Source organism: Notamacropus eugenii, chromosome 6, assembly GCF_028372415.1.
Source record: "Notamacropus eugenii isolate mMacEug1 chromosome 6, mMacEug1.pri_v2, whole genome shotgun sequence".
Taxonomy (NCBI): domain Eukaryota; kingdom Metazoa; phylum Chordata; class Mammalia; order Diprotodontia; family Macropodidae; genus Notamacropus; species Notamacropus eugenii.
In genome coordinates, this window is record NC_092877.1 from 280,939,497 (window position 1) to 281,083,675 (window position 144,179).

General features: G+C 37.6%; 1 long non-coding RNA gene, 1 other non-coding gene and 1 pseudogene across 2 annotated transcripts; all 3 read left to right on the forward strand.

The window, feature by feature from the left end:
• Positions 1-35,854: 35,854 nt before the first annotated feature.
• Positions 35,855-102,834, forward strand: LOC140509500 (uncharacterized). The gene is made up of 2 exons (XR_011968787.1): positions 35,855-36,207; positions 102,377-102,834. It is a non-coding gene; the product is annotated as an uncharacterized lncRNA (long non-coding RNA).
• A 2,272-nt stretch (positions 102,835-105,106) lies between these two features.
• LOC140512910 (U6 spliceosomal RNA) lies at positions 105,107-105,210 on the forward strand. Its single transcript, XR_011969969.1, has one exon. It is a non-coding gene; the product is annotated as a U6 spliceosomal RNA (small nuclear RNA).
• A 35,297-nt stretch (positions 105,211-140,507) lies between these two features.
• Positions 140,508-142,122, forward strand: LOC140509501 (SNW domain-containing protein 1 pseudogene; annotated as a pseudogene).
• Positions 142,123-144,179: the final 2,057 nt, after the last annotated feature.

Below are 144,179 nucleotides of genomic sequence, written 5' to 3' on the forward strand. Positions count from 1 at the left end.
GGCAATGATCTTGAGAAATAATTTGGGGTTTAGGGGATATTCGCTGTATAGCAAAAATTTAGTTTAAAAGAGTCACCTAGTGTAGTGGGTAGAAGAAACACTAGACTTGGCAGTTCCAAGAGCTGGGTTTTATTCCTCTCTCCAAACATATCTTGGTCATATGATAATGAAATAAAATAATCCTAATAAAAAAATAGATTCTAAACTCACAGTTGAAAAGGATTTCAGAAAACAGTTGGACCAATCAACACTTAAACAAGAATCTCCTCTACAGTATCCCTCATTAGGAGTTGCTTTTTGGCAGTTAGGTCTACAGTGGAGTCTACAGTCAAAAAGACCTTAGTTCAAATCCAGCCCTAAGCACTTACTAAGTGACCCTAGACAAGCCAATTAAGTGGTTTGCTCCAGTGGCCCCAACTGAAAAAAATGGGGATAATAATAGTATTTGCCTTGCAAGATTGTTGAATGAATCCAATGAGTCAATATTTGAAGGGGAAAAAAAGAGAAGAAAAAGTACTTAGCACAATCTTTAGACTATAGTAGGTGGTATATAAATGCTTATTCCCTTTTATTGCACTTTGCCTGTAGCTCTCTCACGTGTTGCCAAGTAGAATAAGTCTAATCCCTCTTCTGGAGGAATGCCCTTCAAGCACTTGAAGGTCATTTGTCACCCTCCTCTCAGTACTCCTTTTCTCCAGCATAAACAGCCTTGATTCCTCAGGTTTGTGTCATGAACTTGAAGTCATTTATTATCTTTGCTGACCATGTCTGCTTGTTCTATAGTTCTTCATAAATGTCCTTCTTACACTTTGTCACTCCAAATAAGCATAATACTCCCTAAAACTCCCTGTACAGGCTGAGTACAATGGGACATTCTCCTTATTCCTGGAAGATGTACCTCTCAACATATCACAAAATTGCATTAGAATTTCTGAGTGCTATTTCTTTGACTCATATTGAAATTAGCTCTTTTTCATTTTGAGTTTTATTGTAATTGCTATTAAATGCTACCCTCCTAGAATCAGTGCTATTTTCTGGTTCCAATATCTTTTCAAATCCTGCCTCATTAATTGAATTAGCTATATCTCCATTTTTGTGTTGCTTACTTATTTCTAAAAGCATACTATCTACACGTCTAGCCAAATCTATAATAAAAAACAATTGCTAGTATCACATTCCTTCCATGACAATACTGAACCATTAATGAGTATTTTCAGTTTACAGCCATTTACCCAGTTCAAACACACATAATTGTACAACTACATAGCCTAGAGCTCTCTCTCTCTCTTGTCCATCGGAATAGCAAAAGAGATTTTGACAAAATCTAGGTGAACCACATTTCTAGTAAGTCCTTTAATCTACTAGTATAGTAATCCTATAAAAAAAGGTAATTGGTCTGCAGGATCAGTTCTTGATGCTGACTCTTTGTGATCATGACTTTCCTTTCTAGATATTATTTACTCTATCTTTGTTAATACATTTAAAAATTTTGACAGGAATTAAATTAAACTCACTGGCCTATGGTTTGAAAACTTCATTCTCTTCCATATTTTTTGAAAATCAATTACATTTGCCCTTTTCTAATACTGTAGTGACTCTCATTCTTTGCAATCTTTCAAATATCACTGAGAGTGGCTCGGCAATAGTCACTGCCAGTTCTTTCAGTTCCTGGGATATAATTCCTCTGGGCCAGGTATGAATTCATCAAAAGTCAATGAAGTGTTCTCCCATTATCTGTACATATTTCATTATGGTGTAATAATTATGTAATAATTGATACAGTAATTATAATTATTAATGTTATAACTAGCATTTATATAGCACTTGAAGATTTGCAAAGTGCTTTTCAAATGTGATTTCATTCTATCCTCACAACAGCCTTGGGAGGTAAATGATATTAATAGCACCCTTTTACCAATGAGAACACTGAGATAGATAGAGCTTATGTGATTTGCCCAGGGTCATCCAACTGATAAGTGTATGAGACAGGATTTGAACTTAGGTCATTGTGAGCACATGGCTAGCACTCTATCTACTATGCTACTTCCATCTTAAGTGGAAACTTGTTAGTCATTTTTGCTGTGTCCTTTCCTTTCCAGAGTTAGTTTTCTTTGACAGGAAAACTATTAACAAACTAAGAGTTTAACAGCTTGGCCTTCTCCCAATGGGCCACTGACATTTTCCATCAACGACAAACAGTGTTTCTATCCTTTCTTTGATCCTCCTCTTATTCTCAATAGGGTTTGGGGGAAAAAAAAAAACCTTTTCAGATTTCCATAATTTTCTTTTTTTGCTTTACCTCGTTCTAAGATTGAGCACATGACACTATTTTGTCACTTCACCTCAATGAATTTCAGTCTCCCCATCTGAAAAATGACAGTAATAATTCTTTCACTCCCCACATCACTAGGTCACTGTGAGAAATTTCTATACAAGTAAGAAAAGAGAAATCCTTTAAAAAAACCTTTTTGTTACTGTAACTTACAGAGGCACATTTTCTTAGAAAAGTTCTCTAGAGTGGGGGGATGGAGGGAGCTGTCCAGCTACTGCTCATTTAGAGAAAGGTAGAAGAAAGGAGGACATACCTTCAAAGGAATTAAATGTGCAACCTCTGGGTCAGATCCTTCCTGCTATGTTGGCTATACTGATTAGGTTGACCATATCTTTTCACTCATGTTTGATGTCTGATCAACATTATTTTCTGCTTTGACTCTGTTTCCCCAGGAACTACACAACTTGCATAAGCAGTGTCTACAAGAGCGATTCAAGTGTGATAATGTTACCAATCGTTCTTCCTTTTCCTCTCAGTTTCTCTTTAAGAGAAGTAAGCACCATAAGATTACCAGTATATTCTTCTAGGAACACCTATCCAGGGATGTGCTGGAACCAGCTCTAACCACAGAGTAAATTATTAAATTTTAAATGTGACCTTTTGCACCTCAGAAATCAGTAAATGTTACAAATCAGGGTTTAATTTGTTGTTTTGTGAATTGTCCAAATTAAGAAAGTGATGGGGGAAAATGTTAATAATTTATATGAAAATTAAAATTGAGTTGTCAATACATTTTTCAGAAAGCTGGTTGTTAAATATTTATCAGCATATCACTGATATTTCTGACCATATCCTTAGGAAGAACATTCTAAAAGTGGTTACTGTTGCTGTTCTAGCTGTGGCTCCTCATATGGTAAATCACAGAAAATCAGTGCATCTGATTTTCAGCCCAAGACAAGAGTGGACAGGACAAAAACAGGGCCTACAGAGAGGAAAATGAGTCACAAGATCTGCTCTGTGAGTTTCCCTCCTCCTAAAACATTTTCATTTTCTTAGAGATGAACCTCCTCAAACATCGAACATCTTCATTTTCTTACACCTGTCCATTATGAATGAGTACTCTTCTCCTTGTCCCTAATCATTTCATCTTTTGATTTGATTGTGTACTTAATTTTAAGGCAGAAATCTTGCATGAGCATAATTGCTGAAATTTTTACATTCAGAACAGTGTAGAACTCCCACAAATATATTAAGGAACCATCTATATGTTTCAGTCTCACCATCATTAAGCCTACAGTTCTTTGATAACTTAACTCCACTCTAGCAAAGTCTACTGGGGCTAATAAACATTTCCCCGTCTTCGAGATTTATTTGTTTGCACTATTTTAAATTACTAGAGATCATAAAGGATAACCCTTCATCCTCCATGCTGTCATGACCTTTCTGCATGAAGACTGCTATAAAAAAAAATCCACGTTCACATACTGCAGCCTCTCAAATCTTTATGAGGGTGTCTGGCTCACAGTTCTTGCACCAGCTTGCTGCTACCTAATGATCATCCTCTTTCTGTTTTATTTCTTCAAACCCATTTATTTTCAGGTCTGTGCTATCTGCCAAGGGCATATATCCTATCTCTCTTGGTATGGCATACTCCTTTGTGGAGATTAAATAAAATCTAAAAGAAAACTTGCAAGAAATAACTTTCAGAGAAGAGAAAATGTTGGCACATGCTCACACAACCCCACTGCCCCCCTTACTTCTCAGAAGATCATCAGGTATTGCCCACATTACTTCCCAGGCCAATGGTCAGACTGAACTCATTTAGCAGGGACAGCAAATGATAGGTCCTTCGTGGAACAGCCATTAGTTGGCAGGCTGTACTTATAGCTATCCAGCCACCTGTGTTATTCAAGAAATCATCCCCTCCCTAATGTGGTACTATTAGGGTTTCATCTGTTAGAATGCGTTGATAACACAAAGAAGAAAACCTCTAAAGGAAAATTTTAAACCAGTAGTATACTCAGCAAACTGGGCTCAGGTACTTAAAAGACCCTACCAACTACAGACAAACAGTTTTTTCAATCTTCCTCTGTGTCCTACTCAAACATTTTCCTTTTCATAACTTCCTATCATACTTTAATGAAATGTTTTGGTCTCTGACAGGTATTACAATCCTGCCATCAGTTACCACTAAAGGAAATGACAATTAGAAGCAAATTCAAGGAGTATTTCAGAGTGTTAAATTATTCCCCAGTATATGAACATATGATCAATATTGCATCATTCCAGAATTTTTCCTTCAATGGTCAATTTGTTGTTCTATGGTCTCATAGCTATGGAAGCCCATTTCCCCACCTTATCATTCTGTACAATTGTTGTCTTTGTCTTCCCATAAATTCTCCAGTTGAGTTTCTCTCCTCCTAAAACATTTTCATTTTCTTAGAGATGAACCTCCTCAAACATCGAACATCTTCATTTTCTTACACCTATCCATTATGAATGAGTACTCTTCTCCTTGTCCCTAATCATTTCATCTTTTGATTTGATTGTGTACTTAATTTTAAGACAGAAATCTTGCATGAGCATAATTGCTGAAATTTTTACATTCAGAACAGTGTAGAACTCCCACAAATATATTAAGGACCCATCTATATGTTTCAGTCTCACCGTCATTAAGCCTACAGTTCTTTGATAACTTAACTCCACTCTGGAGTTAACTCACACTGGAGGCCTTCCCCTAGGCATCTGTACATTCAGTGGGTAGCATTGCTTCAAACTGTCCATCTGTTATGCCTTGATTACTACAGAATACGGAAAATAAAACATTTACCACTCTGGAGATTCTCACTACATACACAGATCATGTTATATAGTTAACATTGTCTTTTATTTGTTATGTATTTTTCCCCAATTACATGTTAAACAAAATTTTATACTTTATTTTTCAAATTTTGAGCTCCAAATTCCATCCCTCCTTCTCTTCTCCCCTCCTTGAGACGATAAGCAATTGGATATAGGTTATACATGGGCAATCAAGTAAGATGTTTCCATATTAGTCATTTTGTACAAGACTCAAATAAAAGCAAAACAATGCAAGTAAGCATGCTGTTTTTCATAGTTAACATTTTAATGAAAGACTCAAACGTACTATCCACCAAGTTCATAGTTGCCTTGAAATTCAGTTTTTTAAAGAGAAGGATCAAGTCAGTTATGAGGTTGTCATTTTTAATATTACTGCAACTATTACTGATTTTCTATTAAAAGTGCAAATGCAATCTCCATTTTGAAGGACTAATTTTCTAAGTTCAAGAAACTTTTACGTTGAGTGTGGTGTTGTAATCATTTTATTTGCACGTTAAGAATTTGTAGATTGCTTTGAAGTATAGCCACCTATAGCTTCAATTTTAATAATAAAAGTCCTTTTTTCCCTCATAACTTAATAATTAATAACTTCTCTCATTTGATCCTTACAACTCTGGGAAAGAGGTACATTATCTCCATTTTACTGGTGAGGAAATAAAGCTGAAAAAGGTTAACTGATTTGCCCTGATCACAGAAATGGTAAGGGTTTGAAGCAGGAATAAAAGTCAGACCTTCCTGACTTCAACTCCAGTGATCTACCTCACTCTTCTGTAAAAGATATAACTACACACACACACACACACACACACACATTCTAAGATGCTAGTACCTTCCATTGCTCAATCAGTCAATAACCACTTATTACATGTCTACTATGTGCCAGGAACTGTGCTAAACAATGGGAGTTATTCCCAGTATATTCGTTGATATCTGAGATGAATCCTGAAATATGGCTCCTTCCACTATCAGGAGCTTAATAACATTTTACATTCCTTATGAGTGGCACCTCATCATTGGTTCTTCCCAAAAAACAACCAACATCTACATCTGAAACTGCCAAAAGTCTTGAAGATATATTAAAGCTGAAATGCCTCAATTCTGAATATGAGGCAATCTCCTGTACTCTGATCAATTAGCACTCAGAAAAAACAAAAATCCCTCACAAGCTCATACTTTTTCTGATTTGCCAATATGTCCTCTCAAAATTTCAAGATTACTACTACAGGCAGACAACAAAAATGAACTTTTTCTCTACATAAGTACAAGGAATCTAGTTTCAAATTACATTGCTGCCAAAGGGTTATTCTGTGACCTTCACAAAAATGCTGACTTGTTTTAGCACGGAGAGGGCAGAAGGAAGACCAGAAACTCTATAGACCTGAAGTATGTGCCTGCCCTTCTTATGGAAATATTCAAGCAACTTTGGCAATTTTTGCATGCCCTGCACTAACTATCTATCTTAGATCTGAATAGTTGTAATAACTCACATCCTTCAATAAATCTCAGTAGGATATACATAACTTGAAGGCTGGATTTTGCTTTCACCTTTTAGGTGAGATGCTGTTTGCCACTTCATTATTCATTCAGAAAGCATGAACCACTAAATGTTGAGGTATGGATATGAGAGCCTGATCACTTTTCCTACTCTTGGAATTAAGCCCCACAGACCTATGTTACTGAAGTTCGTTCCTGGGGCCACATGTGTGAGAGGAAGTTGCCTCACACTACACTAGAGATGTTAAAGTAACTGACTGTAACAGCATATACACAGGAGGGACTGCTGTACAGGTTCTTAGATCTGCTTTTCTAAAAGGAAAGCAACTTTTGAGGGGTTAACAATCTACTTTAATCAAGCACATATATCATTAATTTAGGGGAAGAACTTCAGAGAAAGCAGAGAAATGAAGATCAACCAACAGACAGGGCTTCTCTTACTGTCTGAGCATTAGCAATATATGTATTGCGTCACAGATCAGCAGACAAGTCCAACTGTCTGACGATTACATACATACATAGTTACCAGACAGAGAAGCACCAACATCTGGATTTTCAAAGGGGAAGGGGGGAGGGTGCTCCTTAGCAGGTGCCCAAAGTTTCCTCAGGCCAAACAAACACTTTCAATGAGTAAGCCCCCAAACAAAACCTTACCTCAGAGTCTTTATACACTTTTCAGAGCTGGAGGGAAGAACCCTCTAACCCAATGCCTCAGTAGAAATTAACCAAAGGTACCTGAGGCCTATTAATGGGCAGGGAAGATCTAATTAACATTACACTGACAAAACAGGTGTCTTCAAAGCTGTAGTCTTTATGGTAACTGCTTATGTTTCTTGAACAAGTCAGGGAATCCACCTTCACTCGTTAGAAAATTGGGTTCAAGGATCATGATGCCCGGTAATTTTCCCATTCAGAAACCCTGACCAGTTGCCCTCATGATTCCTCTGTCCAGAGATACCCTCTTTCTCAAATGCCTCCCTAAGCCTGGAGCCTCAAGAATTCAAGGTACATCCCTCAAGTCACATAGACGATAGAAAGAAGAATTATTGCATAAATCTCTGCCCCAAGGCAAGCATTCACAACTTTTTCAACCCAGAACTCTGGAATTTGGCTAGAATATTCCTAGGAGTTTTTCTTTTGGGATTTCTTTCAGGAGATGATTAGTGGATTCTTTCAATATTTATTTTGCCCTCTGGTTCTAGAATGTCAGGGCAGTTTTCCTTGATAATTTCATGAAAGATGATGTCTAGGTTCTTTTTCATCATGGCTTTCAGGTAGCCCCATAAATTTTAAATTTTCTCTCTTAGATATATTTTCCAGGTCAGTTGTTTTTCCAATGAGATATATCACATTGTCTTCAATTTTTTCATTATTTTGGTTTTGTTTTGTAATTTCTTGGTTTCTCATAAAGTCATTACCTTCCATCTGCTCTGTTTTAATTTTGAAAAAACAACTTCTTCAGTGAGCTTTTGAACCTCCTTTTCATTTGGCTAATTCTGCTTTTTAAGGCATTCTTCTCCTCACTGACTTTTTGGACCTCTTCTGCCATTTGGGTTAGTCTATTTTTAAAGGTGTTATTTTCTTCAGCATTTTTTGGGGTTTCCTTTTGCAAGTTGTTGAGTCACTTTTCATGATTTTCTTGCATAATTTTCATTTCTCTTCCCAATATTTCCTCTACCTCTCTTATTTGATTTTCAAAATTTTTTTGAGCTGTTCCATGGCCTGAGACCATTGCATATTCATTTTGGAGGTTTTTGATGCAGAAGCCTTCATTTTGGTGTCTTCCTCTGATGGTATCCTTTGTTCTTCCTCATCTGAAAGGATGGAGGAAAACATCTGTTCACCAAGAAAGTAACGTTCTATAGTCTTATTTTTTTTCCCCTTTTTTGGGCATTTTCCCAGCCTGTTACTTAACTTTTGAGTCCTTTGTCAAGTGGAAGGAATACTCTGGAGATCTGTAAGTTCTCAGTTCCTCCAAGGTGGCACAATCAAACGAGAAGAGTTTACTCCTCTCCTGGCCTGCACTCTGGTCTGGGAACAACCACAAGTTTGTCTGCCCAGGATCTGCAAGTAGGGTTCCCTCTCTCCAAACTCCTCCAACTCCACCAGGTTAGTGGTCCTTTTTTACCCCAGGACCACCACTCAGGGCTGACATCCAGTGCAGCTGCTTGATTACTCCAGGGTCCTTAGGCTGAGGGCTCCTAAAATGTATGCTGCTGCCTCAGCAACTGGCCCCTGGGGGCAGGGCCAGACTGTGTTCCCTTCTCACCCAGGTGAAAGAGCTTTCTCACTGACCTTTGAAGCTGTCTTTGGCATTTGTGGGTTGAGGAATCTGGGAACCACATCTGCTACCCAAGATTCTGGGCCTTGAAGATTGCTCCAGTTCTGTCCCTGCTGCACCACACAGCCAAGGCTGGGTTGTGTTCCACTCCTAGCCCAGTGTGATAGACCCTTCCTGTTCAGGCTATCTTTGACTGGAAATCTCTTTCACTCTGCTGTTTTGTGGCTTGTGCTGCTCTAGAATTTGTTTTGAGTCATTTTTTTACAGGTATTTTGTGGACTTTGGGTGGGGGGGGGGAGCTAGAGTAGGTCAGTCTTTCTACTCCACTCCATCTTGGCTCCACCACCCTCCATAGCAACTTCTCTTAATTCTGTTATCATCTTCCATGCTCTAATTTGACTAACTGAAGACATACTATTGATAGATTTAATTAAAGACATATTGTCTAACAATGATACCAAAGTCCCTTTCCAATAAGAAATATAGCCGCCACCCGCAGGATCATAAAAAAATCAAGTTCCTCATACGTCAGATGTCAGTCCTTCTCTTAAAATTCTTGTCAGCTTCAAATTTCCGTAGAACCCTGTGTCCAGAAAATAGCCACTCTATGTACTGTCATTGAAATGAATAGCAGATGTGAGCCAGTAGCCCTGGGAAATTCAGAACTGTGAATTTAATATCATGGGTGATGCTGCCTGGTCCTGAAAAGTCAATTCAGGTTATAAAAATTTCAGTAGATAGCCACAAATCCCTAAATGTCCTTTTGGCTTCTGGTGAAGCAAAGGTAATGGGCCACAAGAGAAAAACAGAAAGAAGGAGTAATGCATTCCATCTCACTAATTGAAATGATGGTCCTTAAAATAGATGCTGTTACCTAAAGGCCACATTTTCACCCATGGCCTCTAATTTGATGATAGTGAAATTGCATGAGCAGTCAGCCACCTCCGTGTTATATGAGGCAACTCAAGGCTAAGGCAGACTGACTGAAACCACAAATACAGTTTTTCAGTGATTGTATCCTTGCATTTGTAGAAATGAACGTCAGATTATAAAGAACTAAAACTTTGCCACTCAAGTTGTAATTCAGTCTTCCAGAACTGATATCATTGTAAATGGTATCTAAACTAATATCATTTAGTAAACTAAAAATTTACTACAAACAGAATAAACACTCATTCAACCCATCTGAGAGGCTAAATGACAGCTCCCATTAAATAATAGAACAATGTGATTTCCTGAGAAATTTTTTTCTTTGATCATCTCATTGGCATGTGATTTGTTGTGCTTCTCAGATAAATATTTTGCTGCATGAATATGACTCCTCAATGGACTTAAAAGCTGCAATTCCATTTATATTCACAAACAATCATGGCATTATATTGCCAAGGAGCTAGCAAAGCCTGGTTAGATCATAGGTTCAAATGAACAACTTTCAATCAAGTGATCAACACAGAATCTTCGAGAAAAGTTTGGTTTTCCCCCTACTCTTCCCTAAGAGGATTTATTTAGTGGTATTTCCCATCACCTTCCTATCATCTGTTATTTTCTCTGTACAATGGAGGTTTCTTGTCTAATGTTGTCATATTCATGCCTGTTGAGAAGGAATTTTCCAAGTCCCATTGCCAATTTTATGCCTCCTTCTCTCAGGTCACCATTTTGTTTTATTACAAAATCACATTGGTAAATGGACTTCATTCCATTGAGATACCAATCAGTAAGTGACTGTGCCAACTAAGGGTTGTTTGTACCCTTTAAATTTCTATCCTAATAGAAATGTGGCAACATACATCTGTCAATATAATGCTTCTAGAGGTTCTAGATTTACACAAATAACTAAACAATCAGGATCATAACCTGTTAGAATTAGAGAGGACACCTATTTGCAGAATCCCTGAGTCAGAAAAGGCCTCAGAGATGATAATGTCATGAGACAATGATACTTGACTTCTTCTGGTCAATGCTGTTGGCACTGCTAAAAGGCGCACATACCCTGTCCTTCATCTGTAAGGGATTTAAAAAAGAAAAATGTTCATTATGAGCCATGCTGATCAATGTAGGATTATGAAGTTTAGTTTAAATAAAAAAGGTCAGGATCATAAACATATAATTAGAAATGAACTTAGAGGTAATCTAGTCTAATCCTCTCATTATAAAAAGGAAAAAACTGAAGCTCAATTTCCAAAACAATGTAAGTTGTAAGTGGCAAAACTAGATAGACCCAGTTCTTCCAGGTCCAAATGTACTTAATGCGTTCTACTGAACACTACTACTTTCCCCTTTGTGTCTCAGTTGTTTGTTTGTTTTTTAATTGTGATACAGGAAACTTTAAAATTTTTTCTTCTGTTTAATGAAACTTTGAAAAACTCAGAGTTGATGATATCAGTTACTAAATCTCTAGGGGAACTGAACTCATGTTCTTAGAAAGTAACATATTATAACAATTAAAAATGGAAGAACTAGCTAAGTGACATACTGGGTAGAGTGTTGGCCTTAGGATCAAGAAGGGCACGGTTCAAAATTCTACATTAGATTCTATCTAGTTCTATAAATCAAGTAAGTCATTTGATCTATCTCAGTTTCATTTTCCTCATCTATAAAATGAGGATAATGTTAGCATTTACCTCAGAGCATTATTGTAAAGAGCAAATGAGACTATATATGTGTATACGTACGTGCATACATATATACATGTGTAATGTACATATGTATACATATATCTATACATATATATTAAGTGCATTATAAATTAAAGTGACATATAAATGTTAGCAATTATTACAGAGGCTAATGAATGTGTTTATTTAAACAATTTTCTTGGATATTGTAACAATATACTTTGCCATGAAAGCTCATGAAGTGATCGGTTTTGTCTCCAAGTATTATGTAAGACAATCTTTTTATCTACCATAGTTCCTTAATTATCGATCTAAAGCACTATTAATCAAAGTCCAATTTAATATGGCGGTAAAAGCACTGGTTTTAAACCCAGTGTATTTTCACTCTAAGTCCTGGTTCTGACACTTTTTAGTTGTTTGATGGTTTCAGAACAAAGGGTTCAATGTCATAGATAAAACAAAATTTCTGCATCTGTTGATTGATTGTTCCCATTCCTGAAAAGCTCTTCCTCTTTGCCTTTGCTTCCAGGATTCCCTGGTTTCCTTCAAGACTTGGCTCAATTGCCACCTTCTGCAAGAAGCCTTTTCTTGTCTGTCCCCATGGCTAGTGCCATTACCCTGAGCTTACCTCCAATCTACCTTATATTTATCTGGAATGTATGTAGTGGTTTTCATCTTGCCTCCCCAATTACACTGTGTCTTCCTTGTAGGCAGGGATTGTGATTTTGCCTTTCTATCCTAAGCTTAGCACAGTGCCTGGCACATGTTCAATGCTTAATAAAGGTCTGCTGTTGTTGAATAAGCAATTAGAAATTTTTTCAGTACTAGAATAGTATGTGGTCTATCTTTGCCTTAATCAGAAAACTAATATGGAATGTGAATTTTTGCCTAAAACAATTATTTACATGTTGAATTAATTTTCAAAGAATCAATGCCAAACCTAGTTGGCATCAAACCAAAAAATAAAACCTGCTTAAGTCAGAATGGTCTTCACGACTGTATTTTCCCGAATACATGGATCATATACTTTCATCCATTGCTCTTCTACTTAACCTTAAATTCCTTTAGGGCAGAAACTGTCTAAGCATCCTATATACTATTTTTATCATCATTAAAATTTTGCACTTCTCTAGAATTTTAATATTTATAAAACACTTTTATCACCACAATAATATGAGATAAGAAATGCAAATATTATCCTCATTTAATAGATTAGGAAACTGAGGCTAAAAGAGTTTAAATGTTGCTAATTGTGTGAATAAGAGTGCGATTACTGCAACAATGAAGTCTCCTTAACACTTTTGACTTTTGCAAAAGGTCACATCAGAGATGTCATTCGAACCCAGATCTCCTGACTCTGAATTCAACATTCTTTCCATACTTTTGTTGTTGTCAATGGGGTTTTCTTGGTAAAAATACTAGAAGGGTTTTCCATTTCCTTCTCCAGTGGATTAAGGCAAACAGAGGTTAAGCATCTTGTCCGGGGTCACACAGCTACTAAGTGTCTGAGGTTGGATTTCAACTCAGGTCTTCCAGACTTCAGGCCCAGCATTCTACCAACTAAGCCACCTGCCTGCCTCCTAGGCAAACAGAAGTAAATGACTTGCCCAAAGCCACACAAGTAGTGAGTATATGAAGTCAGATTTGAACTTAGGCTTTCCTGACTCCCAGTCCAGTATTCTGTCCACTAAGTCATCCAGCTGCCCCACTCTTTCCATAGTACTAAGTCATCTTTGCCACATCACCTGGAGAAGTGCTCTGCTTATTAAATGTTCTTCATTGAAATATTGTTGCTGAATGTTAACTTACAAAGTGGTGATACCTCTTTTCTTTTGTGCTGTTGGAACAGCTCCAGTTTTCATCCTCTATCACATCTACGGATGCTAACACCTTCCTCTTCAGGATAATATAAACGTTGCTTTAAAAATTTCTGAAATGTATGCAGTTGTCCAAAGGTAGTCTAAAGATGTTTTTTTTTTCTCCTGTAAATTTATGAAAAGACAATTTTCAAGGGCTCTTCACTTCTTTCCTATCATTTTCACTTCTCTTTTAGTGTACTACAAGAGGTAATTAACCTCATACTGATATAAGCACTTTACTCTCAAGTGTATTTTACTCCATCTTTTAGGACTTCAGTACACTGGACAGAGATCACGTCCACTTTCATCTTCTCCACAACACTCATTAATTCCCTGTGAGTATTATTAGATAATAACTGTTAATGAGAATTTCTTTAGGTTTTAATTGATGTTGCTAAAATTGATTTTCCTAATAACGTCAACTCAAATGTTATTACTGGCCAGTTCTAAGGTTTCATTATTATTTGTCCATTCTCAAAGAGGACTTTGGCTTCATAGTGAATGAAAGAAATAAAAATTTTACTTTTATTTCGTAGCTGGAAATCCTAAGAGAGACTCTGCTAGGTTTTAGGTCCTACAGAGATAAAAATTTCATCATCCCACAGTAAAACATAGATGTAAAATGACTCACAGAATCCCAGAATGTCTGAGTTGGAAGGGACTTCTGTGGCCATATAGTCCTGCCCTTGCCAAAAAAAAAGGGTGGAGGGCAGAATCTGTGTGCTTTTCTAGAGTTCACAGATATTTATGGAGTTTTACCCTTTTTATCGAGTACACATTTCTATGCACAATTGATTCCCAGGAAAAATTGATCTCTTTCTAATCAAATTTCTTTTGGCACTTTATTTGTACTTTATACTTATTACATTCTAGCTTATATCACAGTTATTAGTTTGTTAACCTTCTCCCTATTTGATTGTAAGCTTTTCAAGAACAAAGTGTGGCATTTTAATAGAATTTCAGAGTCTCAGAGTTGGAAGGGAGCTAGGAGGCATTCTTGTGCAAATAAACCAGAACACAGATTTCTTTTGACCAGTGGTCATCCAGCCTCTACTTGATTATCTGCAGTGAGAGGAAGCTGCTCTCTCCCAAGGCATCCAGTTCCACTTTTCATAGAATCACAGAACTTTAGAGTTGGAAAGGACCTCAGTAGTCATATAGTCTAAACCATACTGGAAGAAACAACTTCACTTCAACCTGATCTTTAACAAAGACCTCAAATGAGGAATATCTCATTATTTTCTAGAGCAGTTCATTCCATTCATAGATTACTCTAATGTTAGGAAGTTTTTCTTTGCATGGAGCCTAAATATATTCCGTATGACTTCTACCCTTAGGTTCTAGTTCCACTGTGATCAGACAGAACAAATGTAATTTCTCTTCCATGTAGCCACCCTTCAAATAGATGAAGATAGCTATCATATCTCTTCAAAAAAAAATCTTCCCTTCTCCTAGCTAACTATCCCCACATCTTTAAACCAATCCTCATAAGACATGAATATGAGGGCCTTCAACACTCTAGGAACTCAGCTTTTGACCCACTCCAGTTAATTGATCCCCTTTCTAGAATGTTGCACTCAGAAGTGAATACAGTGCCCCAGCTCTGGTCTGACCAGAACAGACTTCAACAAGACAATCATATCCTTATTCTTAGAAGTTCTGCATCTCAAAGCAGCCTAAATTCACCCAAATGCAATGCTTTACATTTCTTTTTATTCCTGATCAATTTTATTTTATTAGATGAAGCCCATAATTCTTGCTTGGAATGATATTTTTGAATGCTAACTGTCATCTGGTGTCTTAACTAGCCTTTACTGATTGATGTCATCTGTAAATTTGATAAGCATGCCATCAGTGCTTTTATTCAAGTCATTAATAAAAACACAAAACAGGACAGGGTCAAGTACAGAACTCTGGCATGGTCCCTGGAGACCTCCTTTCAAGAGGACATTTAACATTAATAACTACTGTTTGGGTCCAACCATTTATCTAGTTCCAAAATCACTTAATACTACTACTATCTATCTCACATCTCTTCATTTCTGCACAAGTATAGCACAGAATATTTTGTAAATGCATACTAAAGTCTAAATAAATTATACCATATCTACAGCATTCCATTAATATGACAGTTTAGTGACCCTATGAGTAGAAAAGATATAAGTTAGTTACTATCAGAGTACCAGATTATATACAAAGGTTAGCCTCCAAATGATGAAAATTTTTTGGCCAACAAGTTCATGAAACAGACAAAAATACAGGAAGAGTTTCAATATTGTGTTGCTACCTTCTACTTCCACATTGACAATGCTGGAAGGGCTAGAAATGGTGCTGAGAAGCTAAAAATTATGCAAATCCTCAATTAAAATGAACAAACATTAATTTAACTATTGTCATTCTTAGTATTCAGTCTTTGTGCAATGACTAAAATGGCATGCTACTGATGAAATTGGACCACATCCATATTGTTGGTGTTGTTGTTCAGTTGTTTCAGCCATGAAATGTTTGAGTTGTTCGACTCTTTGTAATCCCATCTGAGGTTTTCTTGGCAAAGGTACTGGAATGGTTTGCCATGTCCTTTACCTCTTCCTGTTATATATATATGAGGAAACTGAAGCAAACAAAGCTAAGTGACTTGGGGCTACACAGCTAGTAAGTGTCTCAGGTTGGATTTGAACTCAGGAAGATGAGTCTTCCTGATTCTTGGTCCAGAATTCTATCCACCATGCCACCCACCTGCTCATACAATGTTAACATCCTATAGAAATAGTGAGTATTTCTGATGAAAATCTGATAATCAAAATATACAGAAAATTGATTGAAATATATAAAAATAATAGACCGCTATACAAAAACCCAAAGTCAACATCAACTTGAAAGAAAATCTCTAGTAGAGTCTCCCAGGAGTTTGTCCATAGCCCTGTGTTATTCTATATTTTTATTGTTTACTTGGGTTAAGGCAAATTGGCATACCTATTTCCACAGAAATGCATAAATAAGCAGTCTCCCACCAGAGAGTCATACTGTACTTGCAACATAAAAGAAAAGACCCATCTACCCTAGATCAGTGTTCAAGTCACTGAACCAGAAGGAAACATAGGTGCCTTCAACATAAGGGGACTCAGTCACAGTATCCTGTAGAGATAAAAATTCTTTACAGAGTAAATCCAACATGAGCTCACTAGTGCTCATGCAGATGTGCTATCCTGCAAATAGCTTCCTTAAAGAAGCTGGAGAATGGCCAGATCCAGATAACTAGCACAGGAAAGCTTTCTCAGCTGTATTTAAGAGCTAATGCAGTATAACCACTTTTGAATAAAAGAAGCAGCTCCCTCCTTCGCAAATTCCTTTATCAGAATAAGGCATGAGAGTTCATGTTCATAAGCTGTACCAAGGGGCATATAAGTTTCTTTTCCAGCTAAGTGCAAATCAGCAGTAGATATGACAACTCCAAGTCACTGTGACTGCATTTTCCTTGACATGAGGCACTCTGGTGTTTCAGAAGGTATTTTTTCCCCCTCAAGGAGCACAGCAACATAAATAGGATGTTCCATTTTACAACTCTAGCTAGGGGAACAATTCTTAATGAAAAAAGAGAGAGTTGATAGTCCAAAATAAAACTATTTTGATTCCATAAAATTTAAAGGCTTTTCTACAAACAAAGTCAGTGTGAGTAGGATAAGGAAGAAAAATCTCCTGTAGAGAAGAGTCTTTTCAATAGGTATCTCTGATAAAAAGTCTGATGTGGGGGGGCGGAGCCAAGATGGCGGAGTGAAAGCAACGACTCACCTAAGCTCCTGGAAAAACTCCTCTGGATATATCTGGAGGGAGAGTCTGACCAGACTTTGGAGGTGTAGAATCCAGTGGGAGACGGACTTTGACAGATTCGGAGCCCAGGCTGGACTGGAAGGTCCACGGGAGGGATCTGTTCCGCGGGGGTAAGACCCCGGCGCACAGCGCAGCGCGGTCGGCGCGGCAGGGCGGAGGGGACCCGAGGGGCCCGAGAGTGGCGGGCGAGACCAGCGGAGCAGGAGATAAGCCAGGCCGAGCCAACGATATCAGCGCAACAGCCTTTGAAATCTTCACCCTAAAGACGGGACTTCAGTGGGTCACTACTTGAACATCCAGGAGCTGGGATGCCGGAGTGATCAGTAAGTGCTCTCCCCTCCCCCCCGATGACCGTGAGGGAACCATAAAATTCTTCCCCAGATTGATCCTGGATCAGTGGGAGCAGCAGAAGGGGGCGGGTGGTCTCATAACACCAGAGGCTGGAGAGGTGGCAAAGGGGGATTCTTCCTACCGTGGTGGAGGCTATCTGGAGGGACAGACGACCCAGGGCAGAGAAAAATTCGCACTGAGACCCAAGCAAGCCGCAGCCCGGGAGACGAGCCCCAGGAGGGGCGGGAACACGCATTAGCCTCTAGGCGTGCCCCAGCCCTCCAGGGGAAAAGGGAAGACAATAGGGAAGCTGGGATCACCATCCCCCCGGACCTTGCCTTTGCCTCAGGCCAGCTGAGGAGATATCCTGAGACCAGACCACACCTCCCACACACCTATCAAGCTAAACCCAGGGTTGATCTGGGAAACAACAACAACAACAAAAAAAAAAGCCTGCTTTTAGCCTAGACAAACATCAACTCAACTTAAAAGATCTGTATCTTCTGACTGAAAGAACCAAAAGCTACAACACTCAGCCAACATCATGAATCGGAAAAAGCAGACGAAAAGTGAAAAAACCATAGAATCTTTCTATGGGGATAAGGACCAAAACACAAACACCAAAGAGGTCAGAGCTGAGACTGTACTTCCATCTGAAACCTCAGATGGGACTATGAATTTCTCGCAAGCACAACTAGATTACCTGGAACATCTGAAGAAGGATATAAAAGAAAAACTGGCCAATGATTTTAAAACCATAAAAAAAAGAATTCACTGATGAGAACATCAATCTGAAAAAGAAAATTGAAGAAATGGAAAAGGAAGTTCAAAAATTAACTGGAGAGAATAATTCCCTAAAAGGAAGAGTTAATCAAACGGAAAAGGAAACTCAAAACCTAATAGGGAAAATTGATCAGATGGAAAAGGAAACCCAAAACCTAACTGGGAAAATTGGTCGAATGGAAAAAGAAGTACAAAAATTAAATGGAGAAAATAGCTCCTTAAAGGGAAAAATTGGCCAGATGGAAAAGGAGATGCGAAAGCTAACTGAAGAAAACAATACGATCAAGATTAGAATTGGGCAAGTAGAAACTAATGACTCAATGAGGCAACAAGAATCAGTCAAACAAAATCTAAAGAATGAAAAGATAGAAGAAAATGTAAAATATTTAATTGGAAAAACAACTGACCTGGAAAATAGATCCAGGAGAGAAAATTTAAGAATTATTGGCCTGCCAGAAACCCATGATGAAGAAAAGAGTCTGGACAATATCTTCCAGGAAATCATCAAGGAAAACTGCCCAGAAGTACTAGACTCAGAGGGCAAAATAGTCATCGAAAGAATCCACCGTTCCCCACCGGAAAGGGATCCCAAACTCAAAACCTCAAGAAATATAGTTGCCAAATTCCAGAGCTATCAAGTGAAGGAGAAAATACTACAAGCAGCCAGAAAGAAACAATTTAAATATCAAGGTCACACAGTCAGGATCACACAGGACCTTGCAGCTTCTACATTAAAAGATAGAAAGAATTGGAACCCAATATTCCGTAAGGCAAAGGAGTTGGGACTCCAACCGAGGATCAACTACCCAGCAAAGTTCAGCATAACATTTCAGGCAAGGAGAAAGTCATTCAACGAAATAAGGGATTTCCAGAGCTTCCTGACCAAAACACCAGAACTCAATAGACAATTTGATCTTCAAATGCAGGTCTCCAGAGAATCATAAAAAGGTAAACAGAGGGGAAAAAACAAAAACAAAAACTTGCAATTAGGGCAATCTGTTTACCTCCCTGTAAGGGAAGATGATACCTGTTAATCTTGAGAACTGTGCAGCTATTATGATAAAAGGGATATATGTAGAGGGAACGGGCATAAAGTAAATGATGTCATGGCAAAAATATGATTTAAGTATGAGAAGGGAATGTAATAGGAGGTGTGGAAAGGGGGAAGCAGAAAATGGCAAATTATATCACAGGAAGAAGTACAAAACTATAGTAGAGGGAAGGAGGGGAGGGAGATGAGCATTGTTTGAGAGGTACTCTCATCTGATTTGTTCAAAGGAGGGAACAATAACCTTAAGCAGATAATCCTAACTAGCTCTATAGGTAGTAGGAGGGGAAGGGGGAAGAAAGGGGAGGGTGGCTAAAAGGGAGGAAAGAAGCAATAAGAGTAAAGGGGACTAAAAGGGAGGGGGGCTAAAAGAAGGAGGGGAAGGCTGCAGGAGGAGGGGGAGAAAAGTGAATACTATTGAGGAGGGGAAGGGAGACGGGAGAGTTAAAAGCACAAATGGTGGGAAAGAGGGTGGAGGGAAATACACAGATTGTAATCATAACTGTGAATGTGAATGGGATGAACTCTCCCATAAAACGGAGACGGATAGCAGAATGGATTAAAAGCCATAATCCAACAATATGCTGCTTACAAGAAACACATTTGAAACGGGGGGATACACATAGGATAAAGGTCAAAGGATGGAGCAGAATATATTGTGCTTCAGCTCATGTAAGAAAGGCAGGAGTAGCAATCCTAATCTCAGACAAAGCAAAAGCAGAAATAGATCTAATCAAAAGGGATAAGGATGGAAACTATATCCTACTAAAAGGCACCATAGACAATGAAGCAATATCATTACTAAACATGTATGCTCCAAGTGGTACAGCATCCAGATTCTTAGAGGAGAGGTTGGGGGAGTTGAAGGAAGAAATTGATAGCAAAACTATACTAGTGGGGGACCTCAACCTCCCCCTCTCTGAACTCGATAAATCCAAATTCAAAATAAACAAGAAAGAGGTTAAGGAGGTAAATAAAACTCTGGATAAGGTAGATATGATAGATCTTTGGAGAAAATTAAATGGGAATAGAAAGGAATATACCTTTTTCTCAGCGGTACATGGAACATTTACAAAAATTGACCATGTACTAGGACATAAAAATCTCACAATCCAGTGCAGAAAGGTAGAGATAATCAATGCATCCTTTTCAGATCACAATGCATTAAAAATTACATGTAATAAAAGGCCATGGAAAGAGAAACCAAAAAACAATTGGAAACTAAATAATCTAATTCTAAAGAAGGATTGGGTTAAAGAAGAAATCATAGAAACAATCAACAACTTCATTCAAGAGAATGACAATAGTGAGACAACATACCAAAACTTATGGGACACTGCAAAAGCAGTTATTAGGGGAAGTTTTATATCTCTGAATGCTTACATAAATAAAATAGAGAAAGAGGAGATCAATGACTTAGGCTTGCAGTTGAAAAAGCTAGAAAAAGAACAAATTGAAAATCCCCAAGTAAATACCAAATTAGAAATACTGAAAACCAAAGGAGAGATTAATAAAATTGAAATAAAGAAAACTATTGAATTAATAAATAAAACCAATAGTTGGTTTTATGAAAAAACTAATAAAATTGATAAACCTTTGGTTAATCTGATCAAAAAAAAGAAAGAAGAAAACCAAATTACTAACATTAAAAATGAAAGGGGTGAACTCACCTCCAATGAGGAGGAAATTAAAACAATAATTAGAAACTACTTTGCCCAACTTTATGCCCACAAATTCGACAATCTAAACGAGATGGATGAATATTTTAAAAAATATAAATTGCCCAGATTAACAGAAGAGGAAGTTGAATACTTAAACAACCCCATCTCAGAAAAAGAAATTGAACAAGCCATCAATGAACTCCCTAGGAAAAAATCTCCAGGGCCAGATGGATTCACAAGTGAATTCTATCAAACATTTAAAGAACAGTTAATTCCAATACTACATACACTATTCTTGAAAATTGGGGAAGAAGGAGTCCTCCCAAATTCTTTCTATGATACAAATATGGTTTTGATACCCAAACCAGGAAGAGACAAAACAGAGAAAGAAAATTATAGACCAATTTCCCTAATGAATATAGATGCAAAAATTTTAAATAAGATTTTAGCAAAACGAATACAGCATCTTATCACGAGATTAATACATTATGATCAGGTAGGATTCATACCAGGACTACAGGGCTGGTTCAATATTAGGAAAACTATTAGCATTATCAATCACATCAACAACAAAGCTAACAAAAACCACATGATTATCTCAATAGATGCAGAAAAAGCTTTTGACAAAATACAACATCCATTCCTACTAAAAACATTGGAGAACGTAGGAATAAAGGGAACTTTCCATAAAATAATAAGCAGTATCTATCTAAAACCTTCAGCAAGCATTATATGCAATGGGGATAAGCTAGATGCATTCCCAATAAGATCAGGGGTGAAACAAGGTTGTCCATTATCACCACTATTATTCAATATGGTACTAGAAATGTTAGCTGTAGCAATTAGACAAGATAAAGATATTCAAGGAATTAGAATAGCCAAAGAAGAAACTAAGTTATCACTCTTTGCAGATGATATGATGATTTACCTAGAGAATCCCAGAGATTCAAGTAAAAAATTACTTGAATTAATAAACAACTTTGGCAAAGTTGCAGGGTACAAAATAAACCCACACAAATCCTCTGCATTCCTATATATTAGCAACAAAGTTCAACAGCAAGAGATAGAAAGAGAAATCCCATTTAAAGTTAGGGTAGACAGTATAAAATACTTAGGAGTCTACCTGCCAAAACAAACCCAGGGACTATATGAACACAATTACAAGACACTTTTTGCACAAATAAAGTCAGATTTAAGTAAGTGGAAAAACATTAGTTGCTCATGGGTAGGCCGTGCTAATATAATAAAAATGACAATTCTACCCAAATTAATATACTTATTTAGTGCCATACCAATTAAACTATCAGACAATTACTTTCTAGAGCTGGATAAAATAATATCAAAATTCATTTGGAAAAACAAAAGGTCCAGAATATCAAAGGGACTAATGAAAAGAAATGCCTGGGAAGGTGGCCTAGCGCTACCAGACCTTAAACTGTACTATAAAGCAGCAATTATCAAAACCATTTGGTATTGGCTAAGAAACAGAGAGGTAGACAAGTGGAATAGACTTGGCACTCAAGATGCAGTAGGCAAGGAATATAGCAACCTTCTGTTTGATAAACCCAAGGACCCCAGCTTCTGGGATAAGAACTCATTGTTTGACAAAAATTGCTGGGATAACTGGATAACAGTGTGGCGGAAATTAGGCATAGACCCATACCTGACACCGTACACAAGAATAAAGTCCAAATGGGTACATGATTTAGGTATAAAGATTGATACCATGAATAAACTGGAGAAGCAAGGAATAGTGTATTTATCAGATCTATGGAGAAGGGAAGAATTCTTTACTAAAGGAGAGATAGAATGCATTATGAAATGCAAAATGGATAACTTTGAGTACATTAAACTGAGAAGTTTTTGCACAACCAAACCCAATGCAACCAAAATCCGGAGGGATGTAGTAAATTGGGAAAAAATTTTTACAGCTAAGCTCGGGGATAAAGGCCTCATTTCTAGAATATATAGAGAACTGACCCAAATGTATAATCATACAAGTCATTCCCCAATTGATAAATGGTCAAAGGATATGAACAGGCAATTTTCAGAGGAAGAAATTAAAGCTATCTATAATCATATGAAAAAATGCTCTAAATCACTATTGGTTAGAGAGATGCAAATCAAAACAACTCTGAGGTACCACATCACACCTATAAGATTGGCAAACATGACAGAACAAGAAAATGATAAATGCTGGAGAGGATGTGGGAGAGTTGGAACACTAATTCATTGTTGGTGGAGCTGTGAGCGCATCCAACCATTCTGGAGAGCAATTTGGAACTATACCCAAAGGGCTACAAAAATGTGCATACCCTTTGACCCAGCAATATCGCTACTAGGACTATATCCCCAAGAGATCATAAAAATGGGAAAGGGTCCCACATGTACAAAAATATTTATAGCAGCACTCTATGTAGTTGCCAAAAACTGGAAGTCAAGGGGATGTCCATCAATTGGGGAATGGCTGAATAAATTATGGTATATGAATGTAATGGAGTACTATTGTGCCATAAGAAATGATGAACAAGAAGACTTCAGAGAGGCCTGGAAGGACTTATATGACCTGATGCTGAGTGAAAGGAGCAGAACCAGGAGAACTTTATGCATAGCAACAACCACAGTGTGTGAGAGTTTTTTCTGGTAGACTTAGATTTTTGTAATAACAGAAGAACTTCTGAAAAAAAAAAAATCCCAATGGTGGACCTCAAGGCAAAATGCCTTCCACACTCAGAGAGAGAAATATGGAAGTCACTCACATAATGTAGCAGATCATGTTTGTGTATGTGTATCTGTTTGTGTATCATGTTCTGATTTGTTATACGGATTCTTTCATTTATCTTAGTCTGACTACATAGCATGACTATAGTGAAAATATACTCAATAGGAAAGTATATGTAGAATCTATACAGAATTGTATGCAGTCGTGGGGAGGGAGGGAGGTAGTGGGGGGTGGGTGGGGAGGGATAAAATCGCAATTGTATGGCAGTGATTGTTAAACATTAAAAAAATAAAAAAATTAAAAAAAAAAAAAAAGTCTGATGTGTCTGATAGGTAGTGAACTGACATAAATATCTAGAACCAAGGACTTTTCTCCAATAAAAAAAATAGAGAAAATAAATGAACAAGTAGTTTTCAAAAGAAGAAAAGTAAACTATGAATACCATATAGAAAAATGCTCAAAATAGCCAAAAATAAGAGAATCAACTTTGAGATTTTATTTCATATTCATCAAATTGGTAAGCACTGTAAAAGACAGAAAAAAGTCAATGTCAGAGGGGCTATGGGAAGATAGGCACATTAATATATTGCTTGTGGATAAGTGAATTAGTTGAACCATTCTGGGGAACAATTTGGAACTACATAAGAAAAGTAAATAAACTGCCCATATCCTTTGACCCAATGATATTGCTACTGATGATACAATTCAAAGATTCCCAAGACAGAAAACCCTCAATCATACCAAAATGTGCATGGTAGCACTGAGGTGGTAGGGGGTAAAAACCACAAAGTAGGTGTCCATCTTTCTGGAGAGTGACTGAACAAAGTGGTAAATGAATGTTACAGAATATTTTTGTCCTGTAAGAAACAACAAATATGAGGAATTCAGACTAATGCAGGAAAACTTAAATGAACTGTCATAGAGAAAGGTAAGCAGAATCAGAAAAACAATAATGTAATTTTTAAATGACACTAAAAATTGGCCAAAAAGACTAATTTCAGTGACCAAACATGGTCCTGACAGACATATGAAATATTGGCCTGTACTCCTAGCATACAAGTGGAGAGGAAATGAAGGGCGTGGAATGGTACATGTTTTGCCAAACAAGATTGTTCTGTCAGTTAGTTTTGTATCGAGTGAGATTTCAGTGTAGAAGATAGGGACTGGATTCATGATTTCATTAGTACAGAGAATTCCCACAACCACACAGGTTATCATATTCTATGAAACTTCTATTCTTAGAAAGTTGCTTAGAACACTAAGTGATTTAACAGCTCCCCCAGGATCACATAGCCACTACCTATGAGAGTCATGGCCTGATCCCAGAACTTCTTGGCGCTGAGACTGACTCTCCATCCATTCTGCCATGTTGCCTCCAGACTGGAAAATTACAATAACACAGAGAAAAAAATCAATAAAACATTTAAGAGTCCAAATACATAAAGTTTTCACTAATTACTCCAGCTCTCATTGTTTTCACTCTCTTCTAAACACTTTGTATCACTTAGAGTCTGTTCCAAAAAAGTTTAACATCATTATATCCTATTTTGAACTATGCATGGCTTCATGTATGTTAGCCTCCTCTCCCCAATGTCATGTAAGGTCCATGAAGGTGACATGTTGTTGTCCATCATCTGGGCACAATACTTTGAGAAAACATTGACAATCCAGAGTTGGTTTGAAGAAAAAGCTATCATGATCATCTAAGACTTCAAGAACATGGAATATGAGAATCAGGTGAAGGAACAAAGTATGTTTAGCTTAGAGAAGACTGAAGAGGGACAAAGCAGTATATTCAGCTACTCAGACATATTGAAATCAGTTGTATCTAAATGCCACAGGATATTCATTTATTTGAAAGGTTGCCATTTAAAAAGAGTATTACATATGTTCTAATAGTTTCCAGAGGGAAGAAGCAAAAAGTGTGGATAAAATTTGCCAAGAGATAGATTAGATAAAGAGATAGACTAGATCAAGTGTGGGGAACCTGTGGCTTTGAGGTCGCCAGGGACCCTCTAGGTCCTCAAGTGTGGCCCTTTGACTGTAGTTTGGGTTCTGTCAAAGGGGCCACACTTGAGGACCTAGAGAGCCTCATGTGGCCTCAAGGATGCAGGTTCCCTATCCCTGGACTAGACATTAGGGGAATCTTCCTAACAATGAGAGCTACCCAAAAGAAAACTGGAAATGAACTTGCAGTGTTCAAACAAAGCCAAACTGGTCACTTGTCAGGGTTATTGTAAAAGGAATTGTTGTTCATTTACAGTTTGGACTCAATGGTCTCTGCAGTCTCTTTCCAACTCAAAGAATCTAAGATTTTGTGTCCCATTACTGCCTGCCATAGTGTTTAATACATGTTAGGTGTTCAATAATATTTGTCCACCATTCTAGCTATAAATATTTGAGCAGAGATGCCAGTTAACACTACCTGCCATATAAAACAATGATGCTCTCGGTGTCATGGCAGGGGCACTGGAGAGAGTCAACTTTGAACATTTACATCTCAGAAATGAGCAAAGCTACAAATCAGGACTTGATTTATTGTCTTGCTGGTTGTCTAGACTTGCAACAGTGATGGAAAAAATGTTAATAATGTAGATTACACTTGAAAGTGTGTCATGTCTCATTTTTTCATAGAGCTGATTGTGAAACATTTATCAGCATATCCCTGTACAAAGGGCTTTCCATATAAATTAAGAAGATAGATGATCAAAGTCTTAAAATTTCTTCTATAACAAGACATACTATTTGGGGGAAGGGTGAAAAAAAATAAATGTCAAAAAGGCAAAGGTCTGTTGAATACCCATCTCCCCTCATTCACAGGAAATATAAGGCAGGGTGAAGAATTTGTATTCTTCTGCAATTTCAATATAAAATGTGAATACAATATCTTGGTGCAAAGTCAGAAATATATTCTCTTTATGTAACCGGCAGAGGAATGTGAAATGGCATTGCTATTGGTGAACCCATGAGACTAACCATACAAAGTGATAGTGTTGACTTGTGAATAAAAAATTCTGAGTGGCAGCTCTGCTGCCATCATATAAAGAAGAGTTACAATCGAGTTGAATATACATATATGTATAAAACATAAAAATATTCTCATACTCTGTATATATATTCTCATACTCTCTATTGCATATATATATATATACATATATATGTATATTCTGAGAGTCAGTAAAATGCACTGATGGTGAAAAGAACCCAAAAACCATGTGTGTGTATAGCATAAATGTACTTAGGTCATAAAGAAAGGGAGCAGTAAAGAATTCACAAGTCACACCAATCTGGCACCAAAGAGAACAATCACTCATAAAGTTTTTAACAGCAAAGAAGAAAAGATATAATCTGTGTTCCAAACTGATGAAATATTAGTTACTTTTCTTCCATAACAAACATTAAGTTTCCAATGTGATTTAAGAAGGAAAATAAATGAGTGTTTCAGCTCTTGCCAGTACAAATAATCTCTAATGAACTTATTGTACCACTGTATGGAATTCCAACTCATTTGCAGTAGCTGTTTATCAGAAATTCATCCAACATATATCACTGATGTTGTTTGAGGTGCAAACCACATAACTAATCTCTGTGACATGGAGCATGAGGGATTATTTGTTTGAACTTGCCAATGATTTAGATTTTTCTCTTCTGTGAAATAAACATTGAGGGCCTTATATGAATGCAACTAAAACATCCTTACAAAGTTGAGGATGCAAAACAAATACTGTATGTTCCATATGTTTTATTGACCCTGTCCCAAAGGAATGGTTTTCTGCTAATGAATCTTTGAAAGAAGAAAGAAGACCTGGTGGTTTTCATTTATCTGTATTCTAAGTACCTATTACCCTATATGCTAGGCACCATGTTAGATTCTGAGAATACAACAGGAGGGAAAAAACAATCTCTGCATTCTACTAGGGAAAACAACATGTACACACATAAATACAAAGTACATATAAAGTTACATGAACAGGGTTGGGACCCTATAATCAAAAGGATTCATTCAGTGAAAGACCTCTATAGGAATAGTACTGAAGGCAGCAAGGTATTCAAAGTGTTGAGGAGTGAGTACAATGGGACCTTTGGAGAAGGCATGGAGTTGGGTGATGGAAGGCACTAAATGGGGAATAGTAAGGGTACCAGTTTAGAATACAGCATGCCTCAAAAGAGGAATATGCAATAAGCCTGGCAGGGTAGTCTCTAAGGGCTTGAAAAGTCTTTAAATGTCAAACAAAAGAGTTTGTATCTAATCCTTTAAGTAGTAGGGATACTCTGGAGCTTCTTAATAAGGGAACTATCCTAGTCATTGCCATACTTCATGCTGCCATAGTGGCAGCATGAAGAAGTTACAACGAGGCAGGGAAACCAATCAGGAGGCAATTTTAAGAGCTCAGGAAAAGAACCTCTATTAGTTCAGAACTTTTCCTAGCTCTGCCACTTCCAAGTTATGTGATGCTGGACAATTCATCCCTGCAGGCTTCATTTTCATTCTCAGCCAAATCAGGAATTTGGATCTGACTATCTCTAATCTTCCTTTCAACTCCACTAATCTGTCACAAAAAGACAGTCTAAAAGGTGCTTGTGGAAATAGACCAGAAGAGATCAACTTCTTAATCTTGATGAAAAGCCTAGAATGGGTTATTCCTACATATAAGCCTCAGTTTGCTTTTTTACCTTTAGTTATTTTTATGACTATCTAATAATGCTCTCAGCAAATAAATAATCAGATAAAATGTTGAGGAAATCTCCAAATAAAATCTTAAAATTCAAACTATATCTCATTTTTAAAAATTACAATTTGATATACATTCCAACAAAATTTGAAGATATCTTATTTGTTCTTATATGTATAAAGTGTAGCATGTATATGTATAAAGTGTAGTCACCTTTTTCTGTAATATACCTATAGTAGATAGGTATACTGGTCTTATTCTGTTGGCCTCACTTTGCATCACTTTCCATACATCTTTCCTTATCTCTTTGTATTCTAAATATTTTATGGCATAATATCCATGATGTTAGTTTAAAGGACACAGGAATAAAACCTGTGATTTCATTAGCATAGACAACCCCTGAATGAGGAAATTCCCTCTACCAAAGCAAGAATGACAATTTTTTGCTACTTTCTTATTTGTCTCAAGCAATAAGAGGTTCATTGATTTGACCAAGGTCATGCAGTCAGTCTGTGTGAGAGGCAGGACTTGAACCCAATTCTAAATTTAAGGCTGGCTCTCTATCCACTACATCAGAGGTGTCAAACATGCAGCCACAACACTCCTAAGTGAGACCAAACCAGATTAAAATGTAATTGGGAAATATTTAAGAAAATAAATACAAATACAATAAAATATAGGTACCATTAGGCCCATAGGGATCTTTATGAACAGATGAATGGCACCCTATTTCTAAGTCTAACACCATTTCAGTATACTACTCTTGAAAATATCTTAATTTATTCAGCTAAGAGTTGTCTTTTAGAACTCACTCCTTATTTCCTATCACATAATTTTTCTAAGTCATTGATTATGAAGGATAAATACAATACCCTAGGAAATTGCTCCAACTTGATGTACCCAGAGATAATGCCCACTTTGAAGATGGTGTTCTAGCTTTCAAGGTGATAAGAACCAAAGTGTGAATGGTTGTCAGGCTTAGGGATTCATTTTGCCCTCTAAGAAAAAAAACTCCCTAAAATAATTATTGGGTGTTGTGCATTTTTTCAGGGGAAGACATGCCTTTGAATAGGTAATGTGAATGTACCCAGGTTTAATTTGTGCAATTACATTTTTCAAAGGAACTTAGGTAAGGCACCTTAGGTGGTAATAGTCGTTGCAGCATGTCTACCAATCCAAACACCCACCCAACACAGATAAACAATTAACAATGGGAGGTATAAAGAGTGCCAAGGACCAGATCATAAAAGAAAAATATACTTATTCATGATGAGTCAACTTAATTAATGCCATCTTTCTAGCATTTAATAATTGTTTAGTAATAATGGTGTACCCAATCTATAATCTACAATAAAATGACCCAACTGTACCCCTAATTTTTCTGACAAATTGGCATTTCCTGTGACAGGTGAATGCAGTATATTCCAAAATAAATTTCACATGGAAAGTTACCACAAGACTGTTTTGTAGGCTCTGATAGTTTGATTAACCCCGTCCGATCTCATATTGTATTCTGGTTGCAATGTTCTTACGTTATTTCTGCATCGTTCTGTAACATGCATCTTATCCTCTTCCAGCCTGTAAGCTAGATAAGGGAAGAGACGACATCTTAGCTAAACTCTGCATCTCCCTTAGTGGTTGACATAGTTCCCTGCACATGGTACATGCTAAATAAATGTAAGAGGCTTTGCAGAGTTGTAGATAAAAGAGGCAACATCAGAGTAACTAAGACCTGGATTTCTGTTCCACCTCTGACACTGATGTCTGTGTCATACTGGGGTAGTCATTAAATCTCACTGCCCAGAGCAACTATCTAAGTTTACAGATTGCAGCACAATTTGTCTGAGGGAGCTCAGCACATCGGTGAAATTACAAGTCCACACCAAAAAGATAAGGAGGTGGGGCAGTAGACAAGTAAACACATAAGTTCATTTCTTTTCTTTCTTCTTCCTTAAGGTCATGCTCCCTCTTGAAAGGATCACCTATATGAAAAATCCCAGTGAAAAGGAATTTTCATTTCATTAAATATTCCTACTCACTCCCTTCCTATCTTTGAAACATGTGGTAACACACACATATGTTTTTGTGTGGGCATTTGTGTGTGTATATAAAATCCACAAAATCAAATTATTTGTGAAGCTTTGTGTTTGGACTCAGGACGGTTGGATTTAAGACTAGGCTCTGACATTTAGTAGTAACAGCATATGAGACTAGGTAAGTCACTTAAACTTAAAAGAGCACCTTGTGTGTGTGTGTGTGTGTGTGTGTGTGTATACACATACATATATATACATAATATATACACACACATATAAATACATATATATATACACACACACACATATATATATATACACATGCACACACATATAACATATATATATATATGTATACATATATTTTTTCTTTCCAGGAGCTGGTTTTTAAACATTTGCCAGAACATTTCAGCCTCTAAGTACTACCCTCCCTCCAATACTACCTGCAGCTGCTTCAAAAGTACCTTCAAGATGGTGGAGCCAAGATGGCAGAGTAGAAAGACACATATACTCTAGCACTTTCCCCACAGCCCACAAAATTCCTGTAAAAAATGACTTGACAAATTCTAGAAGCCACAGAACAACAGAGTGAAAGAGGTTTCCAGCCAAAGGTAACCTGGAAGGCCAACAAGAAAGGTCTATCTCACAGGATGCTAAGTGGAGCAGAGCCCAGCCCTGGCCACTTGGCACTGGGAGGAACAAGATCTGAATAGACCTCCAAGGTAGAGTCCCCAGCAGGGAGGGTCCCAGATACCTGAACACACAAGTAACAAAGAAAGATTCAAAGGTCAGTGTGGGAGGGCTTTCCCAGCTGGGTGAGAGGGAAACAAGGTTCCTCCAGCAATAGCCCCAGGCAACAGCAGAGGCTGCGACAGCTACAGTGGCTGGGAAGCAACCTGGGTCCATTGTCCAAGCACCTAAGCTTAAAGCCTCTGGTGGTAGGGATCAGCTGATCTAAACCTCAGCCCTGAGTGATGGCCCTGCCCCCACCCAAAGCCCTGAGGAATCAAACAGCTGAGTTGAATCTCAGCTTTGAACATGATGCTGGGGAGAGGAAGGGCGATTGGACCATCCTCTTGAGAAAGGATTCAAAAGTCAAGTAACTGGTTGGGAAAATGCCTAAAAAAGGGGAAAAACTAAGACCATAGAAGGTTACATTCTTGGTAAACAGGTGTCTCCTCCCATCCTTTCAGATAAGGAAGCATGAGGCATACTGTCACAGGAAGTCAAAACCCCTGCCTCCAGTGCCTCCAAAGTGAACTTAAATTGGGCTGAGGCAGTAGAATACCTTGAAAAGTGAGTTAGCAGAGTGCTAAAGGAGAACCAAAAAAATGCTGAGGAAAATAACACCTTTAAAAATAGGCTATCTCAATTGGAAAAAGAGGTCCAAAAAGCCAATGGGAAGAAGAAAGCTTTAAAAAGCAGAATTAGTCAAATGGAAAAGGAGGTTCAAAAGCTCACTGACAAAAATAGTTCTTTAAAAATGAGAGTAAAGTTCAGGGAAGCTAATGACTATACAATAAACCAAGAGGCTAGAAAACAAAACCAAAAGACTGAGAAAATAGAAGATAATGTGAAACATCTCATTGGAAAAACAACTGACCTAGAAAATAGATCCAGGAGAGACAATTTAAAAATTATGGGACTACCTGAAAGCCATGATCAAAAAAAAGAGTCTAGACATTATCTTCCATGAAATTATCAAAGAAAATTGTCCTAATATTCTAGAACTAGAGGGCAAAATAAATATTGAAAGAATTCACCAATCACCTTCTGAAAGAGACCTGAAAAGAGAAACTCCTAGGAAAATTGTGGCCAAATTTCAGAGTTCTTAGGTCAAGGAGAAAATACTGCAAGCAGCTAGAATGAAACAATTCAAGTACTGTGGAAATACAATCTGGATAACACAGGATCTGGCAGCTTCAATATTAAGGGATTGAAGGGCTTGGAATATGATATTCCAGAAGTCAAAGAAACTGGGATTAAAACCAAGAATCACCTACCCAGCAAAACTGAGTACAATATTTCAAGGGAATAAATGGTCATTCAATGATATAGAGGACTTTCAAGTATTCATGATGAAAAGACCAGAACTGAAGAGAAAATTTGACTTTCAAAGACAAGAATCAAGAGAAGCATGAAAAGGTAAACAGGAAAGAGAAATCATAAAGGACTTTCTAAAGTTGAACTGTTTACATTCCTACATGGAAAGAAAATATTTATAACTCTTGAGACTTTTCTCAGTATTTGGGTAGGTGGAGGGATTGTACATACACACACACACACACACACACACACACACACACACACACATAGACAGACAGTACAAGCTGTGTTGAATAAGAAGAGATGATATCCACAAAAAAAATAATAAAATAAAAATTAAGGGGTGAGGGAGGAAAATACTGGGAGGAGAAAGGGAGAAATGGAATGGGGCAAGCTGTAACTCATAAAAGAGATAAGAATAATCTTGTTCAATGGAGGAGAAAAGGAAGAAGGAAAGATGGGAAAAGTGAAGCTTACTCTCTTCACATATGGCTTAAGAAAATAATAACATCCTTATTAAATTTGGTATAAAAATCTATCTTACACTACAGGAAAGTAGGGGAGAAGGGGACAAGTAGAGTGAGGGGAATGATAGAAGAAGGGCAAATGGAGAAGGCAGTAACTAGAAATAAACACTTTTGGGAAGGGACAAGGTCAAATGAGGGAATAAAAATATAAGGAGGGATAGGGTAGGATAGAGGGCAATATAGTTAGTATTATACAGCATGATTATTATGAAAGTCTTTTGCAAAACGACACATATTTAGTCTGTATTGAATTGCTTGTCTTCTCAGTGGGGATGAGTAGAGAGGGAGAGAGAGAGAGAAGTTGGAATTCAAAGTATTAGAAACAAATGTTGAGAATTATTATTGCATATAACTGGGAAATAAGAAACATAGGTAATGGGATATAGAAATTTATCTTATCTTACAAGAAAAGAGAGAAGATGGGAATAAGAGCAGGGTGGTTTGTGATAGAAGGGAGCCTATATCAAGGGAAGGGGTAATCAGAATGCAAGGTATTAGGGGATGGGAGGAGGGGAAAGATGGAGAGAAAAATTGGACATGTTGCAAAGTGATGTCAAAACAATTAGTATTATAACAATTGTCTGAATTAATTACTGAGACTAAATCAGAGACATCTTTAGTTTGGTAAAAAAGATTTTAGTCTAAGTTTCCTAGAGGCAGGTAACCTTGAGTAAAATTTGGCATTAATGGAAAAGTTAAGGTTTTAATGGTAAATTTGATTTTATGATTTTATTTTATCAGGAACTAGAACATATATAGAAAGGCATGTAAGCCACTTAATACTGATCTCAAAAGATGTTCCTTCGCCAATGTGAAATTATAGTCATATCTGAAACCTGATTATTGGAACTTGGTGTTTTAAGATGCTATGGGATGATTAAGTAACTGTTCTTCTGAGTCTAACTCCAGGTATGGATAGCAAGAAAGGTGGTCTGAGCCTCCAATCCATGATGCCAGTAAGCCTGTGAGATGCTGGTATGAACTGAAAAACGTGATCTCATGGGAAGGGTGGGAGAGCGGCTGTTCAGCCTGGGCTGAGGTAGGATTCTCCTGACTCAGTTTCCCCACTGACATCTGGCAGACCTAAGCCTGACTGAATGCAAATTGATAATCTACTCCTGCCTGGAATTGACATGAAGTTGGGGAGATATTGTTTCCCTGAAACGTTCCTACTCTTAGTGACAATTTCCTATAGGCAAAAGGTTTGTAAGCTTAATACCAGATCTATTAAATTGTTTTGTTTAAATTTGTTTAAATTGATTGTTGGTAGGGGAACATCCCAGGTCAAATCTAAAATTAAGTTATTAGTCTTAGAACTTAAGACCAACAACAATAAGTTAGGGTCCTTTAATTCTTAGTTATAGTGTGGAGACAATTAGGTCAAGGCTTGTGAAGCTAGCATACATAGTTATTATTTGGGTCTTAGTTGGTTAATGTTAAAAAAAATTCATTTGTGGTCTATATTGTAAATGCTTTAAAAGAAGTATCACCTGACCAAAAGTTGGAATTGTTTTATGTGATATGAACTGTGTTAAAAAAAAAAGATGATTTAATAAACTTTTTGCTAGGTGAAAAAAAGTACCTTCAAACTCTTAAATTCAAGGAAAATACTTTGCAACCATTTCTTTTCCCTTAATTTCTGGCATCATTTCTTCTTCCTATTTCATTATGTATTTAGCATATACCTTTTCGTCATTTCAGTTGATTTTCATCATTAGCTAGTTCCTATTTGTTGCTTCTTTTATTGAAATTTTTTCACTGTTATATTCATCTATATATTAAAAATTCACAATACTTTCAGATCAAAGCTTCAATGGTGCCAATTAACACACTGTTTCCCTTTACTCTCTGACTCAATGCCACCCTTGCTGGCTTAAAAATACCTTTCTCAATGAAACACAAAAGTATTGAACCCTAGAATGGTCTGTCATGTACCTGCCTCTTCAAAACAAACTACAGACAGAATCCTGATAACCCCAGATGGAATCATTTGCAAAGTGAGAGCAACTGTGAGGTAATAGCTGTATTTTCTCACATTCCAGGCTGGAAGGTCAGCTCTTTTGGCAGCGTGAGTGGTTTTCCTGGAAAATACTCAAACTAACCTCTGAGGTCATTATCTTTACTTTGTAAACAATTCAAATCAGGATTGACTTTGGAGCACCATAATTCTGCCTTAAACAGCAAGGATATTAGCTCTGGCATTTAACTAGCCTCCCTTGACATGCCTTTAAAATATAAAAGACAAAGTGTTAGGGATATTGTGTGTGTGATAGGGAAATGGGTGGGGATGGAAGCAGTCTGGGAACCTAATTCAAGGAAATAGGCTTTGTACTAAAAATGAATAATTTATATTCTTAAACAAATATGTTCATTTTGTTTATTTGCCTTAGTAATTTAGGTCCTGAATCCTAATTTATCATCCATATTACTGAGCCCTAATTCCCACCCCATCCCCACCCCAAACTATAAAAAACGAAACACAAAAAACACAAAAGACCTGGCTCAAGACAAGATAGCTAGGGAATTGTTCAGGTGTGAGTTGGACTAGATACCATTGGAATTCTCTTCCAGGTATGTGAATTTAGAATTTAGACTAGAAACAAGTCATCTAATCCAATCTCTCTATTTTCCAAATGAGGAAACTGAGGTCTAGGTTGGTTAATTAACTTGCCTAAAGAAATTGTAAGAACTGGCTCAGAATATAAACTTGGGAACTCTGACTCCAAATCCAATATTTTATCAAATTGAAAAGGAGAGGAGAGGAAAGGAGAAGAGAGGACAAAGTAAAAGGGGAAGGGGAAAGGGGAAGGAGAAAAAAGGAAAGAGTAGTGTGATATAAGCTGAAGTAGAAACAAGACTCTACCAGATCCTGATATATGATTCTTGGCCATTTCTGGTAACACATGACTCAATTCCAGAAAGACTTTGTGTGTTGGTATGATGCAACAACTGTTGCCTGTCCCATTGTCTTCCCCCTGCCCTTTGAAAGCCATAAAAGCCCAGGATGCTGCCCACTCATTCTCTTCCCTCCTATCTTTGGAACATGTGCCAAGCAACTTTTCCTCTCTGGGATTATTGTAAGAGGTTAGACAAGAGGTATACAGCCCTTTCTCTCCAACATTGCAACATCCATCAGTGTGAACACCATAGCTAAAGTAAAGTTCTTTGAGGTAAGTTGAGCCTGTACCTTGCTCCTTTGGCTCCCTTTTCTGCTTTATATGACATTCCTGACTATAAATGATACTGAAATGGATATTTCCTGCCTCAGAGGTTTTTCTTGAGTTGGAAGGGCTCGTCTGTCAGTCAGAGCAGACTGAAAGCTGCATGAATTACCTTATCAGACAGGATGACCACCACTGGAAGGAATAACATGACCTCATGCTGGGCTGGCTAAAAATCCATGGACTTGGAGGGAACTGTTTGGTCAGTCCAGAGTTGGAGTTAAATGAGAAATACCAGTTCAGCAGTCTGTCAAATTGCTTCATGTAGCAATGCTTTTTCTCAATCTGCTTTAGAGTCTTATGTGTTTAGTATTTCTTTCTCTGTTTGGCTGACATAAATACTTTTCCCATACCTGATTATACATCAAATATCTTTCTACTCTTTTTTTGGGAAGACGAAAGACATAAGCAGAATCTAAGCTTTAAGGACTTTCTCCCTGGGGTTGTAAGATGGCAGTGCTTGGAGCCAGAAAGGTAAGAGAAAGAGCCTGATCCCTTTGTGTAATGGCCAAGCTTTCCCAGGACTCAAAACTGGTCTATGAATGCAGAGTTGAGAAGAACCCTTCAGTGGTTAGGAAAATGGGCAGTATCTCAGCTCCACTGGACCACTTACAAACTGGAAAGTCTTCAAATGAAGATGCAGAGATGGATGAGCTAAATTCAGTGAGGCTTTGCAGGGCACTATTTTTTTGCAGGAGAAGGTAGCCACATGAGCAGCTGCTGTTTTCAGTGGCATAGAAATGCACTGGTGGGAGAAGCACCTTTATTAATGAAGGCATAGAACTTTTGAAAATCTATGTAAATATCTTTAGAAAATCTGTGTAAATGTATATCATTTATGTTATGGATTTGTTCTGTTAATTTGTACACTCAGTCCTTAGGAAACATTATTCACAAAAGTTACACAAGATAAATTTTTAGAGGTTTGGATTTAGTATCAATATCCTCAGTTCCCATGTCTTAGGCGCTGTTCTGACTGTATTTCAACAAAAGATGGCAAACTTAGGATACAAATTCATTACTGCTTGCTAATTATTTCAAGAAGAATTTCTCCTTTATTAACAATAAGAAAAAATGAGGTATAAGAGGGTTATATGCCTCAAGTTAACCCAAGTTACAATCACTGTGTGGCTGGAAAACAGAACACTAAGGTACTTTCTCCCAATCAAACTACTTACTCCTAAGCTTCTCCATGCTGGGTATAGTGGCCCTACTATAAGGAGACTACCAGAAAGGCTTTAAGTGCTGATACCTTTGTTTTAAATACAATTCAGATGACTATAGGTGATAGCCTACAGAGAACATAGAATCAATACTGAGCTGTAAGCAGTCACACCAGAGTTAGAGTAATGTGTGAACAAGAGGCTCAGGTGTGAGGTGAATCTTTCAGGAAAAATAACTTAGGTCCTCAGAGTGCATGAAAATGCGGACAGGTGGGATGACTTTTAAAATCTGTATCCCACATACATTTTTGTTTTTAAAGTTCAATGAGATATTATGGATCAGTTCTGTGGTGTCACTGCTGACAATGAATGATCGAATCAGAAATAATACTCTCATTAAAATGAAAATCATGGGCATTTAACAAATAAAGTGTTGCTGCATTCATTTAGCTAGCAGATGTTTAATACTTCTACTTTTCAAGAGAAAAGACCACAAATGAGCTAGTATGTGTAGGAAATGAATCCTAAATCCTAAAACCCTTACTAATTACTGGCCCTCCTCCACAAAGTCCCATCCTAATATTTCACTGTGGCATGGGAATGACTGATCCTGTATTCTCACAAGGTATGCCAATGGATCATAAGTTCCGATAGGCTCTACCATGCTGGAAAGGCATTGAGTACGACCCTATCCATGACCAAAGGGGCAACTAGGTGGTGCAGTGGATAGAGCACCAGTGTAGGAGTCAGGAGGACCTGAGTTCAAATCTCACTTCACACACTTGACACTCACTTGGGCAAGTCACTTAACCTCAATTGCCTCATCCTGGGTCATCTCCAGTCAGCCTGATGAATATCTAGTCACTGGATTCAGATGGCTCTGGAGAAGAAGTGAGGCTGGTGACCTGCACAGCCCTCCCTCACTCAAAGCAAAGTCAAGTGCAAGTCATGTCATCATTTCTCTGATGGCATGGTCTTCCTTGGCAATGAAAGATGAGCACACACTCTGGTTATCCGTAGACCAAAATCTAAGCTAACTAAGCTAACAGTAGTGAGGTTCTCTGGATGCTTTTTTTGGAGGACAACATTGTGCTAATTGCATCAACTCCCAGAACACTGCAGAGCTGCACAGAGATCTGTAATCACTCAGTGGAGTTTGGTCTGTCCACTCACACAGAAAGACCAAGTAGATAGAAAATATCTTGCTCACCTTTCAGCATCCATTTGGCTGGACACATGTAGGATTTGTCTGACTATATGTATGGAACAGATAGTATAGATGAATAACAAATTGGGCACCCGGTGAAGCAGCAGGAGCAGGGCAGGATGGATTGTTGTCAGGAATTATAAAGCTCTTTTACTGACCCTAAGCTTCCCATGAAAACAAAGATCCATTATTTCTTTTTTTTTTTTTTTTAACTTTTAACATTTATTTTCACAAAATTTTGGGTTACAAATTTTCTCCCCTTTTATCCCCTCCCCCCCAAACCCAAGCATTCTAATTGCCCCTGTGACCAATCTGCTCTCTCTTCTATCCTCCCTCTCTGCCCTTGTCTCCGTCTTCTCTTTTGTCCTGTAGGGCCAGATAGCTTTCTTTACCCCTTAACCTGTATTTCTTATTTCCTAGTGGTAAGAACATTACAGTTGATCCTAACACTTTGAGTTCCAACTTCTTTAGCTCCCTCCCTCTCCACCCCTTCCCTTTGGAAGGCAAGCAATTCAATATAGGCCAAATCTGTGTAGTTTTGCAAATGATTTCCATACTAGTTATGTTGTATAGGACTAGCTATATTTCCCTCCATCCTATCCTGTCCCCCATTACTTCTATTCTCTTATGATACTTACCCTCCCCATGAGTGTCGACCTCGGATTGCATTCTCCTCCCCATGCCCTCCCCTCCATCCTCCTCCCCACCGTGCTTGTGCCCTTGTCCCCCTGCCCGTGTATTGTGAGATAAGTTTTCCTATCAAAATGAGTGTGCATTTTATTCTTTCCTTTAGTGGAATGTGATGAGAGTAGACCTCATGTTTTTCTCTTGCCTCCCCTCTTTATCCCTCCACTAATAAGTCTTTTGCTTGCCTCTTTTATGAGAGATAATTTGCCCCATTCAATTTCTCCCTTTCTCCTCCCAATATTTCTCTCTCACTGCTTGATTTCATTTTTTTTTAAGATATGATCCCATCCTCTTCAATTCACTCTCTGCACTCTGTCTCTATGTATGTGTGCGTGTGTGCATGTGTGTGTGTGTAATCCCACCCAGTACCCAGATACTGAAATGTTTCAAGAGTTACAAATATTGTCTTTCCATGTAGGAATGTAAACAGTTCAACTTTAGTAAGTCCCTTATGACTTCTCTTTGCTGTTCACCTTTTCATGGTTCTCTTCATTCTTGTGTTTGAAAGTCAAATTTTCTTTTCAGCTCTGGTCTTTTCATCAAGAAAATTTGAAAATCCTCTATTTCATTGAAAGACCATTTTTTCTCCTGAAGTATTATACTCAGTTTTGCTGGGTAGGTGATTCTTGGTTTTAGACCTAGTTCCTTTGACTTCTGGAATATCCTATTCCATTCCCTTCGATTCCTTAACGTAGAGGGTGCTAGATCTTGTGTTATCCTGATTGTATTTCCACAATACTTGATTTGTTTCTTTCTAGCTGCTTGCAATATTTTCTCTTTCACCTGGGAATTCTGGAATTTGGCCACAATGTTCCTAGGAGTTTCTCTTTTTGGATCTCTTTCATGCAGTGTTCTGTGGATTCCTTGAATATTTATTTTGCCCTCTGGTTCTAGAATCTCAGGGCAGTTTTCCTTGATAATTTCATGGAAGATGATGTGTAGGCTCTTCTTTTGATCATGGTTTTCAGGTAGTCCCAGAATTTTTACATTGTCTCTCCTGAATCTATTTTCCAGGTCAGTTGTTTTTCCAATAAGATATTTCACATTATCTTCCATTTTTCCAATCTTCTCGCTATGTTCTGTGATATCTGTCTTTCTCATAAACTCCTTAGCGTCCATCTGTGCCATTCTAGTTTTGAAAGAACTATTTTCTTCAGTGAGCTTTTGAATCTCCTTTTCCATTTGTCTAATTCTGCTTTTGAAAGCATTCTTCTCCTCATTGGCTTTTTGAACCTCTTTTGCCAATTGAGTTAGGCTAGTTTTCAAGGTGTTAATTTCTTCAACATTTTTTTGATTCTCCTTTAGCAGGGAGCTGATCTGCTTTTCATGCTTCTCTTTCATCCCTCTCATTTCTCTTCCCAGTTTTTCCTTCACCTCTCTAACTTGATTTTCAAAATTCTTTTTGAGCTCTTCCATGGCCTGAGCCCATTGGGTGGGCTGGGACACAGAATCCTTGATTTCTGTGTCTTTGCCTGATGGTAAGCATTGTTCTTCCTCCTCAGAAAGGAAGGGAGGAGGTGTCTTTTCTCCGAGAAAGTACCCTTCAATAGTTTTATTTCTTTTCCCTTTTCTGGGCATTCTCCCCAGCCAGTGGCTTGACCTCTGAATATTCTCCGCAAACCCACCTCACCTCCTGGTCCTCCCAGCCAGCGTTTGGGGACTGGGATTCAAATGCTGCTTCCCGCCTCAGGGCTTTTGGCGGGGGCAGGGCTGCTATTCAGTGTGAGAATTAAGTTCAGATGGTCAGGTCGGGGCAGGGCCGCCTCTCAGGCTCAGTTCCCTCAGGGGGTTTATGTACAGACCTTCCACAATGGATCCAGGCTCCCACCCGCTTGGGGAGCCCCTGTCTGCAGCTGCCTCTCAGCTTCTATCTCCTGGGGGGGCCCGAGCCATGGGGGCACCCCACTTCCCTCTCGACCCGCCAAAGAGACTCCCCCATCGACCCCCATCACCTGTGGGTGGAGGGGCCCGGGCCGCCGCTGGAGATCCCGTCCCTGAAGCCTGCTCGGATCTGTACCTCTCGGAGCCACGGCCGCCGCAGGTCTGGGCTGGGCTCCGCGTCTGCAGCGCGACGGACCTTCTGCGAGAGGTTCGCAGGTCCCTCTGTGGGTGGAGGGACCCGCGCGGCAGCTGGAGACCCCATCCCCATAGCCCGCTCGGATCTTTTTCTCACGGTGTCACGGCCACTGCAGGGCTGCCCTCTGCTCCCAGTCCCGGCGCCCAGTCCGCAGCGTGAAGGACCCCCCGCGAGAGGTTTGCAGGTCTCTCCGGAACAGAAATCTCTCTCGCTCCAATATTCCATGGCCTCTGGGTGCAGAATTCACCGTGAGTTGGTCCCCTCTAGCCGTTCTGTGGGTTGTGGGTTCGGAGCTATGTGTATGTGCATCTTTCTACTCCGCCATCTTGGCTCCGCCCCTCAAGATCCATTATTTCAGTCCTAATGTTTTACTGCTATTGCTATATGGCAGCAAGACAGTGAATACAGATGCTTCTGAAGAGCTAAAATGGAACATCACCCAGAGGGGCAATGGAAAGGTGTGAATAGACTGCAACACAATCAGCAAGGAATGCCAAGGAATAAAAGTCATTATCGAGGAATTTTATGCTAGGAAGAGAAAATAATGATGTTATGGAAATGCTTGTTTTATCCCATAAATAAAAAATAAAATTAAAAAAATGAGAATTAGGTATATCAGCTAGAAAGCAGTGTCCCCATGATAGACTTGCAATGTCAAGAGAAAGTGAGGAAGTATTATAGCACATTAGGTGCCTCCCTGAAAGGGTGAACATTGGGTAGGGCATGAGCAGGAGTCCCACAGGACTCTTGAAAACAGTCCATGAATGGATTTTCATCTGCCCTATTGGAGGGAACTCCCAAATTGATAAAATCTTTTACCCACTTGAAAATCAAGCAATTATTGGCCCATTTTAAATGCTATCCACAAGAGCTAGAGAATTAATAAATCAGGTTATTACTGCAGAGTGCTGTGATTCACTAATGAAGCTTATTACAGTTAGAACCATGTCTAATCAACAAGTCATTTCAAAAGTTGCAAAAAATACACTTCCAAGGATGAGACTCATTTTTGATATTGTCGTTGTTCTCATCTTCTTTAGACCTGTGCAGATTACCTTGATTGCCTATTTCCTCCAGTGCCCTTTCCTCTTTCCAGACTTTTTCCAAATGTTTCTTTCATCTTCTCATCTCCTTCTATCTCTGTCATCTTCCTGTAGCTTTGAGTAACTTCAAAAAATATATTTCTGAAATTGTCCAGGCTTCTCCAGGCTACTGGTGGTTCCTTTACTGTTGGTCTTCTCTACCAGTAGCAACTTTCCGTGGCACTTTATGAAATGCCTTCATCCTTCTTCTGCCACACCCTGCTTGACTTAGAAGCCACTAGCCCTTCCAAACTCCCAAAGAGCCTATGGAGCATCATTGTGATTAAAAGTGACAAGTCAGGGTAGCCTTCAAATTCATGTTATTACCTATATAAAGCTACAGATTAGTTTAGAGTGTATCCTGCTATGCCAAGCAATCCCAAAAGGAATATTCTTTTGTAAATCAATTTTAAATTAAAAGAAAACATATAATTAAGGCCAATAGGTTAATTAGTTTCATGAAGAACATTAGCAAGGAATTAAGCCATTTACTGTTCCTGGAAATTAGAAGGCTAATTTATATAGTTATAAAGGTAAACAGCTCAATTGGTAAAGAGACTGTATGTTTGATTAAAGAAAAAAAAAACTTTCTCAGACCACAAGCAAATGATTAAAATATACCCTCACAAGTTATGTAATGCTTCCCTCATGACATAAAGTAAGGAAAAAAATATTCAAGTTCATACATTACATTTTATTTTCAAACACTCAGCATTTTTTTAAACAAAAGAAGTAGATGCAGCCTGAAATGTGAAAATGCCAAAACCTCAATTAGTCCATACACTCCCCATTCCTTTAATTCAGTAACACCTTATAATTAGCATCTATCATCTGACGTACTAAATGTAACATCAGTGACTCCAATCAATTTCAAACAGGTTAAGTTTTTCATTGCACATGCTCATTGTGCATCACACCCACTGAATTCACACACAGGCACACACACACACACACACACACACACACACACACACATACCCCACCATCACCACCACCACACTCCCACTCATTGCCACCACCAATGGAAGGCAGGCATACAGTAACCAAAGTCGAAATCTTGCCCAGAGATTTGAATCATTGGAATTAAATATTCGTTACCATTATTCTAACACATTTCACTGTGTATAAAAGGAATATAGTAATTCTGTCTACATCCTGTCCTTACGCTAATAGTCCCATCTCACACTAAAAAGAGACTCATTCTTAAATTAAGCATTAGATGTGATCTTAGGTTTAGCAATTTAAAGGCTGTTAATGTAAAATTAGCGTATTTACAGCACCTGAAATTAGCACACCATCTCATTACTGCACTACTTTCCTTGCTACAGCCGATAAAACATGAACCTAGTATGTGATTTGACAATTTGATTTCAAAGGGAAGTTCTATTCCTGTCTGTTTCACACCCGCAAGTGAATCAGACATGCCATCCCTGGTGTACTTAGACTCTCATTTGTAGTTAGTTATGCATTTGGACTTGATCACTTTGCCAGAGTAAGTGTAAGAAGCAGTTGAATAATTTGTTGAGTGGTTTCTAGAAATGCTTGCCAGCAAAAAAGACTTAAAGATTAAAGGGTTACCAGAAAATTCAATACAATTATAAAACATAGCTTTGAAGAAAAGAAGGGTAGTAGTATAATAAAAAGAATGTTGACATACTCAGCCATTCTGGGTTCAAATCACATTCTAATGATTATGAGCCACCTGTTCACAGGACTCAACCTAATCTTCAGTTTCCTCATCTGTAAAATGGTGCCAACCATATTTGTGTTATTTATTTCATGGGCTTTGCAAACCATAAAGCATTATATATATATTGGAATAAACTAATAAAATTGACTAGAGTTTTAAAAAATGAGGGACATTGAAGCTTAAGTTCCTAATATCAGAAGAAAAGTATAAGAAGCTTAAAAAAAAAGTAAAGAATAATCTCACAAAGGGAAAAATGACTTAATAGATACCAATAGAGTTCAATCATTCATTCTGGTCATGAGAGACCATTAGCTAAGACTAATAAAGGAGGGAAAAGGGTAAAAGTCAACTTAGGAAATAAATGTTTGCATTTTCTCTTTCTTGACAGTGTTATGTTTCTGAGGATTAATTCCAAATCTATTTACTTATATATGATCAAACTTACTGAAACATCCACAAGAAAGGTCAAATGCAAAAAAAGTTTTAAGCATCATTATTATTAAAATAATATTGTTTAAAAAAGAACTATTATTACTGTTTTAGGAATCTCTATAACATTTCAAAGCAAAATTAATGAGTAATCCTCTGTTCTTAAGATTTGACATTAGCCAATGTCAAGGTTAATAATATTAATAATTACAATAATAATTACAATAATATCCTGCTAGGATAACTAATAGATAACATTTTTTAAAATTTATGTATTTGTTTTTAACATTCATTTCCCCAAGATTTTGAGTTTCAACTTTTCTCCCCATCTCTCCCCTCCACCCACCCCAAGACATCATGTATTCTGATTACCCCCACCTCCAATCTGCACTCCCTTCTATCACACACCTCCCTCATCTTCTCTCTTTTCTTCTAGGGCAAGATAGATTGCTATACCCCATTAGTATTTCTTATTTCTCAGTTGCATGCAAAAACAATTCTCAACATTTGTTCCTAAAACTTTGAGTTCCAACTTCTCTCCCTTCTTCCCTCCCTCCCTATCCCCACTGAGAAGGCAAGAAATTCAATACAGGCTATACATATGTAGTCATGCAAAAACTCCCATAATAGTTATATTGTGAAAGATTAGCTATATTTCAATCCATCCTGTCCTGCCTCCTATCTATTCTATTCTGTCTTTTGACCTTGTCCCTCCCTAAAAGTGTTTACTTCCAATTACTCCTTCTGCACATTTGCCCTCCCTTCTATCATCCCTCCACACCCCACTTATCCCACTCTCCCCTAATTTTCTGAGGTGCAACATAGACTTTCATACCAAATTGAGTGTGCATATTATTCCTTCCTTAAGCCAAATGTGATGAAAGTAATTTTCACTTTTTTTGCTCTCACCTCTCTGCTTTTTCCCTCCATTGAAAAGGCTTTTTCTTGCCTCTTTTATGAGAGATAATTTGCCCCATTCTATTTCTCCCTTTCTCCTCCCAATATATTCCTCTCTTACCCCTTAATTTTATTTTTTTAGATATGATCTCTTCCTACTCAACTCACCCTCTGTCCTCTGTCTACATATATGTATATAATTCCTCTAACTACCCAAATACTGAGAAAAGTTTCAGGAGTTACAAATATTGTCTTTCCATGGAGGAATGTAAACAGTTCAACTTTAGTAAGTCCCTTATGATTTCTCTTTTCTGTTTACCTTTTCATGCTTCTCTTGGTTCTTGTGTGGGAGAGTCACATTTTCTATTCAGTTCTAGTCTTTTCATCAAGAATGCTTGAAAGTCCTCTATTTCATTGAATGACCATATTTTCCCCTGAAGTATTATGCTCATTTTTGCTGGGTAGGTGATTCTTGGTTTTAATCCTAGTTCCTTTGACTTCTGAAATATCATATTCCAAACCTTTGAACCCCTTAATGTAGAAGCTGCTAGATCTTGTGTTATCCTGCTTGTATTTCCACAATACTCAAATTGTTTCTTTTTGGCTGCTTGCAATATTTTCTCTTTGACCTGAGAACTCTGAAATTTGCCTACAATATTCCTAGGAGTTTCTTTTTGGATCTCTTTCAGGAGGTGATCAGTAGACTCTTTCAATATTTATTTTACCCTCGGGTTCTGGAATATCAGGGCAGTTTTCCTTATTTCATGAAAGATGATATCTAGGCTCTTTTTTGATCATGGATTTCAGGCAGTCCCATGATTTTTAAATTGTCTCTCTTGGATCTATTTTCCAGGCCAGTTGTTTTTCCAATGAGATATTTCACATTGGCTTTTATTTTTTTCATTTTTTGGTTTTATTTTTTAATTTCTTGGTTTCTCATAAAGTCATTAGCCTCCAACTGCTCCATTCTAATTTTTAAAGAACAATTTTCTTCAGTGAGCTTTTGAACCTTCTTTTCCATGTGACTAATTCTGCTTTTTTAAAGCATTCTTCTCCTCATTGGTTTTTTGGACCTCTTTTGCCATTTGGGTTAGTCTATTTTTAAAGGTGCTATTTTCTTCAGCATTTTTTGGGTCTCTTTCAGCAAACTGTTGACTAACTTTTTATGATTTTCTTGCATTGCTGTCATTTCTCTTCCCAATTTTTTCTCCACCTCTCTTACTTAATTTTCAAAATCCATTTTGAGCTCTTCCATGGATTGAGACCATTACAAATTTATTTTGGAGGGTTTGGACACAGAAGCCTTGACTTTGATGTCTTCCTCTGATGGTATGCTTTGTTCTTTCTCATCTAAAAGGATGGAAGAAAATACCTGTTCACCAGGAAAATAATCTTCTATATTTTTTACCTTTTTTTGTATTTTCCCAGACAGTTACTTGACTTTAGAGTCCTTTGTCAAGCGGAGGGTTTACTTTAGGGACCTGTAAGTTCTCAGTTCCTCCAACGTGTCACAATCAAGGGAGAAGAGTTTGCTCTTCTCCTGGACTGAGCTCTGGTCTGGAAGCAACCACAGGCTTTTCTGCCCAGGATCTGTGAGTATAACTCCCTCTCCAGAGACTCCACTGCTCCACCACACTAGCACTCTTCCTCACTCCAAGGCCACCACTCAGGGTTGAGATTCAGATCAGCTGCTCAATTCCCCCAGGGTCTTTAGGCTGAGGGCTTTCTGCTCATGGACACTGCTGCCACAGCAACTGCCACTGCCCTGTGGTCAGGGCCAGATTGTGTTCCCTTCTCACCCAGGTGAAAGAGCTTTCTCATTGACCTTTGAAGCTATCTATGGCATTTGTGGGTTGAGGAATCTGGGAACCACAGCTGCTGTCCATGATTCTGTGCCCAGAAGCCTGCTCTAGTCCTGTCCCTACCACACTGTGTCAAGTGGCCAAGCTTGGACTGTGCTCTGGTCCAAGCCCCATGTAATAGACCTTTCCTGTTGGCTTTCCAGGCTGCCTTGGGCTGAAAAATCTCTTTCACTCTGTTGTTTTGTGGCTTCTGTTGCTCTAGAATTTGTTTAGAGTCATTTTTACAGGTATTTTATGGACTATGGGGATAGAGCTAGAACAGGTCCATCCTACTCCTCTGCTATATTGGCTCCACCCCCACCCCCCAACAGATCACTCTTTGCAATTTGGTGCAAATTACTTTTTAGAAAATCTTGAAGTTGAAAGGTCAGGTTGATATGAGGGAGAAGAGTCAGGTGGAGGAGAAAGCTATCTGCTCTTTCCCAAACTGCAGCCATAAATGTAAAAGATGGGCTAATCTGCTGCTATGTGCAATGGCTGGCTTCTCCAACGCTTCTCAGTCATGCGATGCAGGACTACAATTACAACTGTATTATGCTTAATCTAACTCAGTGCACTTCCAGTAGAATAATAGATCTGTGATCTCATCAATATGAGTACTTCCTCAAGCAATGGAGCTTGCAACACATCCTTATCTGCAAGATCTGAGAGACATTTCATGTTTTCCCATTAGTTCACCACCAGAGAAAACACACAAGAGTGAGGGACCTTCCTTGCCCCCTCTTTACATTGCAAGGACACACAAGCTGTCCAGTGGTTATCCTACTATCCTGATAAGCTCATCTTTTTCAGTCATATATTTTATTGGATGACTTCCTTTGGAGTAATTTTTCTGCATAAATACATTTTAGCAAAGTATTGAAGTCCACTTTCTCTAACTACAAACTTATCCAGTGCTTTTTGGCTAATCTTTAATTCTTCAAAAATTATAGAATTTAATGACTTGTAGTGGTATCATATCACCAGAAGAATACTGGCATTAAAAAGATGGACCTTTTTTTTTGAAGGGAAGCTTGAAGGCTTTAAAAGAAATTTGCAATTTTGCAAAGACAATTAAGCTTGCTCTTCTCCTCCTGTGCAATTCAATTTTGTGCCCAAGCCATTATCCATCTTCAGTGCTGAGATAGTTCAATGGATAGATAGGTGGATGGATAGATAGATAGATAGATAGATGAATAGATACATGGGAAAAATCAAAGGGGTAGAAAAATGCCTATAGTTTAGAAATGATAGGCAGAGAAACTTTTGTATGGATAGTTGATAAAGTTTATATACATATATATGTGTGTGTATTATGTATGTATATATATAAACACACATAAAAATAATATGTATATGTGTTCATATGTACATGTCCTTTTAAAAGAACTCCCTTTAGATTGAGAGATTCAATAGACACTCTTCTTTGTGAATGACAGCATGGTGATTACATCAAGCCCCACAACATTGCAGAGCTTTCAAAATGAGATTCAAAATCCCTCTAAAGGGTGTGATGTAATTACTTATCCAGGAAAAAAACAAGTACTATAAAGCATTCCTGTGTTCCAAACTATGAAAGTGTGATAGATAGCCCATTATGCATGTAAGGAGAGAACATATATAGGAATGAGGAAGAGAATAAGCAACAGACTCTCCATATAGAAGACAGAATCAAAACATTTATTCAGACACCAGAAAGCCAAATCCATCATAGTAACAAAAATCTATACACAATAACAATGCAGAGAACACCATCCCCAAGCCCTCCTCATGGCAGGGCCTTCCCACAAACAAACAAACACTCCCAGCCTACCTGTCTGCTTGCCTGCGTCCTTCCTAGCTCTGCCTAGACTCTCACCAAATTTCCTTTCAGCTGTGCTCCAGCTCAGCCTCTTCCTGTTCTATCCATTCATCAAACTCCTCCCATCACAGGTGCCATGTGATTCGGACTTCCATGTGACCCAGGGATATCACATGGGCTTATTAATTAACGGGAAAGATTTTCCCATTTAAATTACCATTACAGGCATGCACACATACACACACATACATATATGAATGTATACATACATACACACATATATACAGAGCCTATAGAGAATGTATTTATGGCTGTGTATGTATATATATATGTGTGTATACATGTACATCATTGCATATACCTATGATCCATATGTATTGGATTAATACTGTAGAATACTGTATATATTAATTATATAATGCACATATAACATAATACCATGGAATGTATGTGCATTATATATCTTATACAATATTTAATATACATAAATGTGTGTGTTTGCATGTGTGTCCAAAAACATATCTATATTATCTCTATCTCTCTGTATTTGTATCTGTGGCCCAAATGAATAGTACTAGAGTGTTGGTCCAGGACATGTAGATATAGTTAGATACAGAAAGAGATATATCTAGACAGACGTTGAGAGCGATGGTAAAGACAGAGATAAAGAAACAGATACAGAGAGAGATGATATAGATATGTACTAGACCAATATTACAGAAAATATATGCATAATAAGGAGAGACAGAGAAGAGGAGGGAGAGAAGGAGGGAGAAGGAGGGAGAGAACGGGTAAGGGAAGAGAGAGAAAGATAGAGAGACAGAGACAGAGAACAGATAGATGAGCTTTATAGACTGTCCATCCACCCAACCATCTAGCAGAGTCTGGACTACTGACATTTTTCATCCCACTTGATTTTTCCTGTGTGGATAATTAGACCGAACACTTTAGTCATTATGAATCTCGTTTAGAAAACTTTGCAATATTTTGGGACTTGATGTAATCACTCACAAAGAGGAGTCTCATTTGGATCTCTCAATCTAAAGAAAATTCTTTTTGACTCAGTCTTTGCACAAGATTTCCGTAACAGTGGTGAAAACCTGTAACAAACATACCCCTCCATCATTTATACCAATCATCAATAATCAAGAGTTCTTCAACAAGGTTATTTATATTATTCATTTTTCAGGGAATTTTGTAATTATTTTGACATATGCATTGAAACTCTTTAGAAAACAGTTTTTAAGGTGACATTTTGCTCTATCCAAATTAAATGCCTTTTTATAGTGAAACAAAACAAAACAATAAGCACAGTAAGGTTTTGTGTTCTCTGTAATTTTTAGGCAATTGATGGTGAAGATATGATCTATTGTGGATTGTCACTTTCAAAAGCTTTCCTGTTTCTTCCTAATATCTTCAGCAAGGATTCCATCAATTCATGTGTAAATTTATTTCATTAAAATGTTATATAGATGATAAAGTAAGCATATATTACTCGGTCATGCTCTATCATCTTTTTATTAAGCGCAAAATTAAAGCTAAAAAATAGGGCAGCTGAGTTCAAATCTAGCCTCAGACAGATCATTAGCTGTAATCATGGGCAAGTCATTTAATGTCTGCCTCAGTTTCTTCATCTATAAAGTGGGGATAATAATAGCACCTACCTCTCAGGGTTGTTACAAGGATCAAATGAGATAATAATTGTAAAGTGCTTAGTACATTGGAAATGCTATGTAAATATTAGCTATTAATAAAGTTCAAGACATTTTTCCTTACCTTTAGTATTTTCCCTTCATATGTCCAGTATAAATCCTTCAATATCTTTGACTATGTGACCTCCAAAATTAACCTCCTTTATTTATATACAGTCTAGTCTAGATACTTTTCCGGTCTTTGTTTTCTTCAGTGCATTTCTACTTCGAGAAGTATATCTATGTTAAACTCAAAATATGATGGCTATTTGTGATTTAAAAGCTTGATATGAAAATACTTATACATCTTTTTCATCTTCATCTGCTCATTTATAGATACAGGTTTATTCTCCTTGTCCTCAGCTTGACTCTGCTAGGTGGGATCTCTCACCAAGTTATTGTTAAACTACTTTTTCCCTCCAACACATCTCACATTTTTATTAGATGAGTCTCCTTGTAGTCTTCCACTATCCTTCTCCATAAGACTTTGCAATTTTTTCTAAATTGTTGTTGCCCCAGGGTGCCATATTTCTCTGTGCATTAAGTAATTAAAATGTTTACCAAAAGAATTTTTAGGTTCTTTTGATCTCATTATAGCCATTAATTTGTATTCATCATAGAGTGGTTTAAAAAATTAAATGGTTAATATTCATGTAAAGATATATATTTTGTGGTTTTCAATGTTTTTGATGCTATTTCTTGCCAAATGGAAATATTTTTCCCTCATCTTATCTCACAGTATTTCTTCACTTATTTACTTTATTTGTTCTTTTAGTAACCTTTATGAATCATACACATATAAAGATTCTCTGTTTGGATCATGGAATGATTCCTATTTGTAGCTTTTCCTCTTTGCCTTGGGTAGAACATAAAACTTTCACTGATATTTTAAAGGTTTCCTGTTTCTGATAACAACATGCTCAGATGATCTGATAACTGTGGAAAGGTAGAGAATACATTAGGTAAAGCATCTTCTGCCCAACGTTCTTCTTGTCTCCCTAGCTTGGCACACCACAGAGGAAGTAATTAGCATTATACTGATGTTATAGCCACATGTTCTGCTCAGTGAATTTGTCTAAAAGAAAACATTACCTCAAGCAGGGCTCCATTCTAGAATCTCTTATTGCTGATATTATCTTGCAGTTTAAATGGTTTGTAGATGGCATCACTTAAACTTTTTTAAGGCAATAATTTTTTTAAGACTTATCAGTGACAAGTGTCTGTCTAAAATTACAGAAGACAAAAACTGTTATGCCAGGTCAGATGCATGGTTAATCTTCTGTTGCAAAACAGAGTCCTTTGCATATGTTTGTTTCATGGGAATGCATGTTTGTATTCCCTGATGTGAGCCTTAAAGGTTAGGAACATTGTTCCATCATTCATAAATCTGTCTAAACCTTTTTGGAATTCATTTTTTTTTTCCTTGATGGTGCCACCCCTTGAGAGAAGGTATGAAACAGTGCTTCCTTTTATTTGTTCAATACTTACCGTACTCAATTTTCAAAGGATGCTCCTTTATTCTGGTATTTCAGGATTTATTCAACAAGTCTGTATTCATATTCTCTACACTTTTCGTTTTTTCATATGTTTCAGTCAGATACTTTCTCCATCTTGGAGTACCTTGATGAAATTTTTTAAAAATCTATGTTTATAAGCAGACAACCCTCATCTCTCCAATCATTCCTTGATTGTTTTGTTTTCCTTCTCTAGACCCTCTCTAGTTCTTCATTATCTAATAATATCTAACAATTCAGTATTCTGAGTACAAGTGGACTATGGAAGGATCATACCCAAAATTCATTGACATTTTGGTCAAAATTACCATGGAGTATTCAGGAACAATCTTCCAGATCACATTCTTAGGATAAGACCAAAAGCTCAAAACTTTTATTTTTAGATACTTAGTGTGGACTTCTTATCTTCAGGAGGAAGGCCAGAAATTCCCTCAAAGCTTTGAGCTACCAAGGAAGAAAGAATCAAAGATTTTTATTCAAAGAGAGGCAGATCTGAACTAGGAATAGGCTTTTGGGAGATAGAGGTATTGTACGCATTGGGTCTGCCCTTTAGTGAAGACCTGCCTTCTGCTAGTAATTAGCAAGCATCAAGGAGAAGTCAGAGTCTCAAATAGTCCTTCTGATGGAGTTACGCTGTCAGAAAGCAGAATCAGAAATACTAGCTTATAATATTGTGGTAAATACTGTGGTAAAAGGTGGTGGTAGTGGTAACTGAAAAGTGTAGTGGAAAAACATAACAGTGATTCTTAGTCCTGAGTCCCTGAGGTAATATGTTCACAAGCAACTAGATATTGATGCTCTAAGAGATTTGGAGGTAAGTGGAACAACCTTGAAGCAATTAATGGGTAGATCTGAATCTAAATATCTGAGTTTAATTCCTTGAACTCCTCGGTGTAAGACCATGCCTGTGGTCTAGTTTTAGACTGCTTAGATGTAGCAGCAGCTACAGGTGCCCAGCCTTCAGGTTTGTTTGATGTATCTAGTTTTCAGGTATTTTTTTTCTTTTTCATTCTTTAGTTACAAGTAAAGAAATGTACACAATTAAGCTATACTTGTGTGGTTGTCTTCATTGTGTCATGTATATATAAATGTAAGGTCTTTGAGGGCAGAATTTCTTTTAAGTTAAGACAATTCAACATAATGAGCATTTAATAAGTAACTATTATATGTCAATTCTTTTGTATCCCAGCACCTAACACATTGTTAGATAGGAAATGGTAGAAGATGGGGTTCCCACCTTCCTACCAAGAGCTTACTACTAATAATTATAATCATAATTGCTAACTAACTGAATAATTACTTGGTTGATATGTTATTAAAGTCCATTGAAAGACAACAAAAATAGAAAAAGGGCAATTTCCCAATGGGTAGGAACAATATGAACCATAATGGTATAATAAAATACCTCTACATACTCCATATTGCAAGCCTGGATGAAGACGATAATCACTTCCCCACCCAATCATCCCCCCAGAAAGGGAGGAGGCAGAGCTAGGGGATAGCTATCTGTCTAAAAACCATTGAGAAGATCGGTGGCTATTCCCAGTAGTTCACTGATGTTGGGTAGAGCACATAACCACCAAGGTGAACATGTGGCTATAGAATTTTGGATTTTATTAACAATGGAGCCTGATAACTATAAAGTGGTACCATTGAGTAGTTAAAAGTATTTTAAATGATCCTTGAGGAATTAACATACTTTATAACTTTCTACATAAAGATCTATTTATCCTCATCTTTTTTTCTGTCTTTAAGCTACTTCTCTATCCATTTCAAAACTGTCACCCTCAATCAAGTGGTGGCTTGGTTCTTTGCAATAATCTTTGGTAGAGACCTTTATCAAAGACCTTATGAAAATCTAAGTGGATCATTTCCATTGGTTTCCCTTTGTCTCCAAGCTTATCCATCAGAGCTCTGATAAATTAGACAGATGTGATTTCTTTTTTTTAATGTAAATAGCCATTGTAATGTCACTTTTTGGAACTTGGGGATGTGCTGATGCTGTACCTCACCTTTTAGCCTCCAAAAAGACACCTATAATTTTGGTTTTTTTTCCTTTACTGTTTGTATGTAATAAAGAAAACAACAGCTTCATATGCTTTAAATATATACATTTTTTTTAAAAAAATTTAAAACAAGATTTATTGTTACCTTACAATTAGAAAGCATTCCCTTAAGCAGAGGATCCATGGGAAAATGAGTTCCTGCCTCATTCATATGACTGACCAGTCAATTTGCTACTCTGAGTATCATGTTGAAGGAATGACTAAATCTATCAAAAGGTATAGAACAAGTTGACAAAAGAAGTTCAGACAGCAATCGATAAATTTCAGATAAAGAGTTTTAAAATATACTTTAGCTTCTTTCAGTTGATACAAAGAGAAAAATGTCTTTATGTTTGTACTTCCTATTATAATATGTACTTAAGAATAAGAGGTTATGGAAGAAGGTATATTATTGGCATCGCAGAATGAAAAGAGTAGAAATTTTAAAATACCCAAGTCATCTTCAAAAGCCTTAACCAATAACTAATAACCAAAAATGAACCCAGCATTGATAATAGTTTCCATTATTATTAAATCCCCAGACCATAGAATGTCTGAACCCTTGCAGGTTCAAAGATTAGTCTTTAGATTTTTAACTTTTCCCCATGAATTAATCATTTTCCCATTTTGTGTCATTTTTATAATGTAGCTATTTCTTTGTATACTTATGTTATGAAGTTCAGTCTTTATAGTTAATCATTCAAAACTCTCAATGATCTGGCTCAGTCGTAACTTTTGGTCTTTATAATTCAGCACTCCACATTCTCTATGCCCCATACAAACTTAACTATTCTTTACCCTTAAAAAATACCATACATGTTCTCTTGTCTGTACATTCATACTATCTCCTACGTCTCAAATGTCATCTCTCCTCTCTCTTTATCTATTTAATTACCAACCATCCCCCCTACATGTACCTTTTAGAGTGAAAATTAAATGCCACCTCAGTCAGGAAATCTTCCTTGATATCCCTATCTATAACAACGTTCACCCTCATACCTCACAAAGCACTATATTTTCTAATTCTCTAAGGTACTTATCATAAAGATTAATCTGACAATTCTGCACAAGATAGGTTGGAGTTTTCAAAACAAATACAGAATTACATGTGCAAGACTGACATAAATCATAAATCACCCTTTATATCCAACTATGCTTTCCTTTCTTCCTTGAAAGCTATGTTCATTTCAAAAAAGATTTTAAATGACTCCGTCTATTGGATTGCTTTTTTCAAATATACCAAATTCTATCAACTACATTAAGCTTTTTTTTAGATGTTCACATTCCCACGTTTATTGCAGCCTAGTACCATGAAAGAAGTGCTGAACTTAGATTCCCAGGACCTGAGCTCAAATCCTGGATCTGCCACTTAACGTCTGTGTGATTTTAAGTAATTCCCTTAACCTCCCTGGACCTCATTTGACCTATGAGTAAAATGAAGAGGTTGGACTAGATTACTCCTATTATCCCATCAAGCTATGTGTCTATATACCTATATCCAGATGGATAGATAGATATACAGATATAGATATATATAGATAGATATATGAAAATTGGTAATTACTTCCTTTTCCAGAATGACACATACCAACAAAGAAGTAAGCAAAAACGGTGGGATTAGATTTCTAAGAACATTTTCAGCTCTAATGTTCTCATTCAGTAAAGAGACTATCAGTCCTCCAAGTCATATCTAGTCTTCCAATTATATAACAATTATTTAATTAATCCAAATTATCCCCAATCTAGAGATCTTTCAAAACATACATAAGGAATACCTAATAAAGCCACTAAATTATATTTTTATTCATTAGGATTTATAAGAAACACTGGCATAAACAATATATCCCATCCTTCTATGTTTACACTGCCCACTGCAACTGGAATGAACTTTTCATGTTCCATTGTCAGCTAAAGAGGAGAACTTTTTTTCTGTCTTCTAGGGTCCAATTCAGGCACTACTTCCTTCATGAAACATTTCCCAATCCCAAATCCCACACAATTGAACAAGCACTAGGGAAACAAAGAAAAAAAAATACCCCCCTCCCATGGAAGTGACCTCCTCTTCAGTTCAGTCAAAGCAATTTGTACTAGTTATTTTCAGGTCAATGATTCCTAGAAAGATGGAACCAACCTATGCTGATGATTGAGAGATTTAATAATGTCCAAGGGAGACAGTTTCTAAAAGAAAGATTATATTCCAAGTTATTACACAAAGGTGTAAACAGAATACCATGCCAGGTCAAGCCAGAGTTTGTGGGGGCAAACAGAACCAAAGGTTGAGACAGAAATTCTGAAGTAACTTGTAGCACTGGTCCAAAGCAGAAGGGAAAGGTAGCATGAAAGGTAGCAGAAGTAAAGACAATAGAAAGGAAAGAAGATCAGGTATCAGTAAAATCACATTTTGTTTCATGAAACATTCTGCCCAAGACAGCCTTTTAAAAAAAAAATGGCAGAAGCATGTTATTCATGTGTCTTGCTGAGTTGACTCCACTGTGTTATTGTTCGTTGAAGTCTTAACATCCCTCTGATGATTATGATGTCAGCACGTCAATAAGCATTTATTAAGCTCTTACTACAAGCCAAGAACCAGAAGCTCCTTTAGGACTGGGACCATAGCTTATTCATCCATAGATCCCTTTGTGGCTGGCACAATGTCTTGGGATTCAATCAAAACCATTGATCAGGTAGCTACAAGAATATGTGTTCCATAACAAAAATGGAACATTCCCTGCTTTCAAGGAGTTTATATTCTCTCAGAGGAGACAATGTATACTGATAGATAAATAAGTATGTCTAGAATAAAGAAATGTACTTTTGGAAAGGAGATCATTAGCATTTGGGTGTTTACAGAAAGGCATGAGATGAGTTTTGAAGGAAGTCAGGAGTTCTATAGGTAAGATGGGGGGAGGAAATGATTCCCGGAATGTGGGAAAACCAGATGTGGAGAGAACAGGTGCAGTGTGACACATGAAGTTTAGTAGGTGATTAATAAATGCTTGTTGAATTGTTTGATTAACAATCACACTTGATATTTAGTTATTCTAGTTGTAAAGGGAGTTACCTCACTAGAGAACTGCTTAGATTAGCAACAGTGTTGATGGCTAGCGTGGAAAAGTCTTAAGTATCCTTTATATACAAAAACTACATAGGATGAGGCATTGACCTCACTACAGTTGGAAAATTTAATTTAAATTTTAATCCAACTTAGGAGAAACCATTTATAATTCTTTGTTTTAACAGCAAATTATGAGCTCTAAGTAAATGTTAATTATTATAACAACAATATCCATTTAAAGTTTTTAAAAAGTAAATACACCTTTGGATTAAAAACTAGATGGGGTACATATTTTGCATGTATAAATCTTACTAAGAGATTGTTATCAATTCCTGATGTGCCACTTCTCTTTTCTGAAAGACTTATGTGGAAAGACGGATTTGCTCCTTAAATTGATACATAGGGGGAGGGATTTGGAAGAGATAAGCAAAAAGAAATGCACCAGCTGCACCATGGGACACCTCTTAATTCTGCCCAACAAAAAGAGAGAGGGGGGGGAGGCAGGGGGAGATGCCAATGAAATTAAATTCTCTTTAAGAAGGAACTTTTTAATCAAATAACAAAACTTTAATCCATGTTCAAAGTAATCCCCTTGCCAAGAGGAGGAAAAAATCCTTCAAATCCTCATCCACAGAAATTCAAAGTAAAACTCAAAACTAACTTTTTGGTTTTGATACTCAGACATGTTTAAACATTTTCTATCAGTATTAGAGAATTTCTTTGCACAAAAGAACAAAGGAAAATGGCCAGACCATCAAATCACACAGACCTGCTTCAAGGTAATGAAGACCTCCACCAACAATAATATCACAGAATCAAGCTATTTCTGAAATAAACCAGCTGCCAAAGATAGACATTTCTTTCAGGCACTTGAGTCACAAGTGGAATCATCATCATGGCTCATTATGGTTTCCTTCTCTAGGGTGTTTCTCAACATACAACTCACAAAACTCAACAATGTTGCCATCCCCATACAAGAGGGCTTCCTATTTCTAGCATGGTAGGTACAAATCATTTCTTTGGTCACTGCCAAAGTAGCAGGGATGCCATGGGGAGTCTTTGTTTGCTGAAAAGCTTTCAAAAGCAGTTTGAGCAACTTTAACTCCAGTCTAGGAGGATTTGAAAGGCCTTAAAATACACTCCTCTCACTTTAAATGCACTGAAAGAAAAGTGAACAATTCTGTCCTCAACCACATTCTTCAGTCAAAGCCTCAAATCCTCTGGTTTTCTAAAGTTTTCTTTCTTGTGTAAGAAATTGTATTGTCTTTCATCAGTAAACCTGTAAGAGCTTTAGAGCTCTGCAGCCCTAGCAAGCAATCCCCAAATGATTTAGCATTGTTTCCATTTTTTTTGTTGTTGTTCTATACTTCAACGGCAATTCAGAATGTATTATAATGAATCCATTTTCATTTCTGGGTTTCCAACAGCTTCAGAAACTATGTTTTTAAGATACTGGGAGTTATTCCAGTGTTAGAAGACTGTTCCTGTATAAAAACATGGGCCTGGAAGAGATTCTAAGAGGTCATAAAATATTTCTCTGCATCTACAAAATCCTAGAATCTCAGAATTGGAACCTTGGACTCAAAGGTCATCTAGTCTAACCCATACTTAAATGAACATTGCCTTATCCCCAAATGATTATCCTGCTGTCTTGTAAGGATTTCCAGTGAAGGGAAACTTGTTGCCTCCCAAGGACTATATACCATTGTGGGATAGTTTTAATGCTTAGGGATCATTTATTGACATCAAGTTAAACCTGTCTTTCTCCACTTTCTACCATTGCTCTTAGTTATTCTCCACAGAGTCAAGCAGAATGAAGATAGTCTTTTTTCTACATAATAGATTTTTAAATATTTGAAGATTACATAGATTACGTTACACAGACACACACACATACACACACAGATACACATACATCCTTTTTTTATCTTTTATAGTTTCTTCCACAACAAATTAGAACAAGAAAACCACACCAGGCACATTTCAGTTCAACAAGAATTTATTAAATGCCAGGACTATATAAGCAAGAGAAAAAAATTACATATAGCCTCTGCCTTCAAGGAGCTTATGTAGTATAGTATTCATTCACTCTGTTCTTGATTACCACTCACCTCCTCTTTGCCAAGCTTAATGCTGTGGAAATGTGTCTGCAGTAAGAAAATAGAAAGAGGAGGAATGATTTGGAGGAAGAGGGAACAGAGAAGCTTCAACTGCCAAGAAAGAGGATATGAAAAGTGATAAAGATCAAATTAACAGAACACCAACTAAAGATTTTAAATAATCCAAATCCAGAAAAGGAAATTGAACTAGCTGTAAAGCAACTGCCAAAGAAAATACTCATGACAGATAAATTTTCAGGAGGATGTTATCAAAATTTTATAGAATAATTAATAGGATACTATACCACCTTTCCTTTGACACCACCACAGCCACCACCCTGGTACAAGCCTTCATCACCTCACATCAGGACTATTGCAATAACCTGATAAAACTGATCTTCCTGCCATACATCTCTCCCTACTCCAGTCCATCCTCCACTCCATGGTCAATGTGATCTTCCTAAAGTGCAGGTCTGGTAATGTTATCCCATGCTTAAGCAAGTCCTTATGCCTTCCTTCATCAAATATAAAATTTTCTGATTGACATTCAAAGCCCTTCATAACCTGCCTTCTCCTTTCCATTTACACCTTACACCTCCAACCAACAGGATCCAGATGGCTCAAGCGGAGAAAGTGAGGCTGGTGACCTTGCACAGCCCTCTCTCACTTAAAACAAAGTTAAGTACAAGCCATGTCATCATTTCTCTGATGTCATGGTCTTCTTTGAAAACACAGGATGAACATAACCTGTGATCCAACTGCCTAAATGGGAACCCAGCTAGCTGGGTAACTCAGCTCATCCTCTCTCTCAAACTAGCCCTCTCCCTTTCCTTCTCCTCTCCAAAAGAAGGTAAATTTCAGTGGCCAGAAACTTCCCAGTTTACTTGGAGTACACTGGATAGATTTCTTTCCTTTCCTTTTGTTTCCGTTTTTTCCTTTTCTTTCCTTCTTTCTTTCTTGTGTCCCCTAAAACCTTAGACCCCCATGCACTCTGAAGCCCATGGATTGAACAACAAAGGGTCTCTGCCCAAACTCCACTCAATGGCTCAGAGTGAATGTCGATAGTAACAGTTTCTTTTCAAAACAACCACCCTAAGGCTCCTGCCCCTCCCGGCATGATTGATCTGTTTTTTTCTTTTCTATTTAAAGGGCCCTCCCCCTGATTACTTTTTAAAGAGGCCTATTCATTGAATGGGCATCACCTTACTTTAAGTGATTACCTGTAAAGGCCTTAGCCTAAAAGTCCAAGGTCTCCCATTGCATCCTGGGCCATCTCCAGTCATCCTGATGAATATCTGGTCTCTGGATCCAGATGACTCAGGAGGAGAAAGTGAAGCTGGTGTCCTTGCACAGGCCTCCCGCACTCAAAACAAAGTCAAGTGAAAGTCATGTCATGATTTCTCTGATGTCACAGTCCTTTTCAAAAACAAAGGAGGAACACACAACAACTCCAACCTCCACCCTGCATATTCTACAATCCAGTGACACTGTCCTCCTTGCTCTTCCTCAAACAACAAGCTCTGTTTCATGACTGGATATTTTTACTGGCTATCCCCTATGCCTGGAATACTCCCCAGTCTTATCTATAGTTCTTGACTTTTCTGGCTTCCTCCAAGTTCCAGCTAAAATCCCATCCTCTACAGGTAATAATTTTAATTATTTTAATTTTAGTGCCTTTAATTCTAGTGCCTTCCCTCTATTGATTATTTTCAATTTGCCCTGTATATAGCTTATTTATGGGAGCTATCTCCAGTCAGCTTGATCTATAGCTTGCCATTGAACCCAGATGGCTGGGAAGGAAAAAGTGAGGCTGGTGACTTTGCACAGTCCTACCTCACTTAAATCCATTTTCCTGATGTCATGGTCCTATTTGAGAACACAGGATAACCAATAATAACTTCTGCCTCTCCCAATAGACTTTGTAAGCTCCGTTAAGGCAAAGACTGTCTTTTGATTTTGTTTTGCCTTTATTTAGAGTGGTGTTTGGTACATAGTAGGGACCAAATATAGTTCTTAATATTGGGAAGCTAAATCAAAGAACATGTGTGTTCATCCTTCATTGCCGAAGAAGACCATGCCATCAGAGAAATAATGACACGATTTGCCCTTGACTTTGTTTTGAGTGAGGGAGGACTGTGAAAGTCACCAGCCTTACTTCTCAGTGACCAGATATTCATCAGGATGACTGGAGATGACCCAGGATGAGGCAATTGAAGTTAAGTGACTTGCCCAAGGTCACACAGCTAGTGAGTGTCAAGTGTCTGATGTAAGATTTGAACTCAGGTCCTCCTGACTCCTGCACTGATGCTCTATCCACTGCACCACCTAGCTGCCCCGCTAGATCAAAGAAAGAAAACTATAGACAAATAGCATTAATAATTATCAAAAAATGATAAAGGGACAATGAAGAAAGTGGTATGGAAAAGAGTTCAAGAACAAGACAGAGGAAGAGCAGGCATAGGAGGACTCTCCATTTAGTCTAGTTTACTGCACTCTATGAATGGACAAGATGCTGCTAAGGTCTTATACGGCCCAGTCAACGAACCAGTCAAGTCAGGAAACAACAATAAGACAGGGTCCTTTCAGTATCAAAAGTAGCAAATGAGGAAAAGTTGCCAGAGGAGGAATCACTGTGCTAGGTCTCTAGTTAATGGGCATTGACCCTCACAAAGCTTAATAATAACTCTGACGGCATTTGCAGAACCTGCTCAGGTGGTCTGAGTCTACACCTAAACTGTCTTTCCCAAACTCCTGAGCTTCAGATAAGCTTATATACTGATTAAGGGTTAGTGACATCTTGGAGCAACCACAGGTATGTAGGCCACATAGATGTTATTTATACTATATTTGATTTTATTTCTATGGTTATGAATAAATTATATAATTAAATCAGGTTTGTGATGTTATGATACATTTTTGTGACTTCATTGAAATTCAGCAAAAAGGGAAACAGAATTCTTTGTGAGGAGTGCTGAGCCAAGAAACTAACTGGACAAATCCATAAAGATCACACCCCTAGGTCACTGCCAACCACAAGAGAAAGAGAGCTAGGGAACATTCGTAACCAGCTCTTTGAGAACCACAGGAAGTTTGGTGATTCTCTTGTGTACCCTCTTTTGTTTATGTTGAAACATTCATGTTGAGCATGGAACTCCAAGGATTCGCTCCTTATTCTTGAACAGAATCAATCAGACAAGCTTTCAGTGGCACCTTTCTCTGGCTAAATGTAGATTCTGCTTCTGAGATTATTTTAAAGATATGTCATTTTAAAAATCTGTTTAAAATCTTCCTAAATTTCTGTGATGTGCCCATTTGTGGGGAGAGAAAAAAAAGCAATTTTTGGGAGAAAAAATTTTCTACGCTTTTTAAAATTTTTGTTTATACTACTGGGAATCTCCTTCTGAACTGATTAACTTAATTTTTCTGTGCTTTGATTTGTATTACTGCTAAGTTGATGTTAAAGCTTCATCATTTCTTAGTGACTGGCATTCTTGTGCTTATACATGTTGATATCTATTATTAAATTTAATCTCCATGAAGATATTTTGATACTAGGAGTATCTATGAACAAGGAGGGCAAAGCTACTGAGGAAGCCTTGGGTGCCATTGTGAATGGCTAGGGGAAACATGAAATATTAAACATTACAACCAAGCAGATGGAGCCCTGTCTGTGGTCTCCATATTACCTAAGTCAATAATACATTCTAGCATCTTCAGAGAGATAAGAATTGAGGGAAAAGCCTACTTAGCAGACCCCGACCAAAGAAAAAGAGGTAGAAAAAAAATTTAAGGACTTTTTTAAAGGTTCTGCACAGGTTATGCAATGCATATATGAGGGAAAAGCTCATCCTTGAGGGTGAAGAGGAAGACAGAGCAAGGACTTGTCAAAGACATTAGCCTCCTTATTAGGAGAGATGTCATGTCTGCCTGACTAGGAACCATTCAAACCTTTGAAAGGATGTCATTGCAGTGACAGATTACTGAAAGAGAATATAAAGGAGACTAAAGATCAGTCACAAGAGACCAGAACTGGGTCTGGTATTTTGTCTGAAAACAGAATGAAAGCAAAGTGACTGATCCAGATCCAGAAAGAAGATTCTTGTAGAGAACAAAGGACCAGAGGAGTGGAGGTTTCGGCAACCTGATACAAGAACATCACCAAAGACCAGAACTAAAGAGACAGAGCTGTCTTCTGCAATAGATGGAAACCAGATTGCCACAAATCTACTGAGTGAACTTGGAAGGAGAATCCTATATTAGTTTATCAGAAACTGAATAGAAATGAGACAACGTCTGAGTTAGAGATAGATGTGACTCCAGATTCCTCATTGATAACTAGTTCTTCTTGGGATCAATTTACATGGACTAATAAGAACCTTTGGGAGAATCACTCTAAGGACTACAGGACTGGTCAGTAGACCTTAACTAATTACTTTATCCCTGTCATTCTATAAAAGACTTCTTATAAAAGATATCTTTCTGCAAAGCCTAAGTTTCTGTAGACTGAGTGATGACTACCTATAACTGGGTCACATTAGTGTGATTAAGTACCCTAAGAGAATTGTAGGTATCAGCAAGAAAAACATAAACATTTTGATCCTGGTATGTTCAGATCTAGCAAATGCCTCTACCATGTCAGCACTGACTAAGACCAGCTCTGGTCTCTTATAGGTGGTAGTAACTCACTGCTAACACTGAGTTACTCAATACCTAATACTCTGACTCAAAGAGACAGAGAATTAGAGAGAGTGAAAAAGTGAGAATAAGAGGCAGATGAGGGGGAGAGACGGACAGACAGACAGACAAAGAGACAGAGAACTTGCTACATTGCTAAGTTCACTAAAACCCCTAGGACGTAGGCTCATAGGACCATTCACATAGCCAAAATACTTCACTAAATACCTTTGAGAGAAATATGGAGGCTCAAAAATTTCTGTTTGATGCTTCTTTTTTTCCAAATAATGGAGAAAACATGGTTGCTTTATATTCATGAACTCATTTCTAAGATATTTTATAGAAAATTGAAAAAGGAAAGAGAATATTTCAGCCTTTGAAACACCTTGAAATGCTCTAGCTTATCAGTGCCCATGAAATAAGTAATCTTTCACAAGTACAACAAAAATAACAGGAAATTCAATGAGGCCCAGAAAAAATCTTGGTTCACTACAACTTCATACAGACAGCCAAAACTAGCCTTCTAAACATTCGGTTGAAATCAGATAGCAAGAAACTCCACAGGTCAGCCTTCAAGTTCAATTCACAACAATATGAGAATCCAAGGGCACTCCTAGTTGGAGTGGGGAAATATAAAAGATGATTAAAAGTACGGTCAGTCCTTATAATCACTTTTAAAGCATCAGCACAGTTGGCCTCACCTACCACAAGTGAGGCCAGAATAAAAAGAAGCCAGATCAATGACACTAATAGCTTCACATCAAATGACAGTAGCAGCGTGAGTTACTGTTTCCCACATGTCTGCTGCCTAAAGAGCAGCACATGTGGCCATACTCTCCATTAACGCCATTTAGCCTGTGTACAAAAAGCAGAAGGAGCATGGAGATGACAAGATAGGGCTGAACTCAATGCTTTCTGTCCACTTCAATCTGCCCAAATCATAGGTTTCTCCTTGCCAGCCACATCTGTTGGCAGGGGAAATGAAATAACACTGTCTGCCTGCCAATCATACACATTTGCTAAACCAGGTGAGCAGAGTTAACTTATCCACTAGCTAGACCCAATTTCATTTAGTCACAACCTGCTGGATTTATTCTGGTCCAGTGCTACCATATAGAGATTTAAAAAAAAAAAAAAACACTTCTGGATCCCAGGAAGACTTAAAGAAAGGTAATATGTTCAATGATGCTTCTGGCCAGTTTTATGATCGTCTCATTAGTTACTAGGTATTTATCCAGAATCAAACAAATGTATACTCAAATGTTTTCCCAGTTGCTGGATTTTTTTTAAGTGATTATAGCCCCAGTTCTGGAATTTGGTCTGCTGCCTTTCCAGACGATTGCCATTTTTCTTATTACTCAAGAAACCATCTGATTCTCTTGACTCTGTGCTTAGCTGTAAGCCATTACTCGAAGTCTTATTTTCCATTGCGCTGAATAGTCTATTGTTCATATACTTTTAAATTCTGAAACTCTTGTTCCATTTCCAAGACTTTATTACTGGGAGCCCACAAGGGTTTCTCTTCTGCCTTGTGCACTTCTATATTTGCATCTGTCCACCCTCAGATGTTATTACCTGACATGGCATTGTAGATCACTGCCATGAGGGTGACATAAAGATTTATTGTCCTGTTCATGACGAGTTGAAAAATTCTATTTTCATTTCACAATGAATAAATGCAAATCAGTTGGCCTTAATGTTTCAAAAACAAAGTTATTACTAGTTGTCATTCCATTTGCCTTGAAAAATGCAGTTGTTTTTTTTTTAAGTTTAAAAAAGTAAAGAAAATATTTTTCTTTACTGAGTTGTTTATGTTGGAGTTTGACTGGTATAAAACCTTGGGGCTCAGTTTCTATTATCTTTAGATGTGAATTTTGAGCAAATTCTGGTGGCTTTTTTTTTCTTGCATTTATATGCCTTATCTCCTACCTGAAAATTTTCTGGAGTAGAACGATGTAGTGAATTGATGGATGTACCTGTTATCTTGCATACTGATTTGTAAGTACCTTCTCAAGATTTTCTCAATTCCAGCTCCCATAGGTGCTAGTACTTTTCTTGTAGGTAGTGGGAAGCAATGGAAAGAGGCTGGATTTGGTGTCAGAGACCCTGGACTTGAAGCTATGTACAACTAATGAGACCTCAGACAAGTTCCTTCACCTTTCCAGGCCTCATTTTCCTCACTTCTAAAATAAGAGGTTTGGAGTAGATCATGTCAAGGTCTCTTCTCCCTCTTAGTTCTAAAGTGAATAGGCTCTGGTCCTGTTTGAGATGTTAGCCATTTGCAGCTAATTCCTGGTTTCAAATTCATCTCTTCTAGCAGTACAATGGTGGGTTAGTCACTTCATTTATGTTAGTTTCAGTTTTATCATCTCTAAAATAAGGATCCTCATTTCTATTTTAGAGTGCTATTTTGAGACAAAAAAAAGGAATGTGAGCAAGTCTTAAGTGCACCCTCAGATCTGTCAGTACTTGGATCATTCCTATGTTCTCTCTATTATGTACCTCAAATGCTTTAATCATTCCTTCAAGTGATCTTTCAAAAGTTGTTCTAGTCATACAGCTAATTAATGGCAGAATTGGGACAAAAAGCCAGGTCTCTTTTACCTAAATTTCCTTCTCTTCCATTTATCTATTCAACAAATATTTGCTTATCACCTACTACTCCTCACATACCACAACACCTACACCATTCTAGAAAATGCACAAAAAAGTAAGACATGGTCACATACTCAAGAACCTTCATTTCAAGGGGAGATAAAAGGTATATCCAAACCAGCTTATTCTAGAGCAGCTGAGTGGCATAGTGCATCAAGTGGACTGAAGCTAGGAATGCCTGGGTTAAAATCCTACCTCAACATTTACTAGTAATATGACCCTGTGAAAATCACTTAATCTCTATCTGCCTCAATTTCTTCATCTATAAAATGAAAATGATAATAATAGTCCCTGCTCCCCAGAATTATTGTGAGAATAAATTGAGATAATAGTTATAATAAATAATATTTATAATATTAATATTATGAGGATAAATTGAGATAAAGTTTTTCAAACCTTAAAGTTGTAAAGTGTTTGCTAATAGTAATAGTAGTAGCAGGAAAGGAGCAATAGTAGTAGTAGTAGTAATAGTGGTGGTGGTGGTGGTAGTGGCAGTGATGGTGGTAGTGGTGGTGGTGGTGGTGGTGGTGGTGGTAATGATGGTAGTAGTAGTAATAAAAGTTAGTAATAGTATTTTTAATGATGATTACAACTTTCCATTGGAGTTGGAAATGGCAAACCACTCTAGTATCTAAACAAACAAACAAAAAAGTTTTGCACACCTGGTCTGCTATCACTTCTACCATATTTGGTAGGTAGCTCATTCATCCTTGGCATTATTAAGCTATGCATGGACTCTGATTCATGGTTGGGGGGCAGGGGGAAGTGAGCTATTCCTTTGTGTGGCTCCATTTGTCTATTAGTTGAGCCATCAAAGCTCTCAAATTAAAGATTTATCATAAACCAGCCTTTCCTCAGAATTTTCAAAGAATCTTTCAGTTCAAAGTTATCTCAGAGGTCAATTGGGCCAACTAAAACCAAATTACAACAATACATGCATTCTTTCCATCAATTCATTAATTATAACTCTTTGCAATTAGTTCTGATTGGCCAACTATATGTTGAAAAGGCTCTTTGATTGGCTGTGGAAACATTCAAAGAGTCTTGGCTTCACTTACAGTCTCTTTGTCACATCACTCTTGGGAGAGCTCAGGACCAGTGAAAGTAAAGGACCCAGTGACTTTGTGAGTTTGAAAGGTCCAGAGCACTCCTCAGCATTTCCTCATTTCAGGGTCCAGGTTTCAAAGCCAGCATAGATTTGATGCTTTGAGAAGCAAGAAACAACCTTAGGGAATGATTTTCAGGATGCTAGCCCAGTCATGGCTGAGATACAGGCTCATCAAGCAATCACATCTCATCTAGACATGAACTTTGTGGGACAAATGCTTCATTGGAATGGAGTTAAATTTCAAGCCTAATTTCCCTTATCCACTCCTGTGAGAGTCCTGAAGTGACGACATACAAGGAAATTATGACCCTGAGGTGTTGGGGAAAATGTTTACATGTTTGTTCCAGCTATATTTTTGAAGTAAATATCTTTTTGTGAAAGCAAATCCATTTTAAGTAATTAAATAAAACTAATACGCTAGACACTATCCCTTAAAAATGGAAAGGCAGAGCCAGTAGGGACTTGAGCCGATGAGTACTCTGGGTTGTAGGTCATTTGGCAAGAGTGACTTGAACACGGTAAAGAAAGTTAGATGATTTCTTATGATGTCCTTATTTTGATGTAATTAATATTTTAATTAATATAATAAAATGTAACCAATATTTTTCATCTTGGTCTCAGTTCAAAGTTTCTTTATAGGCATAGGAAACCAGAAGCAAAATGAAAGTTGACTGGTTCTAGCTTCTCTACATAATCTATCAATATTCCATCCACTCTAAGAAGTGCTCAGGTCCTTAGACTTTTCTCTTACCCCTAACAATTAGAAAAAAAGTCTTTCTTTTTGTCTTTAATACAAATCAAATCCAATAAATGGCCATACAACTAGCAAATTCCCAAATTAGGATTTGAATTCAGCTCTTCATGATTTAAGATTCTGTAGGCTAATCATTACTTTTTATATCATTTCTCTGTAGAGTTTTAGAACATAGAGTCACACTTTCTCTGAACTCTTTATACTTATACAGAAGGCTGGCTTTCCCCTCCAATTAGTCTGAGCTTTAGTATTCCTGTAACTCATCAGAGAGAATCACTTTTATTTTCATTATCAATTATAATTATGATCTTGCTTTTTCAGCTTCTATATATATATTTTAAAATTTTAAGTTAATGAGTTTCCAATATATTCAGATCATTCTCTTTGGACATCTCCCCTTTTTCTTCCTCACTAGAATTATTTGTCTAAGTAAAAAATCTAATTCTTTAGAGCTCCTTGCAAAGATCATTGATGTTTCATGGCACTTTAAAGTTTGCAAAGTATTTTATATAACTTGGCCCCTTCCTAACATTTGAAGTGTTAAAATTGTGTGTGAGAATATACCACAATGCTGTAATAAGGGGAAATAATTTGGATCAGCCCACAGGGTTTCAAAACAGAAAAGGGAGGCAATAGAGTTAAGAAGTTTCAGCGTGTCTGATTGTGACTGATCAGACCCATACGAGCTCGAATTATTTGGGGTGGTTACTCCAAATTTCTGCATCCTATGTTTCCTTTGTGCTCTATAAGCAAAGTAGAATTGAGACAGCACAAAGGAAACACAGGATGCAGAAATTTGGAGTAACCACCCCAAATAATTCGAGCTCGTATGGGTCTGATCAGTCACAATCAGACACGCTGAAACTTTGCTTTATCATGGTGATGTTACTTTGGTCCTCTTCAGAAATGAAGGACAACAACCAACCAACTTATTTTTTTTCCTTTGCTCATTAGAGGGGCCATTCCCCAATTACTTCTTAAAGAGGCCTACTCTCTGAATGGGTGTTACCTCACTCGAAGTGAGTACCTGAATAGGTCAAGGCCTCTCATTGCATCCTGGGCTTTCTCTAGTCATCCTGATGAATATCTGGTCACTGGACCCAGATGGCTCAGGAGGAAAAAGTAAGGCTGGCAACTTTGCCCAGACCTCCCTCCCTCAAAGGAAAAGTCAGGTGCAAGTCATGTCATTATTTCTCTGATGTCATGGACTTCTTCAGCAACAAAGGATGAACACACACACACACACAATGGCTCACTTTCCAAGTATATGTATAATTAATAATTAAATTATTTTTCAAAAACATTTTTTAAATCAAGATATAATCCAGAAATTGCAATCAGTACATATTTTTTTATGAAGTCATCTTCAGTAAAAGACTTCCCACCAGCAGAAATTTCTTTAGAAATCTGAAAACTAATCTTAATAGCTGCCTTATTTTCTGAGTTTATTTTCTTGAAAATCATTGTTCCCCACATAGATTTTTCAACAATTTGGATTCTTTAGTTTGTTTTTCATTGGTGTCCAATTTGCTTAAGTCAGGATATTTTGATCCAAAATGGTGATGAAGGTTGTATTGCTGTGGATTGGCTATTACTTCTTGGCAAATAGGGCACAATATTTTGTGTCTTATGTAAGTAAACAAGTATCCACTTGTCCACTTCAGATTAAACACTCTGTGTTCTGATTCTATCCTCCTTTTCTTTTTATCACCCATTTTACAAAGTCACCCCAAAAACTTTAATGTTAGAACCAAAACGTTTCCACAGCAACTGCTGACATACAAAAAAATACTGACCTTGGACAGAGTGCCAGACACTCATTTAACTTGGAGGGAAGCCACACAATGAGGGAGGAGAAGAAGCCCTCACATTATTACAGCTCATCTCATAGTGGACATCAACTTCTTTGGATGAAGGTTGCATTCACTTTGTCCCTGGTCAACATCCCTGGTCAACACCAGTAATGATTGAAAACACAGCAAAAAGGGAAGACTCTCCCACTTCTTTGTCTTTCTTTATACCTCAGTGCTTAGTATGGTACCCGGAACATAGTAAGTGCTTATGCTAGTTGACTAACCAACAATAACTCATTTGATCTTTACAACAGAACTTGAAATAAATACTACAGGCATCATTTTACAGATTATATACCTTTTACACATAAGAGAGAAGTTAAATTATTTACCTATTGTCACACAGATAGTAAGCCACCAAGTTGGAATTTGAATCCAGGCCTTCCTATCTCCTAATACAGCCCTTTTTCCAGTATACCTTGTAGTCTTTATAAAATTTTAGGCCATCAAATTATATCATTCCTTTTCCTGATGTCTCTAAAAATCATTATGAATGTCTTCCTTCCCCCTCCCCACTTCATGTTCCCACTCTTTGTGCATAGTAGGCATTTCATAAATGTTCCCTGAGTTATCACAAGCCCTTAGATCAAGTGTTCACTTCCAAGATTTATATCATTTCTACTTCTATGGCTAGTTCTTCCTTATTAAACTCCTTATTAAACTTCCTTATTATCAAAACCACAGAATCATTGAGTCGATAGCGATGTCAGAAGTCATTTACTCAAAGAGTACCCGAATAAGAATTCACTCCACCATTTATCCAACAATTAGAATAATTTATTAGAAAAATTTGCCAAAGAATTAAGATCCTTTGCCTTTCTTCTGAAGACCTCCAGTGATAAGGAACCTCCTATCCCTGAGACAGCTCATACCATTTTTTGAGAGCTCTGGTTGTTAGGAATTGTTTCCTTCCATCAGCCTAAATATACATTGAGGGGGGGAACTTCCTCTCATTTCTTCTAATCTTTCGCAGTGGGGTCACATAGCAAACACATCAGGAGAAAGGACATTAGAACTCAGTGAAGCTGGCAAAACTGTAAAGTTCCTCCCATGTTCTATGCCTCTACCTATCTACCTTTTTACTTATCTATCTATATTCTATACCTATGTACCAGCAACAACAAAATGTCTGAATTTTGAGTTTCATTCTGGGCACTACTCCCTAGTTTCCCCAAACACTCCTCTGACACATGCTAGACTTTCAAATACTTGAAGCTACCTATCAGATCACCCAAGTCTTCCAAGTCTCCTTTTCTCCAGGCTGCCTCCACATGGTATGATCTCAAGGTGCATCATCATTCTGGTCTCCCTTCTTCTTAATGTTCTACAGTTTTCCAACATCTTTACATACTTTAAGTATAGTACTCAGAATAGAATGTGTTGTTCTCATGGTACTCTGACTAGAGTATAGTTAGACTAGAAGATCCCTAGTCAAGACATTGTGTATACTTGTCTGAATTCAGTATAAAATAATAGGAACTCCTTTGACTCATTTTGAGCTTGAAATCCCCTACAACTCTAAGATCTTTTTCAGGCAAATTCCTGTCTAGTTATAGCTGTATCATTTTTTTTTATTTGTGAAGATTTATTGAAGCCAAGTGTAAGAGATAGTATTTATCCCAATTAAAATTCATGTTAGTAGATTTAGCCTAATGTTCCAAACTCTTTAAAAAAAAATCATTGTAGATTCTGACTCTAAACTGTTACTTTTCTCTCTTAGCTTTCTGCATTCTGCAAATTTGTTAAGTATGCAATCTATGCCTTCAAGTCAATGATTAAAATGGAATGCAGAACTAGGCCAAGCAAAGATCCCTGGAACACTCCACTAGAGAATTTCTTTCAAGGTGATATTGAATCATTAATTACGTGTCTCTAGGTTCAGCTATTCAACCAATTCCAAATTCACTAAAATGGACTATTATCCAGGTCATATCTCTAAAACAGAATAGCATGAGGGACTTTTATGAAATGCTTTACTAAAATCGAGGTAAACTATATTCACTGCATTACCCTGATAAAACAATGCAAGAGTCCAATAAAAGGGGAAATTATTAGCCTAGCATAATCTGTTTTTTATTAAACTATGCCAGTTCTTTGCGTTCACCATTTTCTTTTCTAAATGTTCACTAACTATCCATCCTAGATTCTTATCAGGAATAAAAGTCCTATAATTTGTATTCTTCAGTCTCTTCCCTTTAAAAAAAACAGGCAATTTTCTATTCTCTTTTTCCTTCTCTAGTCCTCCATGATTCTCAGTAAGTAGCTCGGTAATCATATCTGGTAACGTTTTCAATACTTTGGAATGTACTGCTTTTAAGCCTGGTGATTTGAATCATCAAAGGCAATTAGATGGTCTTTTGTTATTTTCCTGCTTATCCTGGGCTTCAACTTCCCGTTAACCACTTATATTCCATCATTTTCCCTCCAAAGAAATTCTCCTTAAGAGAAAAAAAAAGAAGCAAAATAAAATTTGAGTTTTCTTTTCTGTTATCAACATTTCATCCCCTAAGGGTAGCAGTTATTCTTCCTTTAATCCTTCTTTTTCTTTCTAGCCAATACATGTCAGAAGTAGGACTTGAACCCAGACCTTCTATTCCACAATATCTCTCCCCATAATAGACTTGTTTTAAGACACTTTCTGTTGTTCTTAGCTTTCCTTGCACGACTTAGTTCATCCAGAGCTTTAGCACTCCTAACTCTGTTCTTATGAGAGCTACACCTCTGTATTAATCCTCTCTTACTTGCCTTGGTTGATACTTTCTCTACTTCCTTTTAAAATCTAATCAGGTCTTTGGATTTTTTTGTGCATTCACCCATTTGTGCATTCACATTTTAAAACAAATCTCTCTTTTCCTATTCACTGGAATTTTTTTCTTTTTGCCGTTAAAATCTCATTCTTTAGTTTTTCATCCCTCATGAGCTGATTTGCCCAATAGAATTATAGTTCATATGTCATACCTGTCATCTTCTTGAACCTTTTAAAAGCTGTTCTCCCCAAATCTAAGGTCCTTCTGAGACTATATTCAACTTTGCTCTCATCTATTAAGATGAAGTACTGACTTCCTTTTAGAGTTCAGATTATTTCCATACCAGCAACAAAATTAAGATGTATTGATGAGAAACACATCCAGAATAGAAATCCTCATTAATGGTTCCTCTTCCTTTTATAGGATAAAATCAGACAAGTCAAGAAACTCTGTTTTTGAGGAAGGACATCGTTCCAACATATATTTGGAAAATTGAAGTTCCCCATCACTTCTATATCATTACTTCATGAAAGCTGGTGATCATCTTCCTGAATTATCATCTCTGGTTTATTTTATGGACAATATGATGTCTATTTCTGCTTCCAATAACCTTCCCACAAATGCCTTCCTACAAATCCATAGTTCCTAGATTTCTTCACATGAATGTACCTTCTTAATGTGAAGTACTATTCCATCTAAACATCTTTACTTCCACCAACATACACACACACACACACACACACACACACACACACTAATATACACTATTCTTTTTGAATAAAGTACATTTTTTCAGAATTCCTCCTAGTCATGGATGTAATCCTGGCAGCTTTCAGTGATATTTAATGAGTCACAGGATATGGTGGTCAAATTTTCTTTACTATATTATCTCCAGTTCATTTTTCTTATTATCAAAAAGTATATACTCTACAGTATCAGTCCCCCTCATTATTTATCCCCTATATTAAATTATGAAACTATCATTAATCTCATTATCTTTTCTAACATAGGATTCTCTAAGGCTCCATCTTTATTCAGCAATCAAGGAAATTTAACCAGAGACTGTCAGCAGCCATCACACTAATGATATCAAATTCTTTTAAGAAAGATTCTGAATTCCTTTCCTCTTTAGGACCTGAAGAAAACATAGACATTGAAAAGATGTGCCCTAGAAACTTCCTCTGACAAATCAACTTATTTGGATAAGAAACAGGACCCTGGCCATCACAAGTTAATTTGCACAGTAACTTGGTTTTTAATTTGGCTAACCTCAATACGATTTAACAAATTGTGGTTGCTTGTTATTCCAAACATTGATTTTCCCCCTTGCTTTTGAATGGAGCTGGAATAGATGAGTTTATTTCTGTTTGAAAACTTAGGGAACACAGCACCTTTGCATGAGGAACTGTCTTTGCTTGCAATCAACATTACTGATGTCAGCACATCTCCCAAGTGGGTGTTTGTTAAAACCGACAGCTTCTGCAGTGACAGCAGAACTAAGGACACTTCTGGTTTTTTCCAAGGCATATCCTAAAACAATAGACATTTTTCCTTTTTAAAAGAGATAGGCAGGACTTCCATTCCACCTCCAACCCCCCAAAATTGCTGTGTATTGACTGCTCAAATATTTAGATAATAAACCTCAAAACATCATCTTTCAGAAACTCTGCAGTAGAGTAATGAATACATAGAGCTATAAGTATCCTCTCACAACACAATCTGGCCTAGCAATTGTTATCTGTACTTACTAATTAAATCCTGTGATGCCTCCACACAGTTCATTTATAATCTTAAAAGAAACTGACGACAAATAGGAAGAGCTGGATTTTTCTAAAGGTTCTAATTGATTGAGATATACCTAAGCATCACTTTAAGTTAGCTGCATCATGGGAAGTCAGTAATCTTTCCATAGCCATAGGCAAATCTTAAGGAATGTACATTATTAGTTAATATTAATTAATATTTCATTGGATCTATGACACCTTGTGGAGGCTTGAAACCCATCCATATCATCTCATCCTGTGCTACTCTTGACCAAGTCCTTCCAGAAATCATCCATAAAAGATCTACTCAAAGCTCTAGAGGCCTTCCTCAAGGTTTTTTGCATTTTGTCAGTACCTTTGCAGCTCTCAATCTAACCATCTGTTACTCCTTCATTCTTGCTACATGACTGCTCCATAACCTTTTCCCACAATGTATCTCTTCCACAATTTGTTTGTTTTGTTTTATTTTGTTTTGTAACATAGAAAAACAATGTGGTATTGCAATAGAGGACTGGTGTTGGAGCCAGGAAAATTTGGCTTCAAGTCCTGCTTCTGATACAGACTAGCTGTGTAACAATAAGCATGACATTTAACTTCTCGGTTCCCCAGGCAGCTCTCAAAGGCTGTAAATTACAGATGAGTTGCCAACTTTTATCAGGGATGAGAATTTCCACATTAGGAGTAAAATCATACTAATCAAATCAGGTCCAGAGTAAAAAAAATTACATCAGTTCTTGAGGTCAAGTTGCGTTTGGCAAAATACTACAAGGTACTTGTGACCAACGTAAATCTTTCCATTGTTCTTTGGGCTAAATGAAATTTTTGATTCTTCAGAGTTTCTGTTATCCTATGATTCAATCATCCAATCAATAAATATTTATTCCATTTCTGGACTAGAACTGGGTGCTGAGAGTACAATTTCAAAGAATGAAACAATGCCTGTCCTCAGAGAGTTTAGATTCTACAATTAGGAGACATGTACCCTTTGAATAATATTAAGAATAAATACTAGGTAGTTAAAAAGGGAGGGAGTATATTGGAGGCATCAGGAAAAACTCCACAAATAAAGGTGATACTAGGAATGTGATAAGGGTCATAAAGGAAGAAAGGAATTTCATGAAGGAGAGGTGAGGAACAAGGGTATTCCAGGCCAAAAGAATGACCAGAACAAAAGCAGGAAGGAAGGAAATAGAATGTGACATGTGAGGACCAGAGAGAAAACTAGTGTGACTGAATTGTAGAGTGTGGGAAGAAAAACTAACATATAATGGGGCTGGTTCTGAATGACTTTAAGAGAAAAACATAAATATTTGCATCTCAATGAACCTAGAGGCTATAGAGCCACTGGAATTTATTGAATAGGGAAGTAACACGGTTCGATTGGCACTTAATAAAAATCGCTTTCACAGCTAAATGAAGGATAAATAGAAGCAGAAGGACACTGTTTGAGGCAGAGAGACCAATGAAGAGGCCATTGCAATAGTCCATAGCCATATTAAATCACCAGGAGAATATCAGTATTAAAACAACAAAAGTGTTCACTAATGTACAGGACATTATCCTGTACAGAGTTCAAATAGAAGGAAGATTCCTTAGAGTTAGTGAGTTCTTTCAAATGTTCTTGAAAAGGATGAGATTTGATCATCAAAAGTCCAATGACACCATAGGGCATCTTTGATGAAATCTATGGCCGCTTAAAAGAGATCACACAATTCACAAGAAAAACTAAATGGATTAAAACCAGTATATAGGTAGTTCATTGAATTAGTGTAATTTGGGCAGGCACTGCATAAGGACAAAGATCTGGGTCCAGACTTAGATACCTGGTAGAGAATAAACCAAATTGTATTCAGAACTCTGAAAATCTGAAACTTCTTGAAGAAAAGTATCATCTACATAAAAATAAATATAGTAAAACTGAAATTTAAATAGCTATATTGTAGGTATTTTTTTAGGAAGAGTACACCTCACTTTGAAATATGAAGTGTCACTATATAAATGGGCAGCTAGGTGGCACAGTGCATATCTGGGCCTGGAGTCAGAAAGACCTGATTTCAAATCTGGCCTCAGATACTTACCATATGACCCACTTAACCCTGTTTGCCCCAGTTTCCTCATTTGTCAAATGAACTGGTGAAGGAAATGGTGAACCACTCTAATATCTTTGTCCAAAAAATTCCAGATGGGATCACAAAGAGTCAAACATGACTGAAACAACTGAACAACAACAAAAGCGACTATTAAAAAAGATGGTTTTCTTGCGTGACTTGTAATGAGGCAAATAATTCCTGAGGTAGTTTTAAAGGATAAATTTCAAAGGTATTTGGAGCAATGGGATTATCACTGGAATAAATGGAGAGTCTCTCAAGGCAACTACTTTGGAGAGGATAATGTCTGTTTATTTCCATATATAAGTGCTGAAGTGATGTTTTTTAAAAAATCAGTCACATTGCTTTAGAGTCATGAGTCATAAAAATTTAAGCAAGACAAATTCAAATGGCTAATATGCATTACTATTCATTTCTTGGTTTTTCTTTTTTTCAAAACCAGTTAGTTCTCTTTGGGGGGAGGGGTGGAAACCTAAGAAAAACTTTTTTCTATTGTCCCCAATCTTACCTACGATTCAGTTTACGCAGAACTTTAGAAACATGCTCTCCTTTTAAGGTCTATGAAAAAAGAAGATTCTGGAAAAAGTGCAAAGTACTGGAGTCTATAACTTCAGTATAATATTCCCTAACCATGTTGCCCCTTTGAACATAGAATAAAATGAGCTACCTCTCAAAGATAAACCTGGCCTCTTTTCCCACATATTCATAATGTCTCTAACCTGAAGTATCACCTTACAACCTTTTACAATCTAATATAACATCATACCTTTAAGAAAGCTATTCTGAATTTTTTTTTATTTTATTGGTATGTTTTAGGCTTTTTAGCATTGCTAAAAGTGCTCCCATATCTCTCCTCCTTACTATCTCATGAAACAAAAAATGTTCAAACAAAAAAGAGAGAAGATTAGGAAGAAGAAAAAAATCAGCAAAATTGATCAAAACATTGTAAAAGTCTGAAAAGATGGGCAACAAAATACACTTGTGACGCTCCCACCTGTACCAAAGGAGGAGGAGGTAGGGGATATTTTCTCATCTCTCTTATTTGGAGTCTTGCTTTTTCTTTATAATTTTGCAACACTCACTTTTAGTTGGGTTTTTTTAATTGTTTCAACTGACATAGTCTTAGTCATTATGTATATTATTTTCTTGGTTCTTACTTCACTCTGTATCAAGTTTTATATATATATATATACATATATATATATATATATATGTATATATATATATATATGCTTCTCTATTTTCATCATATTGTCATTTCTTACAGGACAATAACATTCCATTACATTTGCATTCAAAATTTGATTAGTCATTTTCTAATAGATTGGTATTTGATTTGATTTCTTTGCTATCACAAACAGTACTGCTATAAATATGTTGATGGGCATAGAACCTTTCTTTATCTTAATGGCCTCCTCATGGTATAGGCCTAATAGTGGAATCTCTGGGTCAAAGGGTATAGATATTTTTGTCATTTTATTTACACGATTCCAAATTGCTTTCAAAAATATTTGTATAGATTCACAGTTCCACCAACAACATATTAACGTGCTTATTATCCCAGAATCTCCCCAATATTGACTATTCCTTTTTTTCTCACCTTTGCCAATTTGCTGAGTGTGAGACAAAACTTCAAGTCCATTTTCATTTGCATTTTTTTTGTTATTAATGCTTTGGAAGATATCTCCAAATTGTTGTAAATAGTTCGCAATTCTACTTTTGATTTTTCTTCATATATGTACATAGATAATATATAAAGACATCTAGATAAAATATATCTAGTATAGTATATTAATACAACTAGATAAAATTTCCATTTCCATATTGACTTTTGATTTTTTATATATCTGAGATAATCAACACTTACAAAAATATGATACCATTTACCCATTTGACTATTTCTCTTTTTTTATCTAGATATATTAATTTTATCTGCTTGTGCTCCCAGTTTTCAAGTTTTCTTTTTTCTGAGATCTGTAGAAATTTCAGTCTTTTTTCCTTATATTTCCAATTGTTTATTTTCTGATTCCTTCATTGATAGCACTTAGTCCAGGGGTTAGAACTCAAAGTTGTCTCAGCCTCCTCCCACACTGGGAAATTTACATTTCATGAACTTCTGTCCCTGGCCCCCAGTGACTTCTGAGGGGACAGAACTAGACCAAGCAGGATCCCCTTTCCTTCAGACACAGTGAAGCACCACATATAGTGCATGTTGCTCCACTTCTCTTTATTCTTCAGCTATCTGGATGAGCTCTGTTGCAGCATAAATTATTGTCATACTACAGTCCCAGTGAGAGCAAGCTTCTGCTCTTTGATTTTCTGTGGCACAGGGAGATGGGGAGGATGCTGAGTTGACTTCTGTTGTAAACCGGTAGGTAAATTTATGTAGGCCTGCCAGAGTACAATGGCTGGTGAGGGAGGGAATGTTGAGTGAGAGTTTTGACTTAATAAGTAGTTTTCTTTGCTATTATTTCATTGAGTTGTTGCCTTTTTTATGATTCTTTGTGTCTTAGACCATAGAAATAGTTAATAATGCCTTATTTCTACTGCATGATTCCTATTTTGGAGTTTTCAAAGGTTGTTACTCAGGAGTTTACTCTAAAAATTTTACTACTGAAAATGATTCATTAAGATCAACATAATGCACTCCTCACATTCTCTATGACAAAGATAATGTAGTACAGTGGAAAGGAGATCAAACTTGGATTCAAAGGACCTAGACTGGAATCCTGGCACCATTAATTATTATGTAGTCTTGGACAGCTCATTTAGCTACTCTGGGTTTCAGTTTCTCCATCTGTAAAATGAAGGTGTTAGACCAAATTATTATTTCTAAGGCCCCTTTCACCCCCAAAAGTTCTACGATCCTATGACCCTATTCTACTTTAATCACAATTACAAGTCATATTCAAATTGTACTTTCTAGCTACAAAGAGCTTCATATGTGTTATCTAATTTGAGATTAATGATCATTCTGATGGTAGGCAAGTCAGTATAGTTATCCATATTTTACAAATAAAGAAAGTGAGTCACATAGAATTAAAATTCCCAAGGTTAAATGGCTAGTAATTGGCTCTATTCCATTTTTGTTTTTGTTTCATGGCAGCAATGAATTTTCTGCCTTGATATTGGAAGCATGAAATCCTAAATTAATTTATCCCTTTATTCCACTGTCCTCATTTTTAATGTTAGAGTTAATAAATTACTTAATAGCCTTTCCATAACGTTCTTCAGTCAAACTATGCTCCATAACCATACTTCTGTATGACAAGTTCCTTTTAAAAGAATGAATGCTTAACTATCCTGTCCAACCTGCCAACATCCTCAAGGAAGAAACAAGCCATGTGAAAACACCAAATGTTAAGGAATAACCAGTCACCAAAAGGAGATAGAGGTGACTAGCAAGCAATGTTACATTAATTACTTCAGCCTCTGCCTCTCGTGCACTGGTGTTTAAAACTAAGCCTAATTGACATCAGAGGGGAAAATGGGCCCATTAAAATGCACAATTTTGCAATTAAACAAATGTATTGTGAAGCAGTACACCCAAACATTAAAACAGACAGACAAACAGTTGGAATGACTGTTAGTAATTAGGGCAATGGTGGAAACTGTGTAGGAGATTTTTTTTACTTGCATCTCTTTGTCAAAACAAAGAATGAATAGAAAAGAGAGAACTATGGAAAGCAAAGTTGTTTTTTTCTGAACATTTACAAGAAAGTGCTTTTAAAACACTGAATAGAAGTTTATAATTTTAAATAATCTTTAGTCACTTACAAAAAAGGTACCAATGCTAGAAACCTTTAAGATATTGTGGTTATTTAGTAAATCAGAAGTACAAAGCGATTCTGGCAGACTTTTGCTGTTTCTTAATATTTAACTTGGAAAGGAGCTGTCTTGTTCCCACCAGCTCACAGAGTTGAACTAACTCTTAAAGATTTCACCTGATAGAATCTCATTTCCAATTCTGCTAAACCTATTGGGACACACTACCTGCCCATCTCACTTCTCTCTTTTATCTCATACTGTCTCAGTGGTGAAACACTATCATATCATCACAGAATAACTAGAATCCCCTTATCAATACCCATTACATGACCTCACCTAGCTTTGACTGGAAGCTCTATAGTAAAGATGAACCCACTACTTCCTAAAGCAACTCATTCTACTTTTGAATAGATTTAATTGTTAGACAGCTTTTCTTTATGTCAAAAGGAAATTTGCCTTCTTTGAAATTTCTATATTCCTCCTGGTTCTGCTGTCAGAGGCCAAGTAGCGCAAATATAATGGCTCTTCCTTATGACAATCCTTCAAATTCTTCAAGCTTCTTATCATGTCACCACTGTCTCTTTTAATCCCTACTCACTTCACCATCCTTTAAAATAATCCTATACATTTTTCTCCTCTTGTTTACCACCAGCTTGCCTTCATCTAGATTAAAGATTTTTGTTTCTCCTTTCTCCCACACAATAGAGCAATACATCAGGATAGACTTCTTTTTACCTGGAGTATGAGAAAGTCTCATGGCCTAATTCAGTCAGTTTGGGGTGGAATTGATTTAGGAGCAAAGACACAGAAGGAAACAGTAAGTCCTCAACCTAGACCAAGACCAGATCAAGTTATCTGACATCATTCCAAAAACAAAGATAAGGATTATTTTTCCCTCATAAAATGCAAATTCCATAAAAATCACATTCCACAAATCTTAGATCCAATTTAAATCAATAACCATTCAATTAGCACCTGCAATGTTCCAAGCACTATGCAAGGCCCTCTAGAGATGGAGATGAAATGAAATGGCATCTACCATCAAATATCTTAACAGTCCACTGTGGGGTGGAGGTAGAACAACTTGTACATAGATCTATCATGCTGCCTGTGCATGGGCAGATTCCCTTGAAATGCAGCTACCTCAGTACTTCCTCATAATTTCCTCATAAGGCTTGAGTCAATGTCTTTGCAAAGTAACATTATACTTGAGGAATATGATTGCTTAACAGAGTATGGCCTTGTGGCACTGGCCACATTAAATGAAGTAGTCAAGTCAATCAGTTCTCAATCTCAATGGAGTCATTTATCTTCAATCTAGTCAATATCAGACACACTCACCACTTAATTTCCTTTGTAGCTAAAGAGGTCAGTGATTCTTAACGTTTTTGTAGTAGATCAGAGAGAAATAGAAATCAGTGGTGGAATAAACATTAGATATGCAACTCAAGGTAAAATGCATAGGTTGACTTCCATAGGATCAAAATGACAGTTACTGCATCTATGGGATATTAGCAGGTAAAAGTTTCTGTCTTCCCTGATATTTATGTAAGGCTTGCTTATTTTCCATTGTAAAACCCAGCACGCACTCTAAAATACTGTATAAACATGTCTACATTTAACAGCAAAATTACCACTTGTCCCCATTGTACTTTGTCTAAATGAAACACAGAAAATTATTTTCAATATGAATGTTAAGAGCTGATTTGCAGTCAAAAATAAGCAGCTTATTGATCCTCTTTTCAGACACACAAGCACCCTTGAACTCTGAGTATTTTATGTGAGAATAGTAAAAGCACAGTCATACACTTTCAACAGACATTATTTTAGCAGCCGAGTTCTCTTCTTTCCTGTGCGGGTAGATCTCATCCTTGCTGCATCAATGGCCTGCCCTATTTATTATTCTGCTTATGAAGACATTAAGAAACATGTAGACCTCTTGATTAAATCAAGCCAACCACATGACTTAAACACGAGTCTTTTGTTTCAGAGTAAAAAGCATGAAGAGAGGGAACCAAGGTTGTTCCAGTGGGTGGGCCAGTTACTTAGAGAGCCCTACAAAGCCGAGACCACAGATCTTTGCCTGGGAATTACCCATTTCTACAGGGATATACTGTGAAAAAGTCATCCTCAGAGCAGTAAGCAATGAGCAATAAACTCCCATTATCAAAGACCCAACTGATGATTTGCTAAAGACAGCTTGTACCAACTCAAGAGAGGACATACTTAAATTTTCAATGTAAGCATTTGTGCCTCAGAAATTAACAAATGCTACAAATCAGGGCTTGATTTATTGTTTGTTGACTATCTGGACTTAAGAACATAATGGAGATTAAACTTTAAAATGTCATGCATATTTTTTTTCTTTCTAAGTCAGTTGTTAAACATTTACCAATACAGTTATAGGAGGGGGAATAACAACGTGGTAAGTAGAGAAAAATATACTAGATTTGAAATGAAAAGATCTGAGTTCAATTTGCAGCTTCGCTATTCCCTTTGTGAAATACACAAGTTAGGTGGGCCTAGAAAAGAGGAAATTAAAATAGATGGTCCTTGAAGTCTCTTAAAGATCCAGAAGAGTGATTAGAAAGAAGAGTAAATTTGAAATTTTAATCTGAGATCTGATACTTACTTGCATTGTGACCTTGGGCATATACCCTGTGGGGACCTCAGTTTACTCATTAGTAAAATAAGAGACCAAGGGCAAGTCATTTAACCTTTATTTGCCTGATCACTGATCAATAAAGATGATCCACTGGAGAAGGAAATGGCTAAGCAATATTTTTGCCAAATAAACTCCATGGACATGTCCATGAGGTAAAAAAGAGTTGGATTCAACTGAACAGCAACCACCAACACAACAACAAAGCTGGCCTAGACTGGAGGACTGGACTAGATCAGGGGTTTTTAAACTAAGGTACATAGGGGAAATCTGTGGAAAGATTTATGGAGGTCCATGGGAGGACCCAGATGGGAGGGAAATGATGACTTTGTTTCAATATAACTGGTCTTGTAATCCTACGTATTTTATTTTATGCACATCAAAACCTTATTCTGAGAAGGGGTTTCATAGTTTTCACCAAGCTGACTGCCAAAGAGGGCTGTGAAACAAGATTAACATTAGTAATCCCTGGAAGAGATGATCAACAGAGTGTCTTCAAAATCTAGCATCCCTGATTCTGACTGTTAAATTGCCTATGCCCCATACTGCCAGAAGTTACTTCTTTTTTGTGAAACTTGTTTGTGCTTTGGTATTGGTGGGGTTTTTTACCATTTGTTTTGATAGGAGGACTTCGGTTTGGATCTGTGGCTTCATCAATGGAGGGAACGTGCTATTTGGAAACCCCCTGAAGGCAGGCAGCTCAGCAACTGTTATGTGTGTCCATATTGGTTTGTCAATATGAAGCTCAAAGAAAGGTATGAACAGCTATCTCAAGTCTCCTCCAGCCATCCTTCTCCAAGAGAAATGGTGATTCCTTCCAGGGAGAATCAGGAGACTGAGGCCACAAAGCAGCCATTCTTCTTTCCTAAGAGGGGACTACCAGACTTGAATTACATCCATCCATTCACCTAAATACTATTAGTTCAGGGGAAATAATTTTCAGGTCCAGGCTGTGTACCTGATTGCTATGCCCAAGGCTTGACTCCCAACCAGTCATAAAAAGAGGACTCATAGTGAATGACAAAAAAAACCCATTCATCTGAGCTGAGAGCAAACAGAAATCAAATTTTGAAAGTTAAACAGATTAGAATATACCAGACAATACATAGAGAGAATGAGCTTTCCAGGCAGGAGCTTGATATCTGAACTTGAGGAAGAAAGAGAGGTTTCATCTAAGGAGAAATTCCCTGGTTTCTAGTTTGGTAAGTTGAGGACAAGAACATGGTTAAATTTTGACTCCTCTGCATTTTGGTTTATTCTGTGAGTATTTCTCTCTTTCTAAGGGGCTACTCCTTATAATGGTAACTATGAGAATTTAATGATCTTCCCCACTCATTAATGGGACTGCCCATTAAAGAAAACTTGATTAGGGGAAACCCACACCTTTTGTTAATTTTCTGATGAGGCACTGGTTCCCAAGGGTTGTGATGCCCTCTGGCTCTGAAAAATGTAAAAATACTCTGAGGTAAGGTTTTACTTTGGGGGCTTAGTTTTTGGAAGAAGGTTTATGTGCCAGATGAGACTCTGGGAAGCTGCTAAGCAGCCCCCCAGCTTTGAAGACCCAGATGTTGGTGCTTCTTTCTCTGGTAACTATGCATGTAATGGTCAGACAGTTGGATTTATCTGTTGATCTAAGATGTATGTATTCCTTATGTCAGACAGTTTGAAGTTCTCTCTGTTGATTCTGATTTCTCTGTATTTTCTCTGAAGTTCAGGGTACTGACTTTTCCCCTGAACTAAGTCAATGATATATGTGCTTTATTAAAGTGAGTGTTGACTCCTCAAAAGTTGTCTTTCCTTTGAGAAAAGCAAGTCAAATAACCCGTGTTAGCAGGCCATCTTGGATATGTCAGGGTCCTTGCTGATACACTCCCTGAAGAGATTCTGGAATCGTCTTCTTCTCTTAAACCTGAAAGCCAGAAGACCAAGATTCTCTCCTCTTCCAAGTTCCCACCAACTCCCACTTCTCATGTAGGCACCAAGTATCAAGTCATTAAACTCTAATAGCCAGAGGCATTTAGGTGGCTCATTGGGTCTGAGTCAGAAAGATCTGAGTTCAAATCCTGCCTCAGACTCTTACTAGCAGCATGACCCTGCACAAGTCAGTTAACTTCTATTTGCCTCAGTTTCTTCATCTATAAAATAGGGATAATCATCACACCTACTTCACAGAGTTGTGAGAATCAAATGAGATAAAGCATTTAGCACAGTGTCCAGCATGTAGTAGGTACTTAATAAATGTTTGTTTGTTTCCAGCCAAGGAAGAGAGTCTAATGTAAATAGACTTGAGCTCATGGTTACAAAGAATGGTCATAGAGAATTCCCTGGGAGCACTGAGAGGATAATATAAGTCATATTCTGGAGGTCCCACTGCAAGGATGCATCAAAAGAAGAACTTTAAGACTATTCAATGTGCTACATTGCTTCTCACTGAATAGTATTACAAAGGCTTATTCTCTAAGATAATTCTTAGGGACTTTGAACAAGTTTCTGAAAAGGACTGTTTCCTGAAAGGATAGGTGAAGACCCGTAGCTTCTAGAGGTCTCAGCAGACACTACAGTCTAAAGGTCCCAAGAGATACAAGCACTGAGCTACCCAGTGCAATGAGAACTGAAGATGTTCAAAGACATGAGAGAAACTAAGGATCCATCATGAGTCAATGAAAGACCTGAAACAGGAATCCATAGGCAGAGTGCTCATAAGCTTTAGGCTGGAAGGATTCTTAAAGATCATTTCATGGTGCAGTGTTCTGGCTGTACGATTAAGAGGATCTGGGATCTGTTTTTACCTTTGGTCCTTAATACTTCTGTGATCTCAGGCAAGCCACTTTACCTTCTGGGATATCAGTTTCCTCATCTGTAAAATGAGAGAGATTAAATGGTCTTGCAGGTCCTCTCCAGATAGATAGATCTAGGATCTAGTCTCACCCTCTCATTGTAGATGCTTTTGCACTTGCTATCTTCAATAAATGAAATAATCTTCCTAAGGCTTTTTTTCAAGGTTTTCTTTATATTTCCATAACTTAGGTGAATGCCTGGTGTACAATAAGTATTTCATAAATGTTCATTAACTGACTCACTGGCTAACTTATTTTTTACCAGAGTTGGGAGAGACTTTAATGATGATCTAGTCCAGCCCCTTCATCCACCAATTTAGATGAAGAAACTGAGGGCCAGATTGGGAATGTGACTAGCTCAAGGTCACACCATTTTACTCAATTTTAAAAACTTGTATGAAGTACCTACTCTGTTCAAAGTACTGAGCTAGGCACTAGGTACATAAAGATAGCCGCTCTACCCTGAAGAGTCTTACATTCTTCTAGAAGTACAAAACATATTCACAGATAAGTACAATATAAGGTAGTATGGAAGACTCTTAGCTAGAAAGACCAGGGAATGCTTCAAGATAATATCTGATTGTGAATAGTAACAGTCTACACTGACTGGCATATCATCCCAGTTTCCAGAGAGCAGCTGGACTTGGAGCTAAGAAGATCCAAATTCAAATTCTGTGTATGGATGACCCTGGGCAAGTCATTTCACCTCTCTCAATTTCAGTTTCCTGATCAGTCAAGCAAGGATGATTATTGCACTTGTCTCAGTAGGATGCACTGTTGTAAGGATCAAATAAGATAATATTTGTAAGGCACTTTGGAAATCTTAAAACCATATATAAATCCTATTGGCCATCAAAAAGAAGATCTTGACAAAAAACAATGACGATGATGATAGTATCTGAGTTGAACCCAAAAGGAAATTATGTATCCTAGCAGGGAGGAAATTGAGATTGCATTCCAGGCATTCCAAGTCCAGGAAAGAGCCTGTGTAAATGCATGAAAGCAAGAGATCAAATGTCAAGTTCAGGAAATGATTCTTAGCCTAGTTTGGCTGAAGTAAGGAATTACAAAGAAAGGTAATAAGAAATATAAGACTGAAAAAGTAGTTTGGAGTCCTGTTGTAAAAGCCTTTACCTACCAGGGTAGTGTGTTTGCATTTGATCCTAGATTCAATAGGGACCAATGAAGATTTTTGATCAGAGGAATAACATGGTCAAATCTGTACCCTCGGGAAGATGGCTTTGGAAGCTATGGGAAAGACAGAGTACAAAGCTCAGATGCCAGCTAGAAAACTAGGTAAGAGATGATGGTGAAAACTTGGATTAGGAGGGTGGTTGAGCAAGTGGAGAGAAGGGGCTGGTAGAAGTAACCAGCTGTTCACTTCACAAATATGCTTTGCCTTCAATAATCAGCAGTGATGAAAACACCACCTGCACACCTCATGTCTTCAGTTTCACATCCCAGACTTCACAATCTTTACAAGACTTTCTCCTTTCCTTCTGGCAGAATTACTGATGGCCATTCAAATCACCAGAAGTAGATGGTCATCTAATTTGACAAGTCTTTGGAAGAGACAGCAGATCTCTCCCTCTCTTCTTCTCAGGTAAATAAATAGTTGCTTCAGCACTCCTCAGGGAAATGGAAATAACCAAGTACAACTTCTCATCTTTTCATTTCCTCTTCGTGGATAATCTCTCATCAGAGGCATCTAGTGATTTACAACACTATTTTCTACAAGCTAAACAGCTGCTTCTTCTTCAGAAGACCAGCTCCCTCCTCCTTGGGAAGAACTACCAATAGCACCAAACTTTGTTCGATAATTCACCCCAGCAGGAAAAAAAAAACCTATACAGGTTATACCCCCTGTACATAAATATACTTATCTAGAAATTATAGTTTTAAATACCACAGTACTAATATATTATACATATTAAATTATGTATATAAAAATAAAAAGGATAAAATTAAGATTTTAAAAAAGTTTTATTTATTAACAGGATGAAAAAAAACCTTTTTTCTCTTGAGAATGATGTAATTGAATATGCTTCATTGTTTTAAAAAATCATTGTATATATCCTAAGGTATAGGGCAGACTGGCAAACAGTAATTGTAATGAATTATTCAATTAACTTGATCAATATAACTAGTCATGCAAATGATTTTCTCTTTTTAGATACTTTTTACTGAGACACAATATAATAATCAATAATAGGTCATGACAATCAGTAAATATAACAGGTTTTCAGCAGGAGTCACATTTCTCTGTGGGTAGATATTCACCATACACAATGCAAAAACAGTATTCAAAAGTGACTTGTCTCTGATTCAGCTCAATAGAATATTGTAAACATAAATCCATCCCTCTTTCTTGACATGCCTATTTAATGGATGGTACCACCTTCCAAAGGATAGCTAGGTGGCTCAGTGGATAGAATGCCAGACCTGAACTCAGGACTCATCTTAGTGAATTCAAATCTCACCTCAGACACTTACTAGCTGTGTGACCCTGGGCAAGTCGCTTAGCCATGTTTGCCTCCATTTCTTCATCTGTACAATGAGCTGGAGACAGAAACGGCAGACCACTCCAGTATCTTTACCCAGAAAACCCTAAATTGGGTTATAAAGAGTCAGACACAACTCAACAACAACAACCATATCTCAACTTCCTATGCATGCTTAGATTTTTATTTGTATTTTTGTATGAGTCTGGGGAACAGCAAAAAGGGCTGTTTGACTAGACCATAGAATATAGGTAAGATTTGGCAACTGCTTAGACATGAGATGTGAGTGAAATCGAAGAGGTGAACATGGGACCAGGATGATTAGAAGGGTTCTAGTACACTCAACAGAAATAGAATTGTTCACAGTAGTGGATGCTAGGTATGATAACATATGTGTGTTCATCCTTCGTTGCCGAAGAAGACCATGCCATCAGAGAAATGATGACATGACTTGCACTTGACTTTGTTTTGAGGGAGGGAGGGCTGTGAAGGTCACCAGCCTCACTTCTCCTCCAGAGCCATCTGAATCCAACGACCAGATATTCATCAGGATGACTGGGGATGACCCAGGATGAGGCAATTGGGGTTAAGTGACTGGCCCAAGGTCACACAACTAGTGAATGTCAAGTGTCTGAGGTGAGATCTGAACTCAGGTCCTCCTGACTCCTGCACTGATGCTCTATCCACTGCACCACCTAGCTGCCCCATGATGAATATGCATACAACTGGGAAGGCAAATACTGCTAGATCACCAGAGCTCGAGTTCTAAGCTTGCAGTAGGGCGAAAAGTGATCAAAAATCTGCACTGTGTGGCACTCCTATGGTGAGCCCCTGGGAGGGGTTAAGGTGACCATCAAGCTGCTTGAGCACACCAGCTCAGGTTGGAAGGAGTAGGTCACAGCCCCCATGTAGATCAGTGGTGTGGGGCCCTGTGAATGTCTAGTGTACTTCCAGCTTTAGTAACATAGGGAAACTTCATCTCAAATGGGAAAAAAAAGGGAGAGATGGGTTTGGAGGAAAGATAAAGTAATAACATCACATGTAGATTCCAGTCCTCCTATGCCTGCTTACCCTGTGAAAGGCTTATTCTATTCTACTCAAAATGAAAAGAGAAGAAGGACAGGGTTTATAGTCATCCTCTGAGTGCTGTCTGCCACAGCCAGAAGGTGGTCTGAGAGGTATGGGGTAAGTAAGCTTTAAGCAGAGGAAAGTTGCACTTTCCCAGTGGTACTTGTATAATTGCTACTGTGGATTCCTAGTACAATTAGATTATAACTTCCCTGAAGAGCTAATCCTTGGAGCAAAAGGGGAAAGGAATAAGAAGAAGTGTAGGGGGGGAATATGAGAAAATCATAAGTGAAGGGAAGCTGTGATTGTGTTAGAGAAAAGCCCCATGATTAGTTGTTGTCCACAGGATGGGATACAATTTGTCTCCGCATCTTCTAACAGGTTGGTTACATAGCCCTTAGAATCATGGCTCTATAATGTTATGGTTCCCTAAATATACGAACTTAAATACAAATGACTTTAAATATGAAGGACTTTGGTCATACTCCTATGACAGAAAAACATGGCAAAATATAGCCAATATCCATCAAACCTGTGTAGGTGGCATGAAAAGGCAGCCTTTCAATATTCCCTTATGAAAATAGATGCCAGACTTTACTCTGAATGAAACAATTTTCTTCCAGCTTCTTTTTTAATTAATTTTTTTCATTTTTTAAAAATTTATTCATTTATTTTTAGTTTTCAACATGCACTTCCACAAGATTTTGAATTCAAATTTTCTCCCCATCTCTCCCCTTCTCAAGACAACATGCATTCTTATTACCACTTCCCCCAATCTGCCCTCCCTTCTATCACATCCCTCTCTTCTCTTATCCTCATTCCCCTCTATCTTCTCATAGGGCAAGATAGATTTCTATGCCCCATTGCCTGTATATCTTATGTAAAAATAATGTAAAATAATTTTTAACATTCATTTTTAGAATTTTGAGTTCAACTACTCTCCCTTCCTCCCTTCACACCCAACCCCACTGAGTAGGCATGCAATTCAATATAGGTTATACATATGTAGTTATGCAAAACACTTCCATAACAGTCATATTGTGAAAAACTAACTATATTTCCCTCTTTCCTATCCTGCTCCTCCATTTATTCTATTCTCTCTTTTGACCCTATCCCTCCTCAAAAGTGTTTGCTTCTAATTACTCCCTCCTTCCATTTGTTCTCCCTTCTATTATCCCCTACAACCTCCCTGCTTATCCCATTCACCCCTACTTTCTTGTAGTGTAAGATATATTTTCATACAAAATTGAGTGTTACTCTCTCCTTAAGTCAAATGCAATGAAAGTAAGGTTCATTCTTTCCCTCTTACCTCCCTGGTTTTCCTCTCCATTGAAAAAGTTTTTTTCTTGCCTCTTTTATGTGAGAGTTAATTTGTCCCATTCTATTTCTTCCTTTTTCCTCCCAATATATTCCTTTCTCAACCCTTAATTTTATTTTTTAGATATTATCCTTTCCTATTCAACTCGCTCTGTGCCCTCTGTCTATAGGGATATAATCCTTCCAACTACCCAAACACTGAGAAATGTCTCAAGAGTTACAAATATTATCTTTCCATGAAGAAATGTAAACAGTTCAACTTTAGTAAGTCCTTTATGATTTCTGTTTCCTGTTTACCTTTTCATGCTTCTTTGCACTCGTGTTTAAAAGTCAAATTTTCTATTCAGTTCTGGTCTTTTCATCAAGAATGCTTGAAGTCCTCTATTTCATTGAAAGACCATTTTTCCCCTGAAGTATTATACAAAGTTTTGCTGAGTAGGTGATTCTTGGTTTTAATCCTTGCTCCTTTGACCTCTGGAATATCATATTCCAAGCCCTGTGATCCCTTAATATAGAAGCTGCTAGATCTTGTGTTATCCTGATTGTATTTCTGCAATACTAAAATGGTTTCTTTCTGGCTGCTTGCAATATTTTCTCCTTGACCTGGGAGCTATGGAATTTGCTACAATATTCCCAGGAGTTTTCCTTTTGGGATCTCTTTCAGGAGGTGATTAGTGGATTCTTTCAACATTTATTTTACCCTCTGGTTCTACATCAGGGCAGTTTTTCTTGATAATTTCTTGAAAGATGATGTCTAGGCTCTTTTTTTGATCATGGCTTTCAGGAAGTCCCATAATTTTTAGACTGTCTCTCCTGGATCTATTTTTCAGGTCAGTTGTTTTTCCAATGAGATAATTCATATCGTCTGCTATTTTTTCATTCTTTTGGCTTTGTTTTATAATTTCTTGATTTTTCATAAAGTCATTAGCTTCCATTTGCTCCATTCTAATCTTTAAAGAATTATTTTCTTCAGTGAGCTTTTGGAACTCCTTTTTCATCTGGCCAATTCTGCTTTTTAGGGCATTCTTCTCTTCATTGGCTTTTTAAATCTCTTGTCATTTGAGTTAGTCTATTTTTTAAAAGGTTATTTTCTTAACATTTTGGGGGTCTTCTTTAGCAAGCATTTTTCATGATTTTCTTGCATCACTTTCATTTCTCTTTCCAATATTTGCTCTGCTTCTCTTACTTGATTTTCAAAATCCTTTTTGAGTTCTTCCATGACCAATTAATATTTTTCTTGGAGGCTTTGGATGTAGAAGATTTGACTTTGTTTTCTTCTGTTTGTATACTTTGGTCTTCCTTGTCACCAAAATAAGATTCTATTGTCTGATTCTTTTTCCAGTTTTTGCTCATTTTCCTAGCTATTTACTTGACTTCTGAACTCATTGTTAAGATAATTTTCTGCTTCCATTGAGAGAGGGGGTTCTACTGTCAGCCTCTCAATCTCTCCACAATCTGTGGACCTAGAGTTTCAGAAACAGCAGATGCCACCCCCTCTGCTGCCCTAGGGCTGGGACCTACCTACTCTCTCACACAGGTCCCACCGTTTTTCTCCACTGACCTTACAACTTATCTTCGGCATTTGAGAGTCACAAAGTCTGGGAAACTGCCACAGGTAGCCAAGACTCAGTTCCCCCAAGGCCTGCTCAAGTCCAGTCTGTGCCTGAGCCCATGCTGCACTGCCGTCTGCTCCTAGTATGATGTGATAGACACTTCCTGGTGACCTTCCAGGCTTTCTTGGGCTGGAGATTTGCTTCATTCCATCATTCTGTGGGTTCTGCAGCTCCAGAATTTATTGAGAGTTATTTTTTATATGTTTTTGACTGGGTTTGTAGGGAAAGCCCTAGCAAGTGCATGCTGTTATTCTGCTATCTTGTCTCTGCCCCTGCCAGTTTCTTCTTGTATTTATCTAAATTTGATTCAAAAATCTTAGCATCCTTGCCCACACTTCTTATCCCAATTTTTTGCCCTATTTCATTTTTTAAAAAATCATTTAACTATGTGAATTATTTTCAAGATACCCTTTGTATAAAATATAATGAGAAAAAATAGTATTCAACTGCATGACATTTTAAATGCCATTTTGAAGATCAATCACTTTCTGCCTCTATACATTTCCCAAAGCAGTACCTGTAGTCCATTCATTAGGAGGTATACTCACAGTCAAGCCATGTATTTTTCTCCTGATAAGAAGGGTCTGCAGCTCCATGCTCAGCCTATCAGAATGGACCACTCTGACTAGCACATGCTGAGCAGCCCAATATACTTCCCCCCAAAAAAATTATTAATTTATTTGTTTTCAGTTTTCAACAGTCACTTCCACAAGTTTTAAATTTTCTCCCCCTCCCTTCCCAAGATAGCATGCAATTTTACATGGATTCTACACCTACATTCCTATTAAACACATTTTCACATGTCATGTTGCTTAGATGAATTATAATGAATTGCAGAAACCATGAGAAAAACAAACAAACAAAACATAATAAAAGAGAAAATAATCTGCTTCATTGTGCATTTTGACACATAGTTCTTTCTTTGGATGTGGATGGCATTTGGCTGCATGAGTCCTTTGGAAATCTTTAAGGTCCCTGAATTGCTGAGAAGGGCTAAGTCTATCAAAAATCAGTCCTCGTGCACTATGGCTATTACTGTGTTTAATGTTCTCTTGGTTCTGCTCATTTCATTCAACATCAGTTCATAGAATTCTTTCCAGGTTTTTCTGAAGTCAGCTGCTCATCGTTTCTTATAGCATAATAATATTCAATTATATTCATATACCACAACTTATTCAACCATTCCCTAATTGACAGTATCCCCTCAATTTCCAGTTCTTGGCCACCACGAAAAGAGCTGCTATAAATATTTTTGTACATGTGGGACCCTTTCCCATTTTTATGATCTCTTTGGAATATAGTCCTAGAAGCAATATTGCTGCGTAAAAGGGTATGCACATTTTTATAATCCTTTGGGCATAGTTCCAATCTGCTCTACAAGAATGGTTGGATCAGCTCACAGCTCCACCAACAGTGAATTAGTGTTCCAGCTCTCCCACATCTTCTCCAACATTTATCATTTTCCTGTTATGTCATGTTAGTCAAACTGATAGAGTGTGATGTGGTACCCCAGAGTTTTCTAATATACTTTCATATAAACTACAGAACCTTGCATAAGCCATCCCATTATCTGCAGATCCTAATTTGGGAGTACAGTTATCAAATCATTATATTAAAATGCCTTCTAAAATACAGGTTGCACTTAGACACTCAAGAAGAAAAAGCAAGTTGTCCATAATAGAGTTGCAGTTTTATGTAGAATCCTTTTTTCTATTCTAATACGCATATGGAAATTTTCCATTTTATTTAGTGTTTGTTAAGTTCAAAATAAAAATTCAAGTGGAAAATGCTTTTTATCCATCTGCAGCTTTATAATAAAGGAGATTTGTGACATTTTAAAATATATGTATGAAATCTGTTACAATCTTCTAAATGTCTGCTAGACAACTGGAGAAAAATCTATACATTTTTTAAAAAGAAAACAGTTAAATAATTTGTCACCAAACCTGCATTCTGCTGCAATTTGCTAGAGCAGGGAATTTCTAAAAGCCTGCATGGGGAGAAGGTTCACTTTAGAAAAGCAAAATTTTACCAATTCTACGGGCTCATGAGCCCAGGGAGATCTTAATTAAATTCCCTTCCCTCCTTTAACTTTTAACTTCTGCCAGCTCTCAGGTGGCTGTAGCAGAGCTGATGGAGACTTGGGGTGTCTTAAAGAAAAAGGCACCTGAATAGCTTTGCTCCCTCCCTCTTTGCAGTGAGGGAATCCCAGGCCAAACCTGTTGAGCTAATCCTACACCTGCCAGAATCCTCCCTTTGACTTGGTGTAACGTGCAGGCCTGGCTTTGAAGCCCACTTCAACCACTCACACATGAAATTTCCCTGAGTTTATCTCATTTGGTCTTCAGTTATAGAAGAGCCCCCAAGAGGTCCACAGGCTGTTAATAGAGAATAATCCCATTTAGCGAGTGAGAAAAAGTCTTCCCAGCAAAGGAAGGGTGAGGTCTATTTTATGCACCAGCTCAACAAAGTCTCCTGCTCCCCAGGAACAAAACAACTTGTTTTTAGTCCCATTCCCCCAGGCAAGGACAAAAAACCTAGTTACAGCTAGATTATGGGATTCTGGTGCCAGCAGAGCTCAGCAGAGCAGACAGGAGTTGATGAAATGCTGCTGTATGTAAGAGGGATTTCAAATGGCAGGAACCATGTCTTCTCCCGCTAAAACAGCTTCTCAAGTTTCAGAGGCTTTAATACTCCCTTATGGGAAACTCATTTGTACAGGTGTTGCTTCAATCAATTAAGAGGGAGGAAGAGTGGGGACGAAACGCAGGAGAGGAGAGGTATTTTTGTTTGTTTTCATGTTTTCTGTCTTCAAAGGGTAAAGACACAAGATATAAAAAAAACAGAGAAAACCAAGTACCACCCAGTGACTAAGGTGGATTTGTAAAGGCCAGGACTCTGTGATAGCTAGGGTTGCCCAGAGATATCTGTGCTGTTCAAGTGTTTCAGTTATGTATAACTCTTCATAATCCCATTTGGGGTTTTCTTAGCAAAGATACTGGAGTAGTTCATCATTTCCTTCTCCAGGTTATTTTACAATAAGGTTAAGTGACTTGCCCAGGGTCACACAAGCTAGTAAGTGTCTGAGCCTAGATTTAAATTCAGGAAGAGGTCTTCCTAATTTTAAGCCCAGTACTCTATCCATCATCACACAACCTAGCTGTGTAGAGAAGAACAATTACAAAGGTTAGTAGTAGGACCTTTAGAAATTACTTAATGCAACAATCTCATTTGAAAGATGAGGAGACTGAAGCCAAAGAGGCAAAAGGAGTTGCCCAGGGTCATACAAGGAGCAAAGCTAGGATTTGAACCTACACCCTTTGACTTAAATGCAGTGTCCATTCCACTGCATCAATCCTTCAAACCACCACATATCTGAACTAGAGAGGATCTTGAGAATTCTCCAACGAATTGCTCAGTCATGAATGCTTTTCTTATTTGGGTGTCATAAATGAGAAATGAAAATGAGAAAATTTATGTAAAATGTTATAAATGCAAATTTATGTTGTAAATGAGGAAAACAAATGAGAAAAATTATGCAAACATTGTGTAAGCTTTAAAGTAATTCTAGCATATGTTATGCTAATATTTAAAAATTAAGAAATGGTGGGATATGTTTAATGAACTGCCCATTTCAAGAAAATTGTTTGAAAAGTCCAAGTAAAGAAATCCCTCAGCTTGATTGATTAGTAGAGTTACTCAATGTAGTGATATTTTACAGCTGTACCTTAGCTATGCAGCCCTAAGCCATAAGCAATGGATTCTTCTCATCTATTCCTATCCCTAGATTTCAGCTAATTCATTTAACTAATTCTTTAGTCGTATAAAACTGAAATTTACCAAAAGTTCATCTTCTCACTTCCTTTAGAATGACTCTTGACAAATGTTCACTGAGGGCTGACTGAAAACAATTGTAGAAAAGGAGAGAGGCCATATTGAAATTACACACCCTGAAGGAAGTGAAAGAAAAGGACCTAGTAATGATAGGTAGTCAATTTTTATGATTTATCAAAATGTTAAGAAAATGAACATTATTCTGAGTGATTATTATAACACTCAGTAAGAACCACAAAGGCAAGATAAAGATTGTATGTCACCTCATGGGAAGGATGAAAAGGGTATGTAGAGATTCTTAAATCATGCCCTTAGAAATCAATAAATAATAATAAATGGTTTGCTTCTAGCATCTGATACAACAACCCAAAACATATTATATATTGGTTGTGCATATGTGCATGCACACACACGAACATCACCAGTGCACAGGGCAGAAAGAACTGCCAATCCAGCTTTCTGTTTCTCAGTCAAATCTGCCTCAATATATGGTTATTTACCACCAATATCCCTTTAAAGGAGAAAAATGGACAACTTTTTTTTAAAGTTCCCTGCTAAAATATACAAATGTTACCTGTATGTATAAATATACAAATATGGCTAAAAGGATAACTGTCAATTCCATTCAGTAAATATTAACTAGGGATCTAGTAAGTACAAAGCACAGGGAAAACAAAGACAAAAAAGTGAACGTAGTTTGCTCTCTGTAAGATTACAATTTAGCCATTAGAATTGAACAAATACATAAATAATATAACGCAAGATGAATTCTCATATTTGTTACATTTTTTAGACACAGTTTAGGTCACATTTTCTAAATACTATGTTAGGATAGATAATATATAGATGTCACTTGAAGGTTTTCCAGATACATTCCAGAGAGCAGAAAAAGATCCATACCAGCACCCTTATCAAAGGGAACCCCGGACCACTGAGGGCAGCCAGTCTGTCCCTTGTTCTCCAAGAGGGCTGTTGGTACTAGTATTATATCTATCTGTTGTTGTTCAGTTGTTTTGACCATCTCTGCCTCTTCATGATCCCATTTGGGGTTTTCTTGGCAAAGATGTTGGAGTGGTTTGCCATTTCCATCTTCAGCTCATTTTATAGACGAGGAAACTGAGGCCAACAAGGTTAAGTGACATGCCCACAATCACACAGCTTGTAAGTACCCGAGACTGGATTTGAACTCAGAAAGAGGAGTCTTCCTGACTTTAGGACCAGCACTCTATCCACTAGCTACCACCTAGCTACCCGTTATATTTATCCGCCACTCCTCAAATATCTCTGGTCTAAGGATATGAGTTTGAATTCAGAATGAGTTATTTTCCTGATCATTTTCAAAGTAGAGGGTACCCTTTTCTTATATTCACTAGCTTAGTCCCCTCACAATAAACGGTGACCACATAAAAGACTATGATGAATGATCTTTTTCAAAGAAAGTATCAAACAGAGATAAGTAAATATATGTAGATTTGAATATACTAAAAAAAAATACATGAGACTAAATGACCTCTTTAGCTGGGAGCAAGATAAGCCCTCAGCTCAAACAAAGAGAGAAAGTATAATCTCACCATGTGAAGGTTCACTCTCATGAGTGTTTCTCCAGATTCTGTTAGATATGATGGGGTCCAGCTCCCCCAAATGTCTATGAATAGAAGATTCCAGTCCACCATCCAAAACTCCGTACTTCATATCTAATTTTTCTAAAGGTCATTTCTCAAAGTGTGTGTTCAACCAAGTGAAGTGAACCTCTTCTCACAAAGCACTGTTGTTTAACATTCTCTTGGACATATCTGGAAGGAAGGAAGGAAGGAAGGAAGGGAGGGAGGGAGGGAGGGAGGGAGGGAGGGAGGGAGGAAGGAAGGAAGGAAGGAAGGAAGGAAGGAAGGAAGGAAGGAAGGAAGGAAGGAAGGATGTAGATATACAGAAATAGATATCAGATATAAGCAGGAATGATATCTCTTTAAATGTATACAGGGCAGGAATTAGGGTTGCCCCTCAGAAAACTGCCTCAAGCTTAGATGAAAGCAGAGCAGAATTATATATATAAAACTGAAAAGATGCTGTGCTCCAAAATCCATCAAGATCCTCTTCTATAAGAAGTACCTCTTCTTTTTAAAGCCCCTTTACTTTCTTTTTAAATCTATGAATGTGTGTATATATATATGTATATATATACATATATATATATATATGCTTTAAATCACTTCTATGAATCCAGTTAATACTACATATCATTCCGAGGTAATATGGTTACCTGAACTGAGGGAGATTACCAAACTCCCACATACCTACTCCAAAAAAAACTTGAAATTCATATCAGACCAAACAACAATCAAGAAATCCAATGAGAAACTATAGTCGTACAGCACAATAAGTGACTTTTCCCATCCCTGAGCAACACAAAAAGTCAGAAGTCTATGGGTGATAGGAAAACGTCCCAATACCAATACCAGTGCTAGCTCAGACAAACTAAATAGTAGCCTCCAGGTACCACCAGAGAATGTGTAACCCACAGGATCTCTGTCCAAAAGTAGAAAAAGCAGAGCATTCTCCCACTCCCAACCAAGAAAGCTCCAAGGATGTCAGAATGCCTCAAGGTGAGGACCTTAGAAGCCCATGAGAACAGCAGGGACCAGTGTGAGAGTGGCAAGGCTGAGTCAGGGACAGCCCAGGTATCCAGGGGCTTCAAGGTCACCAACAAACATTCTGTCCTGAGATGGCAAAGAGTGACCTAAAGATCTAAGACTCTGAAATTCAAAGATCCAAGAACGGGGTGGATGGCAGAGAAATGGGGTGGGTAGGGGTCCTCTAACGAACAGAGGTAACCCCGCCCAAGACCAAGCAGAGACAACTATCCCACTCAGAATATAGCAAAAGACAGAGAATATTCCTAGCACAAAACCCAATTTGAGAATTAAAGTTGTAGAAATGAGTATATGGAAGATACCTATATATATATATATATATATATATATATATATATATATATATATATATATATATATATATATATATATATATATATATGAAATCATAGATCTAAAGAACCTCAGAAAGAAAGAGCAACTCCATAACTTTTTCTACAGTATCTATTAATATCTAGGGAAAATGAAACATGAGATATTAAAAATAAAATTTCTGGAGGGAAAAATTGGAAGGAGAGCTTAGAAGAGAAAATGCTGTGTTACCCTTGATTCCTTGAATCTTAAAAAAGATTCCTTGAAAACTAGAATAGATCAAACAGAAATAGACTGCTCCATAAGATAGCAAGAAACATTGGAATCAAATCCAAAAATTGTAAGACCATAAGAAAAAATAATTTTAAATATCTCATAGCAAAAAAGCTTAGCTAGAAAACAGTTCAAGAAAAGATTATTCAAGAAACATTGGTCTCCTTAAAAACCATGATTTTTTTATATAACAGCCTGAACTGTTTTTCAAGAAAACAAAAATGAAAACTGGTCAGATATATGATGGAGGGCAACATGAAAATAGAAGGATCTACCAATCCTTCCTGAAAGAAATCCAAAAGGAGAAAGCCCAAGAAATCTTAGCCAAAATCCAGAACTTCTTATGTCACAGAAAAAAAATACTGCAAGCATCCAGAAAGAAGCTGTTGAACATTACAGTCAGGATATCATAGGATCTAGCAGCTTCTGGTCTAAATGAGAGGAGATCTTGAAATATGATATTCCAAAAGGCAAAAGAGATAAGTTTACACCCATGAATAACTTACCCCAAAAAGTTAAGTATAAACTTACAGGAGAAAACAAAATGGAACTTTAATAGGACAAAGAACTTGGAAACATTTCTGATGAAAAGCTGTTTGAAATGCAAACACAAAAGTAAAGGGAAAACTAGAAAGATAAATTTATTTGAACAGTTGGAAGGGGGTATATTGTGATAAAGTGCTAAAATTATAATAGGAAGAAATAAAATAAATTATCCCTTCTGAATCTGAATATCTCCAAGGGTATTGAATAGCCATAGGACAACTAACCTTTATAGCTCTTACTATGTCCCAGACATTTTACAATTGTCTCATTTGATGTTCACAACAACCCGTGGGAGACAGGTGCTCATTTTGCAAATGAGGAAAGTGAGGCAAACAGAGATTAAGGAACTTGAACAGAATAACACAGCTGTAAGGATCAGAGGCTGGATTTGAACCTCCATCTTCCTAACTCCAGGTCCAGTGTTCTATCCACTGTGGTTATCTAGCTGCCCAAGGTTTTAAGGATTTGTTTATTAATTGAGGGATAAGTTGCTAATCTGCATCAGCAGAGGAATTTTCCATACATGCAGTTTCCTACATTGACGGAATCACAAATCTAGACCAAAATCAATGTTTGTTTAGGCATTTTCAGTCTTCAGGACTCCTTTTGGGTTTTCTTGGCAAAGGAGTGGTTTGCCATTTCCTTCTCTAGCTCATTTTACAGATAAGGAAACTGAGGCAAACAGAGTTAAGTGACTTGCCCAGGATCACATAGCTAATGAGTATCTGAAGCTGGATTTGAACTCAGATCTCCTTGACTCCAGGCCTGGTACTGCACCACTTAGCCACCCGTCCAAAAACAGGTATTCCCCATCTAAATTAAAAGCTCAATGACAACTTGTATTGCATTAGCCTTTATATTCCTAGGGCAAAGGACAAGGTCCTTAACATAATAAACGTTTAATAAAATTTGCCAACTTTTTTCAATTAGAGGAGTGTTGAGGACATTAAATAAGAAAAACAGAGAACCTGTGAATAGATTGGTTCTCTTTTGAGGCTTTTAATTGGGGGAAAGAAAGAGGGTAAAAGGAAAAATGCACTAGTGTAGAAAGGAGGAGAGAAGAGGTGGTGCTTGTTATTTTTCTGTATTCACATATGGGACAAGATTTTATGTGTGTGGGTGAGTGTAGGTGTGTGTGTACAGAGAGAGGTTCATGTATATGTGTATATATATGTATGTATGTATGTATGCATGTGTGCATACATACATACACATGGAGGCAGAAACAATGAACATAAACATTATCTGAAATAGACAAAGGAAGGTTGAACACACAATGTGATAAACAAATACATCACTCTTAATTAAGAGACAAGTAGAGATAGAGAATGTGTTAAGAGGGTGGGCAATACTGGGGAGGGGACAGTTACAAACAAAACAAACTTTCTGAACCTGAAGGAGAAACTCAAAAGAAAAGTACCGGAATCTATGGGGTTACCCATCAATTGGGGAATGGATAGACTAGAACAGAATGGAAGACAAAAGAAGTCATTTCAGAAAATTCTAGATAATATGAACTGATGCAGAGTGAAGTAAGCAGAACCAGAACAATTTATACAAAGATAACAATATTGTAAAGAAAAACAACTTTGAAAAACTTAAAAACTGATCAGTGCAATGACCAGCTATACTTATGGTGAATAGACCTTACGATGAAGCATCTTGCTCATTTACTGACAGAGAAGTAGTGGCTTTAATGTACAGAAAGACAAATACTTTTTGAACATGGCCGATGTGGATTTGTTTTGTTCAATTATACTTATTTGTTATAAAGAATTTTTTTCTTTCCTTTTGTTTAGTGATGGGAGGAAGAAGGATGGACTTAACAATAATGGTGAGAAAAAAGAGGCATTGAAATATATTCTAAAATGCATAAAAAAGAACTGAAACAAGAAAGAAACAGAAACAAGCAGAATAATTTTGAAAGTTAACAGATGGAACTTATTGTATATGTAACAAGCCTTTGGCACATTCTCAGATCAACTAAAATAGAGGCACCATGTAGAAGGCAATGACCTGCTTTTGAGAGAAGACATCCTATGCTGTGCAGATCTATGAGTGGGAGCAGCCTCTTTGCATTGGCTGGATAGCTGGAACTGCTTGAGCCTTTAATCTGATACAAGAAACAGTGATAGCGTCCACAGGTGAAGGTCTTCTGCATGCACAGAATGGGCACCGTGAAGTAAATTGGAAAGGGAAGTAAGACTTTACCTTAGTTCTTAAACCCTGTGGCTCCAATAAATGACCTTTTAGTTTTGATCGGTTTTTTTTTGTCCCTTTAAGTTCTAGGTACGAAGGGCAGAATCGCCAAACCTGGGAGTTCAAGTCATGAGTACCTTGAAGCAAGAATTCCAGGCCACTTGTTGCAACTAGCCCAGTAGGGAAATCCTGTGCTGGGAGGCAAATCCAGAGAGGTTTTAGATTTGAAACTTGGTGAGACTAATGCTATACTGAGCTGAGCTCCTTTATGAGCCTTCCCAGAGACTGAAAGATGACCAGTCTCTGTGATGTTGGGGGAATGATGGTATGTTTGATCTTACTGTAGTAAGATATGATACAGTAAGATCAGTAACTCTGAAATAAAGATTCCTTTGTAAAAGCTAATCTGATGGCTAAGTGGTTAAATAGAATTGGGGTGTCTGATGCTCTAAAATTGAGGGGAATGTAATAGGAGTTTGAGCCAATGACAGAGACTACTCACCCCACATCCACCAAGAGAACCCTGGGTGAGAGATGGAAATCATCTGGCTTTCTGGCAATGTGGGAGGGGGAGAGAGAGAGAGAGAGAGAGAGAGAGAGAGAGAGAGAGAAGGGAGGAGGGCTTAGCAATCACTGTTACATATTTTTTAATAGCAAATAGTATGAAGCAGAGATTCAGTCTTTAATATGCAATCTTTTTGTGGCCTGCTATTTATACGGAAATGTTCTTTCTTGTTTAAGTTCAGGGAAAAAATAAAATTTTAATAATACTAAATATATTGTTCCTTGTAGAATATGTAGAATATGGCCCATCCCACTATCATTCACAAATGTGCCTAGCACTAACATAAGCATTTCTTGGGTACCTTACATTACACTGAGATAATTTCATTTTTAAAACCAGCAGAACTTAAACAATGAGATGGATACTGCTTCTTTAAAATGGTCCCTTGTGGTTATACTTTAGATCTAACTAGGCTACCATCACTCAAAACATTTTTTGGAACTCTATTTTTGGATTTGCTTCCAAGATTCGTTTGAATATACTCAAACGTCATCTTTTGAGAGTGGATTTGTTCAACAACAATTTTGTGAAAAGTCTGTTGGGAAAGGCTAAGTTGGGTAATGACATTTTCAGTGAAAAATAGGATATAACTATAAACAAGTAAAACTGATATTTATATGGCCTACAAATTAGCTATGGAGGCTCCAAAAGAATATCTTGGGAATGGGGTGGGGAAATAACAGCACTGATGGAATGAATATGTGTACAGTCTCCTAAGGTGACTGCTTGAAAGACCCATGCCCTCTAACAAGCACAAGTTCTGTAAGGCTGGTGAAAATTTAGTCCCATTACTGTCTAACAGGACGTGATTCCTGCCCCTAATGAGCTTACAAAGCTAACACACATAAAACATTCAGCACACTGGCTGTATTCTGTGGAGCTGATTAAACACATCATAATAATTGAGAAAGGGTGAGGTCAGTGTGGGTAAGCTGTAGTAGCTGGAAGAGGCTTCGTGAATGAGGGGAGACTTCACCTGTGCTTTGAAAGGGTGCCAGGGTTTGGATAAGTCAAGGGAAACAGGGGTGGCATTCCAAGAGAGGTCAATACAAGCAAAGACAGGGAGGTAGGGAATAATCTTGGCATTTGTAGGGGATAAGGAAGAGACTTACCTGACACAAAAATAATATTACACTGGGAAGTTATAAGGAAATATAATTATGTAGAAGGAAAGCTTTCATATTATGAAGGGTACTGGAATCCAGGCAGACGGGATTAGGTATGATATAGGAGGTAATAAGAAGCCACTAGGGTTTTCTGATGACTAGTTTAGGGAGATTATTCTGGCAACAGAATATGGGCTAGATTAGAGGAGGGAGAGTCTATGGGAAGGGATTTTAATGGCACAGTATCCATAGAGCATAAACTGTATGTTTGTTTTCCAGTATGTAGAGTTTGTATCCAAGCTTTTCTAATCCCCTCTGTTACTAACATAGCCATGGAACAGAGCAAAGCTAATTGACCTGTATCTTTTGCTGCATTACCAAGTAAGCTCTATGCCATTTGACTGTGCCTACGATAGAGCCCTCCACATCACTAATTTAAGGATCACATTAGCTTCACAGTAACCTATACCAATTATCTTCCACCCAGGAGACCCATTCTGGATGCCCATGCAGATGTCATTGTTTTCAATGGCACATCTTGGCATCTTGACACTTCAGGGATGCTGCGGGGAAAACTGGCCATTGAGGCAGGACGTCTGGGTTCTGTGCTTGGCTCTGACACTAACTGACCTAATGATATTGGACAAATGACAATCTGTGTTTGCTTAGGAAACTCCTATTAAAATCAGAGCAATACAGAGAAGATTCCCATGGACCCTGCAAAAAGGAGGGCATGCAAATTCTTAAAAGCCTCCACATTTTTTAAATAATAAAACGGCCTTTTAGGTTAAGGAAAAAAAAGAAAAGAAAATGATCATCTTTCTGGACCTCTGTTACCTTCTGTGAAAATTACGGGGTTAGGCACACTTACTCCAAAATCTGTAACTTCTAAATTCAGCAATCTACAGCTTCACATTTATGTTTATCCTCAGCACTTAAAGGATATACAGGTTCACATGCAACACAAAAAGAAAACAAAAAACCAGCGCAGTGCACTGCAAAATGTGGGCATTTTGTTAAACTGACTTGAATAATCTTTGTAAAATTTGAATAAAGTGACAATACATCTCATTATGTGCATGAGCTCCTCTGTTCTCTAGAAATCAAATTCAAATATTTACCAAATAACCCTAAGTCAATTATATTCAGTTTGGTCAGTGTGGCAATTCATAAGATATCAGCCAAATACAAAGTCTGTATGAAAGAGAAAGAGGGGCAGAGACAAATCTGATTCTAAATCATGTCTGTCTGCCTCTCTGTCTCTCTCTGTCTGCCTCTCTGTCTCTCTCTCTGTCTCTGGCTCTCTGTCTCTCTCTCTCTCTCTCTCTCTCTCCCCTCCCTCCCCTCCCCCATGGGTTCAAATTCTTCCTCCATCATTTAAATCCTCGTATGACTAGGCAAGTCACTTAACACCTCACTTTCCTCATCTGTACAATAAGGGATTTGGACTAAATGGCTTGCAAGGCCCCTTCTAGTTCTAAACTTATGATTCCAAGACAAGAAAGTTTTTGAGGGGATCTAGTCTCCATTTTGAGTTTACAGCTGCCCTTCTAAATTCAGCAGCTACAACTCAATAAACATAAAACAAACACTTTTAGAGAAAGATTATCTCTGTCACAGATGAAAAGGCCCTTTTTCTGTCTCACTACAATTCATTCACTAGTTTATGGGCCTAGCATCATCCAAGGAATATAAATTTGCAGGGCAAGCCTGACAGGTGGCTTTGGAATTTAGAGCTCTGACTTAGTTGACAAATAAGAAAAACCACAGTAACTGGACCATATTCCTATGATCATAGAGCAGAAGGTACTGAAGACCAAAAGTCTTCCTCCATAAAACTGTCAAATGCTCAAACTTTTCACTTTCAACATATGCCTCTTCTTTGGATTAAACAGGGCCTGTCTGTCCTATGCTTTTTCTATTTCCCAAGTTAAACTGACTCCTATTTTGTGAGCTTTTCTATCCTTCATTTTCCACCAATTCTTTCATAAATGAAGTATCCCAACTAGAGTGAAATAGACTACAGAATCACTGTATTTGTCTGCCGCGTATTTTAAATATCATGGTCTGTGGAGCAGATATGCTTGACATGCAAGTAAATTGCCTTCTAAGTAATGCATTCAAGGAGGTGTTTTTGACATTAAGGGCTGCGGTTTGACAGCCAGTATTTTTGTTTAGAAGGGAAGGGTCAGCCGCCTCATCAGCCCTGAGAACCATGTGAGGATAAAGTAACAAAGTCAAAGCTAAAGAGTTAGACTTCTCAGAGGAAGCCATGATGAGGGAACCCTCCTATTTCGGCTGAGGTGAAAAGTGTATGTGGCAAGAAATAATCTCAGTCAAAGTTTTTTAAAAGTAAGCACCTAAGAAACCTTGAGAAAATGACCTTGGAGTAATTATTCACATTTCCATAGCAGTTTCAGGTGGGTAAAACGTTTTCTTCATAACTACCCTGAAAAGTAGGCAAGACAAGTGTGACTATTTAAGCAGAACACCAGTGGGTATCAGGAGGAGCATGCTGTTGCCCTCTCCTCTCTACTTCTTCGTCTCTAAAGATTTAAACAGAAACACCATGTTACAAGGACTGACTCAGCCTAGGATTAAGATCATGGCAACCAAAATCTAACCCTCAGTTCATGTGATCTCTTCCTCTGCTACTTTATGTGATGCAGATTAAGCATAAAATTAAAAGCATAGTCATGATGTAATGCTCAGAGTCTCAACTTAGAAAAGTCTTTAAATTTATGTAGAGGTTTGGCACTCCTATCCTAAGAGCAAGGACTTTTTTGTGGTTATTGGTTTTGACTTTATATCCAGCCATAGTGCCTTAAACACAGTAAGTGCTTAATAAATATTTATTGAGTTAAACTAAAGCATGGGTATCTGGTTTCTCAGCCTACAGTAAATTCAAAGGGATGACGCATTGGCAATAGTCGATAAACATATTAAGCACCTCCTATGCGGCAGGCATTGTGCTAAATGCTAGAGATACAAAGAAGGAAAAAAGACTGCTTCTTCTCAAGGAGCTCACAGTCTAGTTGGAGAGATTATATGTATCAAGGATTATCTTCAAAAGGAGAGAGAGAGAAAGAGAGAAACAGAGAGATTTAAAAACAGAAAGAAGATCTCACAAAGTATGACAGGCTGTGGGGTCCTTTAAAGTGATGGCAAAGAATCTGACACATTGCAATAGCTCCTGACATATCGTCATGACATATTCCATTACAGAAGCACCTTGATACAATGGGAAGGGCATTGGTCTTGGACGAATGGGATCCAGGGTTTATAACCCAATTCTAACATTTGCTAGCTGTATGACCCTGGACAAGTCACTTGACATCTATGAGGTTAAATTCTCTCATCTGTAAAAATGGAATTCATAATACAGCACTGTTGCAAAGAAAGTGCTTTCTAAACTTTCAGGTATTATATAAATGTAAGTTGGTGTTATTCCAATCATTGAGATTCTTGACAAAGACCTTGAGTTACCAATAACAAGGTTAAAGGTTCAGTATATTATATTTGAGAAGGAAGGGAAGTGTGTAATCCACATTAGATAGATTTCCTTCTGAAGTAATTAAAATAAAATAACTTATGGAGCTTAGAAAGGTAAGCCTTCAGCTATCTGGAAAATCAGAAACACTTCATCGCCCATTCATGTGACATAAATCACCTCTTACCTTGTTTCCACACAATGGCAGCATATTATACTAGAAAAAGAACTTCACTTGCCTTTTCTGTAACCTTGCTCAAGACTAATCTCTTTGAGCCTTTGGTTGCCTGTCTATAAAATAGGGTTAACAAAAACTTTCCAGCTGACTGCATAGCATTATTCAACTGAGAAAAGGCGTGTGACAGTACTTCTTAACAGTCATCAAAAGAGAGCTTCAAGAGAAAATAGGCACCTGTCCAAAGTATATGGAGCCAGGAGTAAACATGTAGATTTGTCTATTTGAGCACAGCTTACAAGCTCAGTAAGATGGAGGAAGCAATAAAACAGCAAGAAGACAGGAGAGTAGGGAAAAAATCAGTGCCAAAATCAATACCATGTAATTTGGATAAAACCTATAATTTGCCTTCTCTTCATTGTTGTATTATTTGATGATTGGCCAATTAAACCTTCTTTCAGTCTATCCCTACTGCTTTTATTTTCCAGCAGAATCTTACAAGTCTCTACACATCCTGAGACTAGTGTAAATTCAATCTAACAACTGTAACTATCATGCTTTAAAAAAAAATCTCAGAATAAATATTCTTTGAAGAACGTACATAGAGATTAAAATATATATAATATTCAAAAAACAGACACATAGGGAGCCCTCCTGATTTGTGGATTCAGGTTTTGAAGATTCAAGCTCTCATAGCCTGGAGCCCAGAGCACACTACTGCTAAAGAAAAGATTAGGAGTATTAAAGATAATGAATGTAAATCAGGAGAATGGAAAGAGTACTGAAAAGAGAAGAGCTTTGGGGAGACAGTGAGTGGGCAGCTGTCCAGCGCTTTGTGTCAAGAACAAACACAGGCATTCCTCTATTTGAAGAGAACTCCAGAACCAATCTTTCCATAAATGGGGAGAGTATCCTATACAAAATTGCTGACAATGGTTCCTATTGAGAATAACTCATCTCTAGAAAACTGATATTCCTCTATTTAATTTCTGCTTCATGAGTAAAAGTAAATTGATTATTGATTTTTTTTTTGCATGTGCTTTATGGAAGGGATTTATCTTACTCATACTTGAAATGCACTCAGATACCAGGGGAAAAAAGACACTGTTGTACCCTTTACTTGTGTGATTCGTGGTTTCTTTCCCAGTGAAGCAATCAAACTTTCAGTCTAAAGATTTTGACTGATTTGCAACTTAATTATTGAAGAGAGGTCTTCGAAATGGCCTGACAAACTGATATCTCTCTTTAAATACTTTCAACTTCTAATTTCTGGGGCTAAAAAGCAGCTGGAAATTTCAACCCGAGATGTAGATAAAATGAGTCTCCTGAGCTCTGTCTAAAGAGCACAGATCCAGGAGCGAAGGAGCAATTGATGAAGTTGGTTACCCATGGTAAGCAGTAGGAAAGGAAGATAACGAGAATAAGGGAAATGAGGTGATGAGACAAACCTGGGAAGACAAAATGAATTAAGGATATGAAATCTACTACTGTAGCAGAGCTATAAACAGTTCCATTAATATTTTGACTAACCCGATAAAAGGCCTTGCAACTCTGTGCATGTCGACTTCATCTCTGCCTTCCCCAAATTTAAATAGCTTCTACACCTACATAAAGCTGTCCAATAAAAAAAAGTATTGCAGCTAACTTCCTTTAGCATATTGTACTTTTCAAGGTTGCACAGCCACAGTTATGTGCTCCTCTGACCATTTTTCAAGTGAATCATGGAGGTTCTTTTTCCCTTCTGTCCCTCCCTCCCTTCTTTGTGTGCCTCCCATACACAGCTGAAATCATGTTTTCAATATTCTCTAGGTAATGATGTTGTTTTCCATCAGGCAAAGAGGAATGAAACTTACTTTAAAAGACAGTTCAGGTATGCCATCAAATACTCATGAATCAATGGCACCAAGGGCTTTTATTAATAATTATTTAGTCCAAGAGAGTAACTTGTAAAGTTGATGATAGGTGGTTTACTAGGTGGGTGTAAAGACTCTTTAAAGGTTGAGGTATCCTTCATCAAAATTCCTCAGATGGCAACAGCTCAGACAAAAGGAGTGAAGAAAAACAAATGGAACTGTGAGAATAGGAGATCATCCTGCTCTGCTAATCTTGTTAAGAAAGGGCCTGAATATAGTTTACCAGTAGTTAAGTACTGAGACAGCATTGTCTAGAGAGGGAATGGTTTGCAAGTTGATGTTTAAGTTCTGCCTATGAAGCATGCTGGCTGTATCGCTCCAGGCTAGTCACTTGAACTCTCTGGGCTACAGGCATTTATTTAAGACTTTAAATTGTACCACAGTTTCTGATCTGCTTTGGTAAAAGGAATTTCTTCACTGGGAGTTCCCTTTACTAATGAACTTACAGGTCAAAACTAAAAGTGAAGATACATACACACACACACACATATACTACATACATACATATACAAATATATAATTTATTGTTCAATAGCATCCAACTCTTCGTGACCCCATTTGGAGTTTTCTTGGCAAAGGTAATGAAGTAGTATTTTCCTTCTCCAGATCATTTTACAGATGAGGAAACTGAGGCAAACAGGGTGAAGTGTCTTGCCCAGGCTCACACAGTGAGTAAGAAGCTGAGTTCACATTTGAACTCAGGTCTTCCTGACTCCATGCCCAGCTTTCTATTTACTGCCCAACATACTTCCAAAACTTGGGAAAAGTTTTGGGAAAACGTTTTGTTTTCTTTTGTTTGGGAAAACAGAAGTCTTAGGAAGTTCCTGAGATTCAGATAATTTAAGCAACTTTCTCAGGATCACAGAGTTAGTAAAAAACAGAGGCAGACGGTAAACCCAGTTCATCTCAATTCTATCTGACAAGCCATGCTGCCTCTAATGTATACGTATAAAATGACTATATTTGTATGTCAGTGTCTTTTGTTTTTCATAAGCATTTGTTTTGAATCTATAACTTGTTCTATTTTTTCTTTTTTATTAAATGTATACCTATTCTCCCTGGCACATTTTTAATTAGCAGAGTACCAAGCAAATAATATGTGCCATTTAGAAGTGTATCATCTCTAGCGTCAAGGAGCATAAAACTAAGGATAGCAGACCAGAGCTCTGCTAGGCTGGGAGAGAGAGAAAGTTTATGAAAAACATGGTCTCTGCCCTCCGGGAGCCTATATAATATAATAGAAGGCTTTGTAAAATAGAAAATCATCATTGAACAGAAATGTACAAACAAATATATGCATGATAGTTGAATTGAAGCAGAGACCTCTTTACTTGGATAATTCTTGAAAACTTCAATAAATTTGTGATCTGGCACAGTAGAAAGAGTAGAAAGGCTCTGAATTCAGAGGACCGGGTTCAAATTCTGCCTCTGAGGCTCTTTATTTCTATGTCACTTTGGGACAATCACTTAACTTCCCTGGACCACATTTTCCTCATCTGTAAAATGAAGGGTGTGGAGAGAAACCACCAATAGATTCATACCTTTGAAGAGATCAAAGAAAGAGAGAATGACCCATATTTACAAAAATATTTATAGCAACTCTTTATAGAGGCAAGGAACTGAAAACCAAGAGGAGGAATGGATGTACAAAGTATGGCATATGAACTCCAAATACTAGGCATACTATTTAGGTAGAAGAAATGATGATGGGGACAGTTTCAGAGAAATCTGGGAAGACTTATGTGAACCGAGTAAAGCAAGCAGAAACAGGAGAACAATTTATATGCTAATATCAGTGTAAAGACAGATAACTGAAACATTTAAGGACTCTGAACAATGACCAACCATGAGTCTATTCAATCAGAATGAAACATGCTACCCACTTCTTGATAAAGAGGTGATCGACTGAGTGCAGACTGAGACATCTGAAAAAGGTTGTAATGTAAAAATTAAAAGACCAATTAAAATTACATAAAAATTAAAAAAATTTAAATTGTACAATTTCACATAATTAATCCACCCCACTCTCTTCCTCCTGTTCATGGTCTGTTCCCCCAGCTCATGGTCTATTTTGCGGTGGCTGACCAAGATATATTCATGGCCCTGCTCTCTGACATGTGCATTCAGCTGCATCTCGTAGTCACTCTAGATAAAATCACTTCAGTCAGTCAATAAGCATTTATTAAGCATCTGCTATGTGCCAGGTACTGTGCTAAGTCATAGGGATACAAAAACAGGCAAAAGACAATCTCTGCCCCGCAAGGAGGTCATAATCTAATGGGAGAAATAAGTAACTGTACAAATAAGTAAATATGTACAAATGGGAAATAATTAAGAGAGGGAAAGCACTAGAATTCAGTGGTTGGTAAAGGCTTCCTATAGAAAATAGGATTTTAGTTGGGACTTAAAGAAAACCAGGGAAGACAGTAGGTGAAGTTGAGGAAGGAGAGCATTTTAGATATGGGGGCAGCCAGAGAAAAAGGCTAGACCCAAGAGATGGAGTGTTTTGTTCCTGGAACAGCCAGGAGACTGATGTTACTGGATTGAAGAGTACTTGGAAGGGCATAAGGTATAATAAGATTGGAAAAGTAGGATGAAGCTAGGTTATGAAAGGCTTTGAATGTCAATAAAAGTATTTTGTTCTTAATCCTGGAGGTGATAGGCAGCCAATGGAATTTATTGCAGGGAGGAAGGAAGGTGGGATGTGGCCAGATGTGTGCTTTAGGAAAATCATTTTGGTGATTGAATGAAAGATAAATTGGAGTGAGGAAAACAAGTACTTAACATCCTTGTCAGGAAAAGAGCTTGTAGCCATGGGAAGCACCATTTTAGAATATAAATTCATTTTGTGTTCTACAGAGGATCATAGATTCAGAGCCAGAAAAGAACCGATGACTCTACTGCCCTTATTTTATTGGATAAGGTTTTGCACAAGGGTGCATCACACAACTAGTTAAGTCTCTGAGGCAGAATTTGAACACAGGTTTTTTCCGAGTCTAATTAAGTGTTATAAACATTTTCAAATAATAGACTGCTAGACTGTATTTGTGAAACCCATTCAAACAGGCCTGGCAACATAGTAGGCAATAAATGTTTGTTTCCTCCTTAGGACTTCTCTAAATCCTGATGTAGTAGAAACAGTACTAGAGGGCCTGAGGAAAGCTGTTCAGCCTCTCTGGGCCTGTTTTCTCACCTACACAGAGAGAGCGTTGGATGGTTTGACTTTTAAAAACTTAGCCCCTTCCTGCCTTTCCCATCTTCTTATACCTTATTCCCCTTCATGTACTTCACATACTTGGCCTCCTTGCTCTTCCTCATGGGAGGCACTCCATCTTCTGACTGAGCATCTTCATTGACTATTCCCGCTCATGCCCAAAATGTTCTCCTTTCTCACCTCCACCTCCTAGCTTCCCTGGCTCCCTTCATGTCCCAGCTAAAGCTCTGACTTCTGCAAGAAGCTTTTTCCAGTGCTCTAAATCTTAGTGCCTTCTCTTTTACATTGTTGCTGAGCGATTGCAGTGATGTACAACTCTTCATGACCTCATTTGGGGTTTTCTTTTGTGAGGGCAGCGAAGTAGAATCTTTTGCAGTTTATACCAAGAAGTATAGTGGCTCTGAATAATGTGATTAAGGAGGATCTTTCCCATCCATTGTTGAGTCTGGCAGGATTTGTAGGAAGGTCCACACCTTTTGTTAATGAGGCACTGGTTCTCAAGGGATATGATGCCCTCTGGCTCTAAAAAGTGTATAAAGACTTTGAGGTGCAGTTTTACTTTGGGGCTTAGTTTTTGGAAGAAGGTTTGTGTGCCAGATGGGACTCCGGGAAGCCACTAAGCAGCCCCTCAGCTTTGAAAACCCAGGTGCTCCCTGTCTGGTAAAGATGTATATATGTGTGTTAATGGTCATGCCGTTTGGAAGCATTATTGATTTTTGATTTCTCTGACATTTTGATTTTTCTCTGACACCTGTGCTTGATTAAAGTGATTGTTAACCCCTCAAAAGTTGCCTTTCCTGTTAGAGAAGCAGATCAAAGAACCTGTGGTAGCACCCCCCACCCCAATATGTTGATATATCATATATCAGTGATATATCTTTGGCAAAGATACTGGAGTGATTTGCCATTTCCTTCTCCAGCTCCTTCTACAGATGAAGAAACTGAAGCAAACAGAATTAAATGGCTTACCCAGGATCACACAGCTAGAAAGTTGTCTGAGGCCAGATCTGAACTCACAAAGAGTCTTCCTGACTTCAGGCCCAGCACTCTATCTATTGCACCACCTCATCTCTCTTATACTCTCCCCAAATTTATCCCCACATTGAGAACAGTGACTCTGGTTTCTCGCCTTTCTTTGCATCCCCAGGGCTTAGCACGGTATCTCGCACAGAGTTGGAATTTAATAAACACAAGTTGACTGAGTAGATATCAAGTTTCCCTGTAGCTCTAAATGCCACCATCCTACAGCTAGACACACACACACATACACACACATACACACACACACATACACACACACATACACACACATACATACACATACCTTGAGGCAGAAAGAATTATTAGTGTACCTATTTCAGACCTATTTTCCATTACAAGCTACCCCAAGAAGATTCAACTTTGGGCACATCTTTTGGTAAGTAAGTACAATTTCCTTTGAAGTAAGTGTGGTGAGGTTTATTAAAGAACTTATTAAAGAATTTTCCACAAAGTCTATTTCCACTGTAGAGCCTAAGTTCTGATTTGCATTGTCAATGAGCAACAGACCCTCCAAGCAGGGCAACAGACTGTGACAATATGTGTGTGCTATGTGAATGACTCAGCACAAAGGATCTATCCATTGCCTTTGCATTAACAAATGGTGCAAATCAGGCTGCTCAATTGATTCTACTGTGATGATCATTATCCTCAATGGAGCTGCTAAAATGTAGAAATTGTTGTGTCATGCTTCTGTGCCTCACTGGTAGCTATTGTTGATCCACTGTCCAAATCAGGCCAATAGAGGCCATTCTTGGAAGGAGTTAAGCCACACCAGGCTCAGTCCTCCTTAGGACTTTTACTTGGCCTTTTTCCAACCTTACTTCCATTAGTTGGGATTAAAGCCTGCCACCCTACCCACTATCCACCTCCTTCTCTGAGAACCAGAATCAACTTGACTTGGGAAAGGGTATGTTGATGGACCGCTCTACTGCTCTGTTCACCATCTTTGTCACTTACCAGACCCTAACTTCCCTCCTGGTTCATCCCTCCCCAATGTGTTGTCTCCCACTTTAAAAAATAAACTCCTTGAGAACAAAACTGTCTTGATTTTCCTTTTTTACCTTTGCCTTCAGGATTTAGCACAATACTTGTCACGTAGCAAGGGTTTAATTAATATTTTACATTCATTCATTCACATATAGAAACACAATAAATTATCACAAACAAAAAGTTGCCTTCCTTTCCCTCATAAAGTGTTACACTGAGCTCCTAATTATCTAGTCATGAATTCATAAGATAGATTTAGCCCTGGAAAGGACCTAAGAGATCTTCTAATCCAATCCTGTATTTTACAGAAGAATAAACTGAGACCCAAGGAGGTTAAATGAATTACCCAAGATTTCTTTTCACATTATTGATTATGAGTTATGTGCCTCCTTGCCAACCTGCCCTAATTTCTCAATTGAGATGAAAAAAAAAATATTGACTTGACACATATTCACTTTTCTATTAAAAAATGCTTTGCTGAGGGCTTTAATTTTTACATCACAGGCATTTCCAAATATAGTCCACTACGACTAAATGAATCCTCTTGTATGTAATGAACCCTCTTATGTGGTGCAGTGGATGGAGCATCCCCCCAGGAGTCAGGAAGACCTGAGTTCGAATGCAGTCTCAGACATTGCCTAGCTATGCGACCCTGGGCAAGTCATTTCACCTCTATTTGCCTCATTTTCCTCAACTCTAAGATGGGGATAATAACAGCCCTGTAGTAAGGATCAAATGAGACAATCATTATAGAGTGCTTAACACAGTGCCTGGCACATGGAAAATGCTACATAAATGTAAGTAATGATCATGAAGAGGAGGAGGAGGGAGGATGTTGCCACTACTAGGTGTCAGTCTGAAGAACAATGGGTCTGAGCTCTCCTCACTTGCCCCTCTCGACCACAAAGGAAAGGGTGCTGAAACCTTTGAAAACCACACCAAAGCAATGTTGGCCTAGAAGACCTTCCTGGAAGCAGATTTTCTTCTTTGTTCTCTCCTATTTCTTTCCCCTTTCTGTCCCCCAGGGGTCAGGGTATAGAAGGAAATTTAACCAAACCATTGGGGACAAGCTGAACTTATAGTCTCCTATTTCCTCCATTCACATGTGATTCTTCTCTCTCATCCTCCAGCTTTCTGATCTCCTAGCCTGACCACTGCTCAGTCCCCTCTTTCATTGATTTTCACAATGGCCATTTCCACTTTCTATGTTTCAGCCTCCCCAGAATGTTCACTCTTGCCCGCCCAACTAGCCCCATTAAGGACATCTTAATTTTTATATATAATAATCCCTACTTTGTTAGCAATCTTTTCATTTCAAAAGTTCATTGTCCACATTAACAAGTAATAAGGCCACTTTTAACATTGTCTACCAGCCAAGAAATAGACACTTTTCATTTTCTTTCTTTTTAAAAAACATTAAGTTGGTCATTTTAAAGCTGATATGTTCTCATTTTAATTTTTACAGTAACTTAAGAAATTCAAAAGGTTTCTGATGCTGGTGATCTGATAGTCTGAAAACTACTAAAATAATGTTGGATCAGATGTTCAATTCTGAAGCTCACAGGAAGTAGGAAAAAGCATCATGGGTGAAAAGGGAACATAAATAAAGGAAAGTGGTGAAGTAGATGACTTCTTTGGGTGATGTTATTCTTCTCTATGTTTGTAGCCTTGCCATTCAGTTCACTATAATTAATTCTATATATAAACAATGTAGCTATAATATATTGTTAGCAAGCTATACAGAGATTTCCCCACCCAATGACAATATTTTAAAATCACTTTTCCTAATTCTTCCAGTACAAAAATAGAACACATATTGAATTCCTAGTCCAGGCCATTTTCTGAGTCAAAAATAAATTTATCTTTGCATTCATTCTAATAATCAGTTATGAATAAAGGCATTCTCAGGGATCAGAGATGCTAAACAAAAATTGCTAAGCACCATATTATAGATAAAGTTGAATGGCTTAACAAAAAGCAATATTCAAATGTAATTTACTTTTGCTATAACCTAAGAAACAATAAATATATTAATTCAGGGAACTATGGAAAGATTTCTATGAACTGATACAAAGTAAAATTAGCAGAACTAGAGAATATATATAATGACAATAATAATATAAATGAAAATAGTAAAAGAGAGTTGAAGGATTAACAGTATGATGAAACATCTCTCGCTTGTAGGTAGGGATGTGGCAAACAAGGGTGCAGAATGTAATAGTCACTTCACTGGTCTTATCTGACTGTTTTTCTTTGTGACAAGGAAGGATTCAGTGTAGGAGAGGTATATGAGGAAATGGCTAGTATAAAAACAAAAATCATACATCGCAAAATTTGATAAATCAACCGAAATAAAAGTTATGCTTTTTTTGAAAAGCAGTATAGTAGGAAAGAATCTTGGACTTGGAATCGAGAAACACTGTGATCTAATTCTAATCTTACCCTTACTAGGTGTATGGCTTTGGAAAAGGCATTTAACATCAAGGAGCCTCAGTTTCCTCATATGTGAAACTGGACAAATAATAGTATTTGTAATACCTACTTTAGGGAACTGTTGGGAAGCAAACATTTTGATTACATGAAACTAATATATAAATGTGAGTGACTTAATAATTTCATGATTTTTTTTTGCAAAGATGAGTGATGTTAAATAGCATTTTAACAGATTTAGAAAATATAACTTTTTCCCTAACAACCCGAGGCACATAAAGAAAAAAGACATCCTACTTTATTATAATTCCTTAATAAGAATAAGCTATCATAATCTATTTTGTGACATGTATTCTTTTCAAAAATATTTTACAATACAACAATAAAATTCTTTCATTCTCAAGAAGCCTATCTGAAAATGCTCTGATTGACACAGAGAAATCATTTAGCAAGAAATTTCCATAGGACTCAATTGGTTTAATTGCCAAGCATTCTCTGCAGGAAGAAAGAATCATTCTTATAAGAGTGCATTATAATAATAATTCCAATAAAGGATTTAGTCAGTGGACAAATAGCAGAAGCAAATATGCAATTTCCTCCTTTTCAGGAGTAAATGTTTTAAGCTACATTAATCATCCATCCCACATTCTTGCTATGCCTTTTTCACACCTTATACACCATATGAATGAGAAAATGAGGATTTAGATCTCTACAGTTACCCTAAAAACTAAAGTGTGACTGACATGTGAAATAGATGGAAATACACTTTGATTCCCATTAACAGCTAATGATAATTTTTCTAAACAAAACCAACATTATAAATCCCATTAAAGTGGCACAGGCTGCTGTGACCAGGGTCTTTTTAGATGTAGATTTCCAATGAATTTGAAATGGAAAATCTTGCCACGAATTAATTATGAGTCTGACTTTAAATACCAATGGCATTTTGAACAATTGATTTATCATCCTAATAGTCCATATTTCATCAAGATGCAATCTGTTGTGTACATACAATATTTTTGCCTGTTCAAATAAAAGGTTGAGGGTGAGGAAAGGAATTGTGGTAAAGACACATAAGCTTTTAATTTAAGATCATAGATTGAAGGCTGGAAGGGATCTTAAGGATTATCCAATCCAATACCTTCCTTTTTCAAATGAGGAAACTGAGGCCCTGAATGATCAAACTACATGCTCAAAATTTCACAAATGGTAGGTAGAGGAATGAGGATTTAAATATGAGTCCTCTGCTCCTATCATATATGCTCCTAGACTCTAATCAGAAGAGACTTTTGAGACTGTCTAGTCCAATCTCCTACCCATTGCAGAAAATTGCTCCACAATATCCCAGAACCAAATAGTCACCTAGTTGCTACCTAAGTTTTCCCAGTGATTGGGAGATCCCTCTTTGAGGAGACAGGTCTTCTGTTGTTCTAAGAGTTTATGCCAAGTAAAAAAATGCATCTTCCTGTAACTTCAACCCATTGGTCCAAATTCTGTTCTTTGAAAACAACCAAAATAGTCTTCCTCCACATAACAAAAAAAAAAAAAAAAAAAGACCCTCCTAAAATTGAAATGGGTAAGAAACCTCTTTTTATGATAATAGCTACAAATCCGATGTTAACAGGAGATACTTAACTAGCAAATTCTAATTCAAATTAGTGAAACAAATCTCTATTCCAAACCTCTGCTTAGGAAAGGAATGGGTTAAGGAAGAACATCTCTACAGAAATATCCCCTAATAAAGATGTCTAGACCCATAGAAATGGCTTTCCAAATTCAGAGGCATTCATAAGAAAGTTTTGACCTTAAAAGAGACATCCCCCTATCCATTAATCCTTTCTACCTCTTCTGAATACGTAGGACCATAGAATCATAGACTTAGAGCTGTCATGGTGATCATCTAGCCTGATTACTTCATTTTATAGCAGAAGAAATTGAGAATAAAAAATGAAATACATATTCAAACTCATATAGCTATTAAGTGGCAAAGTTGGGATTTGAACTCATAAATTTGATAGCTATTTACTGGAGTATCCTACGCACCCTAACAGTTTGCACATGTCCCTCAGGAGCAGGAGTGCTAAGTAAGTGCCATATTATAAAGAGTCTGACATCTTCTGTCCCTCACTTCTTGTGTCTCACTATGGAGCAGTACAACTCCCTGTCTAGGGCTTTATGGTTTTGTGGACCTATACTCATTCAAAATTATTTCTGGGTCCCCTACCCAATGGCTCACCCCACTCCTTCTTTTACCATTCTGCATTTCAATGAATGCCAATCTTGTGACCATGCTATGAGGGAGTTGGCTCTCCACAGAAGTAGCAACATATGTTGAAATGTCACATATGTTTTTATTCTTAGCCCGGACTCAATAAGTAAATAAATATTACTCTATAACAAGGGGACAGTACAAAATAACAAAGGGTAAATATTCATGAAGGATCTGCAAGCTCACCAATCTCCTAAACCCAGTAAATCTCCCCAGACACCCAGGAATCCTAAACCACATATAGTTTGAATTCCTCCATGAGAAAGTAACAATTCATATTTCCCTTAGGCCTCGTCATCACTTACAGTCATAAAAATGTTAAATCAGACTTTCCAGCTCACACACAGCACAGGATCTTGAATCAGGTGATCTGGTAAAAATTGAAATTTGGAAGGGTTCATTCTTCCTCTGTCTTAGTGTCTGGGTATGGTCTGCAACCTCTGACTTTGTCTAGACACAACTGCCCTATAATGGAACAGGTTGAGTGGAATTGATAGGGTTCAGACTCTGGGAACCTCCTTGAACTCCCCTCCAATCTTCCCACTTCATCTGGCCTTTCATACTCAACTCTGTTGCCTTTGGCTTAGCCTGGTCTTCTACTGTCTGCTACCTCTTGATTGCCCCACTTGCTTCCCACCTAAGCTGGGCATTGATACTCCCAATTGCCTCCAGTTGTTTCCCACCCTTGATTACATTACTAATTACCCCAGTCTCATCAAGAAGCTCATTAGACCCTCCTCCCAGATTACTGGACCGCCCCTAGATCTTTCCCACGGGCTTTGTATGTAAGTTCCATCTCTCCTCTATGAAGGCACTCAGGTTCAATCCAACTCAGACTCTGAGATTGTATCTGGCCCACTTGTTAATACAAGTGTTACAAATGTTTAGGCTCTTTAAGAGCCAACCCAATATGGTGAATCTTTAATCAACTTTTTTTTCTTTGGCTTTAAGAAAGCTTGTGTCCAATGCACTCAAGCAGGATCTGGCATGTTAATAATCTGGGTTCCCCAGCACCCTTGTGGGTCCCCAAATTGCTTTTTTCTCCAAGCTTAAGCATCACTTTTTCTGGTCCACAGAAATATATTACTTCCTCTCTAATTCCATTAGCCTGCTTCCTACTACTCCTCAAGGAAGGGGCATAGGAAAGGTGAACTATATAGAGGGGCTGTTGTGAGACATTTTTCCACAATGTAAACTCTGTAAACTCTGTATGGAAGCCCAAGAGAGAGCAATCTTTGCAGTTAGTCTCTAGGATCTGACCCTAACATTGTAAATCCAGAGTCTGAGAATGCCAAAGATTACAGTGACAATACTTATGTATTGTTAATCATTATTAATGCTTTGCTTAAAATACTAAACACTAATAAATGCTGCTGCTAAAGGATGAAATAAACCTTGAACTCTCTGGCTTTATAGGACCCTTACCCACCCACCCCAAAATGAAGTTTACAATGTATCTTGTCAGGTAACAAGACCTCTTAGGATGGAAAAGAGGGGTAAGTATCATATTGCCCCAAGAATCTGTTATTATAGATTCAAAATGTGAGAATTTGCTCAATCTGTTCTGTGGAGCTTGTTCTGTACTGTTCATTGGAATTAAATCTGTATTTTCTTAATTCTTGTGGAAGTAGAATGTAAATTTTATTTTGTTTACTTGGTTGGGAGGAGGAGTGAATGGATGTGTCCTTTAAAAAAAGGAGAAACATGTCAACGTTCTATCAAAGTTATTTAGCCCCATGCAATGTATTATTCTTAATGCGTATTCATCACACGCACTATAAAGGCCTGAAATGCCATGAATGGAGAATGCGATCCATTGTTAATATGTCTTACGACTTCACCACCCTGAAAATTCAGCTATGTTTTGAAAGCTAATTGTAATTAACTGACAGATTGACTGCCACAAGTTGCCACAAGACGCAATAAAGTCTCTTTCCATGTTACTATGTATAGTATAAGTGCATATTCACTGAATAAACTGTTTTCATATTTCATGCTTTGCACATGAATTGGTGATATTCTTATGTGTTCATAAATGCTACCCATGTTGCAAAAAAACATAAAAATTATGAGCAACTGCCATTTCTTCTGATGTTTACAGCTGTTTGAGTGTTTTTAAAGCACTAAAAAAACTTTGCCTACATTAAGGACAAAAAACCTGTAACATTGCATTTTAAATAATGAAGCTTTTCTTTCCTTTGGTTTTTTTTTACATCACAATTGAAAATTCAAAGAAGTCCTTCATAGACAATAAAGTCTGCAGGGTATTTAGAGCCAAATCTTTTGTGTTTTGGAGGGTGTTCAAAGAAACCATTCCTGACTTTCTTTCCTGACCCTTACATTTGAGACCAGATTTGCTAGAAATAAGATTTGCCCTGTTCCCTTAAAAATTGTTTGATACCTTGACATTAATTGACCAGATCACAGCATGTATAGTACAAAGACCAATGAGTCTGGAGTCAAAAGGCCTGGGTTTGAATTTCAGTTTTTTATTGTCTGTGTGACATTGGGCAAATAGCTTAACTTCTCTAGTCCTCTAGACCTCATCTGTCAAATGGAAGAGTTTGACTAGATGAGCTCAAGATACTGAAATGTAAATTCAAGTAATGTACCATTAAGAAAAATGAAGATAAGCCATGAAAAAATAATTGGAAGACTTCTGTGAACTGATTCAGAGGAAAATAAAGCAAGTAGGAGAACAACATGTTAACACTAAACGACAGCTAAACACAGATTGCAGTAAACGTAGGGATAGTGACTAGGCTAGAACTGTGATTTCCTTGATATAAGGAACTTCCAGAGGAGGGAACTTTCTCTACCAATACAAGTTGCACCTTCTTTGAATCTTTTTAAGCATTACCAAAAGAACTAAAAGATTAAATGGTTTGTCCAGGGTCACACATTCATTATGTATCATAAATATGACTCAAATCCAGGTCTTCCTAGAGTCAACACCAGTTCTCATCCTATGACGCCTCTCTCAGATTAAATATAATGACCAATATTGTTTCTAGAGGATAAATGTATACTTCCTACCTCTTGGTAAAGAGGTAACTTAGGATTCCAGTTGTAAATATGGCATATTCTCTGAGAGGTGGTTGCGCTGATTGATTTCATTTACCTGTTTTTTCTTTGCTAAAAGTTTCCATAAGAAATAGGACTGAGGATGGATATATGGAAATGATTTTGTTGTAAAAAACAAAAGCCATCAATAAACGTATAAAAAATAAAATACCAGATTCCACTTCAAAAAATATGTAAATCCAATGACCAGTTTTGAGTATTTCCATTCCATTCTATTGCTTTTTATATGTAATATGCCTTCTATTTCTTGCTGACTCAGATATTTTCAGCTTCCTCTAAGAAGTCCAAAAAAATAAGTCATAAGAAAGCTACTCATGAAAAGGATCAAGCCCAACACCATCCCCATCGTTCTCCTGTTCAGTCTTTTATGAAATTAGAACTGACTACTAACTGTAGAGTCAAAAGCTTGTTGATTTGTAGTAGATTTCACCCCAAGCCAGAAACTACTTTATCATCCACATGCCAAGGCTCAGGCTGGTGTTCAGTAGCAGAGGACTCAATACAGACTACTAGACAACAGCAAGTAGTGGATAAACAGGGAACAATTGCTATACACTAAAACACTGCCCTCTTACATCAGAAATTTTACTAAAAACAGTTGAAATAAATCAAAGTAAATTATAGATTCCTTGTTATTTACAACATTTCATTAGAAACCATGCCAAGATCTCCAGCTTACGTAATCTATCAGATCTCCTGAGGTTGTTTGTTCCTAGTTGAGGGCCCAAGTGGGAATGGGATGACACAACAATGCATATTAATGAAGTAGGAGATGTTAACTCAAGGCCAACTCTGGGACAATCAAAGAATATGTTATTTCCCTAATTGCGCTGGGTACCAGAAAGTGTGCGGGACAGCTTTCCTCTGGGTTTCATGGGTTCCCTGATATAGCTTATGGCAAGTCAATGTACTCATCTCCCAAGTAACCCCAGATGCAAATTTAATCAGTTCCACGTTGACAGTCTGCCAAAGGCTTTGAAGTTGTTTTCATTGTTTGGTGATTTGTTAGTTTTATTCCCTGACTTCTGCTTTGCCTTTGTGGACTCTGGTTTTAGCATGAACTGAACCCTTACCATGAATCTGGAATTAGAATTCTTTCTTTAAATATCTGTATTATTCAAAAGAAAGAAAGGGGGGAGGAAGGGAGAAAGGAAGGAAGGAGCAAATAAAGGAAGAAAGAAAGAGAGAAAGAAAGAAAGAAAGAAAGAAAGAAAGAAGGAAGGAAGGAAGGAAGGAAGGAAGGAAGGAAGGAAGGAAGGAAGGAAGGAAGGAAGGAAAGAAAGAAAGAAAGAAAGAAAGAAAGAAAGAAAGAAAGAAAGAAAGAAAGAAAGAAAGAAAGAAAGAAAGAAAAGAAAGAAAGAGAGAGAGAAAGAAAGAAAGGAGACAAAAAGGGTGACAGATCTGGCCTTGAATTTCCTTTTAAAAAATCCAGTGATGAATTGATTGCTTGCAAGTGACTGAGTCATTGAATATTGGAGCATTTCCCACCACCATCCTGTTCCAATTTTATATAAGCTCTCAAATGTTGTCATTATTCTGGAAGAAGAGTTTTTGTTCTATTGAGAAAACACACACAGGGGAAGAAAAGCTGTCAACAAATGCTTCACCCAAGTGCTTCGCTTGGTACTTGAATTCCTGCTGTGCTGTTGTGCAGTAAGCTTCAATATAAAACCCACTGCTTCAAATATCACTGAAAGCAAGTTGGACACATAAATCACATTGGTCATACTATAAATTCAATACATCTTTTAGATAGTGGTAGCATCCATCCATTTCACATTTATACAGTGGGCGCCCGCCATGCTGAGTGCACCTTGCATGTGTACTTCCCAGATGAAATCCTGAAGAAGTCCCATAGGATGGATCCTTGGATATGTGACTACATGTTAGAAAACCCAAATTGTATATTCTTCTGCAAGACTAACTCAAGCAATTGGCAGCATGACAACGTGCATGTAATCCTTAGACAAGGGATAGTTTTTAGTTTACAACAGAGGTTTATACACTGTGGACCACTCTGGAATTCCTGCTGACACTCATTCAATAAGGTGGATATCAGAAAACTGACACCGAAGCAATTCAACTAGTTCAGACCAGCATGATAACTACCATCAAATAATCAACTGATCACAAGCATTTATTAATTACCTACTATATGTCAGGGGCTGAATAGGAGCTGGGGATACAAATACAAAGAATGAAACAATTCCTACTCTCAAGCACCTTATTTATTCTAACAACAGATAAATTTAAAGAGAATAAATATAAAGTAAGAAAGGAGGGCATTAACAGGGGTTAGTTCATGTAGAAGATGGGGGCCATTGTCAATCACCTTGACCTATGTCTTGTCACTTGTCTCCAGTGGAGAGACTAAGGCTGATGACTTTGCATAGCTCCGCCTCCCTTAAATCCAATTCACTTGTATTCAAGACATCGCCCTCTTGATGTCATTGGTCCTCTTTGAGAATGAAAGATAAACAAAAACAATCTGAAGAAAGTGGTGCCTGAGCCACATCTTGAAGGAAGGAAAGTATTCTATGGATGATCACGCAATGAATCTCAGAATCTGCAAATATCCTACTACCAGAATTTAAAACTGAGCATTTCTACATCTGACTACAATCTCTTTTCATTTCATCCATTCCTATCTTTCACTCCTCTTAAACCATTCTTCACCCTCCTTCAGATCTTTAGTTCCTCTACCCCTCAGTACTTTCTCAGGTCATTACTTCCTCTCTGACTTTATTTGCCTCCCTCTCTAATTTTGACTCTACAGTTAATCAAACTCTGGACTACTTACTTCACAAGATTGTTGCAAAGATCAAATGAGATAATCTTTATAAAGCACTTAACATATGCTTGGCACAGAGTAGGCACTATTTTTTCCCCTACAACCCCCTAATCTCTCTATTAGATTGAATTCCTTAAAAGAAAAAATTGTTATGCTTTTCTATTTGTAAGCCCAGAGCTTAGTACTGTAGTACTTGGCACATAGTCAGTATTTGATATAAGCTTTGCCATTTTATTCAATCAGCCAATCAATGATGAAGTATTTTTAAATGCCTGATATGAAGGGAATAAAGGCTTGATAACTGAGACTGGGGCTGGATATACATAGTTGGAATTCATATACATATAGATGATAGTTAAAACTCATAGGAACTGATGAAGTCACTGAGAGAGAAAAAAGAGAAGTGGAACTGGCAGAGCCATGGAGAACAACCAGTTAGGTCACATGATCTAGATGATGCACCAGCAGAGGAAACTAAGAAGGAGCAGTTAGGAAGGCAGGAAGAGAACCGGTAAGAACTGTCACAGTAACCCAGGAAAGAGAGTATTCATCAAAAGAAAGTGATGATCTCAGAAAACCAGGAAAAGACTTGCATGAAATGAACAAGAGTGAAATGAGCAGAAACAAGAGAACACTGTATACAGTAACAGCAAAGTTGTTTTAAGAGAATGTCATTTTGACTATTATAAATACCCAAATTAACTACAAAGGACATATGAAGGAAGATACTACCTGCATCCAGAGAAAGAACTGATAAATAGAAGTATGTATGGAATGATTTTATGTTTTATACATATTTGTGCATAATGGTAGCCATCTCTAGAGTGGAGGGAAACAGGGAGGGAAGAAAAAAAGAAATTTATATAACTTTATTATATATTTAAGAAATGCAGTTTCATGTGTAACTTTTTTATTATACTATATTAGGGAAATGTTTGCTTTGTCCCATAAAAATAAAATAAATATTTTTTTTAAAAAAATAAAGTGTCAACCGTGTCAAAGGCACTGATTGCCTATTAGACATTTCAAGTTCAACTTATTAAAAATAATAATAATAATAGCCATCATTTACATAGCGTTTACTATATGTCTGGTAGCATGATGAGAACTTTAAAATTATTTTCTCAATTGATCCTAACAACAACCATGGGAGGTAAGTGCCATTATTGTCCCCATTTTACAGATGAGGAAAATGTGACCAACAGAAGTTAAAAGACTTACCAGAGTTACACAAAACAGCTAGATAGAATCTGAGGTCAAATATGAACTTAAGTCTTCCTGACTCCAGGTCCAGTGCTCTATCCACTGTGCCACCAAACACATCCAAAACAGAACTCATTATCTTTCCTTCTAAAATAAAATATACTATGTACCAAGTTTTTTATTTAGCATTTAAAAACCTTCACAACTCACCCCCAATCTTTCTTTCTAGTCTTATTGTACATTACCTTGACTCCTGTATTTTGGGATCCAGCCAGACTGGCCTTGTCTCCATTTCCCTCTTCCATAACTTTACACGGGCCAGCTCCTATGCCTGAAATGCATACTTTCCTCTCTTCTGCTCATAAAATACATCTTTCTACCTTCAGGTTGTAGCTGTAGCACCATATTCTACATGGGGCCTTTCCTAATCTTCTTATGGGCTAAAGCCTTCTTCAAACTACCTAGAACCATACAACTTTGTAATTTTAAATTTATTCTTTATGTACTGATACAGAATGAACTAAAAGTCAAAGAGCTCTAAGCATTTAAAACTTCCCCAACACCACTGGAACACCCTATATATGTCCCTTTTATCTCACTCGTTAGATTGGAAACTTTTCTTTGGAGTAGCTACTGTTTCATTTATTGCATTTCTATCCCTAGAGTGAAATACAGCGCCTGGGATCTAGTGAGCACTCAATAAATGATTCTTGACTGATAGAAAGACTGAATGGGAAAGGATTCACATAAACTATCTGCGCCTGACCTGGGGTAGAGCATGCCGAGCTCTTATTGGTCTGATCAGTCACAGTTGGACACACTGAAACTTGACTCTAACATAGTGATGTCATTTTAGTCCTTTTTGAGAATGAGACAACCAACAACCAACAACCATGTGCTAAGAACTGTGGTAAGCTTTGGAAAAACCAAGAGAGAAGCATGATAGTCTCCCATTGTAAAAGAGAAAGACAAATAGAGACAATGATGGACACAGATAAGGTGTCTATACATATATACACATATGTATAAACATATATGTATCTGCGTACATATATATTTTTTTCTTTATACATATATCAGGGTCCAATTTCATGGAAGATGGAAATGGCAGATAATACTACTTAGGGTCTAGAAGGCAAAGTAGCAAGAGGTGATAAGGGTGTGAACTAGGTTATGCTTCTGCAAGGGTTTAATGAGAGAGATGTTCAGTAATTGAGTATTATCAAAAAGGAAAAGAATCTCTAAGGCCAACTGACCTATCTTCTAGATGAGAAAATTGAAGCCCAGAGATTTTCAGTGACTTTTCCAGGGGTTAATGTATAGTAAAAGACAGAGTCAGGATTTGAACTCAAGTTCTCTCTTTCTAAATTCTGTGCTCTTGTTGTCTCCAATTTAATTAAACATTTCAAGGATCTAGGATTCCATCTTGCAATAGATATGCCATTCAACTTTTGAAACTCACTTATATTTTTGTTTAGAATAAGAAATTCCTTATTTCTCACCATCCACATCCAAAAAGTTACCAAGGCTTGTCATTTCTATCTCTAAAACATGTCTCTTAGGGCAGGTAGGTAGCACAGGGGATAGAACACCAGCCCTGGAGTCAGGAGGACCTGAGTCCAAATCTGGCTTCAGAAACTTAGTAACTGTGTGACCCTGGGCAAGTCACTCAACTCCAATTGCCTCCAAAAAAATAACAATAAAAAACATCTTTTATCGTCCCCTCATTTTTACCAACACAGCCAGCAAACTAGTTGAGGTCATCATCACTTGTTGATTGAATTATTAGCCTTCCAACTGGTCTCTATGTTACTGGTTTCTTTCCATGCCAATCAATCCTCCTCACAACTTCCAAAATTAGTTTCCTGAAACACAGTTTTAACCATGTCAGTCCCGTGCTTTCTAATGCCTTTAAGATAAAATACAAACTCATTGGGCTCCAGTCTACCTTTCACATTTATTGCACATTGATCCCTTTCCCACATTCTACACTCCAGTCAAAATGACTGATGTATGTTGTTCTCTGAATGCAGCCCTCCGTTTCTTGCCTTCATGCCTTTTCATGGGCTAGCTTCCATTCCCTCACCTCCACCCACTGGAATTTCTACCTTCCCTCAAGTTTCAGTTTCTGAGTCATTGCTTTATGTTCTTTCCTGATCCCCTTAGTTATTAGAATTCTCTCCCTCCTCCTAAAATTATTATAACTATATTTACGTGTTATATACTTTACTCCCAAATTCAACCCCCAGTAGAATGTAAGATCTTTAAGGGTAGAGATTATTTTTTATTTTGTTTTCATATCACCAGCACATAGCAAAGCACTACTATATATTTGGCGCTTAATAAATGTTTGTTGGATTAGGTTGGCTAATATTGAACTTGGGCTCCCATTCACCATAGTCTCTACCAACACACCAGGGAGAAACCTTGAATTAAGCAGTGTTGTATTTCATTGACAAAGAAAAACAAAATAAAGACTAGGGGAAATGGAATAATTTAATTACCCACAAACAAACGAGTACTGTCTTCCACAGATTTATGTACTCCTAGGGAAGGAAACAAATTCTCAAATTCAGTCTTTTGCTCCCCCATATAGTAATTGAATTTCATTGATTTTACTTTGAATACTTCCATGATATTTTGTTTTCTAGACCTCCCTTAAATGTTCAACTCTGTTATATTCCCCATTAATTTTGTTCATGACCCTCAGATTTTTTTTTCCTTTAATGAGTGAAAAAAAAATGTTTAGTCTTCAGAAGTTGGCTGAGATATATCTCCTCAGCACTTCTTTCAGTGTCAAATGTTCTCTCCCTTATGGTCAAAAGTAATAAAGCCATCCTTTGATGAAGCTGAAAATTGCCCATTTTGGGTTGATTTTTTAAAAATAATCTAGTAAACAAAACTCAAGCCTGAAGTTTAAGGATACCTGGATTTTGTGACTTGTTTCCACACCAGAGAGCCCACTTGACCATGTCATGACAGTTACTTTTGCATGGGTACCCCTCATTAAATCTGAAAGGTCCAGACTGGTCACTGCAGCTTGCTTCCTTGATGGAGCCATGGGCCAAGCACCAATGTTGAGGCTCAGAAGACTGTGGACTCAATGACTGGATTTTTTGACCTAAAGTCATAGAAGTAAATAACAATAACAACAATAATAGTAATGGCTGGTGTTAATATAAAGCACTTTAAGATTTACAATCTCCTTTTAACTCATTAATGTATTTGCCACCTTCCTCCTCTCCCTGCACCCGGACAAACTTTGCCTCTATTCAGGTAGGAGAAGTGGGATTACAAGCTTGAGTCTCAGAACTCAGTTGGAGAAAGGGGAGCGGAGAGGGGGAAAGAGAAGTAACATGATCATACCTTCCATTCTACATATGAGGAAACTGAGGCTTTTGGAAGACACAGCCTTCACCTCAATTGATCCATCCCTAAATGAGGATAATCACTACAAGCTACTTTCCTGTCAGAAACGTGATAAAGATTCCAGAGACAAATGTTTGAAAATCACTACCTTGAAAGCTTTCAAATTGAAGCCATTGTATGTTTTTGGAATTCTGCTGTGGTAAATTGTAAGTTAGTCTTGAAAATAGGCAGGCAATTACATACCCTGGCGAGTCACCTTCATCTGAGGGTAGCCTTTCTAAACCTCAATAATTTTCTCTGTTGGTTGAGTGTCAATCAATTGTTCACTGTAACTTCCTTCTCCTTTGGATTTGTTCTTCCATATGCACAGGACTTCTCCAAATTAGTGTTCCACTTTGAACTGTCAACTGTTAACAATTTTTTTTGATATGTCCTTCTCCTCTACCTTCATTCTTTCAGTGATGAACGCAAGCACAGCCAATTTTGGAGGCAGATGAACTTAGCAGCCACCCACTGTAATTTCTTGGCATTAGGAATCTCCCCTTCACAGAAACAACTGCGACAAACATCTTCATCACCCAGTCCAGACTGGCTGCCTTAAAAGACACAACTAGAGGTGCATACTTTGCCTGCTTGAAATGCAAATATGCAACTATCCCCAAGCAGAGGTAGCTTTCAGCCTTAAAAATTATACTTTAGAGTGAAGGTATGGTTTAGATCTTTCCTAAACGCAAACTTGAGTTTTAGGGAGGAAAGACAGAAAATAGAGCAATAGGATCTCAACACTAGAAGACAATCTTGAATCCATAATTTTTCCTAGACCTTTACATGTGCATATAAACACAACAATCACATATTGTGGTTGTTATTTTCCAATCATGTCTGATTCTTTGTGACCCCATCTGGGATTTTCTAGGCAAAAGCTACTAAAGCAATTTGCTATTTCCTTCTCTAGCTCATTTTACAGGTAAGGAAACTGAGGCAAACAGATTTAAGAGACTTGCCCAAGGTCACGTAGCTAGTAAGTGTCTGAGGCTGGATTTGAACCAATGAGGATGAATCCTCCTGAGTCCAGGCCCAGCACTCTATTCATTGGGCCACCTAACTGCCCCAATAATCACTTGGAGGAAGAATAAGAATAAATGTTTGCCTTTCGAGGTTCACAAAGCTCTTTCTTCACCACAACTCTATGAAGTAGGTACTATAAGCATTATTATCTCCATTTACAGAACAAGAAGCTGATGCTCTAAGAGCAAACATTAAGGTCACACAGTATTAGAACTAGAATCTGAACTTCCACACAGTCCCTCCTTTCTGAGTCTTCTTCCACAAATTCCCCCAGTATTTGTAATCTCTCTAATCATCTCCCTTTGCTGGTATATTTGCAGTTTCTGGAAATAGAGCTTCTGTCTCTTCCTTTACTTCATTTCTTCAGACTAATTTGGTAATCTCAGGCTCACCTTGTAGACAAAGGAAACCTTTACTGGTGTCCTTGAGGTCCTGGACTTGGCTCCTTAAAAAACTTAAAATTGCTTGACTTACTGATGGGTAAAAAGAAAATTCCCCACTGAACAGTAGGCACTGACATTTCTCTCCACACTAATTTCTCTCAGTGCCACCAGACCACAGCAGTGTTACCACCTTCGCTATTAAGAATCTGACAACCCTGCTTTTTCTACCTTTATGCTGCTGAGAACCTTGCACATCCTAATTAACCATCGAAGCTTGCTCTAGTTGCTTTCACATTTATTTGCCAGGACTTCGCCTGAGAAAACAGCAGCCCTAGGCTCCAGCTGCCAACAAGTACCCCCTGAGGCCATCTACACTCACCAAAGGGAAAGGAGACACTGTGAAAACAAACGAGTGTCCTTGTTAAACATGTGGGAAGCCATCTGCAGCTGTCACTTGGGTTTCAAGGACCAGTAACCAGATTTCCCAACAGATAGAAATGCTCAGCAAAGTGGCCAGGATACCAGTTGCTCCTACATCACAGGTTTGCTAACGCTGGGAGGGATCCCCTATGGGGGCTTAGTAATGTTCTCAGAAAGTTGGGGTGACCCTGAAGCTAGAGAATCTGCACCTTTAGCCCATCCACAATGACCTCAAACTCTTGGGAATAGTTTCAGGAGCTACACTTGCTGAGAACAAACTTAGGTTTTTCTTCTTTTTGCCCAAATTCTTCAGGGACAAGTAAATTCACCAACCAGATACTGAGAGCAAGAGGATCTTAGCTAGAGAAAATGTCATAAAAAGACAGGTAAACGGGATTGTTGTCACAGCAAAGCCCAAAACTGCTCCCCAATTTTTTCTCTTCAGGAGCGCCAATGACTGACTTTCCAGCCCATATTATAGCCTCTCAGAGACAACATGGCCTTAGAGGATAGAAGACCTGAATTACCAGCATTCAAGACTTGCTTCTAGCAATTACTGGCTATTTACCTTACAAGTGATTTAACCTCTCAGTAGCCCAGGCTAATCTCAAAGACTGTTGTAGATATGCAATTGATGGATGGAGTTTTTTTACCTGGTGTTGCCCAAGCCAATGAAATCATAGGTCCTAACCAGTAAAAAGGCCTGTAGATGAAAATTACATGATAACTTCTATGGTAATTGTGATATGGTATCATTTTCATAATTCTTCCTCCCACTAAAACTGTTGGGGGTGTCATTAAGGCTTTAGATTTAGTGTCTGCATATAGTCTCAGGAAGAAAACTAACAAAAAAAACCCTCCGTAGAGCTCTGCTTTAAAAGACATATTTCCTACCCTGAAGGGAAATAGTAGCTGACATTTAGATAGGGCTAAAAGTTTAGATAGCACTTTACATAATATCTCATTTGATCCTCACAACAGCCCTGTAAGGAAGGTGTTATTATCATTCTCATTTTTCCTGATAGGGATACTGAGGCTAAGGAACTTGCATAGTATTGTACACCTAATAAATGCCAAGAATAGGAGCTTAGGTCTTCCTAACTGACTACAGCACACTAGCCATTATACTGCACTGCCTCTCAGTGTTTACCAACTGCTCACAATGTCTGATGTCTAACCAATGCAGCTTTTTATCTTAAAAAGGTATCTGAGAAAATGTTAAAAATAAAAACTGAGAAACTGAATGACAAAAAATTTTGAGAATTGTTCAGTTCAATTGTTTTTCTGTTGCGTCCAACTCCTCATGACCACCTTTAGAATTTTCTTGGCAAAGATACTAGAGTGGTTTGCCATGTTCTTCTCTAGCTCATTTTACAAATCAGAAAGATGAGGCAAAAAAGGGTTGAGTGACTTGTCTAGGGTCATGCAGGTGGCAAGTGTCTGAGGCCACAATCTGAACTCAGGAAGATGAGACTTCCAGGCTGCAAGCCCAGCACTCTATCCCCTGAGGGAGGATGAGAAATAATGGTGAATAAGGATAGAAGAACCCTAAGTCCTTTTCTTGTTTCTAGCTATTCATTGTTGCCTCAAAGAATTTCAGTTTCTCCCTCTTTGACTTATAATGGTGTTATTGTCACCAGATTTGTAAGGGGATGGAAAATTGCTCAAGGGACAGAGTAATAGGTCAAAGTACAAAGTAATATAAATATCTTAAGAGCTGCAAAAAACTTGGAAAGTCAGCTCATCATTCAAGCTCATACACACACACAAGCTCAAAATTCAGCCTTATTTCACATGACTCCACTTAATGGGCAAACTCATTTTTGGTCTTTGTACTCCCAGGCACTGAACACAATACCTGGCACATAGTAGGCACTTAATAAGTGGCAGTGGAACCACAGAATAAGATAGGGTCCCAATGAACACATGACTAGCACATAAAGGATAAAATCATAAACAAGTTAGAGAAACAAAGAAGAAATTCCCTTTCGGATCTATGGATGAGGCAGAAGTCAGGACCAAACAAGAGAGAAAGGGCCACAGAAGATAAAATTGGCAGTTTTGATTACATAAAATGTAAAAGTTTTGGCATAAATAAAATCAATGCAACCAAAATTAAAAGGGAAACAGGAAAATGGAGAGAAATCTTTGTAGCAAGTTTTTCTGATATGTGTCTCATTTCCAAAACTTTTAAGGAATTATTTCAAATCCATAAGAATAAGAGTCATTCCCCAATTGACAAATGGATATGAACAGCAGTTTTTTAAGGAAGAAATACAACCTTCTAAGGAAGAAATCCAAATCACTAAAAATGGGAAAAATGCAAATTAAAGCAACCTTGAATTTCTTTTTCACATCCAGATTGGCAAAACTGACAAAAAAAATTACAAATGTTGGATGGACAGCAGGAAAACAGGCAAATTAATATTGCATGTTAATGCAACTAAGTGGCACAATGGATAGAATTCTGAGCTTAGGGTAAGAAAGATAGGAGTTTTAAAACTTCAGCCTTACTAGGCATGTGACCCTGGCCAGGAAAATAATTTAAGCTCTGTCTGCTTCAGTGTTTTTAATTGCAACAGTTGAAGGTTTATATTATCAACTTTGTCACCCAGTTGTTGCGCCAATCAAAAGAAATAATTGCAAACCATCCCTGATATATAATAGGCATTTCATGTTAAATGCTTGTTTCCTTTACTTTCCTTCCCTCTTGGTGAAGCTGTGATCCAATCTAGAAAGAAATTTGGAATTATTCCCAAAATGTTACTAAACTGAGAATATTCTTTGACCCAACAATGCCCTTCCTTGATCTATACCTCAAAGAGATCAAAGAAAGAAGGAAAGGTCCCATGTGTACAAATATATTTATAGCAGCTCTTTTCTAGTAGAAAAATCCTGTAAACTAAGGAGGTATTTTACATAGTGGTCATCACTGCTGGTCATCTAATGGACATTTCAACAAGCAGAATTTACCTTTCTCTTGCCATTCTTGTCTTGTCTTCCCTCATCTTGCAGCAGTAAGAACCCTGGCATACACAAGAGGGCCTGTTTTACAAGTTCTAGATCTTCTTTTCTAAAAGGAAAGCAATTTTTGAGGGGTCAACAATCACTTTAATTAAACACATGATTGGTTGTTGTCCTTCATTCTCAAAAAGAACCAAAATGACATCATTATGATAAAGTCAAGTTCAATGCATTCAACTGAGGCTAATCAGACCAATACTAGCTCTAAATGCTCTACCACAGATTGGACACAGGTAGTGCATGTGAACATTTGGGGTAAATCCTCTAAATTTGCGTGTCCTGCATTTCCTTTGAGCTGTTCCAATTCTGCTTTGCTCATAGAGCATAGCACGTTTTCTGATACAGACATGTCATGCTGAGTGGTCCTGCGCCAGTGTCTCCCGTGTCACACAATCAATTCCAAAGCTCTTGAGACCTTGAGAGTATCCTTCTATCACTTCTTCTGAATACCATGTGATCACCTGCCCCATGTGAGTTCTCCATAAAATAGTCTTTTTGGCAAGCATACATTTTGCATTCAAACAACATGGCCAACCCGTTCAAGTTGCAGTCTCTGAAACGTAGTTTGAATGCTTGGCAGTTTGGTTCAAATAAGCACCTCAGTGTCTGGTACCTTACCCTGCCAGGTGATCCTCAGAATCTTCCTAAGACAATTCAAATGGAAGCAATTCAGTTTCCTGGCATGGCACTGGTAGATTGTCTAGGTTTCACAGGCATACACCAAAGAGGTCAGCAAATGACTCTGTAGACTTTTAGTTTAGTAGTCAGTCTTATCCCTCTTCTCTCCCATACTTTCCTTTGAAGCCTCTCAAACACTGAGCTAGCTGTGGCAATACATGAGTCAATCTCATTACCAATGTGTGCATTCCTGGAAAGTATGCTATCAAGGTAAGTGAACTTATCCACAGCATTCAAAATTTCTCCATTTGCTGTAACCACTGGTTCCACATATGGATGGCGTGGTGGTGGCTGATGGAGCGCCTGTGTTTTCTTGGTGTTGTTAGGCCAAAAGTAGCACAAGCAGCAGAGAATTGATCCATACTTTGTTGCATCTCAGCTTCAGAGGCTGCACTGAGTGCGCAATCATCTGCGAACAGAAAATTATGAACCAACACTTTGATCTTGGCTTGTAGCCTTTTAAAATTGAAGAACTTACCATCAGTGCGGTAGCTGACCTTGATGCCATGTTCATCCTCATTGAAAGCATTTGACAACATGGCTGAAAACATCATGCTACAAAGCATGGGAGTAAGCACACAGCCTTGTTTCACTCCATTGGTGACTGGGAAGGCAGGAGAGCATTATTCACCACCCAGAACCCGGGCAAACCTGCCATCATGAAATTGATATACAATGCCGATGAACTTCTCTGAGCAACCAAATTTTGACATAATTTTTCATAAGCCCTCATAACTAACAGTATCATTGTGTTCTGTGCCTAGCATTTCTCCTGGATTTTTAGGGCAGCAAACACCATATCAACTATTCCTTGGCCCTTTCTAAAGCCACACTGGCTTTCAGGTGTGAAATTAAACACATATACCAACCGAGAAGATAGAAGCAGGACCAACAGACAGGGCTTCCAACTCTCTGACCATAGGCAATACATACATCATTTCCAGAAAGCAGCACCAGCATCTGGGTTTTCAAAGCCAATGGGGGAGAGGAAGGAGAGGGTTTCTTAAAATGACTGCCCCAAGTCTCATCTGGCACACCAACCTTCTTCCAAAAACTAAGCCCCAAAGCAAAACCTCACCTCAGAACATAATACTCTTTTCAGAATCAGAAGGCATGACCCCTTGTGTATGACCTTGTGCCTTCCCAGCAATCAGCAAAAGGTGTAGGCCCCCATACAAAACAAGCCTCCCCTAATTAAGCCTCCCTCACAAGCCCCACCTGAGGCCTCTCAATGGGAAGATTTTTAACTCCCATTGCACAACTCTATATCTTTTCTCATTCCAGAAATAAACTTCCCATATCACCCAGCTATCAAAATTCCTTTTTTCCTTTATATCATTTTTACATTTTTAAAGTTTTTATTCATTTTCAACTTATGAATTAAAAAACATTTCCACAACATAGTAGAATTTTTAAAAAGATGATTGCTCATGAAACTGCAAATCCATTACGTACAACATGCTATTCCTTTTAAAAAATAAAGTTATCATGTAATTTTTTTCCTTGTATTTCTCCCCTCTTCCCTACAGAAGGCTACCATTAGACACAAATACGTATGTATATAATATGTGTGTGTATGTAAAATCATTGTAGGCATACTTTTATTCAGTTCTTTCTTTGGATGCAATTAACGTCTTCCTTCACATGTTCTTTGTAGGTAATTTGGGTATTTATGGTAGTCAAAATGTAGTCTTCTCCTTTCCCAAAACCTTAAACCTCCTGCCCTCTGAAGCTGGGACACCAATGGGTCCCTGCCTAAGGGCTCATCTGGACCCTGCTGGCTTTAGAGTGATTATCACTAGTAACTGCTGCTTCCCTCCCAGCCTGATGTCTTTCTTCCTTTCTCTTGACCTCATTAAAGGGGCCATGCCCTAGCTACTTCTTAAACAGGCTTATTCAATGAAAGGGCATTCAAGGTCTCCCAGTGCATCCTGGGTCATCTCCAGTCATCCTGATGAATATCTGGTCACTGGATTCAGATGGCTCTGGAGGAGAAGTGAGGCTGGTGACCTGCACAGCCCTCACTCACTCAAAACAAAGTCAAGTGCAAGTCATGTCATCATTTCCCTGATGGTGTGGTCTTCTTTGGCAACAAAGGACGAACACACACAAAACAATGCTGCTGTTATTTATACAGTGTTGTCTTTATTCTGCCCATTTCCCTCTTCTTTATTTAATGCAAATCTGTCTGTGTTTTTCTAAAATCAATGAGCTCACCTGTTCTTATAGAACAGTATATTCCATCACAATCATATACCACAGCTTGTTGAGCCATTCCCCAGTGGATGCACATCCCCTCAAGGTCTTTGCTACAGCAAAGAGCTGCTATGACTATTTTAGTACATATAGGTTCTTTTCTTCTTCCCTAAGCATCTCTACTTTTAAAGGGCTACTGGGGCACCAAGTCCTCTATGAGGCTCCCTCTGATTCCCTCTCACCTTGGTGAAAATAAGAAACTCTACCTCTTCAAATTTCTCCCAACACTATGCTTTGGTTTTTTCCTTACACTTAACTCACTCTCCTTTATACCATGCTCCTTTGTATTTGTATTTGTATTTGTACTTACAAAGAATTGCAGTAATAATTGCTAGCATTTGTATAGTACTCCAAGGTTTGCAAAGAAATTTATATAGGTTATTTTGTTTGACTCGAATGACAATTCTCTCAGGGAAGTGCTATTTTTATCTCCATTTTTTCAGATAAAAAAACTGATGCTGAGAGAGATGAAGTGATTTGTGTATTGTCACATTGCTAATAAGTGCCTGAGGTAGGATTTGAATTCAGGTCTTCCTTACTCTAAGGCCAACATTCTGTGCATCCCTTTACCAACTGATTCTCAAGAATAGAAGCTCCTTGAGGGTAGGATATATGCCACAGCTACTTTTATGTCTCCAGGGACTACCATAGTGCCTTGCACACTTACTTAATAGTCATTTAATAATAGCTATAATAATGACTCAATAGTTAATGAATTAATAATTACTTAAAACTCAATAAATGTTTGCTAAATTGAACTGAATCTACCTCAAGATTCATACAAAATAAATACCAAAAATTTTTTCTCCCAAGGAAGTGTATCCATAAAACTTTGTCATATGAAATGATGTCTGATGCTGACCAGGACTTGAAGATCCTTTTAGATCTGAGGACCTAGCTCCCTATCCCTTATTTAGAAAGAGGCACCCATTTAGTGGAAATGAAGATTGTGATCCTATATCCCTATTCCAGTGATGACAGACTTTTGTCATAATAGTGACAATTTCATTTTCATTTTCTTCTGCTTAATGAAATTGGGATACAGTTCTATCTTTTCCTGCCCTTCCTTCATGAACTTTAAAAACCCAACCCTTGAACTTAGCCAGAGGAGAATGATAGTTATGCTAAATTAAACTCAAATAAATAACTTTCTAGTGCTATGAACTAGAGTGAGCCAAAGATCATATATTATCCCAATCCGTCCATATCATGTCTTCCATGCTATCACATCTGTCCTATCACTCTGCCTGCCAGATCCAACTAGAGCATTCCCTTTTCACCTTCTATCAATATGTTCAGTATACACAGAGTAGCACATTGAAAAGAAATACTTCTCGAGTTCTTTTCCAAAGTCTCCTAAATCCCTGCTGGCACATGGGCAGAAGCTGGGTGTTTTCCATTTCAGCTGCTCTTGCTGTCTTGCCATTCTGATTCACTGTATTGGTCACTGACAGGAAGAGGTGCCTTTTGAGAACCAACCAAGGGACTTAGAGGCTCCCATCTGAAAGAAGGGAGAGCCAGAGTTGATGGATAATGTTTCTCAGTGCCAAGTTACCCTGGCTCCTCAAGGGGAAGAAGGGAATGAATACAATTCATTTCTCAGGGTAATATTGTCATAGAATTATTTAAGTAGACAAATAGTCTGGTGTCTCAGTAGGAAATCTAATTACACACTAGAAAGACAAAAGATATCTGGAGGTTAAAGGGATTCCCATCAACACCTACAATACTAAGCAATTAATAAATGTTTCTTGAATTAAATTGAAGAGCACATGACACTGGACAGTGTGTTAGATAAAGCAATCTTACAACAAAGTCTTTTGGGCCTATGATGGAATGACCTGCTCTGGGTCTGCAAATCCAGGGCTGCATCAGCTACATTATTAGATTGAGCTCACATAGTATTTGCTGCTGTGTATTCAGGACTTAAGAATAGAATACTACAATTATGTTGACTGGAAAGAGGCATATTTCCTGCCTGCAGGTCTTCAATTCTAAGATCCTTTAATTTGATTACACACACACACACACACATATACACACACAAATGTACACACTCATGTGCTTGTGCACACACACAAACACAGCTTTGTAACAGGTCTTGATGTGTAGTGAACTTCAGTTTCAGTCTTGCCTCTGACATTTATTAACTCTATATACATGGTAAAAATCATTTAGCCTTTTTAAGCCTCAGTTTCCTCACTTGAAAATGATACAAACAGAGTTGCCTAGCAAACCCCTCCCAACTCAGCTGCCGCAAGCGCTGGAAGCAGCAGAAGAAGATGGCACTTACCAGCTTTTTACCTGCTCCAACTCAGCTGTCTCAGGACCAGCTTGAGGCTGAGGAAAGGACAAGATCACAGAGATCAAGGCAGACTGCACTGGTCTCATCAAGAAGAGAACCTCCTCCTTACGGTTATCGGAAAGGTTGGATACCTCATTTGTTAGATGATTTTGGAAATGGAGGGGCCTTCCCAGAAATACATGTGGCCCAATACCCATTGGATATGGGAAGAAAGAAGAAAATGTCCAATGCATTGGCCGTTCAGGTGGATGCAGAGGGAGAAATTAAGTATGATGCAATTGCAGGACAGGGACAATCAAAGGACAAGGTTATTTATAGCAAGTACACTGACCTGGTTCCCAAAGAAGTTATGAATGCAGATGACCCAGACCTGCAAAGACCTGATGAAGAAGCCATTAAAGAGATTGCACAAAAGACATGGGTAGCCCTACAGAAATCTGTATCTCAGAAGGTTGCTGAGCTGCAGATAAACTAGTTCCAGCTCAGTATATTTGATACACACCATCTCAGCAAGGAGTAGCTTTCAATTCCGGAGCTAAGGAAAGAGTTATTTGGCTGGTGGAAATACAAAAAGGAGGTTCCAATGGAACCTCCATGATTCAAAATTAATAAGAAAATTCCTCATGGGCCTCCTCCTCCTCCTGCACCTGTCATACATTCTCCTAGCCTAAAGATGACCATGAAAGAACAGCAAGAGTGGAAAATTCCACCTTTAACTTCAAACTGGAAAAATGCAAAGGGCTATACTATTCCACTATATAATGTCTAGCTGCTGATGGGAGAGGACTGCAGACTGTCCATATAAATGAAAACTTTGCCAAACTTGCTGAAGTGCTCTACATTGCCGACAGAAAGGCTCGTGAGGCAGTCGAGATGTGGGCTCAAGTGGAGAGAAGGATGGCCCAAAAGGAAAAGGAAAAACACAGAGAGAAGCTTTGAGAAATGGCCCAGAAAGTTCAGGACAGAAGAGCTGGAATCAAGACTCATGTAGAAAAAGAGGACAGGGAGGCTCGGGAACGAGATGAAATAAGACATGATAGATGTAAAGAGAGACAACATGATAGGAATTTTTCCAGAGCAGCTCCTCATAAGAGGTCAAAACTACAGAGAAATGAGAATCGAGATATCAGTGAAGTCATTGCTTTTGGTATGCCCAATCCTTGGGCTTCCAATGAAGTTCAGTATGACCAGAGACTATTTAACCAGACTAAGGGTATGGACAGTGGTTTTGCTGGTGGAGAAGATGAAATTTATAATGGTTATGATCAACCATGGAGAAGTGGCAAAGACATGGCCCAAAATATCTACAGACCCAGTAAAAATCTGGACAAAGACATGTATGGTGATGACCTAGAGGCCCAAATAAAGACTAACAGATTTGTTCCCGATAAAGAGTTCTCCGGTTCAGATCGTAGGCAGAGAGGCCGAGATGGACCAGTTCAATTTGAGGAAGATCCCTTTGGTCTGGACAAATTTTTGGAAGAAGCCAAACAGCATGGAGGGTCTAAAAGACCCTCAGATGCCAGCCGCCCTAAGGAACATGAACATGAAGGCAAGAAGAGGAGGAAGAAATGAGTAAGGTAGCCTCTCAAATCTTCCCCACCCATTGAGAGCCCTCTGGTGAGGCTAGCAAGGGATGCTTAATTGGGGAAGGCTTGTTGTGTATGAGGTCCCACACCTTTTGTTGACTGCTGGTGAGGCACTGGATCACACACAAGGGGTCATGCCCTCCAGCTCTGAAAAAAGTACTTATACTTTGAGGTGAGGTTTTGCTTTGGGACTTAGGTTTTAGAAGAAGGATGGTGTACCAGATGAGACTCTGGGTAGCCATTTTTTAAGAAACCCTCTCCCCCTCTCCCCCACCAAATTTGAAAACCCAGATGCTGGTGCTTGTCTCTCTGATAGTGATGTATATATTTTCTATGGTCAGACAACTGGAAGCCCTATCTGTTGGTCTTTATTTCTTTGCTTGTATTTTCTCTGTTGGTATATGTGTTTGATTAAAGTGATTATTGCGCCCCCCCCCCCAAAAGTTGCTTTCTTTTTAGAAAAGTAGATCTAAGAACCTGTGCAGTAGGCCCTCCTATGTATGGCAGAGTGCTTACTGCTACACTTTCTGTATATACACATATTCACTCATATTTACGAGGTGATACAAGCAGGACAAATGAACAATGAATTGAGCCAAGAATTAAACAGGGAAGAAAATTAATCGGCTAGCCTTCTCCTAAACACAGAACTCCTTTAAAGATTCCAAAATTTCTCCGAGAAACAAAGGCTCATCTTTTTAATATCAAAATTCTGTCATTGTTATTGGATGTCTATGAGTCACAATATACTGCAAAAAATAAAATCAATTTAAGAATGAAATAATTGAAAATGACTATCGTACTGAAGACAATTAAGAAATATATGATGGGTGTGAGTAGACTACAATATACAATAAATGAGGAACGAAGAAGAACTAGAGTGTAGGATATTATCAAGAAAATGTATAAATGAAAAAGAAAGTAGGCAGTCACATATGAAAGGTAAGCAATAAGTGCTAGGTAGATCAAGGGCTCTGTTGTTTCCTCACAATATAAAGAGAAATAAAAAACCATCCCAAACTTGTTAGGTAGACTTAATCTCTTATTCTCTTGTCAGAGAACATAAACAAGAACCATGAAAAATGGACATTCATTATTGAATTACTTGCTGTTTAGTTTGGGGAAAAATTCAAATGGATATAAACAGGGATCTATTTGAGGATTTGATTATGCAAGCAAAAAAATGCAATGAACTATACATTTACTCTAAGTGTTTCTTCTTAAGAAAAGCGTCTCCTGAAGTGACTGGCACACTTACAGATTTAGGATGCAACAGATGACAAATGAATTCAATGATGTTCAGGAGTTTGGCTGATTGCTGAGACTTACTTTTGTAGGAGAAATTAATAGTATCAGTAATGCCTTGTATTACAAGGTTGATCAAACAGCTGAATAACAAAGAGGTCAAAGATCTTACTTTAAATTCTACTTCTTATGATATGGACAGAGATAAATATACATGGTGATTTAAGGAGGGAAAGAGCATTAGTAATTAGGGATAGGAACTCCTCTTTAAAGAAATGTAATACTAGCTGAAGCAGGAAGGAAGATGGGGATTCTGAGGTCCAAAGGTAAGGAGGGAGTATATTTCAGACATGGAGAATAGCTGGGGGGATACATAAGAAAGAATGGGAAAAAATAGCTTGGCTAGAATGAAAGCACAGAAAGGGTAAATAAGATTCAATGAGCCTGAAAAGGTAGGTTGAAGCCAGATTGTACAGAATTTTAAATGCTTGACTAAGAAGTTTGTTTTATATATTAAAGACAAGAAAACTTTGAAGGTTTTTAAGTAGCTCAGGAAAATTTAATGGAGGTAAGGCCTTGGGAGGAATGATTAGTTGTGCTTTCTATGTGTTTAGCTTGAGATGTTGACAGGATACTTAACTGGAGAACATCAATAAACAGTTAAAGTATAGAGCTAGACTTGGGAAGTTATATTATCAGTCAACAAGGATCGATTAAGATCATCATCATCATTATTATAACTATATAGACTGATTTTCAAGTCATCTCTGTAAATATAATACTTAAATACACGGAAAT